Source organism: Vombatus ursinus, unplaced genomic scaffold (assembly GCF_900497805.2).
Source record: "Vombatus ursinus unplaced genomic scaffold, bare-nosed wombat genome assembly UNPS02014774.1, whole genome shotgun sequence".
NCBI lineage: Eukaryota > Metazoa > Chordata > Mammalia > Diprotodontia > Vombatidae > Vombatus > Vombatus ursinus.
Window position 1 is genome coordinate 7,910,953 of NW_020954552.1, and position 144,179 is coordinate 8,055,131.

A 144,179-nucleotide genomic window follows, 5' to 3' on the forward strand; every position below is an offset into this window, starting at 1 on the left:
GAAAGCTTTGTTTTCAATCTTTTGGAAAGCTGTTTTGAGACTGTCTAAACCATCTCTAATGTCTTCAAAACAGCTTTCCAGGAATTAATATTATAATTATTATTATTATGTAAATGTCAGTTAAGTTTATAAAGTACTTTACATCTATCAACTAATTTGTCTCACCAACAACCCTGTAAGATTAAGTACTTCAGGTATTATTATTCCCATTTTACAGAAAAAGAAACTGAGGCTCAGAGGGACTAAAAGATTTTTCCCAATGACTTAAGTAGTATGTATCTAAGGTTACATTTCAACCTAGGTTTTCTCAACATCTGAAGTCTTTAGAGGGAAATGTATCTCTAAACACTTTCATCAACAAAAGGAAACTAGAACAAATCAATGAATTGAGTATATAACTAAAAAAACCAAGTGTCCTTTCCACTCCCTTCCCTTTCCCCAATAGCTCCCAATTGCCCAGATCACATTGAACCATGGAGGACCCAACAGAGTAGGTACCATTGGGTGCCCTTCCCCTGAGCATTCTTGCCAATGGCCCTCCTTCACTCCCAACAGGTTGATGACACCCTTCGGAGGCAACCCAGAGCCAGTGCCCTACCATGGCCCTCCAGGCCACTCTGAGTTATACTTCTCTTATGCAACCCATACTATTTAGATGAGCAGGGAATCATTGACTACAATCAGGAATGATGAGACCATCTGTCCTTACCATCTGTTCTGTCACAATAGCTTACAAACCTGAGCACTGCCATCCCACTTACAAGGCATTCTAAGAATCTCTAGGTTTTCCCATCCATCCTGCAGCTGAATGTTCCTTGTAAGTGTTGTTTCCTCCAACTAGATTGTGAGCTCCTTAAGAGCAGGATCAATTACTTTTTAATTCATAGTCCCAAAGCTCAACACAGTGCTTGGCTTATATTAAGGGCTTAAGAAATGTTCATTCAATGTTCTCCTGGTTCTGCTCATTTCACTCTGTATCAGTTCATGTAAGTCTTTCTAGGTTTTTTTGATGTCTGTCTGCTCATTAATTCTTAGAGCACAATAGTATTCTGTTACATTCATATACTACAACTTGTTCAGTCATTCTCCAATTGATGGTCATCCCCTCAGTTTCCAATTCTTTGCCACAAAAAGTCACTAAATTTTTGTACATGTGGTACCTCACAATCGTTTTGATTTGCATTTCTCTAATCAATAGTGATTTAGAATATTTTTTCATGTAACTATAGATAGCTTACTTTCTTCCTCTGAGAACTGCCTGTTCATATCTTTTGACCATTTATCAACTGGAATGACTTGTATTCTTACAAATTTGACTCAGTTCTCTATATAGTTTAGAAATGAGGCCTTTATCAGAGACACTGGTTGTAAAAATTCTTTCCCAATTTTCTGCTTCCCTCCTAATCTTAACAGCCAAATTGTTTGATGACTGACTTTGATAGACTTGGCTTTTCACAGCAATGCAATCTAAGACAACTCCAAATGACTCATGATGGAAATTGCTATCCACATCCAGAGAAAGAACTATGAAGGATGAATGAAGATGGAAGCATACTATTTGCTCTCCTTTTCCTTTGTTGTTTTGTTTTATTGCTTCATTCCTGTGGTTCCTCACATTAGTTCTAATTGTTCTTTACAAAATGATTAATGGGAAAATATGCTTAACATGAATGTATAAGTAGAGCCTATATTGCATGCCGTCTTGGTGGGGGGAGAAAAGTGGGAGAGGGAGAAAATTTAAAACTCAAAATCTTATGGAAGTGAATGTTGACAACTAAAATAAAGAAATTATAAAAAAAACCTGGAATGCTCATTCATACACCATGCTGCATCTCTCAGTTGTTATTAGCTCATGATCAGGCATTATATAAAAACTTAAAAGATAAGCAGCTTTTACACATCAATGATATGCTTTAATGTATTGTTTATAAAGTCAGGTTTTGTACACTTACAATTGATAGTGATAATTGGCAATATAAAACCAGTGACAACTGATGGTGATGGCTAGCTATAACTGAATCCAGCTATCTCATTTTATGTGACTGAGCGATTTAGGATTAGACGATAATAACCTGAATCATACTCGGCAACAGCCAGACCTTTACTCAGGTAACTTGTTCTGAAAATTGTGACCTGATTATCTTAGTAATATTAGAAAACTGCAGAACTGATTGAAAGGTGAACAATTGGGATTATTCTCCCTAGTGGGAAGGGGAAAAGAGTAATTGATGGTCTTCACTGTGGTCAGTAAAAGTACATGAAGGATCACTATAAAGATGATAACCAAGTATCCACTCAACAAACAAGAGACAATTGTTATTGCTGATGTTCATCCTTTATTCTTGGAGAGGACGAATGACATCACAAGGGTAATGTCTTGACTTGCTGGTGAACTGGATTTAAGTGAGACAGAGCTGCACAAAACCTAACTCTTTCCTCCAGTCATCAGAGTCAAGTGGCTAAGTCAAGACAACTGGCAATGGCCAGAAGATTGGTGTAAATTGCAATGAAGAATGTATGTCCTGACAGTAAGTCATTTTATACTAATCAGTTGCTGAAATAATGTGTAATCCTTTTTTTCTTTTTTTTTTAAATCCTTTTTTCTTGAAGATAAGTCAAACAATCATCCAAATTTGGCTTAACTAAAGTAGAGGGGTGGCTGAAGAGAAGAACATTTTTTTTTAAAACAGAGGCAGGGACTGGTATATTGAGCACTTGTACTCAATACCCAACTTAATATTTATTTATTCTATTTGTTTAATAAAATAAAGTTTGCTGCTAATGACAAGTTGGGTAAAAAAACCCCAATAATTTATTTAAAAATGAGATTTCAAAGTTATCGTTATAAATTCTAGCAATGAGCTGACATTAATTCACTGAAAATCAAACCAAGTAATTCTAGAGGATAAAAAGTGCCACCACAATTAATATGTAAGAAGGCATAGCTATGCAAATACAACAGATTTAGTGGCTTATAGGAACACCAAATACATTGGACTTCAGAAATTATACTCTCATAAAAGTACTATGGGTAAATCTGTTTTAGAAGGCCTTTTTTGATATTCTAGTAAATGACTTTGTACAAGGTCAAAGAAAGATACTAAAAAGCATCACATGAAAGATCTAACATGAGATTGAAGTTGTTTAAAATGAATATTATAAAGTCATTGATTAGGTGTCAGTTTTTATCATAGTACTACACCTAGTTTAGAACATACTAACTAGAACCAAATTAAATTATATTTAAAAAACAAATCCAAAGGAAAATAATTATTAGTAATTATTCAAAGATCCAGAGTAAGTCAGAGAGTAACTATATATAATATAGTAGAAAGGATACTGGACTAGGGGTCACAAGAGCTGGGCTCTGGCCCCCGCTTTGTAATTTATAGAATCAGTATTACAACTGAAGGTACCTCAGAGTTCTAGTGCAACCCATTACTCACAAGCTCTTGAGGCCTCAATTTCCTTCTGTATCAAACCTTTAAGTAAAAACCTAAAAGATTGTTTTAAGGCTCAAATGAGAACATATGAAAGTGCTTTAAAAATTGTTAAACATGATAGGATTTATATTTGTACTATCAGAAAGATAGCAGCAGAAGTGTTGAATAGCCTGTCTTGTCACTAACAGATTTTCCCGCAACTACAGACAATTATTTGGTTGAAAAGACAGAAGAAAAACTAAAAGAACAATTTTATTGCCTTTAAGTACATGAAGGGATATTCAGAAATCATACAGCATTCATTCAATAATAGGGACGGGGAAGAAAATGGAATAAGCATTTATATATAGACTACCATGTGCCAAGCCCTGTGCTAAGCACTTTACAAATACCTTATTAATCAATAAAGTACTTATTGAAGACCTACTGCACTGTAGTCTGTGCTACGGAAGAATATAAATGAAAACAAGTTCCTTTGTCCTCCAGGGAGTTCATAGTTTAATTAGAGAAATAAGATATAAATAAAACAAGAGACAGTTACAAAAGCTTTTTACAAATTCATGAATATATAACAACATGGTACAAATTGTATGCATTAAAGGCTATAGAAAGTTCACTGTGGAAAGGGTTAGTCAGGAGGGTTTTTGAAGGCTGACATGTTGGCCTTTGAAGGAAATCGTGGGCTTTATAGGTGGGAAGGCATTTCAATGAATAGCAAATAGTTTAGACGCTTAAATATAGGTTAAATAAATTGAAGAATATCATAATGAAAGTCAGACCCTGCTTAAGAAAGACCTGTATGAGTATGGAGCATGTGTTCTTAACCTTTTTTGGGTCATGGACCATTTTGTCAGTCTGGTGAAGCCTGTGGACCCATTCTGAGAAGGCTTTTAAATGTATGAAATAAAATACATAGGATTATATTATTATATAAATTCTATTGAAAGTTATCAAAATTTTTAAAAAGTTCATAGACCCTAGGTTAAGAACCCCTGCCCTAGAATAATCCTTCCCATATTTCAACCCACCTGTGCATACTGCTCAGACACCATTTTCTGCTAGAATTTCTTCCTGATGGCCCTAACTGCTAATGTCATCCATCCTATGGTACTTTGTCTTTATTTTATGCGTTTATGTACATTTATTTTATGTGGCACAGTGGATAGAGTGCTGGGCCTGAAGTCAGGAAGACTCATCTTTGTGAATTCAAATCTGGCCTCAGACACTTACAAGCTATGTGACCCTGGGCAAGTCACTTAGCCCTGTTTGCCTCAGTTCCTTATCTGTAAAATGAGTTCAAGAAGGAAATGGGAAATCATTCCAGTATCTTTGTCAAGAAAACCCCAAATGAGGTCACAGAGAGTTGGATATGACTGAAAGAAATCAACAATAACACAAATAATATGTATATTATATTGTAATAGTTTATGTACACATAAACTATAGGCTGCATATATATATATTTTTTTTTTCCTATGTTCTTAGAAAGTAAGCTCATTGTGAGGAGGGATCATTTTATTCTTTGTACTTATACCCCCAGTGCTTAGCAGATAGGTGTTTAATAAATGAATGATTGAAAGAGGAGTACAGTACTTTACCACTTCTCTCAACTGGTTCCTAGAATCCCTCTTTGGTTCTCTCACCTTAACTTCACACAATTCATGCTTTTCCCTTGTGCTTTCCTGTTCCTCTCCTCTTGGGAATTCTTCTCTGCGTATGGTAAAACTAGAAACTTATATGCAGGCAGTTTCCTCATCTATAAAATGGGGAGCTAGATGATCTCTATGGTCCCTTTTGGCTTTAAATCCTATTACTCCCCTGAGGTTGTGGGGCTACCGCCTGCCATAGAATGAAATGGTTTGGGTAAAATATACCAACTTCTACAAATGGATATAAACTGCTCACAATTTGGTCCCATTTTATTAGGGATCTATTTAGTAATTTGTTGTGATGGGGGCAGTCAGTCAACTGAAATTAAAGGATACTAACCAGATGTTATCATCGTCACAAAGTGGGAGTACTGAACAGGAACCAGAGTGCAGAAACTTCTGGTTTTAGCAATAAACAGTTAAGCAGCTAGACATCTAGTTGTGATTTCCCTCAGGCCTCATTTTTGCAGGAATAAATTCTACCCTGACAAAAATTTGCACCTGACTGGAACATATATGGAGACAATCTCAAAGAAAATGCCCAATTTAGGAGAATGCATTGTCTTGAGTTTGATGTCAGATCTTTTAACTCATAAATTCTTTCTTTTCATACCTTTTTATGGAGATGGTTACTGCTTTCAAAAGGAAGCAATTACAGAGAGCTCTCAAATGATCACTGCCACTCTCCATGGGTAGCTGCTCCTAGTCTAAGTGCCACAGTATATGGTAAAAATGAGGGCTTAGTGAGGAAGATTCCTACAATAATCAACAGCCTCAGAAAGCCCCAATTTCATCACCTTATCTCTACTAGATACTATTATAAGTCTTATCATTCTACTCCACCGTCTACTTTGTACCCTTCTCTTGTCCCATATAACTTGCCCATCCTTCTTTTGTTTGTTTTTGGTCAGGGCTTTCTGGATCACAAGACAGATTCTAGTGCCTACTTGAAGAGAGGAGGTAGGGTGGAATCACTACACTTTTGCTTTCGGCATCTTCTCTTGAAGCATCAGTGCCTCAAAATTCCCAAGAGAAATTGGGGATACCTCAAGAATTGTTTAGCTGAAGGGACTTTATGGGTTCTAGTCCAATCCAACTCCCTCATTTGAGAACAACATCATAGTATTTCCCAAAGTCACATAGTAAATAGTAGAGGCAGTATTTGAATCCAGATTCTCTGGCTCTAAATTCAGTGATTTTTTTCACTATACCGAAGCTGCAGGTGAAGCTGAAGCTGAATATGCAGAGCTGCAGGATCAGATGGCACAAAAAAACGTTGCTGAGCACTTGGTGAGGGGCACAGCCATCATCTGTAAGAGTATCATTTCTTTTCTTCTCTCTCCTCCCTCCCCCCATCCCACGAAGGGTTAAATCATTGCTAGAAATAGGTTTTTTTTTTTTCCTGATGCCATTCTGCCTGATTTCCCTCTAGTCCTGCAGAATGGTCTTGGGCTGGGATGGTAAGAAGACAGACGGAACCTAGCCCTGTTCTACCTTTCCAGTCTTTTTACAACTTACTCCCCATCATACAATATTCCATCCAGCAACAAAGGCTCCTGGCTATTATAGCAACAAAACACTATGTGCATTGTCTTCCATGCCAGGCAACACTTTTCCTTCTCTGCTGAGATTACTGACCTCACTGTTTTCCGTTAAGTCCCAACTAAAATCTTACTTTCTACAGGAAACCTTGCTAACTCTTCATTCTAGTGCTTTCCCTCTTTTAATTACTTCCTATGCATCCTCTACATAGTTTGCTTTGTATATATTTGTTTGCATGTTATCCACGCTACATTGTAAGCTTCTTGAGGGCAACAGTGTCTCGCCTCTTCTTGTATCCTCAGCGTTCACCACAATGCCTGGCACCCAGTCGGCGCTAATTAAATGCTAACTGATTGACCGACAGACTCTCAAGCATTCCTAGCTTCTTCTGGTCTCCGTAAATAACCAAGAACGTTATCGGTCAAAGTCACGGGCTGATTCAACAGTCTTAGCTTTCTCCCTGCCAAGGTGAGAAGGCTTGAAGAGGTCATAAATGGAAAATTAAGGGGAAGGTCACCATGAGAAAGAAAGGGGATGGAAAGGAAAGCCAGGGAGTTGGGGGTGTCCATGCAGTTAAAGATAGTCACCTGGACACACAAGTGCCCACCTGCCCAGGTGTTGCAAGCACGGTGGGGGCGGGGCGGTGCAGGAAACTGCTCTAGCCACGTGAGTCGAGCGTAAGGACGAAGGGAGGCCAGGCCCATCTTCTGCCGCCCGGGGCCGGCCACCTCTTAGGTGGGCCCGGTCTTTGCAGCTCCTGCACCTGCTCAGCCCCCGTGCACGGCCAGCACTCTCCTCCTCCTGGTCTCCGAAGGGCGCCGCGAACCCCGCCGCGCGCACGCGCATCCTCACCCGCCAGGGAGCCCGCGCTCCCGCAGCTCCTCCTCCACTTCTGGCCTGGCAACCGCTGTCTCCTTCCTCCCCTCCCCCCCCCCGGCGCCGGCGCGGCGGACGGCCCCCCCCCCCGGCGGAGCCCCCCCCCCCTCGCAGAAGTCTCGGGGGCTCCCCGGAAGTCTTTTTTTTTTTTTTTTTTTTAACAGAAGACGCCCCTGCGTCCTCTCGCTGGCTGTGTGCCGCTAGGTCGACTCGGCGTGTAGCTGGAGAGGCGGGACTTCCTGTCCCGCTCTCTCTCGTCTTCCGGCTGGGGCCGGAAGACCCCCCGCTCCTGGAAGGAGTCAGAAATTCCCGGACGGGAAGGTGAGACATTCCGGATCGTCCCGGGGAAATCAGGAGGTGGGATCACCTTGCTCCGGCGCCATGGTGAGTCCGCGTGTTCAGGAAGCGCGGGCCTGGGGTGCATGCCTTGGGAGGGAGGGCCTGGCCATTCCCTTCCAGGATCGGTGGGAGGCGGGTGAGACCCAAGTGCCCAGCCCAGGAGGCGGAGCCCACCCGGCTCCTGGTCCTGCCCTGCAGGTGGCTGTGGGTCCCGGGGCTCCGGCGGGGCGTCCCTCACTGTGATCCTCGGGGAAGGAGACCGCTAGGTAACACACTAGCAGGATTCCCACCGGGAAACGAGCGTGTTTGAGGCCGTGTAAACCTGCCCAACAAACATCCGTGCAGTACCTACTGTGCGCAAAGTTGAGGCAGGACGAGGACCGTGATCTCACTAACCAATGCCTCCGGATGGGCAACCTTCTGCGCCCATGGGAGAAGACCCGCGCATCCTTGCATCAGAAAATGGAATGATTTAAAAAAAAAAAATTCTAAGACTAAAAAATGAATGCAAAGTATTTCCTTCACGTAGTAGATCTATTTTCCTTCTTTCGGGTAAGAATAGTAGTAAAATCAGCCTCAGCATCTTTGGGGGCTTGAAAGGGATTGGTGCTTGTGTAAAAACTGTTGCACTGTACCAGCATCAGCATAGGCTGCCTGCCCTCGGTGAATGTTAACCTTCATTTGATACCTTTTCAGGGTCATCTGTTTGGAACATCCAGATAATGTCTAGGGTGTTGGGGTTTTTTGCTTATTTTTGGTTTTTGCGACTTCTAAAAGACTTTGAGTCTAAACCGTAGTGAACTGTATTATGAGACCCTTTAGTTCATATTTTATACCTATTCTCATTTGTCCCTTAGATTGTACTATACTGCATTATTTAATGTACAAGTTGGCAGTGTGGTATAATGGAGAGCGCAGTAGATTAGGAGTCAGAGGATCTGTGTCTGAATCCAGTTTCTGCTATTTACTTCTCACCTTAGGCAAGTCACTTAACCCCTTTGGGCTTCAGTTTCCTTATTTTATTGAGTTTAAATGACGTCTAAGCTTCCTTTCAGCCTTAAATTCTATAGTACAGTATATTTTACCCCAGTGAATAATCCAATTAGGTGAGTTGCCACACAATTTTCTTCAGAAAATGTGTACACTTGCTTATTCAGTTTAAATAACTTATAGGGCTAGACTTTTCTTTAAGGTAACTTCATTCTGAAAAAAAGTGAAGGCTAACTTACATAATTAAAGAACAAAAAAATGAATATATATATTTGTTCAACATATTACAGAATACTAAAAGTAGTAGGCCACCCAGTGAAGCTCTTAAAAAATAATTTTGAGCCCAAAAGTTCATTTATTAGTTTGATATTAGGCTACATCCATGAAATGAGAGTTCTTTAAAAGAAAAGGATACACTGAAAAGTAACACTGATTATAAGTCATACTCAAGTTGTATATAAACCAGTCATGAAGGGGGAAAGTGTAGCATATCTCCAGACACATTTGGTACTACATACTGTGTTGAGGATGAAAATACAAATAGCTTCTATCGAACATTTAAATTAATGGATCATGGATCCATAATGGACTTTTAAAAGGGCAGTTGTGGATATCAGTTGTATTGGATGAACAATCATACTATTCCACAAAGAATCCCTTCAAAGGTGGAATAATGAGCCATATTATCAGAGGTCTAACATACTAGTATTTTTTTATGTTCTGTCAGTTAATTTTAGCCTTAGTTTCCCCATTGGTGAAGTGGGCTGAAAACACATCCCTACCTGCTCCTGGGCTGAACCACTTAGCTTTTGTGAAAGTGAGAAATGGGTTGATTATTCGAATCTAAAATAATATTCCAGAGAATTGAAAACTTAGATTGCTACCCAAAGTTATATGTGTAACCTTTGCAAAACCTCAAGACTTTGTTCTTAATGAACAAAGGAAAATATACTGTCTATTTCTATACTGTACATAAACTTTGTCTGATTACTGTTGCCATTGCCCAGCATTTTCAATTTACTGGAATTGGCTTCTTCTGTAGTTTACTTTTCTTCATTTTATCTACATTTCCAGAGTTAGGGATGTTTATGTTTTTAGTTCTCATCGCTATAACCTTAAATAATATGCTGATTTACTCTTTTTTTCTCACAGTTAATTAATATTTTTAAAAGTCAAGATGTTCTGTTTTTCTTTTCTCTGACATGTCATGCCTCCAAATCAACTGGTACACATAACAAGAACAGTATTCCTATTATACTAATAAATGTACCCCAAAAGGCCCAGGATTATTTTTTTAAGCTCCATTTTTAGAAAACTTACCAAAGGAGTAAAAGGCTAGAGTCTTCTCTGGTTATGTATCAAAAATAAAATGAAAAAATAAATAAAGCCTGTTTATAGAACATAGAAAGTAGTGTAAATGACCAGCTTACAGCACTCTTTTCTAGTTAGAAGAAACTGATTAGGTAACTAAATCTACAAATTAGTAATGTAAATCTAATCATTTTACCCATGACGATTAAATTATAATTTCCTTTTATTTAGAATATTTTACTTTATTAACAATTCTGAGTCCATTTTTTCTCTAATACATATTATGTATATATATTATATATAGTCTTTTTTGCCAACTTCAGAAAAAAATTTAAACCTAATAAACAGACTTGATTCTTGAAAATCAAAGGACATTTAAAAGCTCAATTTAACAAACATATAGTATGCTTACAGTGTGCAATGTAATGTTCTAAGTCCTGGTAAAAGAAGCAGCCCTATCCAGAAGAACATTTCTAATAGAAGCATCATATTACAACAAATGACAACCTTGAGCAAGAGTTTGTCAAGCATTGAACAGTCCTTACTTGCACTCAAAGTTTAGATCACAGTCCATGAAAGAAACTTCCTTATACACTGTTAGAGTAAGAAACTGTGAAGGACTGAGGCCTCTTTGGGTGTCAAGTCACAGGGATACTATTTTTCTGAGCCATGTAACCATACAGTTTAACTTTTTGAAAAAAAAAACTTTTAAAGTTTGAGTACTATGAATACTTTAAAAGTTTTAATTAGGATATGTTAATATTACTTTTTGGCAGATATTATTTAAATAAATTGGTTGCTAGGCATGATGGCCTGTGCTTCTAATCCCAGCCACTGGAGAGGCTGAGGCTAGAGCAGAACAAATCCCCTTAATTAAAGGATTTGTTCTGTAACACTTGGACTCAGAAGGCTTGAAGGAGTTTACATTCAAATAGAAGACATACATGTATGTGTATGCATGTATATGTATGTAAATACACATACATATATGTTTTCATATACAGGATGTTCCAAAGTCTTATTACAATTTTAGGATTTAATAATAAGCAAATTCAATGCAAGATGGCATCTAGTGAAATTCAGGAAAGACTTTAATAGTGGTGCTTAAACTGAGTTTTAAAGGAAATCAAGGATTCTGAGGGCTGGAGATCTGGAAAAACAATGTCTCAGGAACGTAAAGGCATGGAGATAGGAGAAATGTCATCATCTATGAAGAAAAAGGAATAGAATAGTCTGGCTGAACCATAGAGTAGAGAGAAGTAACATGTAAGAAGACTGGAGAAGTGGGAAGAGGTCAAACTGTGAAGAACTTTATGCCAGACAGAAGAGTTTAATATTGGATCCTAGAATTAATAGAGAGCTGCTGAAGTTGTTTGTTTGTTTTTGTTTTTAATGATTGAATAACCTATGAATAATTTATTTAGTGCTTAGTATATGGAAAGCACAAGTAGGAAAGTAAAACAGTCTCTGCTCACAAGGCCCTTCTATTCTAATGGGAGAGTCAACACATAGGAAAGATTTAAGTTGCAAGTTATGGAAAAGGCTCAAGGTCCTTGGGGTACAGCAGCAAAGAAAATGTTAATGTTTCTTTAATATAATTTCTACTGATAAGATCATATCAGTTTCTGTTAGTGACCTGTTTGATGGTGCCAAGGTCTTTGGTGTCAAGAATTTTCTTTTTTGGTTCTTTGGTAGCTATGGCATGTACCCCTTGTAGGAGCAGTTTCCATCACCACAGGTTGCATCACCACAGAGGTTGCTTCCCAGGATGGTGGCTGGGGGCACTGGGCTGGAAGCAGTGCCACTCCCAAGGCTCTTAAGTTTAGGGTCCTGGGCTGTACACATCAAGGTCTGGGGGAAGATGATGGTCAGGGTAGTTGTGGTGGTTTGACCTGCCTGGCACAAGCTGCCTCCTGTCTCTCCCACCAGATGCCTGGCTGCTTCTACTAAGCTGACTTGCCTGCCCTGTGTGTGGAAGTTGTGGGGATGACTAGCCCCTTCTCAGGAGTTGTTTCCGCCCAATGATGGTTATGAGGGCATAATCAGATGTGTGCTATAGGAGAATAGCCACTTTGGTGACTTTGTGGAGGATGGATTAGAGTGCAGAGAGTTTTGATGTAGGGAGATCAGAAAGGAGGCTATTGAAATACTTAAGGTGAGAGTTGATGAGCAAATGAACTATAATTATAGTGTGGAAGTACAGAGAAGATGAGATGTAGGAATAAAAACAAGATTTTACAACTGATTGGATATGAGTGGTGAGGGAGAATAAGGAGTTGAAGACATCACTGAGCTTGTGAATCTGGGTGACTGGAAAGATACTGATGCCCTCAACATTAATAGGGAAATTCTGGAGAAGGGCGGTGTTTAGGGGAAAGATAATGTTTTTTTTTTTTTTTTAGCAAAGTTGTTTTGGATTCTTATGAGGCATTCCAGTTCTAGTTCAAAACATTTCTAGTCTGCTCCTTTCTTCTTACTATATTCTTCCTTGTCTCATGCTTGTGTACTTTTCTTATTCCTCTTATTAACTTGTAAACATCTTGAGGGTAGATATTGTGGTTGTTTTTCATTTTGTGTCACTGTGAATGTTTAATATATTTGTTTACATAAATGGTTTGTGTGCCATTATCCCCCTATTAGGCCATGAGGTTCAGAAGGGTAGGGACCCTCTGCCCCCGACATTTTTCTTTATATAATAACTATGAGCTAGGCACTGTGAGGAAAGGGAAAGAAAGGGAATAGCATTTGTATTGCACCTATTCTATGTGAAATACTGTGCTGAAAGCTTTATAAATATTATCTCTTTGATCCTCATAACAACCTTATGAGGTAGGTGCTATTATTATTCCCATTTTGTAGTATAGGAAACTGAGGTAGGCAGTGGTTAAGTGATACCTAAGATGCAAGATGCTCAGCTTCTGTAGTCTAGTTTTATTGAATCCTGAAATTCTAATCTGTGAGTATAACTGGGGATGTTTCATCATAAAACTAAACATGGGTAAAAATACTGTTTATAGCTATAGATTGGAACAAAGTCAAGGTAAAGTTGCTGCAATGAAGATCAGCTTACATTTGAACTGGATGACCTCTAAGAGTTTTTCTGTGGTTTTAGATATATTTTTGTTGTGTATACTTGGATGTTTTTAAACAGATTACAATTACATTGTTTTTATTGTGTTAACATGTATATGATGGAATGCTTATGATGGAAAATTTGTTCAGAGCTGCAAATTGGGGTGCCAGCATCACTTCCCTGTCATTTGTGGATTAGCTAGAGATCCAAGTCATTGATAGTGGCTCGTGTGGAGGCTTCTTTCAATATAGTGGGAAGGGGATCTAGAGTAAGAAGTAGTGGGCATCTGGGACTTTACCATTATTGAGCTGGCTTCCATCACCAACAGTCTTTTTCTGTGCAGAGTGAGTGGGTTGGACTAGTTAACATCTAAATACTTTTCTAGCTCTTAAAGTTATATGATTGTGGTCTTAAGGATGTGGCCTACTTATCTTTATACTGTTACTACTTCTTACTTTTGACCAGGATTTCCCTTCTCCCCATCTCATTGCAAAAGCATATAATAGCATTCTTTTCTACCATTTCTGTCCTTGGAGTAAGCGAAATGGAAAATCTTTCTATCTTTCTTCCCCAAATACTTCCTTTTTTTTTCTCTTAATAGAAAAAAAATAACTCTTTGGGGTTTGCTGTCTAATCTTGAGAAGTAATGGTCCCCTTCATTGGTGATCTTCAAATAAAAGCTGGATGATTATTTGTTGGGAATATTATAGAAGGAATTTCTGTTAAGCTGGACTAGATTAGAGATAGTAAACACTCTTGAGTGAGGCCAAATCAGATTAAAATGTTCATTGGAAAATATTTAACAAAATAAATACAGATACAGTAAAATATAAATAATATTAATGTGCCCACAGCAGGATCCTTATTATAATTTAATGACTCTGTTTCTGTTTGGGTTTGACACCCCTATCTTAGATCACCTCTGAGATTCCTTACAGCTCTAAGATTCTATGATTCTGCCACTTAGGTAATCTAGTCTTTGGATAAGTGTACTGAAATACTTGTAGTAAGATTCATCCACTTTTCAGAAAAACTCTGTGGGGGCTGAGGAAAGTGCTGAATAGTTTATAAGAAAGGTAGTAGAAGTAGAAGAATGTTTTTCTTCCCTTCCCCATTATCAGTGGCGGTCAATTGCACTATCTCAAACTCTACTCTTGTCTTGCTCTTAGAAGAGTAGGGACAGGATTGTAGGATTAATGGGGCAGGTGGAGGGGTGGGGGAAGGTTAGATGAGAAAGAGTTATGTGTATGTTTCAGATCCCCACTAGTGGGAATTTCTTTTCCTTCCCTGATGTGTGTTTCTGGGAATGTCTGGTGGTCTCTTGAGGGAAGCATCCTTTCAGATTGTTGTGTGTGAGCATGCACTACGGTGCCGAAGTGCCATATATGCTTAGACTATAGAAATGGCTCTTTAGGAAAGTACTTTAAAGGAGTTGTCCAGACTTTTAAGAACACAAGCTGCAACCAATATTTGAGTGTCCAAGAATACCTGGAACTGTGCTGGGCTGTGATTATTTTGTTTCTTTGATAAGCTAATGTACTTAACTTTTTTTAGATAAGCAACAAGTATTTTCGAAATATCTCTGAATTACTTATCAGTCATTTTATGTGGTCATATAAATAGCACCCTTAACGAGGAAATAAATTGATTTTTATCGTAATATACATTGTTACAGAACCCAACAATTAACTAATGACCTTTGGCTTTACTTTCCCTTTTTTCAATGTCAGAGCTTCCTGCTTGATTTTAGGAAAATTAATCTTGTTGCTGTGTAGTGGTACAATAAAAAACTTACAGGGAATGTTTAATTTTTTTTTTTTTTAGACAGAGAAAACATTAAATAACAAAGAATAAACAGGTAACATAAGGGAGAGGGCATTTCTAAGATGTGAGTGAGCCTGGAATATTTCTGACAGTGTAGCTCTATGTTATGTGCACTTTAGGGACTTTGTATGAAGCAATTGGGCCTTCAATAGAAAGTTGTGGGAGAAGGAACAGAAGAGAAGGGAGAAGGAACAGAAGAGAAGAGACAAGGACTTGATCTTACTAAGAGAAGGAGAAAATTATATAGATGACTTGAAGTGGTTTGGACTGGTGAATTGGGGTAGAGGTTCAATTTGTGGAGGAGAAATTTGTACACTGTTTCTGCCTTTCTTGTATCCTTAGCACTTATAGCCTTGTGCCTGGCCCACATAGACCTCATCTAGGGCATTGTGTTTTATCACAATTTAAGAAGGACATTGATAAGTGGAAGAGTATCCAGAAAGGGGTAGGGAGGAGCAGTTGGTGGTCCATAATACCCACAGAGGATATGTCTATACCTTCTGAGGTGGTAGCAGCTTTTCATACTCCTTGGAAATATATGAGAATAATCTACAGATGCTGTCAAGAATGTGTATATAGGTAAAGAAAGAAGAGACTTGTTATGGTCTTAGGTGACTCCTGAGAGGTAGAAAAGAAGACCTGTATTGCCCTTAGATGAAAAATCAATAGATATACAGCCTTCCCAAAGCCTGCATCTGGAATGTGACAGATTGCCCTCTTAGACTTATAAAATCAGAAAATGTTTAACATTTCCTGAGATTTGCATTAGAAAAAAATGATACTAGAAGAATCTGGAAAGAATCTCTAGAGATTAGGAAGACCTGAGCAGGAAACTGAAAGGCAGAGGTACTACTTACAGCACTATAGCTGATTGAAGTTAAGGAGCATAACAGAGAAAAGTAGGCTATAGAAAATGTATATTTGCCTTACAGATGGTATTAGGGAACTGAGATTTGGCTTATGGGATCATAGTTCATAATATAGAGAAGGAGCCTGTTTAGGATTAAGAAAAATATCGTTGTTTGGAGACAGGCTAATGTGACTTTAAACAGAAAAGGTCAGGGAAGGTAGAAAAGTTCCTCGGTAGAAATGCTAATCCAGACACTGCAGCAGGTAAAGTGAAGAATAGCATTTAGAGGTTCCCAATATATTTCAAAAGACACAATGACTGGGAAGAGGGTCAGGGACAATACTCAAAAGTCTGTATAGATGCATGGAGTATGACTGATAAAATAAATTAGAAATATTGAAGATAAAGACATTGATAGCAGTTCACTATAGGAATGTGTCAGTTGTGGAAGCATAATAAAACCTTTTTTAGTTCAACTGAAAATATTAAAAAATATTTCTCCTTTGCACACTTACATAAAGAAAGGAAACTTTATCAATATTTAGTAAAATTTCTCAGATAATAATGCCCTCTACTAAAATTCTTTTCTTCATTCTCTTAGACCTAACTTCTCTTATGAAGGTGTGTAAAAAGTCAAGAATCAACTCTAAGGCTCCAGAAAATAGATTATCAATGATAAACGGAAAGAAATAGAATTGTGTAATTTTGTTTTATCATGTAGTTAAACTTTCCTTGTTCAAGATTCCTATGACTTTGGAGGAGACACATAATTTAGATAAGAGATGATTCTTGCCCTTGTGAACATTTATGGTTTTTTAGAGGAACGTACTACATAATATTTAAAATTCTTAATGAGCTGACAAAATCTGCACATGAGGAAGATGTTTGGTAGTGGAATATAACATTCATTGGCAGGTAGAGAAAGTACATTTAGTTTGTGTGAAGACCTTTACTACAGGTAGTATCAATAGTAATAGAGAGGAAAGTACAGATGCAAAGGTTCTGTGGAATTACAATGGGCAAAATCAGTTGGATAAAAGAACTTTTAAACTTAAATTTTCACACTTTGGGGAACCTGTCAGAACTGCCCCAAAGTGAAATTGACTGTGCGGTGGTGTCTTCTTCACTTGAAGTCTTCATGTGGAAGCCAGGCAACTGCTTGTAGGGAAGAGCTAGCATTTATATTTAAGATTGTAAAACACTTTGCAAATATTTCACTTTGCCCTCACAATTCCTCTGCGTGGTAAATGCTGTTATTAGCACTGTTTTATAAATGAGGAAACTGAGGCACATAGATTATACATGTGGAGTCATGCAAGACATTTGTAGGAAGGATTCTTCTTTAGAAATGAGTTGGATTAGATGACTTTGGAGGTACCTTTCAACTCTGATTCTGATTCTCTGATTCTATTTCTATGGGAAAGGGGAAAAATCAAAGAAAATCCCAAGATTTTGGATATGAAATAATGGGTGACTGATAATATTAATGATAATTAAAGTGTATCAGAGGGGAGAATAGTTTGGGGGTAAAAAATCATTTGGTTTTTAGATATGTTGAGTTTGGTTACTATTGGGACAGCTGGTGAAGTAGGAGTCCTGGAGGTAAGAGTGTTTGAATTAGGCTTTATGGGATATGTACATAGCAGAGAGTGAAAAGATCTTCTAAGGATCAGGAACAGTGTTAGCAAAAATAGAGATAAAAGTCTTTTTAGTAAGCTGTTGAAGATGAAGGTCAGGAGCTCAGAAAAGAGATATGGGTTGGACATAAATATTTGCATATCAGTTGAAGTTGGGAGTAAATGAGATTGCTAAGGGAAAGAATAGAAAAGGTGGTCAAGGGTAGAACCTTGGTGAACACACATTGGAAAGTGATAAGGCAGGCAAGATAACAATATTGTTTGGAAATGCAGGATTTATAGCTATTAAAGTTTAAAAATGTATTAAGACTTTTGGAATACCCTGTTTAGGAACAGCTTGATGTGTCTGACGCCAGGGGAGGAGAAATATTCAGAAGAAGGTGGTGGTCATTAGGGTGAACTCTTCAAATATGTTTAAGAAGAAAAGTAGTGAAATAATCCATTTAGGGTCTTAAGAGCATAGATTGAGAACTAGAAGGGGTGTGAAAGATTGTTATGTTGTATTCATTTTAAGTTAGGAAACTGAGAGCCAGAAAAGCACGGTAATTTTTACAAGGTTATAGCCCTACACTGTGCATGATGTTTTTAGGAGGGCATTGGTGACCTTTGAGAATTTAGATTTCCATAGGTTAGTGGGGACAGATTTTTCACAAATGGAGGAAAGTTCTTCCCAAGCCACAAGTCTTTGATAGGAATCCAGCAGTATGATGCCTAGATTGGGAGAGAATCTAGAGTTAGAAGCTGTAGAGGACAGGGCTTCCTTTTGGTAAAAAATGTCTCAATGATACTTAACTAAATTTTGTTGGCTTCTGTCACCTCCTTTATATTTTTTTTAATTTTTTTTTTAATTTTTAGATAGTTGGGGTTAAATGACTTGCCCAGGGTCACACAGATAATAAGTGTCAACTGTTTGGTCTGAGGCTGGATTTGAACTCAGGTCTTCCTGACCTCAGGGCCGGTGCTCTATCCACTGTGCCACCTAGCTGCCCCATGTCACCCCCTTTTTAGATGAAGGGGTTGGACTAGTTAATATCTAAGATCCTTTCTTTCCAGGTCTCAGAGTTCCATTATTGTGGACCTTCTTTGTATTGTTACTCTTATTTCTGATTGAAGTTTTTCTTTCACTGTCTTACTTCACTTGTATTCCTCCAAATTGTCGTATTCCAGAAGTAAACACCTTACCCTTTGTAAAGTCATACAGGTTAAGTTTTTCGCTGCTAGCAGCAAAGTATAGTGGGGGAGGAGGAAGCGGGGGAGGAAGGTGGAACTTTTTCCTCCTTCTTTTCCAAAACAGTTCAGTTTTTTCATGTAATAGTAAATGACTCTGAGGAATGACAGAAGCCAGTGAGAGCTTTTAAAAAATAGGATGGGCTGTCTTGGGAATTCATTTCAATTCATCAAGATTTATTTTGTACATGCCCTGGATATACAAAGACAAAATTGATACAGTCTCTTTCCTCAAGGACCTTAGATTGTATTGCAAGAGCTGCTAATGGAAGGAAGTTCTGCTCTTCATTGGTGGTCTTCAGATGGCAACTGTATGACTACATGCCAAGGATGTTATAGAGGGCATTCCTGTTCAATAATCAGTTGGAGTAGATGGCCTATAATGTCCTTTCCAATTTTGAAATTCTGAGATTCAGAAAGTTTCTGAATGAAGTCACTTAACCACTTTAGTCCTTACTTTTCTCATTTATAAAATGAGGGGGTTGGATTAGATGGCTTCTGAGGTCTCTTCCAGCCCTAAATCTATGACATTCTCTCTGGTCCTATGGCATAGACAGATGAAGGCAAGGCTTTTTAAGGCCTGAGTATGATTGTAGGCAGATGAGATTGGGCCACTGGAAAGGTAAAGGTAGAAGTTGCATGAGAAAGAGGGGATGTTGGTTGGAGTAAGATCCTAGAGGAGGCAGGGAGGAATGGAATTGAAGGGGGAAGTGTATAGAAAGAGGATTAGCTTTAACAAAGAATAAGAATACTTCATACTCTGAGGTAGCAGGGAAGAAGAGATAATAAGTAATAATACTGAGAAGTTTTGAGAAGCAGAAATGAATCAAAAGTGATCTCTTTGGATGTTCTCAATTTTCTCTGTAAAGTAGAGCACAAGTCATTTGCCATAATTATGGCTTTTGGGTATGACTGAAATTTTAATAAGAGAAGAAAAGATTTGCATCAGTTGCTGTGGTGGATAAGATAGGGAGTTATCCTCAAGGAGGAGGATTTATAGGAACACTTGAAATTATGAACCTTGAACTTAGGTTATGGAATCACCTTAATATGATGACTTTCTGAATTATATAGAGAAAGAGAACTCAAATCTGTCTGTGAAGCAAATAGGGTTTTGGTCTCTAAACTTGAGAAATAAAAATTAGACATAGGAAGCTGATTTGTTTTATGTGATATAAGAAACTCTCCTGGATGAGGAAACAATGTTATTGCTGGTCAGTTCCTTCTTTTGAACTTGCCTAGGGTCACACATCAGTTATGTGTCAGAGATGGAACTTGAACCTAGGTCCTTCTGGTTCTGAGTTAGACCCTTTATCTGCTATCTGCCTTTTGCCTCCTTTCTTTACTATCCTTCATCTGCCTTTTCTTTTTAAGTTTTCATTTTTCTACAATAAAGTGATATTAATGTTAATTTAAATATATTCATCTTTAAGTTGAAAACTATTTTCTTTTACTTAAGCATTTATAGTGGAGAATGATACAGTGTTATGTTGCATTAGGATGGGGTATAATACATAGGGATATATATTTCCATACCACTTCAATGCACTGTACTATCATTTTCCTTTCTTCCTTGTCTTATCCCAGAAGTAAGCACACAACCCTCTGGAAGTTTTATGAGGAATTTTACTGCTAGCAGCAATAGGGAGGAGAAAGAAGGGATATAAAATCTTCTTTGTATCTCTTTCTTTTCCATTTATTGTGTTTGTATACCTAGTGCCTAGTATAGTGCCTGGCACATGTTGTTGTTCATTTGTTTCAGTCATGTTCTAGTCTTCATTGACCCATTTGGGGTTTTAGCAAAGATACTAGATCATTTTACAGATGAGGAAACTAAGGCAAATAGGGTTAAGTGACTTACCCAGGATCACACAGCTAGTAAATATCAGGCCAGATTTGAACTCAGAAAGATAAGTCTTCCTGACTCCAGGCCTGGCACTCTACCCACTGTATCACCTAGCTCCTTAAAATAAATGTTTGTTGATTGATTTGGTCTTTCAAGATGAATACTGTCTTCTTTCTAATTTTTGATAGCAGTGACTAAAAAGGTTTTAATTAAAAACAAAAAACCATAGAAAGAAATAATAGAATCTTAGAGAGAGAAAGAAATATAGCAATCAACTAGCCCAACCTCCCTGCCAATATAGAAATTCCCTAGCAGGTGTTTGTAGTTTATACCTTAATTGTTCTGTATTAATATGTTTAGTACTCTGAACTTTATATTCCATTCTTCGTAGACTTTCTAAATTTTACAGAGGTACTTTTTTCTTATAAATCTCTTGGCTAGCTTTGTCATTATTGTATTTTGAAAGTCTGAGTATTAGTCTGATGTTTCATTGTGGTGGAGAGCTGACTTTGAGAGCTCCAGGGCTTTACCAATGGATTGAAGTAAGACCTGGCAGGTTTCAGTTAAGCTGGAAATTCTTCAAGTATTGCTCAGTGGAAAGATCTCATTGTTTAAAGAGAGATTCTTTTACCAAGATCTGATGAATCCTATGACCATATCAAGAGTACTTGGGGGAGAAAAAAAGAGTACTGGAGTTTGATTCCTGATTTATTTGTGTGACCTTAGTTAGATGTCAAGGCACTTGACTTTTCTGGGTCTTTGTTCCCTCATCTGTAAAATTAGGGGTTTGAACTAATTGATCTCTGAGATCCCTGCTCTAGTTCCAGATCTGTGATCATTAACCCTTGAAACAACAACAGAAAAATGACTCCCAGTCCTCTGTAACCCTCTTTTACTCTTCTGGAGTAAACAGTGATAGAGTGGGAGAAACGGGGATTTACAATGCTAAAAATTACTTAGTTTTTCTGCTGTCTGTAATTTTAGCTTTTAGTTTCCTAATTGTGAGATTTAAGAAAAGTTTTATGGGTACCTTTTGTTTTTAGAACAGTTATTTCCCTTAATGTGAGATGTTTATTTGTTTACCTACAAGCTGACAAACTGAACCACATTAATGTTGGTATCTATGTTTTTTTTGTTGTAAATAACAAAAGGAAGTTGCAGCTAAATGGAAAAATGACTGGGATTGTGACCAGATGGCATCATCTCTGGAAGTAGAGAAAACCAGATCCCCTGCAAATACACCACTGGGGCTTAGAAACCCACCATTGTAAAAAGAAATAAGAAAAGTTACCTATAGATCCCTCTACTTAGTCCAGGGATTCATAAGGGTCTCCTGAAGCCATTGGAGACTCTGAGGTAGACAAACTTAGGTAGATGGAAAACAGTACAGGGCAGTCTGTGGAAATTATTGGCATGGCATACTTGGCGCCAGTAACCCTGAGTTCAATGATAGGAGACAAGACATATACAAAGACCAACCTTGGATGTCCCTGAAGCCCAGTGAATTTCTGAAGGGAACAGCCCTACCCAGGGAACTCAGGTGAGATCAATGTGATACTAGCAGCCTAAGCCTAGTGGTGGGAGAAAGACTTTTGGCCAGCTTGAGGTATCTCTGAAGCTGGCAACAGGAGCTCAGCACAGCAAGAGGGAGTCCCCAGGCAGTCTAGCACCAGAGTAGCACTGAACTCCCTTGAAGCATGTACCTAACATTTACCATCATTTAGGACTAGGCAGACCATGACCATGTTATTTAGTTACAGAGCTTGACACAGCTCGCCTGCCCCCTGTTAACCCTCCCAGCTTTGATACTGAAACTGATAAGATGAACAAACCAAGGACAACTCTGAATATCATGAAGAAATAACTTGGATTGAAAAGTGCCCAGGGGGTAAATTCAAATGAGAATAGTGATCCCACTACAAGTTCAGGTAAAGCTTTAGAAAAAAAAATGTCCTGGTCATAAACACTACAAGAATACCTGGAAGAAATGAAATAAGTGATACATAATGAAATGGTTAGGAAAGAATGGCAAGGAGAATTGATACCTTAGGACCAGCAGTGGACAATCTCACTCAAGAACTGAATGCTCTGAAAATTTGATTGGGTCAAACAGAAAGTGACTCGGGAAGGTAAAAAGAAATATTAAAGCATTGAAAAAAGAAAACATACAAGTCTAAGAAATATTATTAAAATAAAGTAACCCAGAAAAAAAGGTCAGGGAGAGAGAATCTAAGAATTACTGAACCACTTGAAAACAAGACAAACCTACCCACCCCCCTACCAAATAAAAAAGGGGATACCATATTTCAAGAAGTTATTTATAAATGAAAATTGTTCAGAGCTCTTAGAACAAGAATATAAAGTGAAAATGAAAATAATCAACTGGTCACTCCAAGAAAATCCAAGGTGAAAATTCCCAGGAACATCATAGCCAAAATCCAAAGCTTCCATGTCAAAGAAAAAATACTATGAGCAGCCAAAAAAGGATCCACAGTAAGGCTCATGCAAGACTCAGCAACTATTATGTTGTAGGAGAGGTGAGCTTGGAATATACAATTCCAAAAGGTGAAAGATAAGCGCTTACAATTGAGGATAGCATATATGACAAAAAATAAGTATACTGCAGAGGGGAAGAGGGATGTAGTGAGAGGGGAATGAATCTTTCAAGACCAAAACTGAATAAACATTTTGACATGAAAGTACACTTGCTAAGAGAAACATAGAAGATACACATTAATTAAATTGAAAAGGGATATGTGAAGGCGAATAGTTTACATGTTAATAGAGGGATAAGAAACATGAGTTCTCAGAATTCTAATATCTTTAAAGGTCATAGAAAAAAATAAAAGTAACAGAAGGCCTCTTGGTGATTTTCTTGTTTTCAGTGGTCTTGGGAGAACATCCCAGAATGGGAGAACTAGAGTTCTACACTGGAGGAAAAAAGAGGAAGAGGGGGAGGAAAATCACTTATCTTATAGTAGTACATAAGATGAAGAATATATAAATGAAGAAAGGGTGGGAGGAATAGGTAAATGAACCTTTCACTTGAACTAGACAAAGGAAGATTGAACATAATTACACCTCTCCAAATACATATATGCATATTTTGCTGCTAAAATATTTCAAACACAAAAGAGAATTAAAAGGGGGCAGGGAAAAGGGAGAGTGGAATCTAAAAGGGAAAATAGCATAGGTAAGGATATTGTTATAAACAAAACAAATTTGAATGTTAGAAAGAGGAATTTGAAAGGAAGATCAAAAGGAAAGAAATAAAGAGTAAGAAAAAAAACCCTAGAATCAGGGTAAAGGAGAAGAAAATAGCTGTAACAGTCCATTTCATTTATGAAGAGGAAACTAACATTTATTAAGCTCCTACTGTATGTTAGGCACTGTGCTAACTCTTTGTGAATAACCCATTTGATCCTCACAACATTGCTGGGGTGTAATTGCTGTTATTATTATTCCCATTTTGCAGTTGAGGAACCTGAGGCAAACAGAGGTTAAGTGACTTGCCCAGGGTCACAAAGCTAGTGTCTAAGGCTGAATTTGAACCCAAATCTTCCTGATTCCCATAGGGTGGCCTACTGTGCCACCTAGTTGCCTAGTATAAGTGACAGGCAAATTCCTTTTTTTTTTTTTGTTAACTCTATATGTATAAAGAAACATATGAGAATAAAGAAAGGAAAAAGTACAATAGGACAAGATGGAAGGAAACACAATTAACAATCATAACACTGAATATGAATAGATAAACTTACTCATAAAATGAAGAGGATGGCAGAATGGATTAGAAAACAGAATCCCACAATGTGTTATTTACAAGAAACAAGAAACAGACTTGAAACGCAAAGATTGTCATAGTTAAAATTAAGGCCTAGAGCAAAATCTGTTATGGTCCAGCTGAACTAAAAAAAAGCAGAGGTAGCAGAGGTAGATACGGATGCAATAAACATGGATGTGATAAAAAAAAAAATCACTTTGTATAAAGGTACCATAAAGAATGAATCAACACCAATACTTAATATATGTGCACCAAATAGCATAGCATCTAACTATTTAAAGGAAAAATTAATAGAAATACCTAGGTAACCATAATGCACTCCTTTTAACCCTTTAGAGATGATAAATCTCTGCTGATTAGGGGCAGCTAGGTGGCGCAGTGGATAGAGCATCAGCCCTGAAGTCAGGAGGACCTGAGTTCAAATCCGGCCTTGGACCAAACACTTGACCCTTATTAGCTGTGTGACCCTGGGCAAGTCACTTACCCCTAATTGCCTAAAAAAAAAAACAAAAAAAATCTGCTGATTAACTGATTAGAATACAAAGGATTTTATATGCCATATCTTTATAAATATTGACCGTTTGGGGGGCAGTAAGACCTCAGTGCAATAAATTTATGTTTAGTAATTGGAGACTAAAATTAATTGAAAACTAAACATGATTCAAAGAACTGGTGGGTAAAAGAACAAATTATAGAAAAATTTCATCAAAGAAAATGACAATAAATGAGACAACATTGCAAAGCCTAAGAGATGCCACTAAAGCAGTTCATATACAAAAAACTTGTTGTATCTTTAAACTAACTTATATCTTTAAACCAAAAAGAGAAAGAGTGAGTCAAGTTGGGTTGGTAACTAAAAAAATCTTGAACAGTAACAGATCAAATTCTCAAATAAGCAACAAAGTAGAAATTTTAAGAATAAAAAAGATTAATAAAATTCTAAGCCAAAAATTGTTTAATTGATTAAACTAAAAGCTGCTTTAAAAAAAACCTAGTAATATAAAGTTAGGTAATTTAATTTTTAAAAAGAGAGGAACATTACCAAATTGTTCATTTCAAAAATGAAATTTATCTGAATAATCTTATCAGATAAATGAATTCATCAGAAACTATTTTGCCTACTTACATGCTAATGAAACACATAACTTAAGGCAACAGTTCTCAAAGTGTGATCCCCTGGGATTCCTGATACTCTTTCAGGGACTTGCAAGCTTAAAACTTTTTCTAATAGTACTAAGATGTTTTAATTTCTAATAGAGTAAGTATCAAAGGGTCTAACTCTCATAAACAAAACTCCTTTTGGGTTCCTCAGTAATTTTTGTGTAGATAGAGGGGTCCTGAGACAACAAAGCCTGAGAACTGCTAACTTATAAGAAATAGAGGAATATTTGCAAAAATATAAAATACGCAGATTACCGAAAGACGAGATAGACTACTTAAAAAGCCAGTATTAGACAAAAAAAATTAATCCACAAATGAACTACTGAAAAAAGGAGAGGGGAGAAATCCCTAGTACCAGAGATTTATGAGTAAATTCTGTAATATGTTCAAAACAGTATGTACTCTTCCAAGTTATTTCTGTGATACAAATGTGGTCTTGATAATTAAACCAAAAAAATGGTAGAGAAAGAAAATTAGAGATTAATATCCCCAATAAACATTGAAGCAAACACTTAAAATGAAGATTATATCTTATGATTACCTTGAGTTTATAGCAAGAATTCAGAGTTTATTTAAAATAAAAAAAGGTAAATAATAGAAATTATAAAAACATGTTTATGTGAGTAGATACTGAAAAGGCTTTTGACAAAATCTAACACGTTTCTATTAAAAATTCAGAAAAGCAGAGGAATAAATGAACCTTGTAATATTTACTAAAATTCAAGAAGAAACGTTATGTATAATGGATAAAAATAAGAGTCCTTTCCAGTGAGGTCAGGGGTAAAGCATAGATGCCCATTAACACTACTACAGTTTAACATAGCGATACAAATGCTAGTTGTAGTAATAACATAAGAAAGACAAATAGGTATATAGCCTCTCTGTATACAGTTGTTTCCATTCTGTGTCCTCTGTTAGACTCTGAGCTCCTTGAGAGCAGTGGACTGTTTTTTGCCTTTCTTTGTGTTCCTTGGACTTAGCGCAGTGTCTGGCACATAGTAGCCACTTCATTAATGTTTACTGACCATTTCAGCAAACAAAAGCATCATTTTTTGCAGATGACATGATTTACTTAGAAAATTCTATAGTCATTCCAAAAATAAATCAAAGCAATATATTCAGTAATGTTGCGGGATATAAAATAAATCCACATAAACTATCAGCATCCATGTAATATTACAACAAGGACCAACAGGAAGAGCTAGAAAGAGAAATTCCTTTTGAAATAACTATACAAGCTATAAAATATTTGGTGGTATATCTACCAAGATACTCCCAGCAACCATATGAATCCAATTATAAAACACTCTTTGTAGAAATAAAGATATAAAGAGAAACATTAATTCTTCATGTTTAGATTGAGTCAAAAAAATTATAATACTACCTAACTTAATTTACTTATTAATCAAACTACCAAAGGAATATTTTATATAGCTAGAAAAAAAATAATAAAATTCTTGGGGCAGAACAAAATGTCCACAATCTCAAGGATAATAATGAAAAAAGTGAGTAGTTTCCAAACTCTACCACAAAACAGTAATCATTAAAGGAATTTGGTATTGTTTAAAAAATAGATTAATCAGTGGAACAGTTTAGGTACACAATATACACAAGCAAATAAATATAGTAACAGAAAGTTTGATAAACCCAAAGGCCACAATTGCTTCAGTAAGAGCTCACTATTCCAAAAAATAGACAAAAAATGCTGCTTGGAAAACTTGACATAATCTGGCAGAAATTAGTTTTAAAACAATACTTCATGCCACACACTGAGTTAAGCTTCAAATGGATACATGACCTAGATGTAAAAGGCTACATTGTAAACAAAATTAGAGGAGCAAGGAAGAAATTACCTTTTGGTACTGTGGTTAGGGGGAGAATGGTGGAGGGGAGGATCCCAGAAGATAAATTGGCAGTTTTGATTATGTAAAATTAAAATATTTTCTACAAACAAATCTAATGTGGTTAAAATAAGAAGGGAAACAGATAATTGTGGAGGGTGGGGGAGTAATCTTCTTGATAAAGATCATATACAAATTACATATGTTTGTATGTATATGTGTATGCATGTGTGTATATGGAACTAATTCAAATTTATATAAGAACCAATCCCCACTAGATAAATAGTAGAAGAATATGAATGAATAGTTAATTTTTAAAGGAAGAAATTCAAGCTATCTTAAAAAAAATGCTCCAAATCACTAATAATTAGAGAAATGCAGATTAAAACAGTTCTGAGGTTCTACTTCATATCCATCAGACTGGCAGAATGACAAGAGAAGTGAATAACAGATACTGGAGGAGCTTAGGAAAGCAGGCACACTAATACACTGTTGGATAGAGCAGTGAATTGTTCCAGGTCTTCTGGAAAGCGATTTGGAACTGTGTCCCAACTATACCACTATGATAGCTATGGCCTGAAGAGATCACGGAAAGAAGAGAAGGGCCTTTATACACAAACATATTTTTAGCAACTTTTCTCATCCCACTTAATTGTGTTTTATTTTTCCCAATTACATGTAAAGATAGTTTTCAACATTCACTTTTATAAGATTTTGAATTCCAAATTTTTTTCTCCCTCCCTTCCCTCTCCCCTCCCTAGGACAGCAAGCAATCCGATATAGGCTATATGTGTACAATCATATTAAAATATTTCTGCATTAGTTATGTTGTGGAGGAAGAATCAGAACAAGAGGGAAAACTACGAGAAAGAAGAAAAGAGTGAAAATAGTGTGCTTTGATATGTATTCAGACTCCATAATTCTTTCTCTGGATGTGGATGGCATTTTCCATCATGAGTCTTTTGGAATTGTCTTAGATCGTTGTATTGCTGAGAAAAACTAAGTCTATTAAAATTGGTCATCACACAATGTTGCTGTTATTTGTGCAGTATTCTCCTGGTTCTGCTCACTTCATTCAACATCAGTTCATGTAAATCTTTCTAGGTTTTTCTGAAATCTGCCTGTTCATCATTTCTTCTAGAGCAGTAGTATTCCATTACATTCATATACCACAACTTTTTCAACCATTCCCCAATTGATGTGTATCCCCTTAATTTCCAGTTCTTTGCCACCACAAAAAGAGCTGCTATAAATATTTTTGTATATATGAGTCCTTTTCCCTTTCTTTTATGATCTCTTTGGGATACAGACCTAGTAATGCTATTGCTGGATTAAAGGATATGCACAGTTCTATAGCCCTTTGGCATAGCTCCAAATTACTCTCCAGAATGGTTGGATCAGTTTACAACTCCACCAACAATGCATTAGTGTTTTAATTTTCCCACACCCCCTCCAACATTTATCATTTTTCTTTTTCGTCATATTAGCCAATCTGATAGGTGTAAGGTAGTACCCTCAGAGTTGTTTTAATTTGCATTTCTCTAATAGTGATTTAGAGCATTTTTTCATGTGACTGTAGATAGATTTAATTTCTTCATCTGAAGACAGTGTGTTCATATCCTTTGACCACTTATCAATTGGGAAATGACTTGTATTCTTATCAGAGACAGTGCCTGTTAAAATTATTTTTGAGCTTTCTGATTCCCTTCTGATCCTGGTCGCATTGGCTTTGCTTGCGCAAAACCTTTTTAATTTAATGTGATCAGAATTATCCATTTTGCATTTCATGATGTTCTCTATCTCTTTTGGTCATAAATTCTTCTTTTCTTCGTAGATCTGACAGATTAACTATTCCCTCCTCTCCTTATTTGCTTATGGTATCACCCTTTATACCTAAATCATGTACTCATTTTGACTTATCTTGGTATACAGTAAAAGTTGCTGGTCTATGCCTAGTTTCTGCCATGCTATTTTCCAGTTTTCCCAGCAGTTTTTGTCAAATAGTGAGTTCTTATCCCAGAAGTTGGAGTCTTTGGGTTTATCAAACAATAGATTACTATAGTCATTAACAGCTATGTCTTGTGTATCTAACCTATTCCACTGATCCACCACTCTATTTCTTAGCAAGTACCAAATAGTTTTGATGATTGCTGCTTTATAATACAGTTTTAGATCTGTTATGGCTAGGCCACCTTCCCTTGCATTTCTTTTTAATAATTCCCTTAATATTCTGAACCTTTGGTTCTTCCAGATGAATTTTGTTATTATTTTTCCTAGATCTATAAAATAATATTTTGGTAGTTGGATTGATATGGCACTGAATAAGTAAATTAATTGTCATTTTTATTATATTAGCTTGGCCTACCCATAAGCAACTGATATTTTTCCAGTTATTTACATCTGACTTTATTTCTGTGAAAAGTGTTTTGTAATTATGTTCATATAGTTCCTGGGTTTGTCTTTGCAGGTAGACTCCCAAATATTTTATATTGTCTAGAGTTATTTTAAATGGAATTTCTTATTCTGTCTCTTGCTGGTGGGCTTTTGTTAGTAATATATAGAAATATTGATAATTTATGTGAGTTTATTTTATATCCCACAACTTTTTTAGCATCTTTTTTTTGTAGGAGAGGGGGCAGCTATGTGGCACAGGGGTAGAGAGGCAAGGTCTGGAGTCAGGAAGACCTATCTGTGAGTTCAAATCTGGCCTCAGACACTTACTGGCTGAGTAACCCTGGGCAAGTCACTTAACCCTCTTTGCCTCAGTTTCCTTATCTGTAAAATGAGCTGGAGAAGGAAATAGTAAACCACTCCAATATCTTTTTTGAGAGAACCCCAAATGGGATCATGAAGAGTCAGGTACAATGGAAAAATGATTGAACATCAACAAAGAAGTTTTTTTTTGGCAGGACACAAAAATTGTAAACTAAGAGGGTAATCTAATTTTGGGGGATATAGATAAAATTATGACATATGAATGAGATGGAAAATTATTGTTGTGCCATAAAAAAATAGGTCTTGAGGCCAATACATTGATGATGAAGAAATGCACAGTTTCAGAGGAAATTGGTAATTTGGCTTGTTAAGTATCAAAACAGTATTTGAACTCAGATCTTCTAGACTCCAAAAGTATCTCTTCTACACTGCCTTGTAATCCTGTTGATCACCACATTTTTATAGTTCTCTTAACTACTTTAATAGTGTGAAATATTTTAGAGGTTTTACTAAAGGTCTCTTTTCTAAATAAACCAATACTTAGACAAATCATTATAAAGCAGTTAACCTATATTTGAGCACCATCATCTGCTGTGGAAAAGAAAATGAGAATATTCTCTGGACTCTATTCTTGTCAGTCTCAGGCTGGTCTCTTTAATCCTTTCATCAGCATTCTTTTTTTCAGCAGTGTTATCTCATGAAATATACCTGTATGCCCTTATAGTCCATTCCCTTCCAGTTACTTAATTGTTTTCAGATTTGACCCTGTCAAGTATTTTGGTAAGGATAGAACATTTTATAATAGTATACCTTTTTATGTCACATGAGGCCATAGCAATATTTTCTACCAAATAACAAATATGATATACAAAGCAACTAGATTCAGAGTAATATACTTTTACAATTAAATACCAAGTCTATCCCCCCTCATTTTTCAGATTGAGACTCCAGAAGGCAGATTGGCTTATCCAAGGTCACATAGCTAGACACAGGAAGAACATGGGCTAAATGGTTCCTAGCTCCTTAATAAATCTACTAAATCAGATAACTAACCATGCCAAATCAGATAACTGCATGCTTACTCAATTTGATTAGAAATGTTTAGTTGTTGGTAGAATGGAAACCTGTTGGCTTCCATAGTAGTCTGTTCTTTACTTCACTTTGGTTCTTTGATCTTGTTGATGTAGGTATTTCCTTTGAGGGGATAGATTTCAATCCATCCACCCCTGCCTATCCAGTGTAACTTTTATTTATATCTGCCCATAAACTTGCAACAAAGTCTCTACCCAATGTATTGGGGCCTTTCTTGCTTCCTTTTGAAAATCTGAGGATACCAGTAAAGAAGGTAGACTATCTATTCCTTGCTTTCAATTTGTGATCAGTCTGTATCCTCATGTGACCATGCATTTTGGTTGATATCTTTTACTTCACTTTTACTTTACAGTTCTTCATTAGTAATGTGTTGTAGCCTGCTCATGTCCATTGTATGTGTTTACTTTTGCCTTTTATATAATATGCAACTTTAACTTTTTTAGAGACTATCATATTCCATGACTCATAGTGATAAAGAATTACTAGGAAAAATATTGCCTAAAAGATTGCTTTTATATTAAAGCTTAGAGACCTTAAAAACTACAGTTTTCCAAAGACAGTCCAGTCTACTCTGGTCATATCTGGTTCATTGTCCATTTACCATATCTGCCTTATACATATGTACTGATGGACAAGTTTTATGGTTTTTCCATATAATGACTTATTATAGTCAGAATGGTGGATATTTTTTCTACTTGGTTTTTCCAGTTTGGATACTTGATAAAACTATTGAGTAATTATGGATCTCATTTAAGAAACTGCAGTTTTCTGAGGTTTACTGCAATCAGAACAATATTTTCAGGAAATTAGAAAATCTGAAGAATTTACTCTGTGTAAAGAATCTACCTTGTATACGGACTCAGCTGCTGTGTGGCTAAACTCAAATAGAAATGGATCCCTACTAGCTGCATACTGACTTATAAAACCACAAATTAACTTTGTCTGTGTTGCATGTTGAATTATTTTGCTAAACGTTTCCCAATTACATTTTAATCTGGTTCTAGCCATACTTGGGAGCAAGAGCAGCAAGTTTGGCATTTCTGCACTGCTGGACCCCATCTTTGACAATGGCATATCCTTTTGATGACAAAACATCTTGTTCTTTTTTCCTTCCCTTATTGCTCATAATCAAATGGGTACTGAACAAAATTATCTCACTTGTTATATCTCTCGTAGGATTTTTCTCTGATTTTGATATGCACGTGGAATAGGAGACACTGTCTTGGAGGAATCTTTAAGGTTGTGCTTTGCTCCACCATATCAAATGTGGTTTTTACATTTAGCAAATATAAACAATGGCATCTTGTATTCTCCATACCTTTGGTCAGCTATGGAACTATATTGATATGACATGTAGAATATTTTCTGGCTTTCCAAAATTGTGAGAATATTATACATGCATGTGTATGCGTCATGATAAAGGGTTTTGTTCTTTTGTTTTGTTTTTTTTAGGCAGTTGGGGTTACTGTGTTGCCCAGGGTCACACAGCTGGTATGTGTCAAGTGTTTGGTCTGAGGCCAGATTTGAACCCAGGTCCTCTTGACTTCAGGGCCAGTGCTCTATCCATTGCTCCACCCAGCTGCCCCCATGATAAAGGTTTTAGAAAAGAAGAGACAGGCTTTAGAAAACAGTACAGTCAAGGTATATAAAAGGATACTAAAGACAAATGTCTATAATTATTGATATTTTCTTGATCGTATATTTTGATCCAAGATTTTTTCCAAGCCTTTGGTATTTTTTTGTTTTGCTTTGTTTTTTTAGTTGGGCAATGTGGGTTACGTGACTTGCCCGGGGTCACACAGCTAGTTAAGTGTTATGTGTCTGAGGCCGGATTTGAACTCTGGTCCCCCTGAATCCAGGGCCGGTGCTCTATCGACTGCACCACCTAGTTGCCCCTTTGGTATTCTTCTACCTTAAGAATTGCTCCTTTAAATTGTGTTGCCTCTAGCACACCCAGCCCCACTTTTGAGTCCAGTTGCTCTTCTCATTCTTGTTTTCTTCAGTTCCATTTCCAGTTTGCCATATAGCACATTTCCAGGATGTTATGATGTTATATTATAAATGTGGTGACTCTACTGTCACTGGTGGCAAAAGGAATTTGTTATAAAAATTTCTTTAAGATAATTTCCAGGGGTGGAGCCAAGATGGCAGAGTGAAAGCAGTGACTTCCCCCTAACCCCTCCAAATACCTGTAAAAAAATGGCTTTAAACAAATTCTAAAGCAGCAGAACCCACAAAAAGACAGAGTGAAACAAATTTACAGCTAAAGACAGCCTGGGTAGTTGATTGGAAAGGTATATCGCGCAGGGCAGGAAGAGGAGTGCAGTTTGGCATGGGCACGCAGGCTGCAGCGAGTCTGGGACTGAATCGTGGGTAGATGTGGCGGTTTCCAGACTTCTCAACACATGAATGCCAAAGACAACCTAGAAGGTCAGTGGGAAAAGTCTGTGACTGTGGTGAGAGAGAGAAGCTAGGTCTCAGCCATCCCTGGGGCAGCAGCTGCCTTCTGCGCTTCCGGCCCACAGACTGAGGGGGTATTGAGTGGCTGATCAGAGGGGGATTGCAGGGATCTCTTTGCCAGTGCTGAGGCAGGAATCTCTTGCTTTGCCCGTGCTTGGATCTAGGTCACAGTTCTGAGGGGCAGTCCTGGGGTGAGGAGGAGTGCTGGTGTGGTGGAGCTTGTTGTGGCAGAGCTTGTTGTGGCAGTGGAGAGGAAACACTTCGCCCCTTATCATACCACCTTGGAAGAACTGAAAATTTACAGGTCCTTAGAAGTGCCTCTGAAAACAGCTGTACAAAACCCCTGAAGCTTGGGACAGTACATTCTCCACATTGGAAGCAGACTCTTACCTTAACAAAGAGTTTAAAACTCAAGTAATTGACCGGGATCATGAGTAAGCAGTGCAAAAAGAGTCAGACTATATTATCTTACTTTGGTGACAAAGAAGATAAAAAGACATAACCAGAAGAAGACAACAAAGTCAAAGCTCCTACATCCAAAGCCTCCAAGAAAAATATGAATAAGTCCCAGGCCTTGGAAGAGCTCAAAAGGGATTTTGAGAAGCAAGTAAGAGAAGTAGAAGAAAAACTGGGAAGAGAAATGAGAGTGATGCAAGAAAATCATGAACAACAAGTCAATAGCTTGCTAAAGGAGACCCAAAAAAATACTGAAGAAAATAACACCTTAAAAAATAGCCTAACCCAAATGGCAAAAGAGGTCCAAAAAGCCAATGAGGAGAAGAATGCCCTAAAAAGCAAAATTGGCCAAGTGGAAAAGAGAGTCCAAAAACTTACTGAAGAAAATACTTCCTTAAAAATTAGGATAGAGCAATTGGAAGCTAGTGACTTTATGAGAAATCAAGACACTGTAAAACAAATCCAAAAGAATGAAAAATTAGAAAACAATGTGAAATATCTCCTTGGAAAAACAACTGACCTGGAAAATAGATCCAGGAGAGAGAATGTAAAAATTATTGAATTCTCTGAAAGCCATGATCAACAAAAGAGTCTAGACATCATCTTTCAAGAAATTATCAAGGAAAACTGCCCTGATATTTTAGAAGCAGAGGGCAAAATAGAAATTGAAAGAATCCACCGATCACCTCCTGAAAGAGATCCCCAAAGGAAAACTCCTAGGAATATGGTAGCCAAATTCCAGAGTTCCCAGGTCAAGTAGAAAATATTACAAGCAGTCAGAAAGAAACAATTCAAGTATTGTGGAAACACAATCAGGATAACACAAGATTTAGCAGCTTCTACATTAAGGGACTACAGGGATGTAATATTTTGGAGGGCAAAGGAGATAGGATTACAACCAAGAATCACCTACCCAGCAAAACTGAGTGTAATCCTTCAGGGGAAAAAATGGTCATTCAGCGAAATAGAGGACTTTCAAGGATTTTTGATGAAAAGACCAGAGCTGAATAGAAAATTTGACTTTCAAATACAAGACTCAAGAGAAACATGAAGAGGTAAACAGGAAAGAGAAATCATAAGAGACTTATTAAAGTTGAACTGTTTACATTCCTGCATGGAAAGATGATATTTTTAACTCATGAGACCTTTGTCAATATTAGGGTAGTTGGAGGGAAAAAATTATATGTATGTATAGATAGATAGATAGATAGCTAGATAAAGGGCACAGGGTGAGTTGAAGATGAAGGGGTCATATCTGGAGAATAAAATTAAGGGGTGAGAGGATTATAGTAGGAGAAGGAGAAAGGGAGAGATAGAATGGGGTAAACTATCTCACAAAAAAAAACAGAAAAGGCTGTTACATTGGAGGGGAAATGGGGAAGGTGAGAGGGAATGAGTGAATCTTATTCTCATAGGATTTGACTTAAGGAGGGAATAACATACACACTCAGGTATCGAAATCTGTCTTACCCTACAGGAAAATGGGGGGGGAAGGGGACAAGAGAGTAGGGGGATGATAGAAAGGAGGGCAGATTGGGAAAGGGGGTAATCAGAAGCAAATACTTCTGAGGAGGGACAGGGTCAAAGAAAGTGTAGAATAAATGGGGGGGGCAGGATAGGATTAAGGGAAATAGAGTTAGTTTTTCACAGCATGTCTACTATGGAAGTGTTTTGCATAACTGCACATGTATAACCTATAGTGAGTTGCTTGCCTTTTCAATGAGGGGGGGTGGGGAGGGAAGAAGGGAGAAAATTTGGAACCCAAAGTTTTAAAAACACATGTTTAAAAAAAAAGTTTTCACATGCAACTGGGAAATAAGAAGTACAGGAAATGGGGTACAAAAATCTATCCTGCCCTACAGGAAAATAGAAGGGGAAGGGGTTAAGAGAAGGGAGGGAGAGATAGAAGGGAAGGCAGACTAGGGGAAGGGATATTCAGAATGCATGCCATCTTGGGGTGGGGGGAGGGGTAAGATGGGGTGAAAATTTGGAACTCAAAATCTTGTGGAAGTAAATGTTGAAAACTAAAAATAAATAAATTTATAAAATAAAAAAAAGATAATTTCCATATTCCATCTTTGCTGTACTCTCATTTTGTTTCACTCTTAAATGCTCTAGAATGACTTTGCTCAACCAGTTCTCACTCCAAACTTTCAGTATTATATTTTTCCCCTTCACTCTTTATCAGTGGCATCATCATCCTTCTCTGTAAGATTTTACAAGAATTTACATTTTGCAATGCTTTATCTTCCATTTCTCTGTGTTTGGGGAGGAGATCAGATGATTATTGACGGAGGTAATTTCTGTGTTGTTTTTGTGGTAATTTATTTATATCTGGTAAATTAATTTGGGAAATGGTGGTCTGTTTTGATTTTAGTTTATTTTACCATTTTTGTTGACAGTAGCTTTTTAAATTGCTTTGGTTGCCATTGCCTCATTTGCATTCCATATCTTCTCATTTTTTTCTTTCTTCTAGTTCGGCATTGGTTTTGATCTGACAAGTTGTTCTAACTGTATGCAAGAATTGCTGAGGTAAAATGACTCCCATAGCAACCATTTCCTGTCTTTTAAAATGTAATCAGTTTATCCCAATGGATAGATCATCAGTGGATATAAATGAACATTTCTCAAAAGGAAGATTGATACCTATTGTCAAGCATATGAAAAATTGTTCTAAATCACTGATGATAATAGAAATACAAATTGAAACAACCCTGAGGTTTTATCTCACACCTTTGCAAATTGACGGAGATGACAAAATATAGCCATTAGTCAATGGTTGGAGGAGTTGTGGGATGATAGGTATACTGATACATCTTTGGAGAAGTTGTGAAATGGCACAACCATTTTGGAAAGAATTGTACAAAGTGGAATTATGCAAATAAAATGAATAAAATGTCCTTGCCCTTTGAAACAGACACTCCATTTCTGGGCTTTTACCCCGAGGAAGCCATTGATAAGAAGAAAGTCCCCATATATACCAAAATATTTATAGAAACAATTTCATGATAGCAAAGAATTGGAAACAAAGTAGATGTCCATCATGGGGGATGACTAAACAAATTGTATGTAAATTTAATGAAATATTACTATGCTCTAAGAAATGAAGTACATGATGAATACAGAGAAGCATGGAAAGATCTATGTGAACTGATGCAGAGTAAAGTAAGCAGAGCTAAAAAAAAAAAATGCATGACTACAACAATGTAAATGGAAAGAACAACCAGAAACACCAAAACTGAAAGTCAATAACAAAATTTTAAAGATCAAACATGATTCAAATGAAGAGATTTGAGAAGACACACCCAACCCAAACCTTTGTGGAGATGGAAGGTTCACTGGTATTGTACGTTACACATTTTTAGACTTTTTCGTTGTATTGACTAGTTGAGTTTGTTTTTTCTTCCTTCACTGTATTAAAAAGAATTTTTTTTGATGGCTCCTTGGGAGTGGCAGGAGGAGGGATACTGGGGAAAACTATGATATAAACAATCAGAAGAAATCAATTAAAAAAAAATTTAAAAACAAATGCAAATCAGAACAACTCCAGTTTTTTCTCACACCCAGCAAATTGGCAAAGATGACAAAAGATGGGAAGAGTCACTCTTGGAGAGGCATTACAGACCCTAAAACTTAACAAAAAAAAAAATTATGTGGTCATTTGGCAAAGGAGAGTGAGCCAGAAAAGGTGTGGCTCTCTTTCCCTCAGGTTCTGAAAGGTTTACATTATATAGGATTTCGACAAGGGTACCTGAATATGAATCACACCTACACAGTTGAGCAATTTTGATTGAGATGGGATATTACTAAATGTCAATATTCAATAAAATTGGAAACCCAAACTCAAGGGAAACTCAAAACATGAACTTGGGTGGACCCAAAACAAGTCCTGGGTGTTATAACCCCAAACATAAACATTTTGGGTGAGTCTAGGACCAAAGAAAACTAAAATTCCTTGTAGCCATCTCTGCCATTCCTAGAGAATTACTGAGGTCAGGATGACATTCTGGGTGCAAACAATCTCTAATCTCATAAAGTAGGATTTAAATAGTATAATGATGTTTTCTGAACAATACAATAAAACATTTTTCCATAGTAGAAAGATAGGTGCATTAATGTACTATTGATGGAGCTATGAATTGACCTAGCTATTTTAGAAAATAACATAGTATATCTTGCTTAAAAGTTGGTTTAAAATAAGAAATCTCGCTGCTTAAACGTACACTCCAGGGAAGTCAAAGATAGAAACAATGACCTTATATAAGCCAAAATATTCATAGTTGTACCTTTTGTAGTAATAAAGAACTCTAAACAAAGTAGTTAGTTGCCTGCTGATGGGGGAATAACTAAACAATTGCAGAACTTGTACTGTTAAGAAATAACAAATGTGAAGATAGGGAAGCATGGAAAGTCTTATGAGCCTATGCAAAGTGAAGGAAATAGAACTATGAAAACATTTTACATAATGTGGATGGACAGAACAACACAGAAAATTGAATTTTAATTCTGATGACCAATTCTAATTTTAATGAACCATCCTCTTTATAGGAAAGGAGAAAAACTATGGATTTGTGTACTTTCAGACTTGGTTGATGTGTTGGTTATTTTTGCTGAACTGTTTTTTTGTTGTTTGTCCAGTTGGTCTCACATTTAGAGTACCAACAACCACATCATTACTCAGAAATGAAGTGAAAGCTATATAAGAATGAGGGCCATTTTGTATTTTCCTTTGTTTCATGAGTTGCTAGGGCTAAAGAATTCATCAAAAAATGGCTAGGATGAACCTTTTGGTACTTAGCTAGGTTGATCCTCAGACCTCTCTGTTGCCAGTCTGAAGATGTTTACTCTCCACTGAGAGTAAAAACCTTCTAAAAACCATGTAGAATCTGTCAGACTTGTGCTCTGACATCACTTCTAGAATCCCGGGGAGTCACCTCTACACTATCATGACACAGTGATCTCCAGTTTTACATCTCCAAGTACCTTTCAGGCATCTCAAGCTAGATATCCAGTGGGCATGTCAAATTCCATATGGCCGAAACAGAACTCATAAACCCCAGTGACTTCCTATTGCCTCCAGGAACAATATGCTGTATTTGGCATTCAAAGCCCTTCATAACCTACCTTTCTAATCTTCTTACACTGTTCTCCGACATATACTCTTTGATCCAGTGACACTGGCCTCCCGGCTGTTCCACAAACATGTCACAGTGGCTAGAGTGCTAGGCCCGGAATCAGGAAGATTCATTTTTGTGAGTTCAAATCCAGCCTCAGACATTTATTGGCTGTGTGATCCTGGGCAAGTCACTTAACCCTGTTTACCTCAGTTCCTCATCTATAAAATGAACTAGAGAAGGGAAATGGCAAACCCCTCCAGTGTCTTTGCCAAGAAAACCCTAAATGGTGTCATGAAGTGTCCAACACAACTGAAACAATTGGACAACAAAATCTTACCTTCTATAGGAAACCTTCCCATAACCCTTTTTAATTCTAGTGCCTTCCCTCTTTTAATTATTTTCTGTTTATCCTGTATATAGCTCACTTTGTATATATTTGTTTGCATGTTGTCTCCTCCATTAGATTGTGAGTTCCTTGAGAACAGGGAATATCCTTTTGCCTCTTTTTGTATCCCCAGTGCTTAGCACAGTTCCTGGCACACAGTAGGTGCTTAATAAATGTTTACTGATTCATTTGAGGTCCTTTGTATTCACAAAAATAACATTTCAGCTTTTTAAGAGGGGGGATCAGTGGAGGAAAGTAAAAAGAAAATTCACTTTCAGAAAGGGCACATGACTCTGAGACATATTTTACAAATTCATTTAATTCTTAAAATTATAGAATTTTTATTGCTGAAAGGTTTGAGATCATATAATTCAGTTTGCTAATTCACAGACAAAGAAATGGAGGTACAGAGATGAAGTGCCCTGTTCAAGGTCACAGTTAGTGACAGAGTTGGAACTGCAACCCAGTGCTCCTGATAGTCTAAAATCCATATTTAAATCCTGACAATCTGTTTAATATCCATCAAAATATATCTAACTCAGTATTTTGTGATTGTGCTAATATTTAATAAGTTATATTCTATTACATTTTCTTGCCTTGCCTTTTTAACTTTTCGAACTTTATAGAGGAAAGCTTATATTTTATTTTAGGTTTATTTTATTAAATATATAATCATTGTGGTTATCACTTATAATATTTAGCTTTAAAAAGAAATAAGAAAGAATATGAGAATTTTTTTTTTCAATTGTATCATCAGATACAGGTTTTTCCATTTAAAATTTTGAGGTTTTCATGCACTGCTTATATATTGTATCTGCCTATTTTAGCTATTTGGAAAGTAGTATGCCTTGTTAAAAACAGATAGATTCTATCTTATGCTAAAGTTAACAACAGAAGTCAGCAAATTTGTGTATTATCCTCTTGCTTAATTTTCAAAGGTAAATGTTAAATTGTTTAAAGCTTTATCCCTTGATCACAGTGTTTACGTGCACAGTTGACTGAGGTTGCCCCTTTTATGTGAAATGTGATATTAGTGAATTTCAAATATTCTTTTGAGATACCAGTAGTTTCATTCATGATTACAAATAGCTTATAATCAAGACAGGACCTGTTAGCCAAAGTAGTGAGCAATTAATACAACATTTGATCTCTAGTCAAGAGATCCATGTATTTCTGTTATACTTAGAAACTGTCCAAGTATTTCCAGTATACTACTAAAAGGTACAGACAAATGCTTCCGTGAAAAAATTTTCTAACTTGAATGAAAATACTAGATTGTTTTTTGGTTTTTTTTTGTTTTCTTTTTTTTACATTTTAGAGGCAATTCCTTTAAAGGACTATACATAGGATCAATTAATAATGACAAAATATAGCTGATAAATAATATATTGGATTACAATAAGCATCCTATTTTTCTTTAGAGAGAAGTGTCTCTATTATATCCTCTCTTTTGTTATTCTATTTATCCCTTTTTGTCTGAAGTTGAATATCATCCGTTTCTGTTTTAACTTCACCTCTATTTTGTTTTAGATTTCACAGTGACAGCCAAAAGAATTTTCCATCAGTGTATCTTAACATAGATAATGTATTATATTACACTTAATCCTGGCAATAATATTTATATTTTCAGCCACAGACATAAGTATTACATGTTAAAGGTCATTGTTTTTTTGTAGTTATTTTATATGAATTAAATTCAAATAATTCTTAGTATAGTCTTGTCTGATTGTTTAGCACATGTTTAGCTGCATGATATGTTGTGTGTATATGTGTGTGTGTACATGTTTGTGTGTATATTTTCATTAAATTTGTGGTATGCTTAACTAGTTTATTGAGTAAAATATCCAGTTAAATCCAAGAAATGTCTGTTAAACACTTGCCATGTACAAGGTACCTAGGTGGCACAGTGGCTAGAGCGTCAGGCCTGGAGTCAGGAAGACTCATTTTCCTCAGTTCAAATCCTCCATTATCTTTGCCAGGAAAACCCCAAATGGGGTCACAAATAGTCAGACAACTGAAATGACTGAGCAACCACCACCACAATGTGTTCAAGGCATAATGCTAGACACAGAACATTTAAAGAATAAAAATGAAAGAGTCCCTACCCATAGGTGGCTTACGGTCAGTCTAGTGGGAAATTATATGTAGATAAGTATGTATATAGATATATGTATGTAGATAAGTATATAAATATGTATGTATTTATATATATATAGATAAGTAAATAAAAGGTAATAAAAAGTATTTTCAAGAGATAGCACTAACAGGGGATGAGGAATTAAGAAAGTCATTGTTTAGAAGGATGGCACTTGAGCTGTGTTTTCAAGGGAGAGTTGGAAATGAAGCGAGTTCCGTATATGGAGGATAGACAGATTGTGTAAAGACTTGAATGAGAAATGGATAGGGAATAGCTAGTAGATCAGTATTAAAACAGAGAATACTTTAAGTGGAATAATATGAAATAAGAAAAGGTAAGTATGAGCTATGTTATAGAGAGCTAAATGTTGGTAATGTTGTGTTTCGTCTTAGAGTCTTAAGGGAACTACTGAAGCTTTTAAAGTAGGAGAGTGACACTGTCAGATCATTGTATTTCAAGGATATCAATTTGACCCCTGGGTGGAGGATATATTAGAGAGCAGGAGAAATTGGTTTCAGAAAAACCAATTAGTAGACTTTTTTGCAATAAGTGATTAGAGCTTAAACTAGGGCAAAGGCTGTGTTAAAATGGAAAGGGAAGGGGAAGAGAATAAGCATTTGTGTAGGGCCTACCATGTGTAATGCTCTGTGATAGTCTTAGCAGTTCTGGGGGAGTTATGTATCATTATTATCCTATTTTATAATTGAGGAAAAGGAGGCAAATGGAGTTTAAGTGGCCCAGGGTTGCACAACTAGTAAATATCCAAGGTGGGATTTGAACTCAGGTCAAGCACTTTGTCCAGTTAGGTGCCACAGTTGATAAGAGTGCTAGGCTTGGAGTCAGGAAGACCTGAGTTCAAATGCAACCTCAGACATTTAATAGCTGTGTGACCCTGGGCAAGTCACTTAACCCTGTTTGCTTCAATTTCCTCATCTGTAAAATGAGCTAGAGAAGGAAATGGTAAACCTCTCCAGTGTCTTTGCCAAGAAAACCCCAAATGGCGTCAAAGAGTTAGACACGACTAAACAACAAACATTCTCTGTCCCCTGAGCCACTTAGGTACTCCCGAGAGGCAGAGATATTAATAGAAACACTCTTTTTGCAAATTTAAACAGTAACATGTGTCCAAAAGGAATACTATCAGTAGTTTCAAGAGTCTAAAATGAGTTAAAATTATTACTTTGGCAGCATCATAGATATATATAAAATATAGGGATCAAATCATTCTTTCAGTGCTTTTATTCCTCTGTTGGAAATGTTTGTAATTTCTCTAATCTTAAGGTGGATTAGATATTTTGTTAAGATTCTCAAGCATAATAAATAACTTTCATCTTCTTAAAACTGGAAGATTGTTTATAACTTTCAATAAAGAAAAACATACCTTAACAAGTATTTATATTTTAGTAGCTCAACATTTTTGTTGTGTTGCTGAAATCTCTTATCTTGTGTATTAAAATAATATTATAGTAGTCACTACTCTAATGTCACATGATTTGTGCTCCTAGTCTTTTTTTTTTAAAGGTGGTATTCATATCTGGTTAGTGAGTTGGTTAATAGTAGAAATAACTTTATTGAACCTTTTGGCTTCTCTCTCCTGGAGTTTGCATAAATTAAAAATAATTTGGTCCTGGTGTTCTTTTACATTTTACTGACAAGATCTTCATTTAAGTTGATTATTTTGTTTGGATATTAAAGTCCTTTCATTATCCACATTATGATTTTGGAATATATTATTTCCTTCCTTTCCATGGTTTCTGGTGAATGCTGAATAATTTCCTTTCCTTTATATTTGAAGGTCTTTCTCTTGGGCACTTAGAATTTGTTGTTTATTTTTGGAATTAACCACTATGTGTCTTGGAGTTTTTCATATAGGACTCTTTTTCTGGAGTGGATGTGTACATTTTGATTATTGCTTTGTTTTCTGTATTCAGAAGTCTTGGACAGTTCTGTATTCTTTTTTTGCACTGTAGTTCAGGCTTTTTGATTTGTCATGTTCTTTTGGGAGACCCATGGTCCTTCAGTTATCTTTACACATCCTGTCATTTAGATCCATGTGTTTTGGTTGTATAGAGATTGTGTTAAATTTTTTCCAGATTTTCCTTTACTTCAGCAAAAATTTCCAGTCATTTCTTTTGTTTCTTTGGAGAGACCACTGTAGATTCAAGTTTTTCTCTTCTGCTAATTATTTTTGCTGTATAGTACATAAATTCTACTGTCTGTTCCCTTTTAACATCTTTCAAGGTTCTCATTTCTCTTTCTCTCTTGAACCATTTGGGAGCATACTGTTGAGGTTCTGTTATATTTGAAAATTCAGGTAAAGGGAGAGATGAGATTCTGTGCATGATCAATTTATTTATTAGGCTACTAGTAACTGACAAATTGTATCAATGGCCTCTCTCAATGATCAGAGACCCTGAGTGAGGGCTAACAGGGTCTTTTAAACCTAGGTGTGTCTTCCTTCATCATTTGGCCTCCTCTGGCAAAGGTAAGACAATTCAGATTGGTAGGCCTTTAATAAGGTGATAGGATAAGTCTCCTCAGCTCCACCTGCCCTTTCAGAAATTCGAATAGTCCTCAGATAATAGGGTTAGGCTGTGAACTAGACTACTGCTTTGATTTAATAAATTGGAATATGATTTGAGTGGGAGGGGTGGTGGGTGAGGTTAGAAAGGTGGATAATACCAGGGTGAGGAAATGAATTAAAATAATAAAATTGAGAATCAAATGACTGAGCTACTGGAATAAAAGTAGAGGTAATTAAAAGACAAAAGCTTGACCATTAGGCAAGTTTCTCTGGAATGTAGGTGAAGGGTGAAATTACCAGAGTAAGGAGTTTAGATTTAAGAGAGTTGATCTATTCTAATTTGACTAAGTCTTAAAAATAGAATTGAAATAAATTTTCAGTTTTACAGTTCTATACTCTTTTGGGAATCCTCTCACTTCTCTGACTCATCAGGCATTGGTTTGATTTCCTTGGTCTTGTAATATTTATTTAGATATATTTGCAATCATTTATATGTCTTTGTGGCTGTCTTCCCTGTTAATTGATGTGCTTGTGCTCTAGATTTTTAACTGGATTTTCTTCCTTCTAAGATATTTAGAAATTTAATCTTCTTTTTTTCTTACATTCCCCTACTATTCACTTTCTGACTCCTTCCCTTTTGATATCAAGTGCCCAGGGATCAAGATCTCAAAGCTGTCTTAGTCTCCTTCCACACTGGGAAATTCACTTTTCACTGGATCCAGGGAGGGGAGGAAGGGGAATGTCAGAACTGTCCTCCTGGATTTTAGCCCTCTTTTCTTCAGACTTGGTATAGCCCTGCATGCTTGCATGCTGACACCCTCTGTTCACTCTGTTATTCCAGTTCCCTCTGTTGTTCCAGCTCAGTTCTTTATTTTTCTGACTCAGCGTTGCTTGCAACTAGCTGCCACTTTATAATGTGACTTTTGCTTTTCTATACCTCCCCCTCTGTAAGTGGGTGGGCAGGGTTGAAATCTGCTGCTTGTTACAGAATGAATGATACTGATGGGGTTGGGATCTGAGCCCCAGAAAGGAAAAACCCTGGACTTTCCCACATGGCCAAATCTCTGGCGTTCCCCTGAGGCTATAATCCCTGTCAACTGGCCTTTCATTGTGGACCTCCCTATGACCCCAGGCCACTTCTCCATTCTCCCTTGGCCATGTGGCCCAGGTCCCTGGAATTCTATTACCTCATAGACTATTTGGCCACTCCTAAATCCCTCCCATAGGCTTTCTGTATATAAGGTCCATCTTTTATCCATTAAGATGCTCAGATTCTTATAATCTAGCCACTGCTTAGATTCTTAAAATCTAGCCACTGGTCAGATTCTTATAATATAGCCAGTAGCTAGTGTTTTTTGCTGTTAATTCGTAAGGCTTTTTTACCATTGTAGCAGTCAAAGGGTGCTGGGAACCTCGAAATTCAAGGTCAAAAGACGGGTCCTCCTTCGGAAAGAATTGGACTGAAGCCTTCTTTCCATCAGAGACAAGGTTTATTAAAACACTAGTTGCGGTGGGCGAGATTCCTAGTGCGTCTGAGCTATTGGTCAGCGCAGATAAGAATCTGAGCGATTTAATAGGGGCAAGATGGATGCTTATATACAGTGGTTAAGAAGTGGGTCTAGATGGAATTTAGGAGTAGTGGTCTACAGTGGGGCCTGGTGCAGACAATGAGGGCTGGCCTGGGTTATAGGTAATAGAATTGAAGGCTAGAGCCACAATGAAAGGACAGTTGAAAGGATTATTCACTGATGCCTCAGGGGAATGCCAGGGATCTGAGTTCATTCGTGGGAAAGTTCATAGGGGGAGGGTCCAGAGCCCATACCCCCTTATCACATTAAATTTTTTTGGTGTCTTGGCCTGAGGGAACAGCTGTAATTGCTTTGCTTTACTTCATGCACATAATTCCTATTTGGGGGATTTTTTTGAGATTTAATGAAAACTAGAAAAATCTTCTATTTTGTTGATCACATGATCTGGAAGACTGTTAAAGTATAAATGAATGAATGATTAAGATTGAAAGCCCGTATTTTATATGTTGAGATTTCATGATTTTTCGTTGCCCTGTTCTACCCTGATCTTTCTAGGTGTGATCTATAACTCATATAAAATATCACAAGATACTAATCATTATTATTCCCTTTTCCACCCTAACTTCATATCAAACAATTCAGGCCTTTTTGGCTCACTTCAAGATCTTATTTGTCTTTAAGGTTGAATTTACATTAGGTTGTTAATTCTCTTAGACACATCATATATAGTTAGGTGTTTGGCTTTATTGTTTGTAAGACCTAGTCTATATTTATTAATCATAGTGATGATAGTAACTAGCTTTCATAAGTGTATTAAAGGTTGCAAAATATTTATGTAATCTTGAACCTCATATTTTATTGAGATAAATGATATATTTATTTTGATCCCCATTTTATAGATGAGAAACTGTTCAATTAAGTAATGTGCCTAGGCAGGGTCTCGCAATGAGTAATTGTCAGAGATCAGAATTGAACCCGACCTTGATTTGAGGCACTTTGAGTTCAGTGCTCAGTTCATGTGCCACATTACCTCTCTATGACAAAAAATATTAAAACATAAGTAATAATAATTAAAGACTTGGATACTTTGTACAAATAGGTTAAGAATGATCTAGAATGAATTTTGTTTAAATATATATGAGCCTTTTTCTCTGCTGTGAAATTGAGTAGGAACTCTGGCCTTAATGATTGATTACATGCTGCTTATGAGTTATTTTGCATTATATGGAAAAATGTTGCATCTTTGAGACTATTTTATCATGATCTTTTTTATTTCTTCGAGGAGATCTATAAGAAGGAAATATTTTCTCATTCATTCTTTTTCAAAACTGGGGACAAGTGATTGAGAACACATGATATGAGTCCTTGGATATAATATAGGTTTTGTTTTCCTTTATTTCTTTTTTTAAAAATATAACTTTTATTTTACTTTTTTTCAATTAACAAGCATTTATCTTCTCTACCTCCTCTCTACCCCATGCCCCTAACCTTCTCATTCCCCTTTATTTCCATTTCATGTCAGTTACACACAAGCAAGGTCCTTGCTTGAAGCTCACACACATCTATACATATGTATATAACACACACATACACACACACACCCCATTTCTATCCACCATCTGTGATACTAGATCACTTTCTCCATTTTTTGACTTGGCAAATCCTATTTAAGAGAGAAGATTTGACTCAGTAGACATTTATGCTGTTGAACTTTGATAATCTTGTTGTTCATCTCTAATTGATCCCTAAGTAATACAGTGGTTATTACATTGCTTCTCTCACCTTAGGCCCCTACAAGTTTTATATTACCTTCTGCTTTCACTTCCTATACCTCACTTTCTGAGAAGATCTATAATATTCAGGTGAATAGTTTTACTTTCATCCACTAAACTGGCTGTCAGGAGATGTAGCTTCTGCAGAGCTGTCGTTTCTTTTCCCAAGCACTCTTGTACTCTTTATTTGATTTTTTAAATCATTTTTTGCTTTTTTTTTTAAAAACAAATAAATCTCTTTAGCCCTTCTAAGAATTCTTTTTGGACTTGTATCCAATCTGCGTTTTTCTTTGAGACTTTCCTTGTAGATATTTTCAAGTTATTGTCTTCTGTGTGTGTCTTCAGCTTCCCAGTTGAGTTTTTCATGTTTAGGTTTTGTTTGTTTTTGTTTTTGTTTTGTGATTTCCTTGTTTTTCCAGACTACTTCTTAGTTTTGAACTTTATGTTCGACTGGAGTTGGTCTTTGCTCACCTCTTGGTGAGAGGTATACTTGCCTTAGCTTTGTCTTATATGGTCCTCCTTCTGCCGCTTTCACCACTCAGTCTGGGAGCCTTTAAGTTTTTGGTGCTTCCAAATGGTGTGATCTACGGAAAAGTCTGTTTACTACCCTCTTGGTCTACACTCTAGTCCTTTCACAGATTAGATTCCCCCCTGGAACTGTGACTCACAACTGGGTAATTGGCTGCCAAATGGCCCCTGATCCTACACTCAATGCTAGTACAAAGATCCTCTGGGATCTCTTTCTGCCAAAGCGTTCAGTTTCCTTACTCTCTAGACTTTGGACTGTCCTCAGTCTTCTTTTTTTCCTTTCTTTGTATCCGCAGAGCTTAGGACAGGTACCAACACTGAGTAAGCCCTTATAAATGTTTGTTGACTAACCATTATGCCTGTAGTTGTAATTTTAAAAGTCAGAAATTGAAATGTGAATATCTTTCCTGAACTCAATTTCCTTTCTAGGCTTGAGATTTACTGAAAATGAAGTGTGTGCTGGGATGTAGAAAGCCTTTTGAGTGTTTTTCCCAGAAGTCTGTTCAACATTTCCAGGTGTCTGTCACAGTAATACCTAAATACCCCAAATAATACCTAAACTAAAAGAGTAGGAGCATTGGGCAATATTAACTTTTTCCCCCCTTTATTTATTCAGAGAAATGATAATTGAAGCCATTTGAGGTGGTCTCTTAAGTCCCAAGTGTATATGTGGATATTCCTTCTAATGATAACAGACCTATTCTTTGTTTCATTTGGTTTGCCAGTAGCAGGAAAGCTAGTTTAATGAAATATAAGAGCCCCACTGAGGTTGACACAGTGTTCAAAGTTTTGAGATCTTTTTCTTTTTTCCAGATTCAGTGTTTGTTTTACTTTAGTAAATTATTTCTGATATTAGCAAATATTTTGGCTTGTTATTTGATGCATTATAATCTTTGGAGAATTTTCTTTAAATTTGCTTCTTGTATAAGAATTTTTTAGCCTACACAGGAAACCAAATTGCTGAAAAAAATTGAAATAATCATTCTTCAAGTCCATAGTCAAATAACTTTTCCATGCTATTCATGGCCTCAGGTTAATAGCTATGAAAAGGTTGAAACCTAACTTGCCACCCTTCTTGGGTGCTTATGAGCTATTTCATAAATAATTTTCCCCAGCCCCAGCTATCAAGAATCCAGGCCTAGGGGCAAAGAATCCAGACAGAAACCATCTCCTTGGTGAAGTTATTGTCTTGATGCTATTAAAATCATCAAGGATACTTGAGTCAATGACCCATATGGTTGTGAGTGTGTTTGAGGCTTCAGCTCTTATGGACTTGAGAATCTTCAGTACATCTCTACCCAGCTGAAAGCATAATATTTTCATGAAAGTATATAAAAATTTAAAGTTACATTTGTGAAAGATGATAATTAAAATTTTTGTTTTATAGATTTCTTATTTTCATAACACAATTCCTCAACATAATAAAAAACAATCATCATATCTTAAGTTTATGAAAAACCCATAAACTATGGAAAGTAGCAATTAAGAAATAGCAAATGGCAGTAATAAAGTTTAGTATTTCTGAAATAACAAATGATTGGGACTTCTTAAATTAAAACCTGTAGTAATTTACTGTATTAACTAATAACTGTAATGTAATTGGCAGTGATATAGTGAATCAGTTCAGAAATCTTAGAAATTCTATGACATTTGAGCTATAGGAAATAATATACAATTAGGGGAAACTGCTGCCGTGTTTAGAAATATTTACTAAAATGATTTCTTTTTTACATAAGAAAAATTGAACAGTTTATAGAAGAAGAAAAAAATTGGTGAAAAACTTGATGCTTATAAGAATACTTGCCTAAAATTCCATCAGTTCCTAGTTACATAAGGGGAAAAGATGGAAATAAGTTATGTATTTCCTATACCATATATATTTGGTTCTTTTCAGAAAACATCTCTTAAGTGCCCTTCGTGTGCAAGGTCTTACAAAGACAAATATAAAAGTCTCTAACTTAAGTTACATGTAATTAGGAGATAGGGTATGTATGCAGAAAAGTAAATAAAAGGTAAATTAGGAAGAAAACATTAGCAGCTTGGGGGGATCAGGGAAGGCTTCATTGTGGAGGCAACATCTGAGTTGAACCTTGAAGAAAGATAAGAATTCTGAGAGGCAGACAAAAGAGATTACAATTCCTGTGTAATGGGGAATGGGAAGGATGCCTAACAACCGGAATAGTAAGTTATGAACACATCTGATATGCCAGTTTGACTGGAATATAGAGTGTTGTTTTGAAATAAGTCTGGAAAGTTAGGTTGGAGCCAGATTGTGGAGAAATTTATGTGTTTGACTGAGGAGTTTGTACTCATCTTAGAAATGAATAGGAGCAACTAAAGTTTTTTGAGCAGGGGAATTATGTGGTCATATTTGGATTCGAAAGAGAACAAGGTGGAAATTGGGGGAATCAATCAGCAGACTATTACAGGGAGCCCAGCAAGGGGTAATAAATACTTAAATTAGGGTGATAGCTATGGGATTGGGGTGTGAGAGCTGTATGGCAGTAGAATTGAAAAGCTATGAAAAGAAGTTGGGTATTGAGGGGTGAGATAGGGGAAAGAATCAAGGAATCTGAGGTCAGAAATCCTATTGACTGGAAGGATCCTAGAATCACAGAATTTCAGGGTTGGAAGCACCTCAGTAAATGTCTGGTCTAACCCAGGCCTAAAAAAGATTCTCTACTCCAGCATACCTACCAGGCTTTGTTTGGAGACCTTCGATGAGGGGAGAACCAAATTCCTGAGGTAGTTTTTTTTCTCTCTCTCTCTTTTTTTTTTTTTAAATAATGGCTGCCTCAGGAGACAGGGAAGAACAGAAATACTTTGTTGAGTCTGAAATGCCAGTGGCTCATTCAGTTGAACATGTTAGCAAGGAGTTGATGATGGGGTTCTGGAGTTCAAGACACAAGTTATGGCTAGATATGAATATTTCTCAAATGACAAATGTAGTTGTCCAAAATTTCCTATAAAATGATTTTCTGTTAAGTAATTATTATTTTTCTTATTTTATTTATTTTTAATTACAAAATTATAAATGGGAAGAGGGAGGGAATAAACATTTACATAGCTTACAATGTGCCAAGCCCTGCGCTAAGCTCTTTATAAATATTGTTTTGTTTTATCCTTACAACAAACCTGGAAGGTAGATGCTATTATTAATCCCATTTTACAGATGAGAAAACTGAGGCAGATATGTTAATTGACTCGCCTAGTGTCACACAATAACTGCAAGAGGCTAAATTTGGACTCAGGTTCCCGTGACTCCAGGTCTAGCACTGTTACCTATTTGGGACAGAACTAAAGTCCACAAGGCCTTTCATCAGCTCTACTTGAATATTTCTAAGGGAGTTTTCTCTGTCACAGTGCAGGTGGCTTTCTTTTGAAGTGGTGAGTTTTCCATCATTTGAAGTGTTCAAGCAAGGGCTCAATCAGAAATGCTGTTGAAAGGAATTCTAGTTTGAGTAAAACGTTAGACTTCTAATTGGAAGCCTCTGTATTTTTACCCTTTCACGTCGTTATTATTTACCTTATCCTTCTTTCCAAAGCTTCAACAAAAAACCTATCCTTCTTAGCCTTATCCTCTCACCTCACCATTTGCTTCCATGAATCTCACCAGGTTTTATGATATTTTGTTTTGCGCAGCTTCGAAATTTAGGTATTCATTATGTAGGACAGTGTCATGCATATGCTTTTGGAATTGCCTTATTTCCTTGGAATTATTTTGTGGAGGACAATTTATAAAGGAATTATAATGGCACTTTTGACAAAGTGGTTCAATGCTCTTTGGCAAAGAATCCAATTCACTAGACATTAATTAAGCACCCACTGTGTTCTGTGAATACTATTAGGCACTAGGGTAGAAGGAAGCCATTTAAGTTTGAGAGATAGGAAGAATACCAACAAAAGATTATAATGATACAAAGTTGCATAATGCAATAGTGTTTAGTTATTTGAATTATATGCTAGTTACCAAGACTAAAATCTTAGTAATTCTTATATCTATAATGGAAAAGGTGAGCTGTGTAGAGCAGGTAATGACACTGGCAGCTTTTGAATTTTATTTAATTTTCTGTCTTTCAGCAAGCATTTACTAAACGCCCGTGGTGTTCAGCTCTATTTTGGATTTTCTGGGTATTAGAAAAGAATAGAAGATCCAGTCTCATTGCCTTTTTTTTTTTTCCTGTTCCTGAGTATAAACTGGAAGACTGGCCTGAGTCTGGCATGAACCATAACAATGTAATATATCTGTTATTTTTCTATGTATTTTGGATAGTAGATTTGTGTCAGTCATATTTTCCTCTCTATAGTTTCTCTTAGTTTTTCAGTGTTGGTTTTATTTATACAAAAGCTTTTAATATTATTCATCAAAATAGTCTCTTTTGTATTTTATGATATTATCTAGCCTTTATTTAGGTAAAAATTATTCCCTACCTACCCTCTCATCCCACATGGTCATAGTTATGGTAAGTTCCTCCTCTTTTGTATGTATATTGTGACCATTTCTCTTCAGGTTAGGTATCCATTTGGAACTTGTTGGAGTCCATGGTATAAGTTGTTGATCTAAACCTAATTTCTGCCAAAGTCTTTTCTAATTAATAGTTCTTGTCAGAAAAGGAGTGTTACTGCCAGTAATTTATGTTCTTTGGTTTAACAAACACTGGAATAGAGGATTTTTTTTCCCCTCTGGTTTCTGCTTCTGCTTTTGCTTTGTTTCCTGTTTTATATAATTATACTTTATTTTAACATCCACTTTTTAAAATTTTGAGTTTCAAATTCTCTACCTCCAGCTTTTCCTACACACACTGAGAAGGCAGTATCAGTTATACAAGTAAAGGGAAAAAGTATCATCAGTTCTCTGAATATAGATAGCGTTTTTCATTGTTAGTTCTTTGGAATTGTCTTGGATTATTGTCTTGATTAGAGTAGCTAACAGTTGATCGTGATTATAATATTGATATTACTGTGTAAAATGTTCTCTGAGTTCTGCTCACTTCCCTTTGCATCAGTTCATATAAGTCTTCCTAGGTTTTTCTGAAACCATCCTGCTCCTCATGTCTTATAGAGCACAGTAGTATTCCATAATGATCATATACCACAACTTATTCGGCTATTCCCCAATTAATGAGCATTCCCTCAATTTCTTATTCTTTTCCTTCCTGTTGGTACTTGCCCTTTTTCTTCTTATCTCTAGGATACGGACCCAGTTGTAGTATTACTGGGTCAAAGGGTATGCACAATTTTTCAGTCCTTTGGGCATAGTTCCAAATTGTTCTCCAGAGTGGATGGACCAGTTCATAACTCTACTAGCAGTGTATTGGTGTCCCTATTTTTCCCTTCCAGCATTTGTCATTTTCCTTTTCTATTGTGTGAGCCAACCTGATAGATATGAGACCACAGAGTTGTCTTAATTTTAATTTCTCTTATCAGTAGTAATTTGGAAGATTTTTATTTGGGTATTTATAGCTTTCATTTCAAACAGCCTATTGCACATACTTTGACCTTTTGTTTATCAATTCGGGAATGGCTCATATTTTAAAATTTGGTTTATTTTCTTATTTATTTGAGAAATGAGGCCTTTATCAGAGAAATTTGCTATGAAAATTTTCCCCAGTTTCCTGTTTTCTGTCTAATTTTGGCTGCATTGGTTTTGTTTTTGCAAAACCTTTTAAATTTAATTTAATATGTCATACTAGCCATTTTACTTCTTGTGATTTTGTCTTTTGTTTGGTCATAAGCTCTTCCCCTAGCCATAGATCTGAGAGGTAAATTTCCCCATGTTCCTCTAATTTACTTATGTCACCCTTTATTTCTAAGTCATGTACCCATTTTTGATTTTAATATTGGTATTTGATATTAGATGTTGCTCTGTACCTAATTTCTGTGAAACTGCTTTCCAGTTTTCCCAGCAGTTTTTGTCACATATTAAGTTCTTACGCCAAAAGCTTGGATCTTTGGGTTTTCAAACACTAGATTACTGTGGTCATTTACTACTGTGTATTGTGTACCTAATTTATTCCACTGATCTACTACCACTCTATTTCTTAACCAGTACCAAATTGTTTTGACGATTGCCACTTTGTAATATAGTTTGAAATCTAATACAGCTAGGCCACCTTCCTGGTTATTTGATTGGTATGGCACTGAATAAGTAAATTAATTAGGTAGAATTACGATTTTTATTGTATTGATTTGGCCTGTCCATAAGCAATTAATATTTCTCCAGTTGTTTACATCTCTCTTTATTTGTCTCACATATATTTTGTAATTATATTCACATAGTTCTTGGATTTGTCTTGGCAGATAGACTCCCAAGTATTTTATATTATCTACAGTTATTTTAAATGGACTTTCTGTATCTTCCTGCTGGATTTTGTTGGTAATATAGAGAAATGCTGATTTATATGGGTTTATTTTATATAGAACCTTATTAGGCATGTTAAGTGATTGATTATGAATGAGTAAGAAGCCAACTTATCAGTCACATGGTCATCTAGTTGTTTTTGTGCTCCTCCAAATTAACTGTACATAGTATGTGTCACTAGGACAACAAAGTCAAATAAGTTCTCTGTGTGTGCTTGGCCACCATTACAACCTTGTTCTTTTGATGTGCTATACTAGAGGTATAAAGAAATTCAATAGCTAGCAGAAGTCATATTTAAAATTTTCTACAAAAGTCACCTTCTAAAAATTATCTATAGTCAGAGGTTCTTTATGTTCATTTTGAAATTTCTACAAAAACTTCCCTTTAATTCTATGCTTGCATTATTATAATATTGATTATGGTATGATTGCTACTTAGGTGAAATTTAATTTCATGATGTGGTTATTTTGCTACTTCGTTGGCTTTAGCCTACTTTACCAAGGGCTAACATTATATAGAATTTCATTGCATAGTAATTGGGCTTCTAGTCAGTATCTGGGAGAGGAATCAGCAATCTGTATCATGTGTATTAAAGGTGGCATCAGGGTTTGGGGACAGTGTGTCTTTTATCCAGTAGCACTCAGATCTCTTATTTGATTACTAGCTAGAATTGATACATTGTATATTCCAGAAGAACAGGGGTCACCAGGTTGGCATGTCATTTTGGAAAAGTTTGCTATCCTTAGTGGGTTAAAAAGAATAAGTTGAGACGAAAATACTAAACAAAAATATGCTTTCAGGGTAAAAATAAGGAAATTTAACTTATGTGGAAAAATTTCCGTGAACATGCAGTTTCTGAATATACATGTAAATCATTTCATATATTTAGGTTCCCCTTGACTATTTCATATACCTGGATATGGCCCTTTGATAACTTCTTGTAGAGGATAATAAGGAGAACCTTAAATTTTTAAATATTTACTTTTGAAGTAGTAAATATACCTTTACTATAAAATGTTTTTTAAAACATCATTTAGGGCATATGTGAGGTTCACTCAAGGAAACCCAACAGATCTCTACATTGCCTCCCCTAATTGAACATTGATATATTACTGAATTTTTCTTTCCACAGGGTGTGATAGGTGTACAATTGGTTGTTACCATGGTGATGGCCAGCGTCATGCAGAAGATCTTGCCTCACTATTCTCTTGCTCGTTGGCTTCTCTGTAATGGCAGGTAAGTCAAGAATAAAGTGATTTGATAATGACTTAAAAATGAATTAAGTTTAACAGCAGAGTTAACTTCAGAAAATGAGTATCACTTCATAGTCATAACTTTTAAAAAAAAAGGCAAGAAAGGAAAATCAAAAAATTACATTTTTATTATCCATGTAATTATTTGGTTAAATTGAAAAGCTGATAAGGTCAAGGTAATAGATTTAATTCTCATGTGAAGCACTTAACTTTAGTGTGTTCCATAGACACAGGTATCATCCTTAATTTTCATCAGATTCCTTGAAAACTCACGTTTTTGGTCATCGTGGAGAAAAGTGAAGTTGTTTGAATCAAACACAAACCCATCTCTCTGCTACTGGAGAAACAAGTCGAAACATATCCCTCACTAATAATGATCACTTGTACCAGTTAATGGCGGTTATCTTCTACTTAAAGTAGAGTTTGTGATTTGTTTTGATTAAAAGAACTCCAAAATGTTTGACTTTGAAAGGATGGGGGTAAGAATAGGGATTACTTTATGGTATTTAAGTTTATATGTGTAAATGTTGTTTTCTGTGTAGAATGTAAGCTCCTTGAGGGCAGAGGCTTTTATTTTTTTTTCCTTTTTCTAACACTTAGACATAGTGCCTTGAACACAGTAGGTACTTAATAAATGATTATTTATTGATTGTACTATGATTGCAGTAACCAAAGTTGCCACTTATTTGTCTGTAACATTTCCCATTGTTTTTCATCTTTGTGAAATTGTCATACTCTCTCTTTTTTTTGGGGGGGGGGGTGAGGCAGTTAGGGTTCAGTGACTTGCCCAGAGTCACACAACTGGTGATTGTTATGTGTCTGAGGCCGAATTTGAACGTAGGTCCTCCTGACTCCAGGACTGGTGCTCTATCCACTGTGCCACCTAGCTGCCCCACCATACTGTATTTTTCATCCATTTTTCTTATGTTTGGGCCTTTTGTGGAGAGAGAATAATTGAACACCACTTTCCTTATGATAATTTCATATGCTTAAAGATAGGTAAGCCTTTTTTTCCTTTAATGTTCCCTATAGATCAGGCCTATTTTCTAAATCTTAATCATCTTGACTGATTGTCATTCTCTCCAGCTTTTTTTCCCTCATCTATTTTAAAATATTGTAGAACCTCACTAATTCAGTCTAGTAGAAAAAGGGTAAGGTAGTTTAAATTAGAAATTATAAAATTCAAATTTTTAACAATCAATAGTATCATGACAAAGTTTTTTTTTAAAAACCTGCAAGACCTATTTTAATAATTATGGGTCATTTGTAATTGATGTGTTGATTGTATGGTTACGTAATAATTGTAAATTTTTTTTAAGAGTGCTTAACATCTGTTCTATGATCTTATTTGCATAATTAATTACTTAGCTTATCCTTTTCCCATAGAACACGTAAATTTTAGACATACAAATTTATAAATTATAACAAATTCCAAAGTATTTGAGTCTGAATTTATATATTTATTTATATTATATTATTTATATATATATATTTATATATATATATTATATATTCTTATTCTTCAGATAAAATTGGACTTAATACAATAATGAAGTTTTGGACTCTTCAGATCAAACTGTACTGCCTCCATCTTGTACTGATAACTTCTGTGTGTGTTTGTGTTTTGACAGCTATTTAATATTTTTTAACAAGAGCAGGCATGGTTGCTAACTCATTAAATGTACAGTCCATGAAGACTACAGTTTTTCTTTCACTAATAGTCCTTGGTGACCTTTCTTTATCTTCATCTGTTATATATTTTATGTGATAAAGTACATTATCTTGAGTTTTTATGCCTATTGGGTTTGCTATTTTTACTAGGAAAAAAAAGGTTCTGAAAATCCAGATTGCTGAATTTCATTTTCAGTATTACTGAATTTTCTTTATAATTTGAGGTGTTTAAGTCTTTGATTTTGATATGTGTATAGTGTCACAGTTCATAAACTTGTCCTAGAGAATCAGTGGAGCAGATTGGAATTAGGTGATCAGTGTTTGAATCTTGAACTCTAAGTAAATCATTTAACTTTTCTGAGGCTTAGTTTTTGTATCTGAATGATTACAATAAAAATTGCCCACCTACCTCACAGTGGAGTGAGGAAAGTACTTTGTAACATTGTAGCACTTTCTTGGCTATTAAAGTATGACCTTGTTATAAAGTAGATGAGTTGCATTATTTAAAATTGCATTCACTACTAAAATTAGTATTGGATACAATCCATTGGTGCCACTTAAATTCTTTCCAAAAATATTGTTTCATTTTAGTCAGGCCAACTCTCAATGCTTTTGTTTTTGTATTTCACTATCTACTTTGCAAAGTGTTCTGGTTTTTACATAGTGAATGCAGAAGATCTGAGAGAGAGCAGTACCTAAATTTCTGGTGAAAGAGAAATTTATTTTGTTTTAATTAGCTTATAATATTAATATTGTTAATATAAACGTAAAGACCAAATGCCATAATGACTTTTTTTTTGTTAGCTCTTGTGAATGCAATGTACTATAATAGTAAGAGGGCTGGAATTGGAATGAAGAGCCAGAGGCTCGAATTCTGGCTGTTATTTACCACCTTTGTGACTTTGGGAAAGTCATTTAATCTTTCTAGTTTTCGTTTTTTTAACCTCTAAGATGAAGGTCTTAGATTAGCGTTCACTCTAGGACAGGGGTTCTTAACTTTTATTTGTGCCATGGACTCTTTGCAGTCTGGTGAAAACCCAGAGACCCCTTCTCACAATGTATTTAAGTCCATAAAATAAAATACATGTGATTACAGAGAAAACCAATTATATTGAAGTTGAAATACCGTTTTAAAAATATTTTTAAAAACAAGTTCATGGACCCAGGTTAAGAATCTTTGCTCCTTGGCATTTCCAGCTTTCCAGCTCCACGTCTTGTGATCACAGTGATACTTTGAAAGCATTGTGAATATAATATATTTCTGAATGTTGTTGCTAGGTAAAAGGAAAAAAAATTGAGAAAAATTCTTCAGTGCTGAGAAATGCTTTAAAGAGCTTGAGAGGGGAATAGCTCAAGTGTATCATATGTTTTTATTTTTAATAACAAAAAAACATCAAAAATAAATAATGTAAAAACATTATTGTCTGGATGCTAACAGTTTAGGAAGAACATAGATAAGCTAGTGTCCATAGTCCAGTTGTCCAGAAGAGGAAAACCACAACGATGAAGGTTCTTGAATCTGTGTTATGTAAAAATTGGTTGAAGGAATTTATATCAAGCCTAGAGAAAAGCAGACTGACAAGACAGATTTATTCAGAAAAGATTAGATATGTTTTGTATGACCCCATTAGGCAGAAGTGGGAGCAGTAGTTGGAAGTTACAGAGGTCAATTTAGGTTTAAGATGTTAGGAAAAATTATCTCAAAATTGAATGAGCTCCTTGGAAGGTTACATACATTGCAGTAGGTACACACAATACACGTTCTTTTTCATTAAAAGTTTGTCTAGAGCAGTGGTGTCAAACTCAATTAGAAATGGGTTACATATGGGCTACATGTTGACTTAGAAAATCACAAATTATTATTAGCTATGTTGTATTGTATTGTTATTTATTTTGTTGTATATTTCCAAAATTATATTTCAGTATAATTCAAGAGCCCTCCTGTGAGTTGGGTACTTCTGGTCTAGAGGATTGCTTATGTCCCTTACAACTCTGAACAACTGTGGGTTTTGTTTTGTTTTTTAAATAATATATATACTAAAACTTGCTTTGTGCATTTTTGTTTTTGCCTTCCCCTGTAGACCTCACAGCTTCTTTTCTGATTGTGTTAGTGACTTTTTGATAATGCTGCTCTCTTTCACAGCCTCTGTTCTCTTGTGGAATGAAGGCCACCAGCTGAGACCTGATTGTGGTACACGTTTAAAAAGTAATCTAACCATTTTCCACAAGGGTTAATAAGGAATTTCTATTTTCTTGTAGTTTCATCTTAGTGTGGCCCATTTTCCACTTAAACTTCTATGACCTTTTCCCACTTCATTTATGAAAATTTTTTACCATTATTATTTGATTGGTTCAGTTTTCCTTTCCTCCGCCCAGCCAGGAAAGTTTAGTTCTTGACCAATTCAGATCAGCAGCTTTCTGCAGCTTATAGTATAGAAAGTTGCCTGCAGCACTGAGCAGTTAAGGGACTTGCCAGGGTCATACAACTTGTTTTTGGGAGAGGTGAATTATTTTTAAAGGAAAATTTTTAGACTACCAACAGTGCTTACAGAATTTCAGTTATAAACAATATGATTCTGGAATTGTGGTTGAGTTATTTAATTTGTAGTCTTCAATGAATTCTAGGTATTATCCTAATAACATGAGGCAGTTGAATTTCTGTTCTCAGAAATTCACCAAGAATTCTCAACTTTAGCCACTACTATAGACAATGTCATTAAAGCTAAACTACCTCCTTTTGACTTCTGATCCTGGTGTGGTCAGCTTTGGAGAAGGAAGAGATAGGGCTTTATAAAATGGTAGTAGCAAAAGATTGTATTGAAAATGGGATTTTTCTATGTTTTTTTATCTTTTCCCATATATTCTTTTGTGTAGCCTATGCCTAGAAAGCTGTCTTTCCTCCAGTCTTATCCAAAAATTTGAAGAAGATAAATAAAGATCAATAAAACATTGATAGGGATTACTGAGCACATGCCATGTATGTAGTACAATTTAGGTCATTGAACCTGTGTGGCCTTCTAGGTCCTTGGGTGCGGCCTTCTGACTAAGTCCAAATTTTATAGAACAAATCCTTTTATTAAGGGGATTTGTTCTGTGAAGTTTGGATTCAGTCAAAGGGCCGAACTTGATGACCTAGAGGGCCACATGTGGTGTTGAGGCCACAGGTTCCTCACCTCTGATTTAGGAAATGTTACCTGTGCTAATAACACACCTTTGTGGGACCACTATTGAAGTCACTAATCACTTTTTCCCTCTTTCTTCCAGTTTTTGTAACTTTTTCTACTTGAAGTACTTTGCATGTTTGGAAATGATTTTTCGACTAATTAGAAAAACCAAGCAACTTTTTAGGGGTCTATGTCTCTATCTCTGTAATAACTTGACCATATCCTATTCCTATCAATTGACCAAAAGAAAAATCACTGAGGAATTTGACTGCATCCGGATATTGGCCAGGAAATGCTGCTTCTTTAGGTTCTTCAGCTGTTGTTCCCCTTTGAAATAAGTTATTCTCCCTGACCCCACAGATTCTTCTTGTACCCTTCCTGGTTCACTTACCTGCCTATTAAAGGCATGGTTACTGTAGGGTGACTGACTAGTAATGGGGTGAGTTGATGTTTATATGATACATTGTTCAGTAAAAACTATTTCCCTTAAACAAAGAGTATACAATCCTTTCTGATCAGTACCCCTTCTAAAAAGTCTCGAATCCAAAGCTACGGAGTGTTATGCTCTGTTGTAATTAAAGTTCCTTTTTGTTTTGAAGTGTCTTGCTTGGCCCCTCTCTTCTTGGAGAGGTAAGTGATAGGCTATAATCTTTTTGTACATTTGAATAGTGGGTTTTGCATGGGGATTTGGGGAAGGTACTGCTTTTTCTCCATGTCAGTGCCCATGCTAGACTTGCTTTTCTCTTTTCCTGATTGTGCCCTTCAACCTGATGCATTATCTTTGCCTCCTCCTCCATCCCCTTAGGCTCCTCAGTTTGGTGAATTATCACCTCTCTCATGTCCCTCATCAAAAATCTACTACTCTGTTCAGATGCATAGTAAATTTGACACATCACCTATTGGGTAAAGAAAGATATGAAAACACCTCCATCAGTTGCTGGGACTTCTTTTGCTTGTTTTCTTGCATGTTGCCTGATCCTAAGAGCCCACCAGCTCCCTCCTTTAAACCTACTATTCAAATGCACAGTAGGTGGGACCTATGACCTAAGGGATGGGGAAAAATTTTTAAACACCTTAGCTCTGCTCTATGTGAAATGCCTGAATCCCTTGCCCTCCTTGCCTTGGCCATTTTTTCCCCTTCTCTCTCTGAAGTGACCATGGTATTCTGTTAAAATTGTCAGCAGAGAAGAACAGGGATCTAGTAGGCATGTGCACAAGAAACTGAATTTTAAGAAATAAGACTGAGCAGATTTTCTGGAAATGAAAATGTTACTTTTTTTGTAAGTTGTCATTTTAAAGAAGAAAAAAAGGATTCTAAAGTGAGACTAGATCTTTCTTTAGAGTTTTTTATGTTGCATATTTAGGGTTAAAAGCTTTATAGGAATGGTGAAGTCTAAACCAGTCTTTTATATTTTACATGTACACATACCACATACTCAATCTCTCTTCTCTCTCTTTCTTTCTCTTTCCCTCTGTCCTAAAGATTCAAGATTCACTTTATTCTCACTTTCTTGTATAATTAGTTTTTAAAATTTGACTGGAATATTAATATTTCTTAAATTATAAAATAGGTTAATTGAAGTGATGTGGTATTTTTTTAGTTTTGTGAAGTACATGAACTACATTGTTTTTTAATGACATTAGACTACTGAGCAGCGTTACTAAAATGACATGTTAGGCTAAGATTATCATCTTGTGTGAGTGAATCACCAAGAATATTCCAGATATTATTATTCATTTTGGCATGTTTGTACTAATGTTTCATTCCATTTCAGCAACAGGGCTAAAGAACTTGGAACTAAGCAAAAAAAACAAAACATAACAAAAACAAGGGGGTGGAACTTGAGAAGCCAAAATAATGGTCACAAAGGCCTTGCACTTTATTGAAACATAATTCTCCAAGTACTTCTTCAAATCCTATTTATTCTTAATAAAACTATCCTTGTTATCTGATTTCTAAGTCTATAGCAGATTAAAATTTAAAAATTGAAGAAGCATTGTTATAGGCAAGTGTATTGATAGCAGTGAGAAGTAACAGCAGAAGACAACAAGATTCCAAAAGACAAACACAAACTGTAAAAAGTGCATGAGGCAAACAGCATCCCAGATCCTTCATATCTTACTGTAATTATGGCACAGCACAGTGATTTATCAGAATGGCAATACTGAGTCATCAATATATTATTCATTTTACTCTTTTTAAAAAAAAAATCCCTTATTTCTCTACTGAATCATTAGTTTTTTGGTTTTTTTTAAGGCTTAATGCTTATCATCCAAGAAACTTGACTAAAATGAGTAGAGGGTTCTAATTAGGCAAAGTTTTAGTGTATTAAGATAATTCTCTCTAGTGTTAATTTTAATTTTCCTTTACTTTATAGAAAACAAGATTATAAATGAGTAATCTTGGGGTTCAAAAATTGCTTGTTGGTTCACAGGTTCTGATAAATGTTGTCAGTTAAAATTCTGGCCCCAGGCTAACATTTCTGAAAGCACCTACCTTGCCTCCCCTCTTCCCCCTCCTCGACGGTCCTTTTTTTTTTTTTTTTAAATCAGTCTCCCTGTGTCCTCATGTAGAAACTATTTAGATAGTGTAAGTACAAATTTCATTTTTTTAAGAAATAAATAGTACAGACAACTTGATTGTCAGCAGTTTATTCCTTTTTGTAATTTTATTACCCTTTTGTAGTTTGTGTCGTTTCCATGATTCCTGTCCTATTTCACTATTTGATACCTATCAGACAGTAAGAGACTGAGATGGGCAAAGCTAATTGGTCACTTTTGCCACTTGTTAACATCTCTGGGAAAAAAAGTTTAGGTAGGACTTACCTCCTCCAGAAAGTGGAAAATTACAAATACTATCTAAAATGAAGTCTCTAGACTTGACCTTATGCATATGAGTAATATCGGTAAATAAAGCTATAATTTATTTATTACCATGGTCTCATAGTTCAATGAAGAGAATAATAGAAGGATGGGCATACTATAATATTTAGAATGAATGTGTCAATATCTTTTTAAAGCTTAAATGCCACTGGTATGTTTTTACAATTTATTTTGTTGGTTTCTTTTTTGTTAGTTTGCGATGGTATCAACATCCTACAGAAGAAGAGTTACGCCTTCTTGCAGGAAAACAACAAAGAGGAAAGAGCAAAAAAGATAGGTAAATGTGTCATTATTGTGTTTATTATTGTGTCACGTTGTTGGATTCTGTTTGTTAAGAGAATATTTTTGTGTTAGGCTTTCAGACAGAGAAACTTGGAAGTTATGATAAATATCAAGGTGAAGAGACTAAGGAATTTGCAATACAAACAAATTAGAAAATGTCTGTATAATTAAAATACTTTAAGAAAATTTGATATGCAAAAATCCAAATATAGAAAACATAAGTTGGATACGGACTAGTAACAGTCTTGAGTTAGTGTTGTATTGTAGATAGACCTGTGGAGAGATAGAACACAAAGCAGACCTGAGTTCTTCTAATCTTTCTGTGACCTTACACTGTTACAGTGTTTCAGTACACCAGCCATCTTTCTGAGAGAGTAGAGATTGGTTACTGATCTGCATTGTGGGAGAGTATTTACATACTGGAAGTTCCTTATAACAACAAAATGATTTACTGAAAATTTCCTTTCTAGAATAACTTTCCTAGTACTTTATAAAATATCCATATATACATAAAAATAATTTTCTCAAAACATTATGAAGTATTTGACTATAACGTGTTATAGACCTTTATAATCCAGAACTGTTAGAGCCATAGATTTTTAAAATTTGTTCAGTTTTGTAGCTTTCAAAACTTTTACTTGACATTTCTTAAATGTATACACCAGAAGTATAGGCTTTTTTCTTCTCATTAGTAGGATGCTTGGATCTATTTAAAATACATTCATGCTATTTCGCCAGTTCAAATGTGTCCAGGACCATGCCTTGTAGATAGTAGGTGCTCAGTAAGTATTTGCTAGTTTATTAACATAAAGTAATTTCTTTATAACATTTTATTTTTTAAAATTAGAGCTGTTGTCTAATGTTTTAAATAATCTTATATCTCAGTTGTAAGGTACATATGATTTATATATGTTTTGTTTGCCTGGTTGCCTTTTTTTTTTTAATTCTAAAATGACAGCAATACATGTAAAACTATTCTTTCATTAGTCCTGCCCCCCACCCCCCAACTCAATAAAATTTCTGTATCAGCAATCTCTTGGGAGATTCAGGTCTATGACTCTTATACCAAATAGTGAGGGTGGATTTAGGGTTTGAAGTTGTTTATTAAGCTATTAATAAACTAACTGATGTTATAAATAAAATGCCTGTTCTTTTAAGTTGGATGTCCAGTGTATTCACTTAATGAGGCTTACCAAGTAATCATTCATTGAAATAATTTACCTCTAAAATTTTTGCTTCTTTCTAATAACTGATCCGATTCATTATTATCCGCTAGTTATTTCCCCTCTGCTATTTAAAATACCAGAAATTGAGGTTCTCACTTTAAAAAATTAAATTTTGACATAGCAACCTAGACAACAATTTGATAACTTTTTGTATTTCTTATCTTATTTTTATAGGAAATATAATGGTCATATTGAAAGTAAGCCATTAACCATTCCAAAGGATATTGATCTTCATCTAGAAACAAAGCCAATTACAGAAGTGGATACTTTAGGTAAGAAAATTTTCAGTAGAGGGTTTTTGGTCAAGAGTTCTTTAAAGCTCAGTTGCTTAGAGATAAGTTTAAAACAGTAGAACTTAATTGATTGCTGCTGTTATATTGTTAATGCTAATATGTAGGAATTGTGTAAACTTTTAGAACTAAGAAGCTCATAGAGACTTCTTTTAAAAATCTTTTTTTTCATAGAATTATTTAGATTATAATAAGTTGTATGTTATTTTGCCCCTTTTACCATGGGAAAAGAAAGAACTTAAGTGGCTTATAAAAGAAATGCTATTTTTCAGGCATAAATGTTGAAACTACATAGCTTTCCTTTTCTTAATGCCTCTAATTCCGGGTCTCATTCTACTATAATATTCATAATGATTCGATTCAGTTGATAGATGTGTATGTTAGTGCTGAATTACTTTGTTTATAACATTTAGATCTGTTAGAGAACAGTGTGGATAGAAGCCATATAAAACCTCATTTGTGGTTCTAGTTTGACCCTTACTATGTCACTGAAAAGAAGTAAATTTCTGTGATTCAGTTTACCTAATGGTAAAATGGGTATATTACTTTTGCCTTGCCTTAACAGGGTTGTTTTGAGTGTAAGTGCAAGAATATGTGTAGTACTTAACATTTCAGAAAGAATAATAATTTAAAAGAAATCTAAGATTGTAACTATGTTTGAGTAGCCAAATTCAAAGGAACTGATGGTAAGAAAATAAAACAAATCTACTGTTACAATTTTTAAAACATTGTGGCCATTATTATGTGGAACTTAATGTACCATGAGTACTGAGTCTGTCCATATATTGCCTTTCTGAATTCTGCCTTTTTGAAATTTAACATTGTGTAAGTGTGATATAACATCCTTAACCTATAATAGAATTATATTTGACTTCATCCTAGTGTTGTAAATGCAGGAGATATGATTGACAGAATATTCTTTACATATACAGGGGGGGAAATCTAAGGTAAAGAACTTAAAAGACTAAAAGAATAGCATGAGTGATTTATCCTTTTGATTCTCTCTTCCCCCCTCCCCATTAGGACAAATGGACAGGATATAGTATTATTTGAAGTCTTGATTTAATTATTGTTAATGATGTTTTTAAAATACCCAAACCTATTTGATCAAATGTTTGGTTCACCATTTTGGAGTCAGGGATTTAGAGACTAGCAACAACCATATGGAAAAGAGTGCCTTTCACATAGTGAGCTTTTAATAGATGTTTATTAAAAGAGGGAGGCAACCAAGCTTGGAGAGGCCTAGAGATATGATAGGATGAAACCTTCAGCTTTACATTCAGAAATCATTAAGTATATGTGAGAACGTAAGTGCACAAAAGAGAGCTAAAACAATTACCTTGGGTATGAAATTAGAAGTGTTAAGTCAATTTGAAAGCAAGGGAAAATTTTAGCTAAATTGAAAAAGCATTAAGGCTTGTTACTTTACATCTTGTTATATTACCTCTTCACACGGGGATCACTAAGGGTTCAGTCTTTTAACCTACCTTGTTTTGAATGGCATTTTATTTTAACATAAATTTTCCTTTAAATGGGTGATTTTTTTAAAAGATTCACAAAATTTTTAAGTGTTACAACTAAGGGCCAAATATTCCATCCCCAATTCCTATAGCTGCCCCCAAAGGAATGTATATTCATTTTATTTTAGGAGTCAGTGGAAACAAAGTTTGACATATAGAATTTCGATTTGGTAATAAATAGGATTGTATCAATAGGTGTTTATGTAACATCAAATTATTTGTTTAGACACCTATATGAGTTCCATTGGGCTAAATTCTATATCAGGGATTAATGGTTTTTGCTTGATCCCTGAAGTTTTAACAGTATAAGTAGGATAAAAGGAAGAAATAGAACCACAAAGGTATATACGTTGAGATAGAAACAACATTACCTTTCATCTATTTGGTATGTTTTTCTTTTACCTTTTCCTCCTTTAAAAAAAAAAATTCAGTTTCAGTCCGCTGATCTTGCTTAAGATTTCTGGTCTGTCCTTTCCCAAGTGATAGAATTTAGGAAGATTGTGGAGAATAGGTTACTTTTAAAGGATCCCTTTAGAGAAACATATTAAGGGATTTGGAAACCAAAAGAAAGTTGAAAGCCTGTTCATATTGAGAGTATTCTGCTTGTAATACAAACACTTAAAGGTGGAACACTTGGAACTTAAGAGCTGGTTTTGTGGAATCCAAAGGATTTCTCAGTGTTTAAGTAAGGAATTACCAAACAGAAAAATACACCTTACACTTTTTTTTGTAGCTTACAGTAACTGTCATAGAATAACCTTTCCCCTCTCATTGATGTTAAAATTGTTTAAGTCTCTTTTTGAGAAACAAAGCTTAAAAGACAGTGTACTTTACCCAACCTTACATGTATCCTCAGGATAAGATGTCATAAAGGAAATTCTCTCTTATAAAACATAATACTTCAGAATTTTCTTAAAAATCATTGGTCAATTATTAAACTACAATGTATTTATAGTCATTTTAACATAAATTTTAATATATTGGTCATAATCAGTTTATTTATTTTGATTGTTTAATGCATGAAATGATTGTAACATTTAATTTTGAATGTAAGATTCTGTATTACTGGATTTTAGCGTCTTGATATTTGTAAATCTTTTATAAATCCACAAATAGAATTTAATTTGCTTAAAGTTAATTAAGTATGTGTCTATATCTGCTATTGATGAAAGTTTAGATAAAACTTTTGTATTTGAAAATCTTTATTTTTCAGCATTGCATTATTTTCCTGAATATCAGTGGCTGGTGGATTTCACAGTGGCAGCTACAGTAGTGTATCTAGTAACTGAAGTCTACTACAGTTTGATGAAACCTACACAGGAAATGAATATCAGCATTGTTTGGTGTTTGCTTGTTTTGACTTTTGCAATGTATCCTTCACTGTACCATCTATGGTCATTTCAAATTATAGTTTGTGAATTTATTTTCCTTTTCCAGTGTATGCCTATAGAATTTATCATAATTTGAAAGATAGCAAGAATATTGAAAACACAAGCTTTTATTTTTCTGTTAGGCTCTGACTTTTTGGACATATTGAGCAAGCATCAATCTGGAGTATACTCTGAATTGACCATGTTTTGAAAATTTCTTGACCTAGGAAAACACCCTGAAATAAGGTAGAATTTTTAGACCTTGTATTCAGTACAAAGCTGTATCTGGCAGCATCTTTACAAAGCAAAATGCTGTACTGTATAAAAGCACTAATCATCCAAATTAGCTGAAAAGCATGCATAAGATATCCATATTTCTATAATTGTAGTAGCAAATTTAGTTCAAGCATTTAAATCTCTATGGATTTTAGCTGATAGAACTACTTCAGTAGTTAAAAATCATCATGTAATTCAATTTCTTAAACCTCCATTAAAACAGAATGTGTCCTCTCATAATCAGCAGTCAGGCTATATAAAGCATAATGAAAATATTTTAACCTGACTGACTGTTGTCCTCCAAATGTCATAGATGTTGCATTTCAATACATCTGATACTGATTTCTGATGACTTTTGAAATATCGTGGTGCTGAAACAATGTCACTTCATGTTCTGCTTTTCATTTTACTCAAGTTTATTTCATTAATTTATAGTGTGAATATATACATCTCTGTACATGTAAATGACATAATAGTTTTGTTAAAAAACATTCTTTATGTACATTTTTGTTTTACATCATGATACTGTCCTGGATACCTGTTGAGAGTATAGAAAAGGATATTTGTTAATGGCAAGGCAAATTATTGATCATATGAATACATTTCACCTTTTTGCTTCACTGTCAGCACTAGCTAATAATATGAGAGTAAAGGTCCCACACACTCTCTAGCATTGAACTGACTTGGCTTAGTCTTAACAGAGCTCTTGTGAAAGTCACCAAACAATGCCAACCCTGCGGGATCCCAGGAGCTTGCTGTCTCCCCATCACAGAGGGGACAGAATGTGCTGAAGGGCTTAGAATACAATCTGTTTTCCCCCAACTCTTACCCTGCACAATGGAAGAAGGGAAGAAGAAGGAAGGGGTTTTAAAAAAAAAAAAACCTGTAGAATGTGAGAAAATCTACTCTTTCCTGTCTTCACATGTATGAGGTATGCAAGAATCTAAAATTCTTTTAAAATGCCAGATGATCTAACACCAACCATGATACTATTTACGGCCTATCTTTCATCTTATCTATAGTGTATCGGGTATGCCTTTCATTCCCTGTGCACAGAGACTCTAGTTGGAATGACCTCTGTCTGGCTTCTGTTCATTTTCTTATTGTCTGTGCCTGCTTATTAGTCAAACACATGTCTCCATTGATTACATAGGACAATAGTCCTTCTTAATTCTAGAATAGCACGTAAATCAACTGAATCAGAATACCTCTGCAATCATTGCTAGTGGAATTTTACTTTTTAAAAGACCTGGAATTGATGATATATAACTTAAATAGTTAATTCTAAATTTAAAGGTGAAAAAAACATCATTTTATTGCTCTCATAGTTTTCACCTAAAATATTTGACTAATCAGATATAGAGCCAGTGACTATAAGGGAATTTACAATGGAGCCTTGTAAGAAATTCCAGAAGGCAAATAAATGGAACACATAAAAAAGTGACACAGAAGCCCCAAACCTTATAGATCCTCAGATTCCATCTGTTTCCAGCTTTATATGAGCCATACATTTAGCCTAGCCCTAGCCTTAAAACTATCCAGGGCTTCAGCCTTACTCTTAAAACAACCCAATCTGATTCTTAGTTCTAGCCAATTGGTCCATTTCTAATCATAGACCACTACTTTCTGCAATTCTTCTTTCCTGCAGCTCCTGAAATTACTCTGAATAACTTTAAAATATATGTGACATAGAGAAGATTTAGGATGGAGGAAGAGATGTATGGAAAATATGTAAATACCTTAGTATACTCTTATTATATGAAATATATGTGTATACTAAATATACTTTTAACATCACCTTAGTCATCTATGCTGTCCTATAAAGCCTTTACAGTCACTCAGTCTCTTGGTTCCTACTGATTTTTCAATTAAGAATAGGGGAAGCAAGCAGAAGGAGAATTTAATTTAAGTACTGAGGTCTTAAGATTTTTAGTTAGGAATGAAACTCTTAGAAACTTTAAAGTTCTAACATTGTATAGATTTAAAAAAAAATTTGAGCAAACTATAGTACAGGGACTAATATTGAGTCAATTACGTGAATTTGAGTGAGTAGAAAGCTGTTTTACAAAGAAAGATAAAGCTTCTCAGTAGTCCTATTATATTTGATTAAAGGACTGGATCATTAGTCACATTTCCACAGTGCTTGTATTTTACAATGTGAATGCTTTAAGGTACAAAACCCTATTGTATATGTTTTTATGGCTATGTTTAAAATTTTTAATTTGAGGGAAGTATCTATAAATGAAAATTTTGCACTAAGTAAAGTATTAGTTTAAACTGAAATAAATTTTAGAATTTCTTGATTTTATCAGTGTTAGCATTTAGTCATTGGGTAAATTTTTAGATTGAAGTCACTGAAGACGTTTGTTCATTGTAGAGTGTAATGACAGTGGCAAAGTAAAGCACTGAAAAGTCACCTTTTTTGAATTCCATGCATAGCTCTAAATAATTTTCCTGCTTCACAGAAATGTTTTGTTTTTCCATACAATCCCTGAAGTAGACAGCATATTAAATATTGCCAGTGAATCAAAGCCGGTGAGACTGACTCAAAGTATTTGTTTTGTTTCAAAAATTTGATATTACATCAAAGCTTGTTTCTTTTTCAAATCTTTCTAGGTCTTCTATGCTAATGTGGCAAATCACTTAACTTTCAGGTCAGAAACTTATGATTAGATTGAGAATTTATTTGGACCGTACAATCTTATTTCTGAGAACTAATTAATTTTACAATTCAATTTTTTTTGTTAAAGTGATAATTCTTTAAGCTTAAAGTTGAGATGAGATTAATTTTTTAACAAGTTACATAAAACTTAAGAACGTTAACATTTTTATTAGTTGGGTTACTTAGTGGTTTATAAAATCTTTACATTTTGTGCTTCAGGGATCTTTTTTTAAATCTTTGTGTGTTGTACTCCAAAATACTTTGACTTCCACATTCATCAAAATGAGAAGTATCATAAGAATTTTAATCAGCTACAAAATTCTTTTCCCCTTTTTAAAAATAGCATTCATAATTGTGTTTTTTCTATTTGTGGAAGAATTTTAATATTTTTCTTCTATTTAAAATAAAATAATATGCTTTCATATCTATCAGTTATATAAAGGAGTATATTTTAACAATGGGAATCTTTCAAGATATTTTCTTAAATCAAGTTGCAAGTTAGGATCAGATTGATACATTTTTTCTTAAACGATTCTATTTGACGGGCCCTAAGGATTATTGTGCTACTTATTGTTAACATTCCATGTGCAAACTGTTGAACAGACCAGTTAATATGACATGTGTTTCAATTGCTTTTTCTGCTGGACTCATAGATGTTGGTTTACTCTTTTTGAAGAGAAAGAGAAACATTAGAAGTTTTTGTTTCTCTCAGTGGTCACTAAAAGGAGATGTATTCTCGGCTATATAAAGTTAAGAAACTTCAGACATTTGAAAATCTTTTAGAAAAGGGAGAAAGTGACTTGTTTTGTAAAAGCTAAATTTTTCCCCTTTTGATGTCTTATGTGAAGAAAAAAGGGAAAAATATGTTTATATAATTTGGAGTTAGATACCAAATATGCAGTAACACACTCTCCATTTTTTAAAGTTGTGAGTTAGACATTAAAATTCTGAATAAGCAATTTGTCAGCTGATGGTAACTGATGCTAGCTTTGGTTAAGATCTTCTAGGAAGCATCATATGTCCTGTGGCAAGTCATTTAAACTCCTTGGGCCTCAGTTTTCTAATCTGTAAAATGAGATAGTTGTATTAGATGACCTCTGAGTGTACTTTGCCAGCTTTAAATTTATGATCCTATGATACTTTTTTAGGCCTTATTACCTAAGAATGTTCTCGGTTGGACCCAAGAAGATCTATTTTGTGCAGAGAGCAGGGCAGTTTCCAATACTTTTCCCTACCAACCTTCTCCCCTCTCATCGCTCTTTTTTCTTTTCTAAATTCAACACATTGGCATAAAAAAATGTGATATTACTCCAATAGAGAAAATATTAATATTGAATTAGTATTTTTTAAAAAGAATCCATTTTACATGGGATTTTTTTTTTAAAAAATCCTACTTGTTACATTTTCTTTGAGTTCAATTTTTCTAATATAAAACAGAATGAATTAACACTTAATAGCAGGTGGTCTCTAATAACTAGTATTGAGAGGTTAAGAAGGAAAAAAGTTCAAGAAAAAATGATTGCATCATTAGATTTCCATGTACAGTTTTGAGAATCTAGCAGTGAGATCCTTTTCATAAGATCTGATTTGCAGGATGATCTACAAAGTCAATGGTATAAAGAAGGTGGAAGTTAACTGGCACTTATTTCCAATATTGTTTGACCTCAAACATATATATATTGGAAACTCAAGACAATTATTGTTTGTTTGTTTGTTTGTTTTGATGAGGCAGTTGGGGTTAAGTGACTTGTCCACAGTCACCAACAATTATTGACTAACTGGATTTTTTTATAAATATGGAACCCGTTTGAAGGGTATTATATTACATTTATTATTATATTACATTTATGATTCCTAAATCCATTCTTTATCCCAAATATAAGCACCTGTTATTTACATGATAATTTTTAACAATAATTATAGGAATGTATAATACTTCAAAATAATATAATCTTAATATAAAGGAAATAAAGCTAGGATTTTACAAGTTATGTATTTTGTAATACAGTCTTAAATGTTTTTAGATGTATTTAGGTTCTGTTTCTATATTCTGTGTAAGAAACTTTGACGTTAATAAATATCTCATTGAGGAGAGAGAATATTTGACAAGTCATCGTAGCAGTCACTTTTTGCCTTTTTAAAAAATGTTATACAATGGGAGAAGAAATATTAAGTGACTTCCTGTTATAGCAGAAGATGATCCCTGTTTAATAGTACAACAGTTCACCAGGAAATTAGGTGAAGGTTAACATCGATATAAATTAAAACTTCTAGACTAGATATGGCAGCAGCTACATTCTCTGTAGTGTCAAGACCCAAGCTTGTACTTTGGAATTCCTAATATATAAGTAGCAGGCTGTTTCATTTAAAGGTGATATTTTTGCCTAATACAGTGACTCACCATGTTGAGGTATACCAAATTCTAAGCTTATGGAATAAATCTTGTTTTGAATTAGTACAGCATGCAAAAGCTCAATGCGATAGCAAGATAATGGTTCCTAAGCTTGCAGTATTTTAAAATACCACGCACAACAGAGAATCTCTTCCCTTAGGTCTTTCTTTCTGATACCAGGGAATTCTAAGATGTACTTGTTTATTTTATCATAATTCTGTATTTAGAACTGGAGAAAATTCAGGGCTTTCCATAGAAATAAAGGTAGAGCCACTTGGGCAAGCTAGCTTAAAATATTAATGTTTTCCCACTGGGATTCATTGTGGTGCTTCAGTGGTACCAGAAGTGCCCCCTCCTATTATTAGTCCAGTGAAACCAGCTGCTGGTTCTAAACTGCCACTTTGAGTATTTCAGTACTGTGCAATTGAGGTTAGTTGGAAATAAGTGATTTCACTGCATATAATACTTGAGCTTAAAATATTTTTCAAAATTTGAATTTAAACATTAATACATACAGACATTTCTATATAAAGAACCAAAAAAGGATTGTTTGTGAAACTGTGAATCCCTGTTATGTACATCTCTTTTAGAATATATTAAATTTAACATAATAGTTCCAACTGTGCCCTCACATCAATTTCTTTCTATCATCTTCTGTGTATTTTTTCATTAGTAAGAGGTGTTAGGCATATTTCATTATTGATCTTCTAGCATTATGGTTGATATTACATTGATCAGCTACATTGATCAGAGTTCTTAAGTCTTTCAAAATGATTTTCCTTTATATTATGCTAGTCATTATATAGTCTCCTAGTTCTACTTACTTTACTGAGCATCGACTCACGTCTTCCTATGTTTCTCTAACTCATCTGTTTTCCATGGTACAATGACATTCCATTACATTTAGGTACGGTAATTTGTTCGGCAATTCTTTAATTGATAGGCATTTATTTTTTTTTCCAGTTCTTTGAAACAACAAAAAGTACTGTTGTGAATATTTGTGTATGTGTGAGTCCTTCTGTGTCTGATGTTGAGGAACATAGACCTAGAAATGGTATTACTGGTTATGCACAGTTTAGTGACTGGGGGTAGATTTCAAATTGTCTTCCAGAACGATTGGGCCAATTCACAGTTCCACCAATAATTTATTTATATGCCTGACTTCCCAAAGCTTCATCAACAATTTACATTTTTTTTTCCTTTTTTCTCATCTTTGCCAGTTTGATGGGTATTTAGTAGAACCTCAGAGTTGTTTAAAATTTCATTTCTTCTATTAATAGTGATTAATAGTTTTAATATGGTTGTTTAATATGGTTTTCTAGCACTTAGCACAGTGCCTGTCACATAGTAGGCACATAATAAATGTTTATTGATTGATTATTGATAGCTTGCATTTCTTCATTTGAAAACTGCCTGTTCATGTCTTCTGACCATTTATTGGGTAATGGCTCTTATTCTTATATATTTCTACCAGTTCCCTAGATATCTTGAATATCAAGATAAAAAAATTTTCATGCCTGTGCTTAAGAAAGTAAATTTTTAGCCTTGCATTTACTAAAGTGACTTGAGAACCTAGTGTGGGTGGGGGGAGTTAAATTATACAATTAGAATCTTCTAAAATCTGGGTTGAATTTTAGTGGATTAAATTGAGAGACAATTACAGCCAGGAATTTTATGGAGATGAAATTAACTTGCCTTTGCAAGTTATGGCCAAGGCCATTGAAAGAGGGCCATTGAGAGAGAGACAGCATAGAGTGCTGATTTTGCAGCCCAAGATTTGCGTAATCTGTTACTTACTAACTATGTGACCTTGGGCAAGTCACCTAGATTTTCTAGGCCTTAGTCCCCTCACCTGTAAAGGGAGGGATTTGGACTAGATAATCTCTAAATCTGTGATTTTACATGACTCACTTTTGTATTGTGTTTATTTTTGTACTTTTATATCTGGGCTTCAGAAGTTCATGATCATTCATCTACTTAAGGCTATCAGGGCAAAGGGATAAAAAAGCAGTCTAACATTGTCATTGTTCTGAGAAGGGTAGTTGGGGAAGTAGAACATAAACATAAAAACAAATAATAAATAGCACAAGGCAATAACAAATTAAGTGTCTGAAGAGAGGTATAAAAAGTAAATGATGGGGGCAGCTAGGTGGCGCAGTGGATAGAGCCCCGACCCTGGATTCAGGAGGACTTGAGTTCAAATCTGGACTCAGACACATAATACTTACTAGCTGTTTGACCCTGGGCAAGTCACTTAACCCCATCGCCTAGCCAAGAAAAACAAAACAAAACAAAAAAAAAGTAAATGATAGACAGCTAGGTTGCACAGTGGGTAGTATGCTAGATTTAATGTCAGAAAGCTTGGGTTCAAATTCTTCTTCAGGTATTTACTAGCTGTATGATCCTGGACAAGTCCTTTAATCTTTCTTAGCTTCTGATTTCTCATCTGTAAAATCACACTTCATTATTTGTTGTGAGGTTCTTGAGATAACATGTTAAGAGGTTTCTAAAACTTAAAGATTTAGAACTCTAAGACTTAAAGGTCATTATGTAGAGAAAATAGCATTAGTAAAGATTCCTCATTTTTCTTATATATATAAAATGCGGCATTTTTACTGGTTGATCTCTATAGATTTTTTTTATATTATTAGGATAAAGCCCACACTGTTGACATTAAAAACTTGTAGTAGTGTAGTCTTGTGTATAAATTAAAATTATAGTGAGCCTTGAGTGTTTTATTTGTACCTATTTTCTCTACCTTTTTATTCTTTCCTATATTTATATCTTAATGCATCTGCTACAAACCTACTCTGATGCCCCATGACAGCATTCATTCTCAAAAGTATTCAAGCAGCTGAATGGCTTTGCTAAATGTGGAAGGAGCCTCAGACATGAAATAGTGATAGATTATCCAAAGACCAACCAATTTGCCTAAGAACAGAGGCATTCCTCACCATGTAGACCACAGAGTTGTAAAAAGATTGTGGTCTGCTTTGGTGATTAGAGAACCCACACTGGTAATATTGTGAATCCTTGAACTATAATGTCAAGAAGAATTTTTGAAGTTTTTTTTTTTTTATAACTGTGTGATATACAAGCCTTTTTGTTTTATTTTGGAAGAGGGAAAGAAATAAACATTCATTGACACCTACTGTGTGCCAGGCAGTGGGCTAATGCATTATAAATGTTATCTCATTTGATCCTCACAAATAAATACCCTGCAAGATGGGTGCTGTTATTATTCTCACTTTACAGTTGAGGAAATTGAGGCACCCACATTAAACAGCTTATTGAGGATCACACAGCTATATGTTTAAGGCCTGATTTGAACTCGTCTTCCTAACTCTAGGCCTAGCACTCTCAAGAGACCATAGAGATCATCTAGTCTAACTGTAGTGTTTTGGAGATCAGGAACCCAAGATCAGAAAGATTAAGTGATTTGCCCATACAACTCATTAGTGACAGAATTGGGACTCAAACTTAGTTCTTATTCCTAGTGCACTACTCTTAACATATTAAATATAGATATTCATAATAATGATCCCTAAAGAGTCATTGGATAAAAGAGTTTGAGAATCAATCCTACTATGCCAAATTCTACATATTCTCTTTTTTTTCTCCAAGGGATAGGTAGATTTTTGAAGTATTTTGAGAATTACTGTTGCCATACCTCCTTTAATGTTCTGTAAAGAAATGTGGCATTTATTCAGAAAGAGAGAGTAGACAATAATAATAGGCTAGATATCAGGAACAACATTAACAAAGGTTTTGGAAAATGTAGATGGCTGAAGATGCACTACAAGTTTAGAGTTCATAAGAGAGATCTGGGCTAGATATAAAGATTTGCGTAATCTGTATAGAGTTGGTAATGGAAGCTGTGGGAATGAATGCAGTTGTTAAGGGAAAGAGTAGAAGAAAGAGAGAGAACTTTGGAGAACACCCATTTGAAGAGGTTGGGAAGTGAGAGTTTAGAAAGATAGGAAGCCATCTTAATGTCTCTTAAGTCAAAGGAGAAGAAAATACTCAGAAAGAGGAAGTCATCAATAATGTTATTGTTTCAGAGATGTCAAGGAAGATAAGGACTAAAAGAACCTATATCAGATAATGAATTTAGATCTGAAAAGGGATCTTAGGATCATCTGGTTCAACTCCCTCATTTCACAGACATTGAAACTGAAACTCGGAGTTTTCTCTTGGTGATGCAGGTGGTAGGGTGGTAGCGTGGTGGCGTTCAGATTTGAATCTAGGTACTCTGGCTTCAGATTCAACACTCTTTACCTTGCACCATATATCAAATAGATATTAGGGGGTCCCTGGTTACTCTTAGAAGATTCAGATAGAATAGAATAGTAAGGACAGAAGTCAGCTTGAAAGATCTTGAGGCTAGGTTGGCTACAAAGAGAGCATGTATAGACTTGCTCAAAAAGTTTGCTGTAAAAGTTGGCAAGGCTTTCACTCTCTCTTCTTGTCATGGACAGTATCTCTGGTGGGTTGGACCAGTGACTAGCAGGATGTTACCTGAGTAGGTGGACTTCTGTTGGGTGGACTTGGATTTCTTACAGAATTAAATTAGTACCAGGGAAACTTATTGCTATTAAGCCAACTCCCAATTCCCTCTTTTTTCAAAATAATGGGGCTGTACAAATTAATGTTAAAATTCCTTTTTAGCTCTCAAAATTCTGAGCACATAGGCCAGGGGCTATTTATCTTTCTACTGCTAACACTTCTTACTTTTGACTAGGTTTCTCTTTTCTCCATCCCACTGCAACAGCATGTCATGCCATTCACCCCTGTTGTGTTGTCCATGAAGTAAACACATACTCCTTATTGAAGTTTTATAATGAGTTTTATTGTTGGGGAAAGTGGTGGACTGGGGTAGGAAGGTTGAAAAGACATATCCCCCTGTTTGACAGAGAGAAGGGAATTATATCCCTTCTCATCTCCTACCCCACCACTTCTCTTTTTTTCACTTAAAGGTATAAACCCTGTGGGGAAATACAGAAGCCAGTTCAACTCTTGGAATAGGCTACTTCAGGAATTCACTTCAGTTTTACACTTACGTGTACCAGGCTTTGTGCTAGGCTCTTGGGATATAAAGGCAAAAACCAAACAGTCTCTGCCCTCAAGGAACTTCTATTCTAGAGGAGGAACTACTATCAGAGGTAAGTGGCGGTCCTTTTTATTGATAGTCTTCAAACTCAAGCCAGATGACCATTTGTCAAGGATGTTTAGAGGGAATTTATGTTCATTTATGTGTTGAGCTGGATGACCTCAGAAATTCCTTCCAATTTGCATGTAGGATTCCAAATATAGATTCTTTCTAACTTGCAGTACTGTCCAGAATTTTTTCCTCTGTTCATCTGTATGTCTTTTCTGTCACTCTTTCAGTTGTATTATTGAAATACAGTGATTATATCATTTGTTAATGATTGATACAATCAAGTAACCAGTAGAACTTAAGGGCCTTGAGGCAAGTGGACTTTTTCATCCTTGTCTGAGTAACCTGTTCACGTAGCAGAATTTTATGTATATTAGACACTCAATAAATATTTGATTTGAATGTTTTTGGAAGTACAACATCTCAACAGCCATCTAATTCAACTTGTACCTGAACAAGAATCCCCTGTATAATATACCTGGCAATGGGACAACCTATTCAGTTTTTTGAAAGCTTTAATTGTTAGGAATTTTCTCCCCTTGCATCTGGCCTGTAATTTGCTGTTTTGTAGCTTCCACCCATTGCTCCTTGTTCTAACTCCTGGATTCAGTAAAATAAATCTAAGCCCTCTTCCATATTAGAGCCCTTCAAATATTTGAAGGCTGCTATTATATGTCCCCTAAGTCTGCTTTTCTCTGGGTTATATATCCCCATTTCCTTCACCTAATTCTCATATGATTTAATCTTTTATAATTTTCTTAAAACTCTGAACTCAAAATGCCAAATAAAACGAGCATGTCTATATATAAATTAGAAAAGAGGATTGTATGTGAAACTGTGAATCTGTTATATAACACCTCCTTTTCCTTTTAAGTATTTAATAAATTTAACATGCAGTGTTTAAAATTGTCTTGACTATTTCCTATTGGCCTTTTTTCTGTTGTCTTCTGTACATTTTTTTAAAGCATCATTGATGTCACCTTTTTCTTTTCTTTTTTCTTTTATTTGAGGAAGGTGAAGGACAAACCAATTGCTAGCTTCCTCTTACCCTCAGTTCTCCCCACCAAATTGGAAAACAAAAACAAAACCCTTGTAACATATGCCTAGTCAAGCAAAATAGATTCCCTCTTCAGCTGTGTCCAAAAATGTATATCTCCCTCTATCCTTTGAGTTCATCTCGTCTGTTGTCAGGAAGGGTTATATATTATTTCATCATCTAGCCTCTGAAATCATGGTTGCTTATTAAATGGATTAAAGTTCTTTGAAAGTTATTTTTCTTTTAATTCTATAAAATATTTTTCAAGTTCTTACTTCCCCCTGCATCATTTCATAAAGTCTTCCTAAATTTCTCTGGAAGTGATCCTTTTGTTATTGCTTCCATTGCAATAGTACTCCATTCCTGTTTTATGCCATTGTTTGTTCAGCTTTCCCCAACTGATTGGTGCCCCCTTTGTTTCCAGTTCTTTCTTCCAACAAAAAAAGTGCTACTATGAATATTTTTGTGTATATTGATCTTTTTTCTCATTTTTTGAAATTGTTGGCATATTGGCCTCGTTAGGAGTATCTTTGAGTCAAAGGGTTGGGCGCAGGTTAATGACTAGTGGAGCATAATTCCAGATTGGTTTCCATAATGGCTGGGCCACTTAACAGCTCTACAATGTGCATATCAGTCAAACAGTGCTTTGCACCTGCTATGTGCCAGGCGCTGTGCTAAGCAGTGGGAATATAAAGAAAGGAAAAAGACACAGTTCCTACTTTCAAAGAGAGACAATATATGAACACTTATGTACAAGCAAGATACCTACAGGATAAATTGGAAGTAATCAACAGAGGCAAGAAACTAGCATTCAGGGAGATCCAGAAAGGCCCTTTGCAGTAGATGGGACTTGAGTTGATTCTTAAAGGAAGCCAGGGAAGGTGGGAGACAGAGATAAGAAGAGAGAGAGTTCCAGGCATGGGGGACTGCCAGTGAAAATACTTGGAGTTGGGAGATGGAGTGTAGTCTTTGAAGAATAGTAAGGAGACTAGTGTTACTACATAATAGAATATGTCCGAAGCTGGGGAAGGAGGGATAAGTTATAAGAACACTAGAAAAGTAGGAAGGGGCCAGTATAAGACTATAATCCAGAGGATTTTATATTTGATCCTAGAGGCAATACAGAGTCACCAGAGTTGTTTAAATTGGGGCAGGGGTGTGACTTGGTCAGATTTGTGCTTTATGGAGATTGTTTTGAAAGCTGAATGAAAGACAGGGAAAGAACCTGATAGTTTTGTGGGAGGTAGTCCAGAAATGAGGTGATAACGTCCTGTAGTGTGGTTGCAGTATCAGAGGAGAGAAGGGGACATACATGAGTGTTTTTGCAAAAGTCAAAACAGGCCTTGGCAATTGATTGAATGGGTAAGGGTAGGGGTGTGAGAGAGTACGTCTCCTTAAAGCCCTGCCAACAATTGTAATTTTCCTTTGTTGTTGTCTTTGCCAGTCTGATAGGCATAAGATGGAACCTTAGAGTTATTTTACTTGCGACCATTTTTTTTTTCTTATAGCTGTTGATAGCTTAAATTTATTGCTTTGAGAATTATATTCGTATCCTTTGATATTTATCTGTTCTACCATGGCTTTTAAATATATTTAAATCAGTTTCTTATACAACTTGGATTTCGAACTTTTGTCAGAGAAACTTCTGCAGGAATTTTTCCTATTTAACTCATTTCATTGTTATTTTAAACTGTATTTGTTTCACATGTATGACTTTTAAAACTTTAATCAATATTGTCCATTTATCTTATGTGATCCTCTCTGTCCATTGTTTGGTTAGGAATTCTGCCCTTATCCACAATTCCAAAAGTTTATTTCTTCCTTGCCGATTTAATTTGTTTATGATGTTATCTTTTGTATGTAAGTAACATAACCTTTTAGAGCTTATCTTGGTGTGTAGTGTGAGATGATTGTCTAAACTCAGTTTCTGCCAAACTCCTTTCCAGTTTCCAGAGCAGTTTTGTCCATTCAGTCTGGTAGTGAGTCCTTACCCCATAAACTGAGAGAGAGTCCTGTGATTTTCAAACACCGGGTGCGCTTTTGTACTCTCTTGATCTCTCTCTCTCTTTTTCCAGCTTCCCCCCATATGTGTGTGTAATTCTGTATTTTGTGTAAAAAATCTGTTTTGATTGATTTTCTGTTTTGTTTTGTTTTGTTTTTTAACCAGTACCAAATTCTTTTGATGATTACTGCTGCATTATATAGTTTCACATCTGGTACTGCTAGGCCATCTTCCTTTCCACTTTTTACATGATTTCCTTTGACATTGAACTTTTGTTCCTTCAGATGAACTTTACGATTTTTTAAAAATGGGATCTATAAAGTTATCTTTTGGTAGTTTTATTGTCATAAGTTAATTTAGAAAGCACTGTCATTTTCTGTTCTATTGCCACAGTCTAATTAACATTTCTGCAATTATTTAGGTCTGTCCTTATTTCTATAAAGTTTTTTATAGTTATTCTCATATAGTTGCTATGTGTGACTTGGGAGATAGACCCTCAGATATAACATGCATTCTTAAGTTATTTGGAATGGTATTTCTCTTTTTCTCTTCTTGCTGGTTGTTTTTTGTTTTGTTTTGGGGTAATAGAAAGACTATTGATTTATGTAGCTTTATTTTCTGTTCTCTTAGCCTTGCTAAAGTTATTGTGTTTCAGCTGATTTTTAGTTGACGTATTAGACTTCTCTAGACCATCATATTATCTATAAAAAGTAGCAATTTTGTTTCCTATTTGTGCAATATCTTTTTTTCTTGTCTTACTGCTATACCTAGCATTTCTACCACCATTTGAAATAATATTGTTGATAATGGACATCCTTGCTTTATCCCTGATGTTACTGGAAAACTTTTAGCCTTTTCATTTAATGAAGTCTATGAGGTTTAGATGTGTACTATTTTCTTTATTAAGGAAAGGCCCATTCATTCCTATAATTCATTCCTATCATCCATGTATTCCTTTTTTGTAAGCAGAAATGAGTATTAAATTTTATCAGAAGCATTGTATGCATCCTGTTGATTTCATGTACATTTTATTATTGTTATTAATAAGGTCTGTTTTGTTTACATTTAATATATATTTATAATTATTTTCTCAACATTTTTGGGTCAGTGTAGTATAGTGGCTAGAGTAGACCTGGAGCAGCTGGTGGTGCAGTGTATAAAGTGCTGGACCTGGAGTTAGGAAGACTCCTCTTCCTGAGGTCAAATTTGACCTCAGGCACTAGCTGTGGGACCCTAAGCAAGTCACTTAGCTCTGTTTGCCTCAGTTTCCTCATCTGTAAAGTGAGCTGGAGAAAGAAATGGCAAACTACACCAGTATCTTTGCCAAGAAAACTCCAAATGGCATCATGAAGAGTCAGACAATATTAAAAAATGATTGGACATACCTTGGTGTCAGAAAAACCTGGATTTAAGTTTTGACTCTGATATATGCTGACTGCAAGACTGTAGGCAAGTCACTTAACTTCTTCATATTACAGGCAACTCTTTTAGACTCTGAGTTTCAGAAAATATGCTGACTGAATTGATGAGTTTCCTCATCTAAAAGTTCCCCATACCGATGAATGACAGGTCTAGTCCTAATCCCGTTATGTCTATAGTTTTCCTTACATTGAATCAATTCTGCATTTCTGGTATAGATACAGCCTAGTTGTAGTGGATGCTCTTTCTAGTATCTTGTAGAGTCATTGGTAATATTTTATTTATTATTTTTGTATTAATATTCAGCAGATATTATAGGGCTACATTCTTTTTTTCTCTCTCTGCTTAATTTCTCTGTGGTTTGGTTATCAAAACCATATTTGGCATATAAGGAATTTGAGTATCCCTTTTCATATTTTTGCATTGTTTTTGTAGTGCTGGAATTAATCGTTCTTTAAATGTTAGATAAAATTCACTTGTGCATATATCTGGTCCTATAGGTTCCCCCCCACCCCTTTGGTAGCTCATATAATGACTTTTTCAGTTCCTTTTTCTAAAATTGGATTTTTAAAACTCTCTTTTTTTTGTTAATCTGGATATAATATTTTTCTAAATATTAATCTCTTACCCAAGTTATCAGTTTGTTAGCATATAACTGGGCATAATATTTTCTAATAGTTTTCTTTTTTCTCCATTGTTTTTTTTCACTTTTGATGCTGACAGTTTGATTTTTCTCTTTTTAAAAAACTGACTAAGTAACTATTAATCTTACTAGGTTTTTTTTTTCAATTTTTTATTACTTTAAGTTTTGTTAATCTTTGATTTTTCAGAATTTCAGATTTGTCATTTAATTAGTTTCTTCATTTACTAATTTCTTGACTTGTTGCTTTTCTAGTTTTTAAACTTACATACCCAACTCATTGATCTATTCTTTTTCTCTTATGTTGGTAAAATTTAGAATTTAAAGATAAACATTTTCCAAAAAGGAAAAGCCACTGCTTTGGCTTCAACCTAAAATTTTTAGTATTTTCTCTCATTGTTGTAATTTGATTTGATTAAATTCTCTTTTTTTTCTATGATTGGTTCTTTGATTCACTAATTCTTTAGAATTAAATTATTAAAGTATCACATTGATTTTTAATCCTTTTTTTAAATAGACAAACCTTGTGTCAAATATAATTTTTATTGCATTGCGCCCTGTACAAAGATACTTTTCATATTTATTTTACTACATCCGTTTGAGTAGTTTTTATATTTTAATAAATTGTCAGTTTTTGCAAAAATGCCATGCTCATCCGAGAAATAGTATACTCCTTTTTGTTCTGATTGAATAATTGCCAGAGAGCTATGTTTGTCAACTTTTCTCAAATTCTGTTCAGGTTAGTGATTTTATTCGTGTTCATCTTTTTGTTAGATTTGTCTATGTGGGAAAGAAATACATTGAAGTTCATCACTGTTCTAGTTTTGCTGCCTGTTTGTCTGCTTGTAATTTGACTAACTTTTTCTTTAAGTGTTTAGATGCTATGCCATTAAGTATTAATATTGATTTATTATCTTTGTTGCCTTTAAGCATAATATAGTTTCCCTGTTTATCTCTTTGAACCATTCTCTTTTCACTGTAGTTTTGTCTGAGTTTGTGATTGCTACTACTCATCCTTTTTTGAGTAAACTTGAAGTCTGTCAGTCAACAATCATTTATTAATTGATTAGTATGTGTCAGGCACTATGTTAAGCACTGAGGATATAAAAAAAGGCAGCTCCTGCCCTCAAGAAGCTTGAATTCTAATGGGAGAGAAAATATAAACATTTAAGTAGATATACGATATTAGAGTATAGATGGAAGGTAATCTGAAGGGGAGAGGCAATAATTTGTAAGGGGACCAGGAAAGGCCTTTTGCAGAATGTAGGATTTGATTTGAGACATGAAGTAGGCCAGGGAAACTAAGAGCAGAGGTGATCTGGCAGAGTATTCCTGGATTGAGGAATAACTCGTGCAAAGGCAGGAGCACCAAGTAGGTTAGTGTAAGCTGGATCATGGGGTGTATGGAGAAAAGTAAAGCACAGGAAGAATGGAAGGGTAAAAAGGGAACAGTTTATGAATAACTTTAAATGTCAGATGGAGGAGTTTATATTTTAGTCTAGACATAATAGGGAGAACTGTTGTAGCTCATTGAACAAGGGATGTGACATGGCTTAGAAAAATCACCTTTTCTAATAATTTTATCTTTTTATTCAGGACCTGTTATTTTATTTTTTTCACTTAATTTTTTTTTTACAGGTAAAGATAGTTTTTAACATTCATTTTTATAAGATGTTGAATTCCAATTTTTTTTCCTCCTCCCTCTCTTTCTTCCCTTCTCCCCAAGACAGCAAGCAATCTGATATAGGCTATACGTTTGCAATCATATTAAACATTTCCACATTAGTCATGTTTAAACAATAAGACTTTGCAACATATTGGCTTTGTGGATCAAGTGAAAATGCATTGAGGATGACGTTGAGTTTATAAATTGGGAAGGATGGTGGCATATCTTTGACAGTTATAATGAAGTTAGGTAGAGGGGAGGTTTCAGGCGAAAGATAAAGAATTTTGTTTTAGATACATTGAATTTGAGGTACCTATGATACATTCAGTTAAGATATCCAAAAGACATTTAGTGATGTGGGACCATCAAGTGAGAGATGGTGGCTGGATATCCTCTGCGTAGTCTATCAGGAGAGAGACTATGGCTGGAATTGTAGTTCTTAGTATCATCTGCACAGACATGATAATCGAACCCATGGCTGCTGATGAGAAAACCAACTGTGGTTAGTATTGAGCAAAAACTGAAGAGGGTCTGGGCTAGAGTGTTAGGGAACACTTACAGTCAGTAGATGTGACATTGATGAAGAACTAGCAAAAGGATACTAAGGAGGAGTTGGACAGATAGAAGGAGAACCGAGAAAGAGAAGTGTCACAGAAGCCTAGAGGAGGTAGTATTTAGGCAAGAAAGGTGATCAGTAGTTTTCAAGTGCTGCAGAAAGCTCAAGGATGGTGAGGATTGAGAAAAGGCCATTCATTTGGCAGTTAAGAGATCACTGGCAACTTTGGAGAGAGTAGTTTCAGTTGAATGCTATCATGAGCCAGATTGCATAGGATTGAAAAGAGACTGAGATGAGAGGAAGGAGAGGCTCCCCAGTATAGATGCCTTCCTCAAGGAATTTGGCCATGAAAGGGAGTGGAGATAGAATGATAGGTAGTGGGAATAGCATAGGTTCAAGAGAAAATTTCTTTAAAGATGGGGAGTATGTTTGTAGGAAGCGGTGAATGAGCTAGTAGATAGGGACTGAAGATTAGTGACAATATATACATGATAGTGAAGATGGTGGAGAAGATGGAAGGGGAAGAGATCAAAGGTGAATGTAGAGAGGGGCCACCCATCGTCTAAACTGAGCGACGGAGATATTATTGGCAAAATATGTTTGGATGATGTGAGATGTGATAGGAGGGAGGAAGGTGGAACACTCAGCAAATAGTCTCTCAGTTTGTGTGTGTGTGTGTCTGTGTGAGATTGAGGCAAAATCTTCTAATGAGAGGGTTGGGGAGGGGGTACCAGAGGCTTGAAGAGATGTAAAGTTTAGAACAGCTACTATGAAAGGATAGCAATTCACCTACGAAGAAAGAGAATATTTGCCTTGTTACAGGGAGGGTCCAGTTGAGCTTAGATAATGTAAGTTTGAACTGGTCCTCCGACATTATGATTTTATGTTTTCCTCCTCCATTTACCAGTATGTGAATAAAACAAAAGAGGCAGATGTTGGGAGTAACCCAGAGTTTGACTATAGCAAAGCTTGATGGATAGCAAGATAGCAAGAGATGCAGGAGTCACTGAATCTAATAGATTTGCTCTAGTTCCTTATTTTAACTTTGTTAATCTTTGCTTAAACTCTCATAAATAGAATAATTGTTGTATTATTTCTCTTCCATTCTCTTTATCTTCAGTTCTATAGATAAGTTTTATCTTACATTTGTGGTTGTAATTGTTAGTTGTTTATTTCCCTTTATTCGCGTCCCCATCCCTCTCTTAACAGAGAAGTAAGTGGTGAATGAGGAGTGATCTATAGTTAAAGCCATCTTTTTGCTCTTCTCATCTCCTTGCCCAGACCACAACCAAAGTTTCTTATTCTTTGTTTCTTTGCTTTTAATCTCTTCTTCTTGATCCAGCCCTCAATCTTTGCAGTTTGTTTTCCTTGTGACTTATCCTTTATCAATCCTAGCCTTCCTCTTAAACCTCTCCCTTACCTTTGTTATTTTTGTGTCTGGCTCTTTGTGACCCCATATGGGATTTTCTTGACAAAGATACAGGAGTGGTTTGCCAGTAGACTAAGGCAAACAGAGGTTAAGTGACTTGCTCAGGGTCACACAGCTAATGAGTGTCTGAGGCCAAATTTGAACTCTGGTTTTCCTTACTCCAGAACCAGCACTCAATCCACTGAACCACCTAGCTACCTCCACACCTTACCTACCCCACCTGTTTGACTGTTTAATATGTTTCCATACCAAACTCTTTGTGTCTATGTGTTCAACCTTCCTTTGACCAGTTTAAATTGAGATTCATGTGATGTCTGTTCCCCTCTTCCCACAACATCTTCCTCAAAGTGTATATAGTGTGCATCTCATATAGTTAAGTGAAACAGTAAATTCCTTCTCCTTTCTCTTCCTTTCTTCTCTAATATATTCCCTGTTCCCTCCCTTTTCTTAAAATTGTCAAAACCAAACCACCCCTATGCGGTTTGTCTTATTTAATTCTTTCTGTGACCCCTTGAAGACTTTAGAGCTTCAAAGAAACACTTGCTTCTTCTCTCACTATTAGAATGTAAGCACTTCATTGTCCTATAGCCTTTTCCAAGTATGCGAATGTATTTACCTTTTTAGTTACTTTTTTTTCTTTTTTAACTCCTGTGCTTATATTTCAGAGTTTCTACTCAGCTCTTGCCTTTTCATCAAGAATGCTTGAAAAGGCTGTGTTCCATTAAAGAACTTTTTTTTTCTTCCTCCCTGAAACATTATACTCCCTTTTGCAGTCAATATTGTTACTGGGTTGAAAGTATTTATTTTTTGCCTTTTGGACTATCGTATGCTGAGATCACCTATTCTTTCTAATGATAGCTGACAAGACTTGTGTGATTCTGACTGCAATTCGTTGATAGTTGAATTACTGCTTTCTTTTCTGAGTCTTTGCAGTGTTTGTTTTTGTTCTGTTTTTGTTTTTCTTTCTGTGTCCTGGAAAGATGTGTATTTTGTCTGTGACATTCTTGGGAGTTTCATTTTGAAGTTTCTTTCAGGAGATGATAGAGTCTTTCTATTTTCACTTTATCCTCTAATAGAGCTAGGCAGTTTCTTTTATGATTGTGTGAAATATAGTGTCCAGGTTTTTTATTTGGTCATGGTTATCATAGTGACTGATAATTCTTAAATTGTTTTTCCTGGACCTCTTTTCTATGCTTGTTTTTTAATAATAAATACCTTACATATTCTATTTTTTTTTCAGTCTTTGGCCTTTTCCCCCCCAGAATTTCTTGCTGTATCATGGAGTCATTGAGTTCTTATTACTCTTTCTTTTTTTAAAGACAACGTACTACTTGTGTAAGGTTTTCTACCTTTTGGTCTAAGGTATTTATTCTAATTACAGATTTTCCTCTCTATAGTTTATATTTCTTTTATAATCTCTTAACTTCTTGCAAGTACTCATGTAATCCTTTTCTGAGCCTTTTCTTGTAGCTTTTGTGTTATTGTTCCCTTGTAACGTATTTCCTCTTGGTTGATTCTTGACCCATGATTTATTGTCATAATTTTAATGTGATCATTAGTCTTAGTTCTTGGTTTAAGATCTAGTTCTAGGGCCAGGTTCCACCCCATCTCAGACTCTTGGAGGAGTGGTCAAGGATCTATTTGATCCTGACCTCACTTTTCTTGGTTCTTAATTCTGGTTTCTTCTTCCTTTTGTTTGTCAGGGCTCAGAATGCTGGTACGCTTCAGTGTTCCTTTTTACAGCGCTGTGATTGCCTGCCCAGGAGAGTCTAGGTGGTCTTTTATGCTCATAAAACTTCTTTGATCTCTCTTCCTTGATTCTATCTCTTCATGTCGCCAGTGCTCCCTGGGCTAGGACACCATAGTGGATTTAGTCTTTGGCTGCATCAGAGAACTTAGGGAAATTTCTTTTAGGGTTTTTTAATTTATTGTTCAATATGTTCCTCATTTTAGATAATTGGCTCCTGTATCTTTCACATGGCCATCTATGTGGGAATCTTTCTCTCCAGGCTATTCTTCAGCCAGTTCCTTCTCGTCTTTCTGGCTCCCTCACCTCCCCTCAGCCCTTGTGGTGTTGGAAGTGCAGGTACCTTTATGATCCAATCTTGAATCCTTTATCATCCTGCTTGCTCTCTTCTGTTTAGTCTTCAACTCATCTGTGTCTTTACTAAAATGTGGCATTATATTGTAATTGGTTAAAATATTCAGATCCATGCTTATGAGGGCATAGTGTATATAGCAAGACTATCAAGTCCCAAGTCCTGTACCCCGCTCCTCAGCTTAAAGCTGCAACATATTTTTTTGGCTTCCATGTTAAACCGTTGACTCATTGAGTTTATAATTTGTTGATAACCCAACATCCTTTTCAGACAAATTCCTGTTTGGTCATGCCTGCCCAACTCATACTTAGAAGGTTGATTTTTTTTTTTTAACTCAAAAGTTAATTAAGTACATTTATTCCATCTTAATTACTATAGGCCAGCACTCTACCCTAATGAGAGCTCTAAAGGAAGAGAGTAGTGAGAGTATCTTGTGCAGGAAAACCTTGGTTTTGCTTGTATATAAGTTATATATAAAACATAAATATACATATTCAATATGTTATATTTTTTCCAAGGGATAAATGGTTCATTCACTTTATATCACAGCAAACTGTTTCTTAACTTGTATGTCAGGTAAGATCACACATATAAAAATCTGAATTTGTTAAGTGAATAACAATGTCTTGCAAGAAGTGGTGATAGAACATGCATAATAATTAAGTTTTGTAGAAAGTGAACATGTAAAAGGTAAAATTTTTGTCATGTTCCGTCAGCATAATTCATAATGATCATATTGAATCCATTGAAATATAATAATTTTAACATTTAGTTGAAATTGACAACTTATATCCTACTCTAGTTATCCTTCTGTCAAATCTGGGATCACACCGTTCTTAAACATTTCCCAATTGCTAAAGCAATTGCCTTAATCTTAAATTTGTAATTAACAGTAAGAAAACTCAGGTTAAAGTTTAGTAAAGGTTTATTAATTTCTACTGATGGTTTTGAGATCTTTAAAAGGAATTTTGAGGGGAGGCAGAAGATGAAGAATCCTGGGATACAACCTTGCTCTGAAAATAGGGAGCTTGCCAATTTGATAAATTTATCAGATTTGTTGATGAGTGAAACTCTGCTGTTGTGTGTGTGTGTGTGTGTGTGTGTGTGTGTGTGTGTTATAGAAATATCTTGCCTGAAATATGTTGTCTTTCCCCTTCCCTCATACTAAATATCTGGAAAAAGTTGACATTAGATTTTATGGAAACTTATGCAAACCAACTTCTTTGCTTCAGTTAAGTTTGGGAATTTCTAGGGGTTGGCATAAATTCAGAAGAGACTGTAATTTTTTAAAAAGTTTAATTACAATAAAAAATGAAGGATGATATTTAGCTAAAGTATTGAATGTTGTTTACAGGACATTTAAGTAAAGCATTTAGCTGAGTTTAATTTCAGTTCTTAATGAAAAGATTCTTTGGTTAAAATTTAACTATTAATACCCATAAATTGCAGTGAATTCTAGGACAGATTAATAGTGAATAGAGAAAATTAAAAAAAAAAATTCTTCAATCCTCCTACCTCAACTATTTTTCTTCTTTCACTTAAACTCTTTGGGGAAAACACAAAGCCAATTAGCGATCAGAAAGTGGAGTGGGCTCCTTCACTGAGTCTTCAAATGCAAGTTGGATGACCAGTCATGTGTATGCTAGATAGAGAATGAATTTCTTTTGACTTATGGGTTTGACTAGGTGGCCTGAACTGTCTCTGAGATTTAACATATTCAATACCTACATTCACTGATATGTGAACCAAAAAGCACAAGAGGGTAGATGGGTAGATATTTTCTCATGTTTTCAGTATATACAACAGACCAAAGAGCAAAAATGGGCAATATTAATAGTTTCCATTTAATAAAAAGCCCATGTAGTTTCAAAATGTTCAATATGAATAAAATACTACAATTTGATGTCGTGTATACTTATAATGGCAAATACAGATACTGTGGTATCAAATTACATTCATTAACTCACTGTAAATGTTTTTAAATTATGTAGAGCATCTCAGGAGTAAATTACCTGAGGTCTTATTTATGGTTTGTCCAAAGCTAGTAAATATCAGACACAGGATTTGGACCGGGTTCTTCCTGATGTACCACACTTCCTCTCATCATTCAGGACCCTCCCTAGATAGGTGAGTTGACCAGGATGTGGTAGGATTGTAAGAAGTTTCCAGCTTGCCACAGGGTGACTTTGAATAAGAAATCTATAATGGCTTACAGATTAAAGAAATTATTTTTAGTATATTTTGAAGAGGCTTGCCCTTAGGTGTGTGTTGTTACATGCTTGCCTTGGGAAGGAAAAAAAAGGAAATAAGATGCAGTCTCTGCCTTTTGGAACTTCTACTAGCAGGGTGCAAGTGCTGTAACAAGTGCTATTTCAGGTTCTGGGTGATTCAAGTGAGGAGGGATGAAAACTGACAGGGGGCAGGGAGGGGTGTGTCAGGGAAGGATTCACTGAGACGTAGCTCATCCTTTAAAGAATATGTAGGATTTAATCAGGCAGAGATGGAGGGGAGTGTGAGGTTATTGCCAGCATAGGAAACCGTATGAGTAAAGTTATAGAGGTAGAGAATTCTGAATGAGTTTAGAGAACAGATCAGTTGCTCGTGGGGGAAGGGTATAGTGTGAGATGAATTTGGAAAGACAGGGTGATGTCAGATTATGAGAGGCCAACAGAATAACGTATAATCAATCATCAGTTATTTGAAACTTAGGAACACATTTTCCCCAAAGAAACACTCTTTGGAATGATAGTGTTTGGGTTCGTAAACTATCATAAAAAATCTCTTGACTTAATGTAACTTAAAAGTATTTGATCATTACAATGAAAAATAATAGAAACTAATATTTTTTTCATAGCATTAAAATATTCAAGTTGATAAATATCCATTTATCTTGAATGCTGGTACTTGGAAAAAAGATTACTTTAAATGGAATATATTGCACTATGAATGGTAAAAATAGGGGAAAGGGAGAGCATAATATATGCACAATTTATTTGAGAAATAAAAATATATTGAGTGAGATGGTATCAAGCTCTGGTCGGTGGCTGCTGTCAATCCAAGACATTTTGGTTTCTGCACAGAGATGCATATGGAAAAAGTAGCAATTTAAAAATAAGTGCTAAAATGTACCTCAGAAATAAATTTACAATCAAATCACATTGTCAGTGACTTGATCAAAGTGAGTCATGATAGAGCCTGGACTAGAATCAGACAGGTCAGTTGATTGTGTTTTAATTTGGGGAATGTCTTTATCATTGTGTTTACAAGCATATTAAAAAAAGACTTATTTAATAGCTTTATAAAGGGTCAAGAAAGTCTCTTGGATTTTTAATTATGTGAATGGTAAAGAATTTGTCTGTTTTATGCTCTTGGAGTCATAGGTTCTCAGAGCTGAAAGGGACTTTACTCAAAAGTTTTACAGATGAGGAAACTGAAGCCTTAGAAAAATGTGATTTGTCCAAAGTTACATAGCTGGTTAGTTAGTAGAAACAAGGCTGAAACTCCATTCCCTTAACTTTTTCCACTTCCGTAATAGAAATAATCCTCACTTTGTGAAGCTATTGTTTTTTGAGTTGATTTCTAAGCTTGGTTATTTTGAACTCAAGAGTGTTTCCTTAGAAACAGTATTATAGTTAAGTTCCCAAGCTGTTTGAGTCCATAAGGTTAGAATATAAGACTGAAAGAGTAATAAAGACTGTTTCAACTGCATCTAACACCTGAATATAGAATTGTCTCTATGGGAAAATTCATTGATTTCCAATTCTAGATACATGAATAAATACATCTCCTCTTGCTATAAGTAGAAGTTTCTTCTGTGCATAAATGTGATATGTTAGTGCTAGAATTTAAAGTCTAACTCATAAATACTTTTGTGTTTGTATAGGTATTTTTTTTTTCTTTAAAGAAGATAGTGTACTATAGTGAAAAAATCACCAGAGAAGCAGAAGTACCTGGATTCTAGTCCAGGCTTTATCACTAAACTCACTTTGATCAGGTCACTGAAAGTGTGATTTGATTGTAAAATTATTTCTGAGGTTCATTTTAGCACTAATTTTTTTTTTATCTTAGGAATCCCTTTTTGCTATGAAAATCTTGATGCATAGAAAAGTGACTTGCTTAGAATCACACACATTAATTTGGAACTTATGTTTTCCATGTTTTCTGATTAAGCCATAATGTCTCCAGATGTAAAACCTAAAATAGTTTCCCGGCTGTGGGTTAAAGTAGCATCAGGATTGGAGGCATTGTAGTTTTGTGGGGTGCCCTGATTTTGGAGGGAAAAGACTGAAGTTCGAATGTTGACGCTGCTGGTCTTTACCCTTGTCCTTGGGAAAATCCCTTAGCCTTTGTGGGCCTCAGTTTCTTCCTACTAAAATGGGGGTGTTAGATGAAATGACCTAGAAGGCCCTGGACTTTGAGTTCTAAATTTTACCTTCAATCCAGGAATTACTGATGATTTTCCTTAACAGGCTTGTGTGTTGCCTAGTACACACACCAGTGCAAGGAAAATCTTTAGTTTCCTAAAATGACTCCTTTCCTGGTCTTTCATGTCTCCAAGAACCTATGGCATAGAAATTAATATAGTAACCTATAGTACAATATGATACTCATTTGTATTTTAATGTCTACTCTATTTGTCCAAGGACAGTATTGCTACTGTTTATGCTCTTTCCCTAAGTCAGGGCTATTCTAAACCATACTTGAACCTGCTGTGTTCTTAAATGATACATTCTGCTTCCTGGGAGAATGGCCAGATTTCCACAGTATGTTGTAGAGAGTGTTGAAATTCTAATGGCATTTCAGGTAGCATAAAATGGTACTACTGTTGGGACTCCACAAAGTTGTTCCTTTTTTTTTTCCTGAACTTTTTATTCCTACAGCAAGGTACTGTTTTCGTTGACTACACACTATTTCAAAGTAGAAGAAGGTGGTGAAAGATCAGTTTGTGTTACCTTTGGATTTTTTTTCTTTGTCAAAGCCATGGCAATCTTGATTGTTACTGAAAACTACCTAGAATTTGGACTTGAAACAGGTAATAAATGCTTTGAACTTTAGATGAATACACACACACACAAACACACACACACATGTATATAAATTAATTTGTCACCCCCCCCATCTATATTAAAATAACTTTAATGTTTCAGGTGTACTTTTAATTCCTTCATGTTTGGAATGTATATGTCCCATTTTAAAAGGCACAATTTACTATTCATTGTTTTTAAAAAGAATCCAGTCTTCATTGTGCAGTATTTGCTTTGTTGATATTATTTGCTTACCTTTCAGTTTTAATCCACATCCTGCAACTTTCTTACAGTTAAATGTTTCTGTGATGCAAAAAAATTAAACAAATTCCTGAAGAATTAATGCAAATTTTATTCACGTTCATGGAATGTACAAATATCAAAGGGATGTTTTCAAAGACTGTTCCTGTTAATAACCAAATTTTATTGCATTGTGGCATACTAATTAGCACATGAAAGAGCTAAGCTAGACACTTGAAAATTTAAGATGCTATTTTCTAGCATTTTATTTCCAAAGAAAGATTCTGTATTTTGTCCCTGATAAGAATAATCCATTTTTTTTCCTACAGGTTTTACAAATTTTTCAGAAAGTGCGATGCAGTTTCTTGAAAAGCAAGGTTTAGAATCCCAGTAAGTTTTGGAAAATTTTAAGGATGAAATCCAAATATTTTAACTGAAAATTAAAATTTACATTTTTGGGAAGAAAACGTCGTTTCTGGTGTCATCTTTGTTGCTTTACCTATTTTCTAAAAATTTTATCCTTGTTACAGGGAAGTTGCATTATTATTTTTGCCCTTAGACTTTGCATCTATCTACCATTATTAATCTTATTTACTTGCTTTTATTTTGGCCTTTCTGGATTCAAACAATTCTGGCTAGAATTCACTTTCTCTGATATTTTCTCTTAAATACTTTCTGCCAATGAAAATTTTAACTAAAGTCAGAGTTGCCTTTATTACTACCATTGTCTTGAGTAAGAAGTTTACCTGAATCTGTTTTAAATGTTTGTGGTTGTGATTAGTAAATGTAGTTTATGGGATAAATTGATAGGAAAAAGGAAATTCACAAAGTCACTTAAGGAAATATTGATGAATCTTTTCATTTTTTTAGGGGTCCTGTGTCTAAACTTACTTTCAAATTTTTCCTGGCTGTTCTGTGTTCACTTATTGGTGCTTTTTTGACTTTCCCTGGGTTGCGGCTGGCTCAAATGCATCTGGATGCCCTGAATTTGGCAACAGAAAAAATAACACAGTAAGCGGAAAATGTACATAAGCACATGCAGATAAATATATGTTTTTCATCTTAATGCAGGTATATGCAATTTATTGTAATGAAAATTAATAATGAAGTAATCATTTGATCTACTTAGACTGTACTTCATATTTCTATACAAGTTGAACACCCTTTTTACTTTTGCTTTTGTTAGTGCAATGTATTTTTAAAAGCTTTTTACCCTCTCCCTTTCTGCCCTTCCAAATACATTTTGTTCTTTGAGATGAATATAAAAGACACAAATACATATTTGTGCTTTTATTTAAATTGTTAGTACTCACAGTGACATAATCAATAAACATTAGTTTGGAGACATGTGTATTTTACTTTCTTAATCCAAGCACTTGATTTTTTCTTAACTTTTGTGTTTAGGTGCCAAATATGCTAAAACCTTAGTTAACAGTACAAGAAATGACTTTTATTGAGCATGTTGATAACATAATTTAAGTTGTTGATATTCCATAATCTTTTAAAAATATTAATCAAATTATTGCTCTAAATTACAGTGTTGCTATTTGGTTTCTGGCACTGCACTGTTGTGTGTCACTGAACACTTTTTTAGTTTGAGGTGTTTTACTGAATTTCCAAAATAGTTCATGAAGCTCATTACACTCTACTCTCTGATTATCAATAGATTTTTCTTTAATTCCATCTGGAAAAAGGCTATATAGTTCAATTTATATATGGGTCCAAGTTTCCCTCTAGTCTTTTTTTTTTTCCTGCAGTGGAAGCCCAAAGTGGAAAATGTTCCATTTTATCTATTTATTTACAATCATTGGGATCCTTTGAGTAATTCATATTTCCTAACATTCCTCATCTGTAAAACCCTGTATTTAATGATGGTGCTTCTTTACAGTCTTTTCTTAGGGAGATGAGCATTCATATCTCTTTTACCTGTGTCATTTTCCTTTATTTAATTTTGACAGTCCTTTTGTTTTGTTTCCCCCACCTCCATTTTTCTGCATATGCTTTGTGTGTGGGTGTACTTATTCCCACCTCCCACCACACACCCCTTCATCCCCTTTTATTTCCTCCTTTTACTCAGCATGCTCTTGGCTACATCCTGCCTTTCTCCCACCACCCGTCTCTCTAATGGCTTCTTTTAAGAAAAAACCTGATTCTCCCCCTCCACTCTGCACACACACTTCAGTCCACTAACCCCAGCGTTATGATTTAAATAAGCTGAAAAGGGTGGGTGGAGGGGAGCCCTTCACAAGCTACTGAAACCGCTGTGGGCTGCTCCTTGATACTATAGTGTTCCCTAGCAACACTGCATACCTAATACTGCCTCTTTCTTTGGCTAAGCCCACTGCCTTACTCAGACTGCTGGATGAAAGAAACACCTCATAAAAATATTTAAGCATTTATTATTTTTGTGGACATTTTAGTGGCTCTTGGAATTACATGTGGTTTTGTAGAGATTCTGCTTTTGTGTGCTTGGGAATTTTCTTGGGGGGGGGGCTTTTGGTTTGCTGCAGTCCTTTCCTGAACACCCCCACCCCCCATTGTGTTACAGCACTCTGCCTAGATGCAAGGGGTGTGGGCACGCTAGCCTGGCTTTGAGAGGACTGTGACTGGCACAAAGACGTTGTTACCCTCATGGCAGGCATCGACTCTTACTAGGCTTAGAGGGCTCTGGCCAAACTTTTACCTTTTTCCTGTCAGGTGTTCATGGTTTCTTAACTCAGACACTGTTCCCCACACAATTCATTATCATTTTCAGATACAATGATATTAGAGCCATCCATTTTACTTTTAAAAATGGTTCTTTGAACCCCCTCAATTTTAGCCATTCAGGATAGTTGACAATAAAACCAGTACCTGTAAAATAAAATAACTGTTCTAAAGAATTTGCCTTTGTTCTAAAATAATAAAAAAATCTTTTCCAATCATCATGGGGTAAAAATTCCGAGTACAATTAACAATGAAGTTACAGCTATGAACTGAAGCCCTTTGCTGTATTGGGAATATTGCCTTGTCAGAAATGAAATAAATTTCCTTGATTTGTATAGGATATGAAAATTAATTTCAGGTATGTTTTTAATGATCCAAGAAGAAATGAAAATTTGTGAATCACATATGATATTGATAATGTGATTTAAAGTTTTTACATGATCATTATATACTGAAGGGATTCTAATTTAAACAGTGTTTCACTCTGGTTTGTCTGTCATATGCCTTATAGAGTAGTATTATGGACCTCTCTAATCACTACCACTTAAATGGATATAACTTTCTCCTCTGTAATGAAAAGACACATTCTCTTAGCTGCATTAAATGTAAAAAACTGAATTCACTGGGGTCATTGAACACTTGATTCAGAGAACTGCTCATGGAGCTTTTCATTGAATCTGAGAGCAAGGATAGCAGGAAGGGGAGTAGTGGAAAGAGTATAGGACCAAGAGACTGGGGGATTCTCAGCCCAGTTCTGCCCCTGACCAGCCATGTGATCTTGGCTATCCTTTCGGAACTTCAGTTCCGTAAGCATATAGTGATGATAAGGCCTTCCATATTTCTCTCACAAAATTATTGTGATGATCAAATGAAATCAGGTGTTAGCACATTCTGGGGAAAAATAAAGCAGTGTATAGTAAGGTGGTGGCGGTAGTAGTATTAGTAGACTCCAGAGTATCAGCAGTAAATTCTAAATTTCAATTTGACTCAAGTTTTCCACAGGTTAATTAGCAGCATTTGTTCTCTTTCTGCATTCATGATATTTTTTTATGTGCTTTCAGAACATTACTTCACATAAACTTCTTGGCACCCTTATTTATGGTCCTGCTGTGGGTAAAGCCAGTCACCAAAGACTACATTATGAACCCAACTTTGGGTAAAGAAAGTGTTCCTTTGTAAGTAACGTTCTTTTTTGTATTTTAAAATAATCATTCATTAGATTTTCTGATTGATTTTGTTCAGTTGCATATTTTGTATATTAAAATAATATTTTTGACCTGTTATCATTGAAATGCTATTTTAATGAAAATTATTAGAAAAATTTACTTTAACAAAAAAAGATAAAAGGCAAGAAGAATATTATTTAAAAGATTTCCATAACTGATATTTCACTTGGTGAAGGTAAACATAGGTCATTTGATGTGGCATAGGTCATTGTGATTAAAGTCACAAACTATTAGATTTCATTGGTCCCAAATTTAGTGTTCTTGCAATGTAAAAAAAAAAAAAAAAAAAGCACCATTATCCAGCCACAGCAGGTTCATAAATTAAGGAATTTGGAGTGAAATAATATAATTCAAAACTGCTGGCAATGTGACTAGAGCACATAGATACTGAATCACCAAGGCCATATTGTGACTATACTTCCCTTAGATTTAGAATATATTTGTCCTGGAACATACATTATAGATGATAAATTACATCAGAGTTGTTTTTGTTTTTAATAGCATCTGTGTTATTTAAAGTTAAAGTAGTACTTTTTTAAAATACCCAGTTTTACTATAGCTTCATTGGTCTTTTTAAAAACTCAGGTGCCAAGTGCTTTACTATTTGTATTCCTCTTCTGTAAAATGAAAAGGTTGGAGTAGATAACTTGTGAGGGCCCATTTAGATCTAAGTTCTGCATCCTAAAGCTAGAGGAAATCTTAAACTCTATATGGGAAGGTACTATGTCTCATCTAAACTTTGCACCTAGTGAGATACTCCGTTCTTAGGAAATCTTTCCTTAATAAATGATCTTGCTCCTAATTCAGAATTGTCTATTCTTGCTTGTGACTTGGTCATTGGAGTTGAAATTATGCAATCCTCTCTGATTGGTTTCTCCCAAGTTCTAGTGAAAGGAGATGGGAAAAGGGTAGTAGAATGTTGGTTTCCTCTTCAGCTGTGTATTTAAATTGTAAGAAGGACAGTATCACAGTAGAAGATATGGGATCTTCCCTTTTATCTCTTTCTCTTTCTCAGCCTCTACCTCCATCTCATTGTTTCTTGACCCAAGCTTCCCAAACATTGCAAGTGAAAGTAAACTCTCACCTCTGTTCCACCCCATTGACTTTTTCCAACTGTCAGACAGTTCCATTAAGTAATTAGACAGAGACAGTACGGTTTATTTAAAATTCACAGCCCACATGGTAGATTGTGAAAGGACCCAGGCAGGCAGCCTATCAATCAGGAATGCAGGGTGGTGGAGGAAGTAAGTGACAGATTCCTCTTCTGTCATAGAGGCACAATAATTTCTAGGAAGTCCTTTGTTTGCAATTAAGAACAAATTTGGTTGTAATGTAGATTCAACCCTGAAATAGATTCAAATATTTATGTATTCATTTGGTGGCAATATTAGTTATTTAAGTAAACCAAGTCCATATACCTATATGAGGAAATCCAGAAGACGGCACTGTGACAAAAAAAATCCCACTGTATAAACACACGCCTATGTGTATATGATGTGTGTTTATATGCATACCTGTCACACACATACGTATATGTGTGTATACATATAAAAATGTATATTTTATATACTTCCTACCAAGTTCTCAGGAATGATTGATAGAGGATTTCTTTGCCTTAATTCACCATACCTTTCCATCCTACACCTAGCTGGGGCTCTTGAGATCTAGTGCAGAATCAATTTAAGCTGCTTACTAAATATTTGTTAATAAAAGTTAAGCAGTGTGATTCAGTAGGAAAGAGAATTAGATTGGCATCAGAGTACCTGGGTTCATGGCTTAACTCTGCCACTTAGTACCTGTATACATTTAGGCAATCCCTTAATCACTCTGGCCTCAGTTCCCTCATCTGTAAAATGAAGGAGATTAGACTAGGTGATCTCTGAAGACAGCCTAGCTCCAAACTCCAGGAAACTATGTAATACTACGCTGTCTCATTTGATCCTCTTCTAGACCAGTGCTGTCAAACTTAAGTAGAAATGGATCCTTGCTGGCCAACATGTTGACTTAGAAAACCACAAGTTGACATTATCTGTGTTGTTATCTGTGTATTGTATTTTTATTTATTTTGTTAAACACGTTAATCTGGTAGGGCCTCAGGGGCTTGTGAATCTGGCCTCCAGTTTGACACCTCTGCTGTAAACAATGCTATCAGGTAAATGATGCAAATACCCTTATCCTCATTTTTCTGATTAGCAAAGTAGACTCTTAAAAGAGACATCCAAGTGACTGAAGTGGGCTGTGAACCCAGATCTTCTGCCTCCAAATCCAGTTCTTTTTTCCACTGTATCATGCTACTACCTCAGTGGATGATTTTTTCTGAGCACTATAAATTAGGTTATGTAAACCATATGGCTATATACAAGACCGAAGACTTTTTTAGGATTTGTTGAGGTCTCTTTTCTTAGCTTACAAAAGAAAGTCATATTTTCAGGACAGCTAAGTGGTTCAATAGAGTGCTGGGCCTGGAATCAGGAAGACTCATCTTCCTGAGAGTAAATCTGGCCTCAGACACTTACTAACTATGTGACCCTGGATAAGTCACTTAAGCCTGTTTGCCTCAGTTCCTCATCTGTAAAATGAGCTAGAGAAGGAAATGGCAAACCACTCCAATTTCTTTGCCAAAAAAAAAAAAAAACCCCACATGGGGTCACAGAGAGTCAGACACGGCTCAACAACATTTTCTCATTATCTTTTTGCATTCCTTTTATGTATACTATCAGCTCTACTTCCTGTCATTGTCAGTACACTTTTTGAAATAATTTTTTATTGCAAACTTAGTGTACATCAGCAAATACCATCATTTCAATATATTTAAGTCCAGAAAAAAAGCTATTGAAGTTATGAACTATAACTTTTCAGTGTTCTTCTACCACCACACTTAATTTCATTGTCTTTATCTCATTTGGTCTGACCTATAAACCAGCTGATCTATCCTCTCTACTCTTTCACTTTTCCTCTCTCTCTCAATCCACTGGCATTTCATGACTATAATCTTTTTTTCTAGCCACTCTACCTTAGTTTCCATCAGTAGTCTTTGATTATTTTATTTCGACAAGTATGTGTTCATAAGTTTCTGTCTTATCAATTTGGTTTTCAACCTACCCAATTCCATGCCCTAAGGAAGAAGTTACTAAGTTTTTATTTATTTATTTTTAATTCCAGTTATTTTATTCCAGTTGTTTATTTTGTCATTTTTACTGAGACTCATTTTTACACATTTTTTGGTTTTAATTTATTGGTTTGTACTTGATGTGCCCTGAAGCACTTTGATAACCATGAGAAGGTCTCAGAAAATAGAATGGACTGAATCAAACAGAGATCCAGTCCAACATGAATTCTACTAGCTGGCTGGTTAGGTCCTTTCCAACTTTGTATTGTGATTCTGTGATTCTACTTAATTACAAGAACCAGTTTAATTTCAGTTGACCCTCATGAACTATGGTTTACTCTATCAGATGTGACACTAGCCCTAAACCTGAAACATTTCAGGGTCTAAGAAGCCTGGGCGTACCAGATAAGTTAGGACTCAAGCATTTAGATTCTTCTAGCCTAGCATCTCTCAAAATTTTTTGTCCTAGGACCACTTTGCACTATTAAAATTTTTTGAGGATCTCCTGTTTATGTGGATTATGTCTATCAATATTTACCATATTAGAAATAATAAATGCTTGATATTATTATGATAAATAGTTTTGATCTCAAAGACCCTTTGAAAGGGTCTTATGGATCCCGGGACTACACTTTGAAAAAAACTATTCTGGACCATACCATATCTATATTGCTGTTGTGTTGAAAGCAGTTGAAAAGCCCCCTCCCCTTCTTCTGAACCTCCTGCAGAGGAAGAACATCAAGATTTTCTTGTGGTTTCCAGGGTCCTTGGGAAAAGGATGATTCAGGATTAGTCTGAGTTTCTAAAAGACACTGCTAGCAGAAGTAGGCTTTCAAAACTGTAGAAAGTGAGGTTCTCTAGATATATGAATTACTAGAATAGTAGATGACTCCAAAGTGAAATCCAAAGTTACTCAAAAGAGATTGCCATAGTAGAAAACCTAAATGGATGAAAGACCCACTTAATTTCAAATTATGACATTCATTAGCTAGACCATTAAGGTAGTTCATCAGTACATGTGTATCTTAGATTGGCACTGCAAATGGAGGATGAGCTGAGCTTAGAATTGAGTCATAGTAGGACTTTGAGCTTAATTGCATTGGAAAATTACATAGTATTTTCAAAGATCCTAAGCTTCAGAAGTCCTTTGTTTTAATACCAGTATTTTCTCAGTAAATATGTAGGCTACAAATCAGTTATCTGAGAAAAATAAAATTTCATTTGACCCAGACACATTGTGAGCTTTATTACATTAATCACAATGACTTGAGCATAAGAAGTATCATAAAAGGCATCATCGTCATCAAGGGTATGTATTATTGGAAAAGATGGTAGTTCATCTATGTGATGAATAGTTTCATTGTGGCACTGCTACTCAAATACATAAATGGATCCATTATCATGACTTATCTATACCTGCTCATCATATGTCTTCCCATAAGTTTAACACAACATTTCTACCCAGTGTGCTGGGGACCTTCCTCACTTCCTCTTGACATCTTGACGAGACTAGTGGAGCTCACACACTATCCACCACTGATCTTGCCATGTGACCAGCCCATATTATTTTTGAAAACATATTTCTTTCATGACATCTTTTACTTATTCCTCCAGTGATTACTATTTGTTACATGTTGAAGTCTGCTTCCCATCACACATTTCTCCGTTGCCCTCTGAGGACATTAATTTTTAATTCTTAAAAGAGACAAATTTTGTTCTGTGATTCACAAACATACAATACTTCCAATAGAATATTGTTATTTAAAATTGACTTTGGTTTTGGGAATGTTTGGAGTTATTAAAGGAGCTTTGCAGTTTCCCAAAGACAATCCAGCCTTCTCTCTTTTTCTTGTTTTATTCTAGGTCCAAATTGTTCTCCATTTGCAGTGTCTGTCCAAATATGAATTCTAAAAGTTGTCCAACTAACTGAACATCATAATCAAAATGATAGTTGTTCTTCACTTATTTGATTTTTCCTATGAGTTTTGTTGGGTCAGAATCTTGGTTTAGATCTCTGCCAGGAAACTCTGCAATGTTCCAAGTAGCATTCTGTCTGTCATCCACAAATGGAAGCATCCAGACGACCTTTGTTAACATAGATAAAATATTAAAAGAATTAAAGGAAGACTGTTAGAATGTTGGGTAAACACTTCCTTCCCCCCTTGATAGTTTATAGAAGGACATGGACAGGAAGTACATAGAATGAGAAAGTGAGGTTGGGTTGCATCAGTGGAGGGAACATGAGCCCTGATGAAACTACAGATCCACCGAAGTAAAAGTACAAATGATGACCTATGGTTTTCTTAATCTTGAGGATAAAGTAATAATATGTGTAAAACACTTTGCAAACCATAAAGAGGCAAATAAATGTTAGTTATTAAAGTCCACATGTACTTAATTAAGCTCATACAGTGTTTCAGGCACAGTGCAAACTGCTGAAGATACAAAGAAAGTCATTTCCCTCACCAAAAGCAAAAGCCCAGTACTTGCTCTTAAGGAGTTCATAATCTAATGGGGGAGAAAACATGCGGACAGCCAAGTACAAACAAGATATAAGCATGATAAAAGAGTTCCTGAGACTAAGGTCAGTGAAGGGGCACGTGGAGATGAAAGAGGCCAGGAGGCCTCAACACCCATATTAGGTGATTCCTCTCTTGCCTTTAAGCCAGGTGGAGTCAGTCATGTACCTTTCTGATGAGGGGGAAGTGTGAGAACATCAGCACAGTGAGGGGCTTATGAGGTTTCCAGCTGGATATTGTCTACCCCTGGCATAGCTCAGCAGTGATCAGCATTGCAACTATAGCCTGCAAGCCTGATGATGTCTTTGACTTTAACTTTTAAAGTGGCAGCCTCCCATGCCAATCCCTTTCCACCTCCAGTGGGTGGGCACAGACAGCATTGGTATCCTTGAGTCTTCTACAGACCATCAGCCCCATTGATCTTTCCCCCAAAGCGCACGCACACATGCATACACGCACACACACACACACACAAAGTAAACCCACAAACTGCATTCTTTGCTGTATGCACACATGTGTATGCACCAGCTCAGATATACGTGCACACAGGCCATCACACATATATCCATGCATGCAATAGATATATTCCTGCGTGAGTATTTCTATGTTTCCTCCCCCAACCCTGCTCAATATAATATTAAATTATATTGGAATAATTCTAACGGAATTACAGATAGACACTAAAATATCCATATAATCCATGAACTTATTAAAATGGAAACACTTAAAAATGGACTAGTGGTGGTTTTTTACAAGAGGAAAGAAAACAGAGTAAGCTACATATTGAACAAGGGCCTTTTTCATTTGAGATCATGAAATCCGGATGTTGAGGTGATGAAGTCACACTTCAGAGTTGTTTTCTTTCCGGTGTCTGACTTTAGCATCTCTGGTTAATTAAGAGAACCCCATTACAGAAGATTTTGCTACAGAATGTTAAGGTTCTGCAGGCTGCTGTCCTTCCCCTTCTCCTCAGGGTCCATGTGTGCTCATGTGCCCACAATGAAAAGTAACTCCACTGACCTTTGACATCACTTTATCACCTTGTTTGATCTGCAGAATGACAGAAACCACATTTGATACTGTGCGACTGTGGTTGATAATCCTGCTCTGTGCTCTGAGGTTGGCTCTGATGCGCAATCACCTGCAAGCTTACCTGAACTTAGCCCAGAAGTGTGTGGATCAAATGAAGAAGGAAGCTGGGAGAATAAGCACCGTTGATTTACAGAAAATGGTAAATATTTTGATGGAACGAGGCTGTCTCCTTGTTATTAAGAAAACAGATTCAATTCATTTATTACAACACTAATACTATCCCACAGGTTGGTTTTCTTTTCAGTATATACAATAGAATTCAATTCAATAGGTATTTATTAAATGCCTTCTGTATGCCAAGCCCGGGGCAAAGCACTAGCAGTGCAAAGACAAAAGCTGAATAGTCCCTGACCTTGCCTTCTATCTGGAGAAAGTAGTAATGTACACAAATTATTATATTACACACATAAACACACACACACACATAGACACACACACACACACTACAAAAGTCACTTTTGGAGAGGAGAGGACATCTGGGGAGATCAAGAAAGGCCTTTGATTGGGGGGAGGGGGTGGGGTACCACTAAGGAGGGAAAGAAGATTAATCACCCTGTCCCAGCTTGTATCATCAAATGAGCTGAATAAAGGAAAAAGTGAAGAAAACACCAGCTTCAACCAGATATCCTTCTCAGTCCTCACGGTTGCTAGAGCCTTTGCTTCTCAGATTACCTCCCATCTGCTCTGTACCTGCATATACCTATTTATGTACTTACACTTTCCCCAATGAGAAGAAAAGTTTATTAAAGGGAGGGGTCATTTGCACTTTCTACGAATTTTCAACACTTATCATAATTCCTGGCTCATGGTTGGTGTTGTCCTTCATTCTCAGAGAGGACTGAAATGACATTACTCTGTTAGAGTCGTTACAATGCGTCTGGCAGTGGCTGATCAGACCAGTATGAGCTCAGAATGCTGTACCACAGGTCAAGCACAAATAGTACATGTGAACGTTTGGGGTGGATTCTCTAAATTTGCACTTCTTACATTTCTTTTGGGCTACTTCAGTTCTGCTTTGCTCATACAGCATGGCACCTTCTATGATGAGGGCACACCATGCTGGGTGGTCCTGTGCCAGTGTCTCACATGTCACACATTTAGTTCCCGAGTTCTCAAGAGAGACCTTAACAGTGTCCTTGTATCCCTTCTTTTGACCACCGTGTGAGCACTTACCCTGTGTGAATTTTCCATAAAGTAGTCTTTTAGGCAAGCATACGTTTGGCATTCAAACAGTGTGCCCTCCCCATTATAGTTGTGCTCTCTGAATGTTCAAGAAAGCACCTCAGTGTCTAGTGTCTCATCCTGCCAGGTGATCTTCAGAATCTTCCTAAGACAATTCAAATGGAAGCGATTCAGTTTCCTGGCATGGTGCTGGTATAGTGTCCAGGTTTCACAGGCATCCAACAATGAGGTCAGCACAACAGCTCTGTAGACCTTCATCCTCGTAGTCAGACTAATACCTCTTCTCTCCCACACTCTCCTTTGGAGCCTCCCAAACACTGAGCTAGCTCTGGCAGTGCTTGCACCAGCCCCATTATCAATGTGTATGTTCTTGGAAGTATACTGCCAAGGTAAGTGAACTTATCCATGCCATTCAGAACTTCTCCATTTGCTGTGACCAATGGTTCCACGTACAGCTGGTGTGGTGCTGGCTGATGGAGCACCTGTGTTTTTTTGGTTTTAATCGTTTGGCCAAAATTAGCACAAGTAGCAGAGAAATGATTTGTTGCATCTCATCTTGAGAGACTGCATTGAGTGCACAGTCATCTGCGAACAAAAATGATGCACAAACATTCCTTCCTCTACTTGTGGTCTTGGCTTTTGTGGCCTTTTCAAGTTGAAGAATTTACCATTGATGCCGTATTTGTCCTCATTGAAGGCATTTGACAACATGGCTGAAAATATCATGCTAAAAGCATGAGAGCAAGCACATCACCGTGTTTCACTCCATTGATGACTGGGAAAGCATGAGAGCATCATCCATTATCCAGAACCTGGGCAGACATGTTGTGAAATTGACATATGATACTGATGAACTTCAGGCAACCAAATTTTGACATAATTTTCCATAATCCCTCACAAATGACTGTATCAAAGGCCTTGGTCAAATCTGCATTTTTCCTGGAGTTGTCAGGCAGCAAACACCATATTGAAAGGGTCCTTGGCCCTTTCTGAAGCGACAATGGCTCTCAGATAGATGACCATCTTCCAGAAGAAAGATCAGTCTATTAAGGAGTACTCTGGCAAGACTCTTGCAGGAAGTGACTAAGGAAGAGAGCCCCCTATGATTGTCACAGGACAATCTATTTCCTTTACCTTTATAGAGATGGATAGTGGAGGCATCCTTGAACTCCTGAGGGATAACCTCTTGCCATATAACCCAGAAAATTTCAGTCAGCTTTTGTGTGAGCAAGGGACCCCATCCCTGCCCCCCACCTAGTAAATCTCAGCTGGAATAGAATCAACACCAGGTGCTTTGCCATGAGAAAGGAGCCTAATGACACTCAAAACCCCTTCTTCAGTTGGAACTTCAGCTAGGGAGGGATTGACTTCAACCTGAGGTAAACAGTCAATGGCTTCAGCGTTGATTGATGATGGTCTGTTGAGAACACCAGGAAAGTGTTCACACAGTAAGTGCTTAGTAAAATACTGGTTGTCAATTAATTGAGATGCCATTTCTAAGGAAATAGAATAGTCCAAAATTAAGTCATGAGAAAACCAAACAACAGACAGCAGCATCTCCAAAGTCATCTTGGTGTATCGATCACAAAACAGGAAGTTAATTTAAGAATCTGATCTCATCTCAAGCATGGGTGTTTTACCTAGTCGAAACTGCTGTGATTGTGGAAGCCTCAGAAAGAAGCAGTTTCTGAGAATCTCCATATTTTACTGTTGTGACAACAGGTTGATGCCATGATGTTGCATCCTTTAGGCTAGAACCAGGTCCCAAATACTCAACTCCACTGGGGACTTTTTCAGTAAATAAGAAGGACTTATTGTTTGGTAATTCTCAAAACTAAAGTCATAAACGAAAATCATAACTTGATCTGTATGCTAGGTACTAGAAAAATAAAAGGCTTCCATTATTATTCCTAGTTCTGCCTTCCCTGGTTTAAGTGTCTCAAGATAGAGAGCCTTTTAACACTACACAGAATAGGTCTTTATCCAGTCTTTCTGACTTACAGAGTAAGGAATATTTGTTTTTAGGGTTAGAATTATTTTTCCCTGTTGTGCCCTTACGTGAACACCACAAAAGAAGTGTATATATATATGGTTTATGGTGAGAAACCCAAAGAAGAAAAAAATGTGAGCAATCCAGTCTCTCACCTCATGGTAGAAACAAGAAGAGTGAACGACTCTACATTTTTGAGTTTCATAGTTTCCCCACCTACTCCTATTAACGGTTGTATGAATCCTGGACCCTTTTTCAAGGTCTTTTTTTTTTTTCTTTCATGTAGTCCCATCTTAATCATGATTTGACCATCAGGAGTACTACTCACCTAGAGTAATAGGCTGCTGGGTGGCTCAGTGAGTAGAGCACTGAGTCTCGTGTCAGGAAGACCTGAGGTCAAATTCAGCTTCAGATAATACCTGTGTGACTCTGGCCAAGTCACTTATCCTCTGTCTGCCTCAGTTTCCTCATGTGTAAAATGAGGGTGATAATAACACTCACCTCACAGGGTTGTTGTGAGGCTCAAATGGGTATTTGTAAAACCCTTAGCACAATGCCTGGCATGTAGTAGTGCTAGAAAATGTTTGTTTGCTCTTCTAGAGTTGAATTTGGTCTTTACAGAATAAAGTGTTTACATTCATAGATAGTTTTTCTTGGTTTAATTTTCAAATATCAAGTACACATACTCCATTAACATGGCCTTTGAGAGATGTCAACATAAGGGATTTTTCACTCCATTTTCCATTGACTCCATAAGAAAAACAATGTTTTTTCTGCATAAGAAAAACAATGAGTTTTAAAAGTAATTTTTTATATGTTTTTAAAAGCCAATACAAGAATCTGTGATCCTTTTGAATAGTCAGATATTTTTTGAAACACAGTATTTGAGCAATTGTAATATTGTAAAAATTTGTAAGTTTAGTATGATAGTTGTATTAAGGTTCTCTGCATTATCAGTCACTCAAGATTTTTGTTGTTTTCAGGTGGCGAGAGTGTTTTATTACCTTTGTGTAATTGCACTACAGTACGTAGCACCTCTGGTCATGCTGCTCCACACAACCCTGCTTTTGAAAACACTAGGTACGCATGCCACAGCCATGATTTCTGTATTCACGCAAGCTGTATTGGATTAATAACACACTGACATGTAAATATGGAGAGTGTGAGTGCTCTCAAGCACCCATCTCAAAAAACCCTGTATCCTAAAAAGCAGGAATAACTTTTAGCATAAAAAATTGTTTCATCTGCTTGTCTTTGAAAACTCCAGATCATAAAGTTTTGAAGTTTCATGCCTAACTTATTATTCTCCATGCTTTGTGTTTATATCTTTAAGAGGATTATCAACCACCTATTAATTCTTCAGTTTTAAAAGACTTCATTGGTCATGACTGGTCACTATTACATATTATTCATCTCAATTTGAGTGTAGCAAGAGGATGGGTCTCTTAAAAACTCATTACTAGATTTAAGTTGCTATTGATGTTTTAAAAAGTTTAACAACTTTCTGCCAGGTGGAATACTGACTTTCACTATACAGAATGTTTATTTGAACTAAGTAAGCTTTATTGTCTCTCATTTGTGCACTTCATTCTAGGCAATTCCTGATGAGAGGATTAGAATTCAGCATTAAAAAGTGTAAAGTCTCCCTAGTGTCACGTCCTCCTGGCTTGATTCAAGAGCTTTGCTGATAAGATAGATAACCTTTTATCTGACAGGTTCATCAGGAGGTGTGTTTGGAGAGACCAAAAGAAGCCACAAGTACTGTGTGAATGGGTTTAATAGATAACCTAGGAAATCTAGAGATACAATATAGAGAATAGATAGTTGTAAATACAAAACTGTGAGTGTATGATGAAAACTTTCCGAAAGTTATTATTAGCTTCTAGCATTGACTTTGCTAATTATTTCTTTTTGAAAATGTTACTGTGATATTGAGAGTTTGTCATAGAATAGTGAGGACTTTTAAGAAGTCACCTAATTTATCCTCCGCCTTGCGTGTTATAGCTAAAGCTATGGTTGGTTAATAACTCTGAAGAGTCGTAGTTTTGTGATCAGTCAGCAAGACCCAGTTTCAAGTCCTGCTTCTGACACATACTAGCTAGTTTACTCTGGTTAAGTCACTTAATGTACTATGATCCTCCTTTTCTGGCATCTGTGAAATAGGGAGGACAATGTCTGCGGTGCCTATTTCATAGGGTTGTTGTGAAGGCCAAATAAAGTAATAAATACATGTTGTTTTTTAAGCCATAAAATATTCTAAATGTTAGTAATCATTATCATCATTATTATTATAGCCATGCTCGTCTTTAAGAAAATATATTTTTTCATTATCTTACCATATTTTAGTTTCCAGAGGATCATAGATTCAGAACTGGAAAAGACCTCAGAGGTCATCCAAGTCCAATCCCCTCGTTCTGTAAATGAAGAAATTGAAAAAGTTTCAAGAGTTTCAAAAGATTAAGTGACTTGCCCCATGCTGATTAGAAATAAATTCAGAAATATTTTTTTTGGCATGTTTTATTTCCAAGGTCATATTATATGTAGTTTTGTCATTTACTAAGGTTCAATAACAATTTTTATTAAGGGAATGTTACTGATTGCTCTTTGTTTTAATTTTTTGTTCCACATCAAGTAATAATCTGATGGTCTGGTAATTTTTGTCGTTCTTAATTGCAAAGGTTGGCTAGAGAATTTTGACATTCATGTCTTACTTGAAAAATCAAGGCTTTTTGAACCTGTTCCCATTCATGTTTCATTTGTTAACTTGGATTTTACAGGTAATCATTCCTGGGGGATTTATTCCCAGTCTAACTCTGACTCTCTAGTGGAGAACCATCCGTTCACTGATTCTGTTCACTCTGAATTACCATCTGCTGATGAGAAAACGAAGGTAACTGTTACCCAGATAACAATGGCACTGGGCAGCCTGAAGACCATCTTTACTCCTCTGCTCTTCCGAGGGCTCTTGTCATTTCTGACCTGGTGGATTGCTGCTTGCCTCTTTGCCACAAGCCTTTTTGGACTTTTCTATCACCAGTATCTAACTGTGGCATGAACTAATCCGCTAACAAAGACAACAACAGCAAAAGATATTGAAGGCAACCTAGTCTGGAGTTCATGTGCCTTTGAAGAAAGGGCTGAGGAAAATCAGAAGAAAGCAGAAAGACTGAAGAAAAATACATATCATCCAAGTAGTTTGTTTTTTTTAATGCTTCCTCTGTCTTCTCAGGGTGAATTGATGTTTTAATGTTTAAAATCACAAGTTGGTTTGTTAATTTTGTTATGTAAATAGTAGGTGAGTAACTATTGAATTGTGGCAGTGGAACTGTGACTTTTCTTTACATAGATAAATATATGTACACATGTGTATATATACATATATGTATGTGTGTGTATGTACGTGCATATGTGTATATACATATATACATACATATTTACTGATTCAAGAGGGCTATTTAAATGCTCGTGATACCTTGGTTTACAGTAACACCCAACTGTCTTTGAAATTTTGTTTGTGACTTCAGTCATTGTCTGATGCCTTTTAATGGTGTTAAGGTACTGGTAATATTAATGGTGGCTGCCTAGAGAACAATCTTGAAACTGAGCCATACTTGGGGGGAGACAAGGGAGAAAAAGTAAACTTCTGTTGGAACTGTATTAGTTGCTCTGCCAGATGAATAACAGCAACTACAAGAAGTCCAACAGGAAAGAAGAAACAGCTGCTGTATATTACAGCAAAGGAAGCTGTAGTGTATTTTAATTTAATGGAGATATAAGTGCATAATATCAGCAAGTATTGCTGCCTGAGCATAGCAGGAATTATTTTAAAATGTACGTTGTCAAAAAAAAAAAATGTACATTGTCTCAATCTCTGCAGTTCTTTAAAACAACAAATGGCTCTATGAACAATTGCTTTTAGCAGCTTGCTGCTAAGATTGGATATCACAAATTTGGGTGGGCCTCAATTTCAGGGTTTTTTTTTTATATTATTGGACAAATTTATCTTAAAATACCATAAAAATATTTATCAACACTCATCAAACTTTTAAAAATACTTTTTAGTCCTGCTGAATGCATATATGTATTGTACATATTATATATTGAGTATATAATATATTGGAGCTATAAAAGATGAACATAGAGATATCTTATTTTAAGTTGCTAATTGTATATCAAAAGGTGATTGAGTAGAGGTGCATATGTGTCTAGAAGTTTCAGGCTTTTTTAATGAAAATTAAAAATCATTTTTGAAAGTTCAGTAGATAACTGTTGATTTGTACTGCCTTAGGACACTTTGCGATTCTTAAAAATGTTTGGCGCTTCTGAGTTGGAAACTCCACTCGTATATTGTAATTCTTACTCTGTCATTTCTTATGTTCCCCAGAGTAAAGGCTTCTGAACCCATTATATTATGACCAATAATAAAAATTTCATTTGAATCTTTATAAATCAAATCTTCCTAAAAGAAATAAATAGGGCTTTTAAAAATGGCTTACCCTGTAGTTTCAGAAGCAAGAAATAACCAGATATTTGATGTAGATTTTAATTCAGTTAGGTTGTTTTGTTTTCTAATATTCACATACAAACATATGGACATGATGAATTTGTGGGTTTAAAACTTAAAATTCAGAGTTAGGAGCTTAAAGATATGTATAAGGTGTAACTGTAGAGTAATGTGGTTAATTTTTAAAACAACTTTAAAAGAACTTAGATCTGAATGAGAGTTGTTGCTCCAAGGCAGATACATATCTATTCCAACAATGCTGCCACTGCTCAGATTATTTCTGTAGTTCCTTTTCTGAAATAGTCTTCAGCATCTGTAGTATATTCTGTTTACTATTCTCAGTGGTGTCAAAGTTTTCACCTTTATGAGTGGCTTTGATTTTGGAAGTAGCCAAAGATCATTTGGAGTTAAGCCTGATAAATAAAGTGCATGATCAACCCTATGAGATACTATTTGGATTCACAATAAGATATGACTAAATAAGTAGTGAAATTGATTTACCTGTGTATTTTATAAAGTGTTCCTGAAATGAGTTCCCACTGGAGAGTTCCAAAATTGTTCTTTGAGGGGTACCAGTATTTGGTTACATAAGTGTATAGCCTCTCAAGGTTATGCAGAAGGAACATTTATTTAGATGTATAACTTCTCATGTTTGGTAAAATGCCAGCCCTATTATTTTATAGTCATGTCTCATGTCTGCCTTTCTAAATGTCATTATGGATTTAGGTATAATTCCTTGTGTTTGTTGAACTAAACTGCCATATTTATGGTGTGTGTATTTGTGCATTCACTTGTGTGTGTGTGTGTGTGTGTGTGTGTGTGTAAATAAGGAAATGTGTTTGAATAGTTCTGAATTAAGTGGGCATAAGTCGAATTTGTTGTTTTACAATTTTAAATTCTTACTAAAGGCACTACTCTTCAATGTTTTAAAATCTGTACTATGGAATAAAATACAGAAAGAAGATGGCATCTATTCATAAATTGTAAGAAACTACATTTCATATAACTTCCTCATTATTTTAGATGGATACTTGTAATTCTAAAAATATACCAATGGTTTATTTTAAAACCTATTTTGCATCTAGTTTCTAAGCCACAAATTTTGCACAGTGTGCAAATTACTTCAAGAGATAGATATCTCTTCAGTTCTAGAATAAATTCTTGAGGAAGAGTTTTTTGAGAGTAGATTAAGGATAATGATTGCTAACTAGAAAGTTTTCAAGGGCTTTATAGCTAACAATGTAGCCTCATGGGTGCAAACGTGTGTGTGTGTGTGTGTGTGTGTGTCTTTAAAGAAGCTTGGTACTTCAGAGTTAACCAGATTTTTATTTCTGGAGCATTGGTGGTTTGATTATCCCAAAACTTAAACAGTAGAGATAATGCAAACTATTAGATTATTCAAAATTTCTTGATATTCTTTGCCCTTTTTTTTTAACTTCTACCAGACTTTTTTCTCACTGTTACATGCTGAGTGGGTAAATTATTTTTTAAGTTACTTAATTGTGTGCCCCATATAGAGTAGAAACACTTAAAATCCTGCATTGTGTGACTTAATGAAATTTTCCCCACAGTTGTCGTCCAGAAAAATTGCAACAAATACATGACAGACGTCCATATGAAGCGAAAATGATCCCTTTTTCATTTCTGATATAAATCAACAATAAAATGATTAGCCGCATTTCTCCTTGGGTTATAATTCAGAAAAAAAAAATTAATGAAATTGATAGGTCCAGGGAAAAGGAAATAGTATTCATTATGATGCTGTAATTATAATACAAAAGAATATATTTTGTTCTTGTAAAAGAGAGGTTAAATTCTCTACTTTTAAATATAGAATTTTAACACTCTGAAATCATCCAGTCGCTCAATCTGGTAGAGTTTTTGACACCATGTCATAATTGAATTATGGTTTGTAGCTCTGTTCAGCAAAGTAAAACTAAGTGATTTTTGAATGTGGATCATCCAGTGTCTTCATGGAGCTTTAGTTGGCTTAAAGAATCAGATCCAACCATACTTATGATCCCAGTGTTTAAACTCAGTCTCAAATCGTCACACAATTGCAGCTTCTCACTCCCACTCATCTCATTATATCTGTACCCTGGCTTTATAACTGAGCTAGTCATACACCTGGAGAATGGTGATGTGGAACATGGTCATAAAGCTAGTATCAATCTTTCCTTTTCTTTAAAGAAATCATTGTTTTCTCTTTTATTCTTGCTTGTTTCTGTCCTTTAAAAAAAAAAAGAGGGTGGAAGTAATTTTTGTGTATTTGGTTTGAGAGAGAGAGAGAGCACTTAGAAGGCAAGGAACTAGATAGGCTGTGACCTTTCTTGGGCAAGACGTTGATTCTTTTGGCCTCAGTTCCATGATGTGTAGACTAATCTACACATTAGTCCACTCTAAATTATCTAAATTATCTCTAAGGTCCCTTCTGGAATGCTGTAACACTTTAAGTCTGATATGAGTTTATCTGGTTTGATATTAACTTAAAGGAATATATACATATATTAATACTTTATATTTAGAGATGTCTGTTGACCATATTTCTTAATGAACATTTATTGAGTACTAATTGAAAATGATGATTATACCAAACTTCTTATTGTAAGAAGTACTTTTTACCAAAAATAATTATTTTGGGATAATCTGAGATTGCAGTTTGCCAACTGTATTAAGCACATAATCACAGGGTTTAGCTGATAGTGGAATAAATGGCTAATAGAGAAGACAATAGACATGTTTATATTAGTTTACCGTATTGTTGAACAAAAATGTATATTCTCCCCTTGTGCACCCCCTCCAAAAAAAAAGGGCGAATATTTTAAAATAACAAAAGTATAACAGATTTAACCTCTGGAGTACATTTTTACTGGATCCGTTTCAGTTTAATACAACTGACATTTATTAAACACCTAGTAGGTGCACTGTGTGATAAGCACTAGGGATAAAAAAGAAACAAAAATACTCCTGCCCTCATGGGGCTTACATTCTTCTGGGAGTTACCACAGGGACACAGATTTGTGTTTCTATCCTCTGCACCTGGCTTGGTGCTTTGCACTTAATAAGTACTTAACAAATGTGGATTGATTGATTAAATAAGGTAATTGAAGGAGTGAAGAGATAGCACTTTGTACTGGGTTGATTAAGAAAAGCTTTATGGATGAGGTAGTTCCTGACTTGAGCTTTGTAGAAAGCTAAGAATTGATTCTTAGAGACCTGTCATATGCTGTTCAGGTTAATTGAAATGGTATTGAAGCTTTTGTCATGCATATTTGGGTTGCATGTTTGGAACTATGTAACATGACTTTGGCAAAAACAAATCCTATGTCTCCTTTTCTTCATCTGCAAGATAATCTCTTATCAGACAAATTAGCATGTGACTTTTAGAAAGGAATCTATGCAAACAAGAAAGTCTGAGACAGGACAACTTGTAGGCCATGTTTACTTTCCAAATTCATTCAGTTCAGCAAACATTTTAAGCACTTACTGTGCTCTAAGTGTTAAGGATGCCAAAGATGTAAAAAGAATCATCTCCTGCTATCAAGGAACTTACATTCTACATGGTTATTGAGAAGATTTTTCAGTTAAAGAAGTAGAGGATTTGAAATTAGAAAACTTCACCTCAGTTAAAATGGTTCAAATGACAGTAAACACTCTGGTGTGGGAGTCTAGGGAAATCAGCGTGAGGGAGTTAATTTCTAGTTTTCTCAAGCATTAACAAAATACTTAATGGTATTGTATACCATTCATGAATTTTTTTCCAAGGGAGGGAGTGTCCTTAAGGTTTTGTTTTTACTTTAAAAGAAAAATATGATGCTTTTTTGATAGTCATAGAGGAAGAAATTAATATTGCCTGCTTCCTCTTTCACTTAGCCATGGCTTAGCTATCTCTAGATACCTGCTTCAGCAAGTAGCTACTGGTGCCAGTAGTTATCTTCTACAGTTACTGTGTCATACCAATGAAACTGTCTTTTCTTTCTCTTTCCCCCACCCCCTCTTTCCCCTTCCTCTCTTTTTACTGTGAAACACAGTGGTTAATATTTCCTTTGTTGCGTCAAGTCAAAGAGGTCACAAACTGGGAAATCTGATCCTGAGATTTCCTTGACTCCTCCAGAAACTTCCTCATTCCACCAATTGCTTGCTAGTAGAGAGACAGGTTTTCAGGAAAATAATTAGAAGATTCTAGGCAGGGGCGGGCCAAGTTTGGATTCAGTCAAAGTGCTGCACTTGAGGACCTAGAGGGCTACTCGTGGCCTAACGCCGCAGGTTCTCCACCCCTGAACTATATTAGTTGGTGGACAAACCTAAACTCCTATTTTCTTGTAAGCCTGGAGAGCCTCATATGGATGCCAAGGGAAGTGATAACTGGCAGTTTTTTCATGCACAAGTTGGAACCTATCAGCTTATCTACCCTTAAATAAATAAATATATATATATGCGTATATATGTACAAAAAGTATTCTATATACTACAGTCTGCCTATTCTTTTCCTTCTTCCTGGCTTTAGGTTAGGAAAACATAATAAGCCATATGTATATGTAACCAATTATTTTCAGAGTATAAATTACGATTCTTGAAAGGTATGTTAACTCTACCTGGATAGTAGAATTTAAGTTAGTGAATAACTGCCCCATAGTAATAGTACCCAAGTGGCCTGAAACTTAATTCACCACTCAAACTGTATCGATTACATCATGAAATTTCTTATTCACCTTTGGAATATGAACTGATGTTTATTGAAATTCATATTAACTCTGATGATATAAGTTCAAATTATTAGAATCCAAAAGTTGTATCAATGATGCATATACCATCATTATTTATGTCTTGTCTATAGGATGAATGTGTCTGTTCCTTGTGTTATCTATGCAATAGTGGCACATCAGATGGATGGCTTAAATTATCAGTTAAATTTCCAGAGGCTGTTTTAGTGGCATATAAAGAGTGGAGCCCATATATCTGGTACGTTGGCATTCGCCACATCTATTTTGCTTTGTGCTAGCAAACTTGAGCTATTAAATCTTCTAACCCAAGTAAGAAATTCTACAAAGTTTGAGATAGGGAGGTAACATAATAGGTTGTAGCAGCCTAGAGTTCATATACGTTCATTGGAACACATTGCTTAATTTAAATTCAGTTCAATAAATATTAAGCACTTGTTACATGCAAGGATTTATTCTCTTGCATCAAAAATGACTTTTAAAAAAGTCTTTTCCCAAAAATATGGGGGGAAGGGAGAAAATTATTCCTTTTAAGCTGTGTGTAAAGAACAATATAGCTGATAATTTTATCTAAAAATAACTAGTAGTATACAGCACCAACTCCCTTAGAAGCAAGGAAAATGATTCAACATTATGGCAAATCTTTTTCAAAATGTGTGTTTATGTTATGAAATAATTAGATAAATGAAAGTATCTCTCAAGTCTCAGTTATTTAAATTTTTTAAGGCTTTAAGTTCGAACATAGGGTGCATGGCATGATATTCTATATGTACGTCTAAGAATATTGGGAATAAACAAAAATGTGTAGGCAGGAAGATTGTTTTCTTTGAGAAGGTTCTTCTGAATTGACTTTGTTCCCCTCTACTTTTTTTCTTAAATGTTAATGGTTTCTGTTTTGTGCTTTTTACAGTAAAACAGGATTCATAATTCTTTTCTATGAAGAAAACAAATGTGACTTTTTATTAAAAATTGCCAAAACACAGAAAAAAAGATAGTTTGACTTACTTTTTTAAAATAATTGAGGTACTGAGAATAAAATCAGTAGTGGTTACATGTGTTTGCACTTGTTCTTTAAATATCGGTTGTTACATTTCTTTCCTCTTCTGTAACAGGTGGTTGGATTTTAAAAGATCTCTTGAAGTACAATTAGAGGAAATGAAGTTTGCAATTTTCTATCTTTAGGGGAATATAAATATCATTTTAAAAATTTATTTAGCTTTAATATTATTTAGAATATTCTTTAGTTTCAGAAGGAAAAAGAAATGCCTCATGTCCTCTAAGTTATCTCACTGTAGAATGTTGCTTTATTCTACTGATATATAAACATGTTTAGTTTCATCAAGGAAAAAAAACTTTTCTATTTGCTTTTTTTAGCAACAAACTTTATATTGGAACAATTGTTTTGGTTGTCTGTATCCACATGTATAGGCATGCTACACTTCTTTCACATATCCTTTATAAAGTTTGTTAACAGTATTCTTAGAGAATTGTAAATCATGCTCTGAATCAATTTTTACCGTTTTTTATAACACGTACCTTTTCTGTAGCTGATTTTTATGACATTCAAAACTGAGTATTCAATTTTATATGTATATTTGTAAGTGAGGATAAATTCGGAAGATGTAAACATTATTTCTCACCAATCATATGCCTCATATGAACACTTCCTGGTGTTTATAAAGTCATGCTACATTTTAACATTTTATCTCATTCTTTGAAAGTATGTCTTTATTAATAAGCTATGAATTATAGAATTTTCCATTAGAGACAGAAATCTTTAAAGTACCAAATTACTCTATAATTTACAAAAAATTGCTTTAAAATGCTTAAATTTTTGTATAAACTAAGCATTTAGATTTAAAGTTACATTTCAGTAGTTTCAGGACTGTTATTGGGTACATTTAAATTAATGTTTAATTTCTAATACAGTATCCATAAATTCAAATGACTAGCAAGGGGAAAATGAATAATTACTCTCCTCAATGACATCTAAATATGCCATATATTTCAGTACAATCAGGGGGAGGAGGAAGGGGAGAGAAGATTCTATCTTCTTCCTAAAGCTATTGACCTTATTGGTTAGCATTAGTGGTGATTGCTAAGAAGTAGTCCATCTCTGCTAGTTACTGCATTATAATAACCCACAGTTTGTCAAGAGTCATTAATATCTGTCATAAAGGAAAAGGTCAATGTATAGGGCAGCATTAAAAAAAACTAATAACAGTATTGTAAATAGTGCGTATTAAAAAATACCATCTAATCTTCAGAATAAACCATAAAATGTTAAGGTGCTTCAACATATAAAAACTCCCAATTTTACTTCACAGGGGACCAAAAAAAAATCTTCAAACTTTTAACTATGGCAAAAATGGGGAAGCCATTTTCACTGCATTATATTCCATAGGATTTTGGAATCAAAATATATTTGGCAAATAGAAGGCTCATGCTTGCCCATGTTATTTAACATTACAAATTTTGGTGGGACAATACAGACAAAACTTTATTAATAATCTGCCATTGACATGACAATACATTCTCACTGTCCAGAGAAAATAGCATTTTTAAGTTGTTTTGTTTGCTGTTGTAATTTATCCACTCCAAAAACATCTTTTCTTTCACTCTTATACTTGTTAGAGAGATGACCAAGAAAAGGAAAAAAACATGATTTTGATACCTGTTCTGTTGAAATAACTGTCTACAGCAAAGGGGATGTTATTTTTGGATGAAATTCGTAGCATTAGTTTCTGAATTAAAAGCAGATAGTTTAGGTTTACATACATGGTAGAAGAATTATTCCAAGATCATTACTGACCTTTACTTTTGGTCAAATTGATGGGTAGAGTCTGATATTGTGAACTAGTCAGAAAGATGGACTTTTGCAATTTGCAGCAAGCATACCATCTTGTAAGTAAATTGCCAGTTGGTTTGAATGAAAGTCATTAAAACTTGAGTATTCATATAGTCATGCCAACATGTGTGCAGACAGCATCATAGACAGAATACAGTGGATTGAAATGGGAATAATAATTGTAAAGTGTAAGTCATATGACAGTAGACTTGAATTTGGAAGTTTTATTTTTTTAAGAACTAGAATTTTTGGTATTTAAAAATATTTACTATACATAGAGATTCAACAGAAAAAGTGTGGCTCATGGATAATTCAAAGATTTGATCATTTTGCATGTAAAGAATTAAATGTGTAAGCTGTATATTTGAATTAAAATAATAGAGTATGCACCAAAGGAAGCACTCCTCATAAAGAAGCCTTGTAGTGTCTTGTGCTTTTCAAGCTAAAATGAAATGACATTAGTAATTAGTCTATTAATGTAATGATGGGGCAGGGGAAATGTATCCCTACACAACTACTGTATAACCCTTTTGTTATTTTCTTGCACCATGTGTAGGAAGGTGCATTGTCTTTATGGCTGCTAATGTTTTATTTAAGAGATTTTTTAAAAAGCTTTTTATCCTCTTACTTGATAGATATTTGCATGTCATTAAAAAAAACAACTAATGATGTTGAGACTGATGAATAACTTGCTGATTTAAACTTTTTAGAAAGATATTTTGCCAAGTAAGGAAATACTGTGAGATTTTACTAATATGATTTGTGATTTTGCTTTTTTTTTTCTAATGCTCTCATTAATTTATTTGAAAATTTTTCCCCCTTAGGAAAATTCTTAAGCACAAGTTAAATATTGATTTAAAAAAGTTTCAAAGGGAAGATACTTGTCTTCAAAATGACTATAAATAATCATATGATTTGAAAGTTCTTTTTTTTTCAAACAGGTTGTGATCATGTATAGATACTGTGAAATGCAGTCAAATGCAGAGGAAGATATAAACAGTGTCTATGGTTTCAAAAGAAAAGAAATATTTTCCCACTATCAGTTTGTGTATTTTCCCTTTCCATCACTGTAATACATACAAACTTTGTTGTTTCTGTTCCTTTACCTTGCATGTGGTATATTCCATTAAATTGTTTTTACATAATACTGGCTGAATCAGAAATACAGCAACTTGAAACCAAAGATCAATAAAAGTATCCCTCCCACCCATGTATTGATTGTTGTGTATCTTGTCTGTCTGAAATAATTTTTAAATTGTTACTTCTTGGCTTTACAAATCAAGAGCAATACGTGAGTTACTTTTCAGAACATGTTTCCCTCTTCCTTAAAGGATTAAAGTAGATATTGACCTAGGAGGTTTGTCAAGTTCTCATGATATATGCTGTGTTTCAAAGCTTTGAGCTGTTAAATTTTCTTTCACTTAACACTAGATTTCAGAAGATACGTTTTGATTAGACAGAAGATAGTTCTTTTGATTATATGTATATAGCATTTCAAATACTATAGTTTATTGGACTTCCTCACCCATTTATAATTACCATCCACAAAATAATTGTTATATATTACTTACCGTAACAAAATATGTTTTTCTTTGATGTTTAATAATCCTCAGAATTAAAGGGTATATGTATGATTCTATGCACATTTCATGGCACTGGTCTCATCAATATTCTTCAGAATTGAAAGAAGCTTTGATATGCTGTTAAAGTTAATATCCTGGGTCAGATTATCCCAGAGAGCACTGAAGCATTTTCTCAAGGCTTGTAAAGGTAGTCTTTACATTAGCAGTAGAGGAATTGAACTGTGTCTCAACTCTTTAACTCATATTAGGTTTCTGATACAGAAAGTAACTAATGAACTCACCTTCAAATTCCGAAAGCATTTATTAGGATCACAAGAAGGTTATGTCTTCAAATATTCTCACAATAAAACAAGGAGTATGATGTCTGTTTTTTAGTATTAAATGTTGGTGCAGTGGGTTCTTAGTGAAACAAGGACTTTGTTACTCACCCGTTAGAAAACTTACTAATATGTCAGACAAGACACATATAGCCCATGTGATATTGAAAGTGAGGGCAGGTACTGTTTTTGCCTTCCTTGGTATCCTTATAAATGCTTGTTATTGACTTAGAAGGTGGTCAGGATATTATCTCTCCAAAAATTCCCATGTAGCAAACTCCTACCTATTTGTGGAGATAGACAACTTATGATCAATTTGGATGCAAGGCATACAAGCCATGCTGGACAACTACCTTCAGTAAGCCACTGGAGTGAAGGCTCTGGTGACACACAAATGACTAATGTTTATCCATATGTCGAAACAGTTCATCCTGGTCTTCTAGAATATCCTTATTGTAGCAGTGAGGATGAGTCAGTGGACTGAATATATCTGGTAGTTGGCTTTGTCTGATCAAGAAGGTGATAGTGAGAAGGTAAATCTTTGGGTCTACTTCCATGATTGACCAAATTGAATATTTGAGTGTCACAAGCACCAATCAATAGAGTATTTGTATTAAGCATTGAGTATTGCTTTACCACTCTAATACAAGGGCTAAATTCTGTCCCTGTCTTCTGTAGTCCTAAGCCAATATACTCATGGCCTCAGATAAGACATCAATTGACCTTCCTGTCCCAGGCAGCCAGTGTCCTGGTACAGAATTCACCCAGCTTGCTGGTTAAAGCTATGGTCCAGGTCTCCCTCATTTCATGTGGTTGAATTCATTTCTTCTCCCCTCCCCCACTTTTTTTTTTTTTTTGACCCTCATGGAAAGAGTAATATAGAAAAGCATCTAACATGTAATCTCTGGGGACTCTTCGCAGTGGAAAAATAGTCTTACAGAAATCCAAATTGATTGTTTTGCTCCTGTAAAATCAGCAGAGCCAGGAGCATTAGCTATAACATGGGTCCAAGATTTGATTTCAGTTCATTTGGCATTGTCAACAAATGACTGACTAAAGTTACCAAGGTCTTGCCTGAAAGGGACCATCTTCAGAGCCATTTCTCCAAAGTATGGGAAAATCCTTCAAATCATGGAATTTTGGCATCCAGAGAAAATGTACTTTTATACACATACATGCTTATACTGAAACTAAGAAATTAATAGCATAAATATTTTTATTTTAGAGTGGAGTAACTTTTCATGAGGACATGAGTCTTAGAAATTTCATTCCACTTAGTAAGATATTAACTTCCAATTCTACCCACAGGTTTCACTGCTTGGATTTTTGTTGAACCCCTGAATATGTAATTGCAATGATGATTAAGAGGGCTGCTCCATCATTACTCCAGTTTTAGAGATTTATTGGCATTTTACAATAAATGTGTACAATACAACCCTCAAAAGGTCTGGAAGAAAAAAAGTAAATGCTCAAAGTAATTGAAAATAAATTTTAAGAGTTATACAACTAAATACATTTTAAGAGGAAGTGGTGTTTTATCAAAACGTTATGAGAATTCATATACTCAATAACATTCATCTGTAGTAATAATGGTTTTAGTGAGCATACTTTTCATTGTTATGCATTGTTAGAAGCTTTATAATCAGGAGTAAAAACAATGTAGGAAGCATGTCAGTTTCAGAATTCTTGTCAAATGTACCAATAAACAAAATGGATGTTTTAAGTGGGTTAAAGTTAGCAGAGGTGAGAGATGAAGCCTGTTGGCAGTTGGACCTTTTCTATAACAGGATGAACACTGTCCTGAAAGAAGTGATGAAAAATCCTAAAAGAAGATATTTTGGTGTCAGTGAGTTAACTCATGGATTAGTAATGGATTCTTCAGAATTTCAAAGGAACAAGATGAATTAGAAGTCGTTGAGGACTTGAAAAGATGGCTGGGGGGGTGGGGAAGGGTCACCACTGTGGGACAAAGAGTACAGAAAGGGCAGATAATTGTAATGAGACAAATACTTTAGCATTTCCCCTACCTGCCATGTTTTCGCTCCAACTGAGTGGGAACAAGTAATAACTACACACTACTATTTTTTCTGGTGATTGTAGTTATTTATACCTACCATGATTTATGAAGAACTGCTTGCTTTGTTTCCCCCCTCCCCCATCATTGACTTTGCTTCATTCTCAGGGGATTCTTTATGTATTAGTGAGAACCAGATATGTAAATAGGGTACTGGATTAGGAGTCAGAAACTCTTAAGTCACATTTCTACTGTCTTCTACTTGTGACACCTTGGGTAAGTTACTTAACATCTCTGAGTTATTTTCCTCATCTATAAAATGAGGGAGGCTAAACTAAGTGATCTAGGGTTCTTCCAGTTTTAACATATGTATGAGGAACGGAAAAGCCAACTTGGTTGGATGGCAGAATATGGGTAGGAAAGTACTGTATTGAGGTATTGAGGTTGGAGTCTACATGGGTTGTGTGGGACTTTATATTTGGTCATATAGACAACCCAGACAAACTAGAAGCCCCTGGAATTGATTGACTAGGAATGACATGATCAGATCTATCTGTACTTTTTAAAATATTAAATTAATTTTTATTCTTATTCTGAACTTAAAACACCAAGGAGGAAAAAAAGCATTTTCACATGTGCAGCAGAAAACAAAAGATTCTATATGAAACCATGAATCTCCACAGTGGTTGCTTAAAACAAACAAAAAACAGGTAACAAATTCTACATGTAATTGTCCTGCTTGTCTAGACTTTCTTCTCAACTTATGTGAATTTTAAAAGATACTATAATAGCTCCCAGTTCTCTATCCCTTTTAATTCCCCATCTAGGCTTTTTTTTAAGATCATGATTTTCGTTTCGTCTTAACCTGTTTTCCAGATCAGTATGTTTTTGATATCTAGTATCTTAATCTCCACCCCCACCCCATTTTTTTTTCAATCTTTTGGTTCTAGTATTTCTTGCTGTCTCAAGCAGTTACTGATTTCCATTTGATCTCTTCTAATTTTTAGGGATTCCAGCAGTTTCAAATTCAGCAGAAAAGTCAAGCAGAGTGACTAATAAAAGATCACTAGATTTGGCAACTAAGAGATCATTGGTAATTTTGAAAAGAGCAGTTTCGTGTGAACATTGAGGTTAGAGGTCAGATTGGGGGTGGGGAGAAGGTTGGGGAATAAGTGAGAAAAGAGGTGGCTGTGGAGAAAGAGCAGGTCATGGGATTTAAGGTATCTGAGGAAGTGGGAGCCTGAGGGAGCAGCTCCGTGGATATTAAAGTCTCTTAGTATCCTACATAGACCAACTTTAATTGAGGAACTGAACGAAATTGTGAGCTAGGTATTCACATTACTTATGGTCAGAATTGATTCATGAAAGACTTTTTCAGTGTCCAGATGACCTCAAGAGAAATTATAAGTAAGCTTTTTTTTTCCTTCAGTAACCTGCCTCAGTAATTTATTGGATGAGAAATGAATGTGTTATTTCCGTGATGCACAGAAAGGGGTCTAGTGATCATGTATCATTGGGAGGAATTATAGTAAAATGGAAAAGGGCTGGAATTTGCACCCAGGACCCAAATCCCAGCTCTGCCACTTACTGTGTGTGACTTTGAAGAAGTCGCTTAACTTCTCTGAGCCTCAGTTTCCTCATCTATAAAGTGAGGAGCAACCTCTTAAGATCTCTTCCAGCTTTATATCAGTGATTCCAATGGCCCTGGGAGACCTTTCAATGGTATGTGTGTCATGTGGTCACAGTAGATGCCTGGCTAGGGATGGATAAGAGCAAATCTATCACAAATTACAAGGGATGCGGGGGGGGGGGGGGGGGGGGGGGGGGGGGGGAGTCCCCCCCGCGGGCGGGGGGGGGGGGGGGTTTGTGAGTGTGAAAAAAGAGGTGGGTTGGCTCGCCGTAGGGACGGGGGGGGGGGGGGGGAGAGTACTACTCCAAAGGCCTACTGGTGATAGTAGTTCACTGTTAATTATAAAGCACTTACATGCTTTATTTGATCCTTACAACATTATCTCCATTTTGCAGAAGGGGAGACTGAGCCTCAAGTTAAGACTTGGAGTGTTGTGTGGTGGCTAGAGAGTTGGTCTCAGGAAGACTTAGGTTCAAGTCCCTTAACCTTTCAGTGCCAAACACAACTCTCACACAATAATTTGCTGAGAAAGTACCAACCTACATTGATACAGGGAGTGTTTTATACCAGTGAAATCACAGGTTCAGTCCTTAAGTCTCCCTAAGTTCCTATCTCTCTAAAGCCTCAGAACTAAGTGGCAAAAGTGAGGCTTCAATTGGAGTTCGAGGGAGTTCAGGGGGAGGGGGGCAAGAGAAGGGATTATGTCAGTTTTCTACCCCTTAACATTGAATGACACTGATAGCATCTTTCATCCCTCATAAATGTTTGTTAAAAATGGATCTGGTAAAGCGCTATACTACAAACATTAGACTGATATAGGGGTTGTCAGATGACTATTTTTGTTGTTTTGGAAATGCTGAGTGCATGCTTGAGCATGCTCTGGGTTAGTGGGGCTTTAGAGCTAAATTCAAATACTTGCATTTCAGAAGCTTCAAAGCAGAGCTCAAGAGCTTCTTTCTCCTCTGCTCTAGTTAACTTGTGTATTACAGCTCCATAGTGGTCCCCAGCACTGATTGATGGGGTGTTCATATTCAGGTTGGGAGTAGAAAAGTAGGGCAACCTAATAACAGTGCAGCTTATCTAACTTCAGTCTTCTCTTTTTAACCCATTGTCTAGCATGATATTTATTTCTGTAGTAGAAGGAGAGTGGTACAAGGTCTACAAGCTATATGGGATTACATAGATATAAGAAAATATCTCTGTGGAACCTTTTAAAAATAGGTTCCACAGAGCATGCAGCTCTTTAGAAGCTGCCTGAAAAGAACTCACAATAAGAGGTTAGCTTTTTCATATAATAATGGTGTGAAAGAAGTAGAGACTGCAAAGGTTAATAAAGCACATTGGACCTCAGCCTCAGCTCTAGTGAGTAGCAAGGAAGGAGCCTGGGCAAGGAGAGACTCCTGGAGAACGAGAGATGACAAAGATGACAGATTTAGATGCGAGATTGTTAAAGGGTACTTTGTGGTTAGGATTCTGTACTGGAAAATAGTACAGAGAAGTATCCATAGCTGGGGAGGAGGAATTCTAGGGTTCCCTGTAAGTAGCAGTCATCTAAATTTGTGTGTAGGACTGGAGGAAAGGGAATAGATTGACACTAACTGAATGGAGTATATATGTGTACTAGATACCCTGAACTTTCCTAACTTATAGGTTTTTGTTATTTCTATGCTGTAAAATGTCAATACCAACTGAACCTTGTTGTTAGCCATGCATGGGCTAGGATTTTTGAAAAGCAGACAGATCTCAGGAATCTGGGTAAACTAGTCTTCTCTGCTGTCGCTTACTTCTGGCTTACAATTTAGCTGTCTTCCTTGACCTTTGCCCGGCAAATTGGTGAATGCTTCTGATTTCTTCCTTTTGATACCTCATACCCAAATTCCCTTTATCCCTGTGGACTCAGATTTCCTTATCTTCTCTGTACACTATATCTCAATACTATCTCAATTGGTGATCTCATGGATTTCATGGATTCAATTTCATCTCTACACTGATGATTCTCAAATCTACTTATTCAACTCTAACATCTCCCCTGACCTCCAGTCTCACATCTCCAATTTCCTATGGGACATCTTGACCTGTGTGTCCTATAAACCTTTTAAACTCCACATGCCCAAGACTGAACTCATTCAGCTCTCCTCAATCTCTCCTCTTTTCCCTAACTTCCTTATTACTGTTGAAGGCTGTACTTTCTTCCTAGCTACCCAGCTTTGTAACCCAGGTGTCAAGCCTTAAATCTGTTCTTACATCCCATATCTAATCTGTTGCCAAGTCTTGTAGAATCTACCTTCATAACATCTCTGCTATATACCTCACCCACCCCACTTCTTTCCTCTAGCTCTGCCATCACCCTAGTGCAGAATCTCTTCAAATCTACCTGGCTTGTTGCAAAAGACTTCTGATTAGTCTGCCTACCTTAGATCCCTCCCCCTTCAGTCCATTCACTGCTCAGCTGTCAAACTGATCTTCCTAAAACAAGTCTGACCATATCACAAACTCCTTTCAATTCAATAGACTCCATTGCCTTCCTTTTACTCCTAGAATCAAATACAAAAATCTCCTATTTGACTTCAAAGCCTTTCAAAATCTCACTTCTTCCTACCTTTTCCATCTTCTTTCACCTAACTCCTCTCCACACACTTTATGATCTTCATGATCCAGGAACAGTAGCCTCCTGTTTGTTCCTTGCACACAATGGTGTATCTCCCTACTCCAGGCATTTTCATTGATCTCTCTCTCTAGCCAAAAGTAGAAGATTTGAGCTGACCAAAACTGGCTGATCTTTTATTATAACTTTCTCCTAAGTACCTCATAGCATCATAGATTTAAGGCTCAAAGGGACCAAAGTGTCATAGATACAGGTCTGGGAGAAACCTCAGACTTCATTAATTTCAACTTTCTTATTTTGTAGATGAAGAAGATGAGGCCAAAAGAGGCCAAGGTCATAGGAGAAAATGGCAGATCTGAGATTTAAACTACCTCCCTTAACTCCAAATCTGGCTCTTTAAATTATAGCATGTTGAGTTCATGCTTAAGTTACAATGTAGATACATGTACTGACTCAAATTTCAGTATAAAGTCTTCATTCTATTGTTATGTCTAATACTGCAATGTACAGCTGCCAAGGTAGAACACATTCCAATTAGAGATTTTATTAGCTCATTAAACTTCCCACATCTCCTGGGTAAGGAGCCAGCCTAACACATAGAGTGTTACACATAAGTAATATTTAAGTGGTCTGGTGTGATATGAAGAGTCTATACCCTGGAATATTACCACTCTGAAGCATTTCTGCAAATAATAGAAATTTCACCGTTAGAGAGTTATTCCCTTGTCTTTGACCCTTCTCAAAATAAAGGCTGAGGAAGCTATCTACCTTAGAGAAAATCACCTATTGGACAGAGGTGTACTGAAAATAAGAGTGTGAGAAGGCATCTTCACCAGCTTCCTAATTTTGCCCAGAACACACTTTGTCTGGGCCTATTATCAAGTAGTTCTTTACTGATGACTTATAGTTTGGAAAGTTTTTAGAGGCTAAATCAGAGGAAGCCCAATGGTGTCAGGTCCTCCCAAGCTGACCTTTGAGTACTCCTGATGAGCTGTCATCCAAGGACCAGGCTAACCAGTTTCTGAGACTGGTCCCCCAGAAATGGCTCCAGTGTTAAGAGCTTAACTTCTATTCGTGCTTTGTCCCAACAACACCTAATCTGTCCTTACTCTCCCCTCACCTCAGATTTCACTGGTAATCATTTTCAATTCACGTGATCAAGAATCTACTCACAGCTGACATTTGCTGGCCAGCCTCGATCCTTTACCCTTTGTTGCACTTCCACACATTATCTCTGCCTACTAGCTTCACCCAACTTGCTTGTTTTGTTTACTTATCTATGTAGATGTTCTTTTCCCCTGGTTGAATGTGATTTCCTTGAAGGCCTGGACTAATCTAATTTTTGTCTTAATATTGCCGGGCCCTAACAAAGTTCCTGGACCACAGTAAATGTTGAATATATGCTTATCAAATTGAATTTAATTGCTCTCCACCTCATTGAGCAAGACTTGGAAATAACTTCCAGTCAATCCTAGCAGACACCTATTTCTAAGTCACTACAACCAATCCTTTAGTTTTACCACAAAACCCTGCCTTATTTCGGTTGGAAATTGTATCTACATCATTTTGGTTCAGCAGATAAGAGCCTCTTCTGAGGCTAAACTAGATGTTGAACATAGATGTTACTACTGCATAATATGCTGTTTGGGTTACCATAAAGGACCTTAGCACCAATTATAATAATTTCACACAGAAGTTTGATAAATATAAACCAACTGCCATAACAAGGAGTCCAAAGAATGAGTTGGTCATTAAGTGTTTGACTTTCTTGTTAAGAGGGAGATGGTGACCTAAGACAACACTGGTTTAAAATATAAACTTGTTTGTAAAATTTAAATGACAAGGATAATGAAATGAGAAAAATCAACAGTACCACCTAATGAAGCAAAAAAGAAGTGGAGGGTAAAAATCAGTTTAAAAAAGCTGAAAGATCCAAATAACAAAATCATCCTGAAGGATTTTTTTTGGGGGGGTGGTAAGGCAATTGGGGTTGAGTGACTTGACCAGAGTCACACAACTAGTGAGTGTTATGTGTCTGAGGCTGGATTTGAACTCAGGTTCTCCTGACTCCCGGGCCAGTGCTCTATCCACTGTGCCACCTAGCTACCCAGTCATCCTGAAGGATTTTAAGAATAAAAATGGAAGGAGGACAATGAACAGAAGAAAAAGAGGAAAAACTCCACAAAACTTTTGTAAGTGTTTTCATCAGCAAAGGCAGTAGAGCTTTTTGAACTCTAACATTAGATCAGACATTAGTCTCAGATTAGACCAAGTGTATTTAGAAGAAATGCATGCTAGAGCACAATTGTGAAGATGATCCATGTCCTGAAGAAGGGACAAGATTCCAAAGGCTTAGAAAAGAGTATTGGACCTTATACTGTAATATAAAAAGCATAAGTATATTTTTTTACAAAAAAGAACCTGAAAAACCTCAACAACAACCAATTGGGTATAACATGTGGTGGGATGAGGAATGACAGGTGGATAGCCTGAGTTCTCTATTAATATTCTTGTGATGTGAAGAATGGCTACCAGAAACTTGGGAGATCCTCCTGTGGTGAACTTATGGGAATACATGGACAATCCCACCCAGAATAGACAAGCCATGGATGGGTTGTGATCTACATTGTTGGGAAGTATAATCAAATCAATGAAATCACAGTTCCATTTGGGAAAAATACCATATCCCCAAAGTTTGGTGGTATAAAACAGAACTGAGCTTTGCTGAGAAAAAAAATTATATAGATTACAATCTCCCTTGTCAGATAATACCTGAGTTACATTATTTAGAAACGGTAACTTACCTTTAGAATTGGGACATGGCATTTATTAGTGTACTTTAGGCAAATTGCTCCCTCTGGGTGTTACTGTCCACTTCAGACTTAGAACTTTCTCTGTAATACACACAACTTGACAGCACAAGATAAATATCTACAATATGTGCCATGGATCCAGAATCTTCTGGCATTAAAACATTGTTCATTTATAAAAGTATAATGTATTCACACATGACACCTCTCACAGGTACTGTACCCTGGGCAGCTGCGTACCCTGCTTCTGACACCTGAACTGGGTTCTTCTCATTTTCTATTTTCTTCCTGTGGCACATCTCTCCTCTAAAGTGAAGGTTTTACGTGCATTAAGTGCTTAGGAATTCTCACTCTGATGGCCTTTAAGTCTTTAAGTAATCAACTTTCAAAACCAGAAATCATCCCAAATATGAGAAGTTGTTTCATGCATATGAAGATTTTTGCTGGTAAACAACATTTACATTTTAAACTATTTCATTTTTGTAATGCCAACGTGCAATGATAATTCTGACTTAATTGTCTTTGCAGAAAGAAAAACGGACCTGTTTACTGAATTCCACTGAGCTTCTCTGTCTACACCGAGGCCCACAGAATATCCCTGGGTGGATAGAACCATTGCTGAAGAGAAAGTATTAGATGTTCCTAAGAATACTTTATCTGGTTCAATTTCAGTTGCTCTTCCTGTCTTTTTTGTTTCTTAATGCCATTTCCATTTCTTTATGTAGCATATCCAGGATGTGATGTTAGAGTCCAAATATATGGGAGTTCCACTGTACTTCATGGTGAAAAGAGTTTATTATTTAAAAATATGCAGATGCTTTCTAGTTTTTATCTATTTGTTTTCCTTCTAGTTTCATCCTTAAAGTCATCCTCTGGATGACTTTCTTTGGACTTGCTTTCCCTCCACTGCTTCTTGCTCTTTCATAAGGCAATATTCATTTAACATTGTTCTCCAAAAGAATTTGCAAATGTCTTTTACTCTAAACCAAGGCTACCCTTTTCTGCCATATCTCTCCATTTAGCAGAGATCAAGTTTATGCTGGCTGTGGCAATTTCTAGATTCTTTGAACCTCCTTATTAGGGGTGTATGGGGTGTATAGGGAGGACTAGCAAAATCCATGGAGTGGGGCAATTCAAGCTTGGTCAGACATCAAAGGTGTCAAGGTCATCCACTACATCCTGAGCCATTGCCGGTCTTGATTTTTGTCTTGCCACTGGACTTCAATGACTCTGGAAGAGAGAGTGAGGCTGATGACTTTGTGCAATAGCCTCACTTAAATCCAATTCATGCACAAGTAAAGACATCCACCCCATGATGTCATTGGTCCTCTTGAAAAACAGAGGAGCAACAATTATGAGAATTGATTTATATTAGTTAGACTTCTTTAGGAAATGCTTATAGTCTTTGTCGATGTCCATTTCTTCATCCATTTCCAATTTTTTCATGTCAATTGTTTGTTTAGATAGGTCAGGTTGGAATTGTTTTAAATGCATACCATATCTCTTCTAGTTTTGTATTAATTTCTATTTTTGCTCTAACAATTCAGTGGTCCTACTGCACACACACATATCTGATTTGGAAATGACTTTTGGAAATGAGCATTTTCCGTTTGTTTAAATATAACCACTTTCTTTTTTAAATTGCCATTGTTATTCTGTTATTTGATGCTAGCCATGTTCAGTGCCTTCCTGACTCTTTTCTAAAAGCATGCACTCATGATTGATTTGTAGGGATGTGGTTTCTGTGCAATATGCAAGTCTTTGGTTTCTCTCATTTCTTACCTTTAAACAACATTTTCTAGTTGTTTTCACTATCCTCCTCTATGCCCACTTTTGCATCAAAGACAGAAAATAGCTATGTTATATATATTTATATGTATATATGCATACACACATATACATACTATATATACACACACACATACATACATATATACATATATACACACATATATATTAATCAAATTATTCAAGGAGTTTCCCTACCTCTTTATCCTTTGCAACATACAACAGATGCTGGCACATAAGCTGCAATTATTTTCACAGTGATATCTTTTCCAATGCTTATCATGAATACTACTTTATGAGAAGACTAATTGTCTTGAGGAATTATATTCCATTTATCATATCAGTCTACTGCCTGGTCTCCTGCCTTTGGGAGGAAGGGGAGAAATGTCATTTCATCAGCTCCTCCTACTGGTTCCCTCCCCTGAGCTACCTAAGGCTCTGAGAGGATTCTACCCTGAGGTCAAACCCCTAGAGATGTTGATAACCTATGGGAACTCATTCTTCAATGTTTAACCAACTCCTCTCCCATCATATCTTCCCTATACCAGTGATGCTAAACCACTGGCTCTCATCATTCACAGTCCATTCTTTATCCCCCACTAACTGATCCCTTATTCTCATTTCTTTTAACCTTAGGTCTCTCTCAAAATGTCTAACTCTAAGACTACCCACTTGTTCCACAATGCTGTCTGGAATACCTACTCCATAAGTAACAAACTTGCTTCCACTTAAAATCTTTACCTTTTTTATGCCTTCTATCTTCTAGCTCTTACTGAGACCTGGCTCCTGCTTTATGAAATAGCCTTCCTGGCCATCCTTTCCAGCATTTGTTGAACTTTCAATCATTCCCCAGAGCTCTGTTGAAAGAAGGAAGGAGGGAGGGAGGAAAGGAGGGAGGGAGAAAGGATACAAGCATTTATTAAGTGCCTATTATATCCTAGCGTTTTATAAATAATATCTTATTGGATCCTGGAAGGTAGATGTTATTATTAATCCTGTTTTACAATTGAGAAAATGGAAGCAAACAGAGATTAAGCAACTGCCTGGTGCTATACATCCAGTAAATGTGTGGGGTTAGATTTGAACTCAGGTCTTTCTGTCTATACCACCTCACTTCTGTGGGCCCTCTTGTCTTCTGCCTCTATTCTATTTCACTTGGTAATTTCATTAGCTCCCATAAATTCCATTATCATCTCTAGGCTGATGATTCACCGATCTACTTATCTAGCTCTAAAATCTCTTCTAATCTCAAAGTGGATGTCTTGTAGACATTTTAAACTCAGCATATCCAAAACTGAATCCACTATCTTTCACCCCAAACCCTCCCTCTTCCAAGACTCCTTACTTCTTTCAAGTGCACTACCATTCTCTCAGTCACCCAGGGTCTCAACCTCCGTGCTGTCCTCAGATCTTTATTTTCACCCTCCAATCCAATCTACTGTCAAGCCCTGTCAATTCTAGTTCGTGATATCTCTTCCACACTCTCCCCCACCACACACACCTTAGTCTCTCCTTATTCTAGTCCTTCCTCTACTTAATTCTCAAATTGATCTTCCTAAAGCCCAGGGCTAAACATGTCATGCACATCTCCCTACTCCACTCCAGGATTAAATACAAAATCCTCTGTTTGGCATTCAAAACTCTTCATTTCCTGGCCCCTACCTACCTCCAATTTTTTTACATCTTATTTTCCTCCACATACTCTGTGACCCAGTAACACTGGCCTCCTTCCTTTTCTCTCATACCACACTCCATTTCCCAAACCTGAGCATTTTTAACCGGCTGGCTATCCCTCATGCCTGAAGTTCTTTCTCTCTTCATCTCTGTCTCCTAACTTCCCAACTAAAATCAAACTTTCTCCAATTCCCCTTAATGCTAATGCCTCTCCTCTTTTCATTATCTCCAAATTATCCTGCATATATTGCATCTTTATGCAGTTGTTTGTGTGATGTCTCACCCATGAGACTGTGACATCCTTGAGAATAGGGATTGTCTTTTGCCTTTCTTTGTATCAACAGTGCTTAACACAGTGCCTAGGCACTTGGTAAATGTTTGTTAACAGATTATTTCCTGTTACTTCCACATATGTAATCAATCACTCAAACCATAAGCATTTATTAAATTCTTACTATGTATCAGACATTGATACAAAGACAAAACAGTCCTGTCCTCCAGGAGCTTACATTTCTATTAGAGGTAAGAAACACACATATAGGTAGCAAATGCAAGGCAACTTTGGATGGGATGGTAATAATAGCTTCCAAGGGGCTGGGATTAGGGGAGACCAGAAAAAGCCTCCTACAGAAAGTGCAAGTTGAGTGATTTTGAAGGATACCAAGGATTCCTAGAATAGGTGATGAGGTGGTTGTTGTTGTTCAGTTTTCAGTTGTGTCTGACTCTTTGTGATCCCATTTTGTGGTTTTCTTGGCAAAGACACTGGAGTGGTTTGCCATTTTCTTCTCAAGTTCATTGTACAGGTGAGGAAACTGAGACAAACAAGGCTAAGTGCCCAGGGTCATACTGCTAGTAAGTGTCTGAGGCCAGATTTGAACTCAGAAAGACTCCGCTTTTTGCATCGCTGTATCCACTATACCACCCTGTAGGTGAGATAGAGGAGAAGGAGATAAAACCAACTCTGCCAAAATCTTTTTTTTTTTTTAAATCTTTTCAATGAGAACCTATGGACCATGTTTCCCTTTTGCTACTACTTCCTTTTATCTTCTCATTTATATTGAGGATTTGGCTCTTCCCATAGTACATCTACTTGTTGATCACTAGACAGGGATCTTACATTTAGAGTACCAACCACTAAGTTAGTGTTTATAGAGAGAGTAAAAGTCATGATATTCTTAGCATCCTTTCCCTCTTTTCAGCCTCTCCCCCATCATTGTAGAAGGGGAAGTGTAGGCTATACAGGACTGAGGACCATTTTGCATTTTTGGTATGTTTCATGGTTGCCATGTCCAGAGAATTCATTATCTAGTGGTCAACCTCCTGTTGATGAGCTTCTCTCCTTTTAGCTACGCTGGCCCTTGGAAAGCAGATTCTGTTGCCAGAACCATATTTAATGTTTTTCCAGGTTGATACTTGTGAGAACTTGAATTCCTTCCAAACAATCTTTTGAAAACTAGGGCTTCCTCCCTACCATGACAAGGACTTAGTATGTTGGAATCATAATTCTTTCTGGGGGTTGAAAGGGATATCAGAGGCTATCTCACCTACCCTCATTTTGTAGATGAGAAAACTGAGGCCTACAGAGTATTAAGTGACTTATCTAAGTTCACATAGACAGAGACAGGATTTGAACTCTCATCTTCTGACAACAGAGCCAGTGGAGCTAAGCTGCTTTATCTCTTTTAGGAAATCAAAGGGGCTGTATCAAGAAAAGAGATTTTGTGTATACAACCCAGCACAGTTCATCTATGAACCTAATTTTAGGCATGAGGAAGCTGAATCCTGGAAACATGAAATGACAACCTAAAATCACAAAGCTACTGAGTATTTTGAGGTGTGCCTCAAGCCTATCTTGTATCCCAACCTTGTGCACTTTCCTTTTATTTTTATTAATTTATATTAAACTTAAATACACAATAAGAAAAGAAAAATAAAAATATTATAAATTTAAATACAAAATAAGAAAAGAAAAAAAAACATTGCCATGTTCACAGCAGAATGTAAGAGAGGATTCAAAATATACATCAATAAATTTCCATTTCAAGAAAGTCTATAAAATCTAGTGCACTTTCCAACACAATATGATGTTTCTACCCACACTGCAAAACCTCAGAGTCAAGAAGTCTTGAAAAGAGGCAGTCTTATATATATGACCTTGCAACTATTTTATTCCAAGAATGTGGTGTTCTGTTTATGCATGTAATTTGCAACTGCCTTCCCTAAGCCTGGGCAGCTAAGTGACTGACACAGTGGGTAGAATGCTGAGCCTGAAGTCAGGAAAACTCATCCACTTGAGTTCAAATCCCAGCCTCAGACACTTATTAGCTGTGTGACCCTGGGCAAGTCACTTAACCCGGCTTGCCTCAGTTTCCTTGTCAGTAAAAAGAGTTGGCAAACCACTACAGTATCTTTGCCAAGAAAACCCCAGATGGGGTTTCTTCTTCATAAGAAGAGTCAGACACAACTAAAATGACTGAACAAGAAATCCCTAAATCTTCTTTTATAAGTGACAAAAACTGGACTCTCAGCTTCTCACTCCAGTTTGTATCAACAGCCCTGCGTGGTTTCAGCTCCACAGAACCTGGTGCCCCTCCCAGGTTAAGCTCACCACCTCCAAGAAGGGTGGAGTTGCAAACTCCTCCCAGTGATTTCCTTTATAGAGGACAGATATTGGATTCTTGGCTTATTTCACTTTTTATCTGCTGCCCTGTCTAGTTTCAATTCCAGGGAATAATGACCCCATGCCCTGGTATCCCCTAGTGTCCCCTCCCTCCACCCCCACTCCCTGTTTTCCTGCCTCCCTTTGTGTGTTATCTCCCCCCTTTAGATTATAAATTCATTGAGGGCAAGGACTGTTTTTAATTTTTATTAATTGTATCCCCAGAACTTAGCACAGTGCCTGGCATGTTGTTGTTGTTCATCCTTCGTGTTCAAAGGGGACCGATGTCTTGATTTGTCTGTGAATTGGATTTAAGTGAGGCAGAGTTGCACAAAGTCATTAGCCTCACTCTAACTTCCAGTGTCATCAAAGTGCAGTGGCAGACAAAAGTCAAGATGACTGGTGAGGGCCGGGGATACAGTGGATGACCTTGGTGTCTTCAGTGAATGAACATCCCGTACACTCCATGTTGTAGGTGTTTAATAAATGTTTATTGGTTTGAATTGGAACTTAGTTTCTTTTTTAACATCTAGTTTGTTCATTTTCCATGTGTAGATTAAGTATCCTTGAGGTGTTCAGAAGGACTAGTTCCTCTGGTATAAGGGCTTACAGAGCTCTTTTCAGGGCTACTCACCCACCTTTGGGTGCCTACAAGCACTCAACTCTCACCTGTGCTTTGAGAAGTTGTAACATGTACAGCAGCCAAACCCCAGTAAAACTGTCTTGGTGGGCTAAGCCAAGTTGAGGATAATTGACAGGCCTCAAACCTATTGCTGAGTTGGGGGGGAGGGGAGTGTCTACCCCAAGCATGTGAAGATGTCTCCTGGCAGAATAAGCCAATGAAAATGATTTGTTTCAGAAATCTGATTTCTGAATCAGAAATCAGCCCAGGAAGCTAAAGCAGGAGCTATAGAGTATTTAGAGCTTGATTAAACAAGGAAGACACCAACGTCATCCACGGCATCCCTGGCCCTCACCGGTCATCTTGACTTTTATCCTGTCACTGGACTTTGATGACACTGGAAAAGAGGCTGAGGCTGAAGGACTTTGTGCAGCTCTGCCTCACTTAAATACAATTCACAGACAAATCAAGACATCACCCTGTGATGTCATTGGTCTTCTTTGAAAACAAAGAATGAACAGCGATCCTTACCTAGCCCTGGAAGACCTGAGTTCAAATCCTGCCTCAGATACACTTAGTAGCTGCGTGATCCTAAGCAAGTGACTTAATCTCTCTCAGCCTTACTTTCCTCATCAGTTAAAAATAGGGGTGTGTGTGTATGTGTGTGTGTGTGTGTGTGTGTGTGTACACAAATAGTATCTACTTCATGAGATTATTGTGAGAATTAAATAAGTTATATATGTAAAGAGTTTTGCAAAAATTAAAGTGCTATATTAATATTAGTCAGCATTATTATTGTAATTATTAGTGTCTTTATTATTGTTAAGCCTGCTGCAGTTTGCTAAAACAGAGCCTAGGATCTCTTACGAATTTTGTGTTTATTCCATGAGAGAAAGCCATTCAAAAAATGTGAGAGCTTACAGGGCTGGCCTGAGGCCTCACCTATATTGGGAAGAAAAGGGATTTTTTCATGTGTAGCAGCAGCACAAGGAATTTAACAAGCTTGAACCATGGTTGATACGACCCATTTCCTGGGAGTAACTAATCGTAGTGGAGAGGATTCAATAGCCCACAAGACAAAGGTAGACTAGGAAACCGTGTCAACATGACAATGTTACACCGCTCCTCCATTCGTGGAGCCGGCCACAGGGGAAAAAATATTTTAACTGAAAAAGAAATCTATCAGTCTGCAGAAGGAGGCTTCCATTTCGACATCTCCCTTTTATTCCAGCATTCATTGACAATACAACGCATTGTGACGATTAGCAGTGTATTCCTGGAGCTCCCTCCCAGCCCCCTCGCCTTCCTTTCTCATGTCTGTTCCTCTTTCAGTTAGGATTTCGGACAGATTTAAACACCCATTCTCACACGTATACACACATGGCTCAGGAGATCTTGTGTCAGATTTTTGGGGGTTAGGTGTGGGAGGGAAATGGTTTCTGGATCAGAAAACTTTTTTGAATTTTGATTACTCCATGATATTGAAAATGGAGATTTTGTACATCGTGTCCTTATGACCATTTTTTTTTTTTTTTCTGTGCTTGGTGAACAACAAAAACAAGGAGGGGAAATACAGAACAATTTCACACCTGAAATTGAAGGAGTTGATTACTGTCATTTTGATGATGTGCCTTTTATAACGTTTGCAGTGGTTAAGAAAGACTTTATGGTTTGGAGCCTGAGCACTTTAGAGTGATTCAAAATTATTGAAGAGCTACAAATTTTATAAAGTGCCTCAATTTGTTACTGACTCAAGCAGCCCTGGAGCAGCTCAGCAGAGCTTTTAGTGCTATGCACAGCCTGCAAATGCTCTTAGAATCTTCCCAGGTGTCTGTCCATCCTGGATGCTCATGCTCATAGACACACCCCCACTCCATCCCCAGCAGCAGTCTCAGTGCTCTCATCCGGAGGCCCACATGGCACAAAAGCAGCATTCTCACGGGGGAATAATTTGGACAACTCAGCAAACACAAAAGCAGTCCTCCATTGTCATCTTGGCTTTGCCAGGATAAAAAACTTTTGGCCACCTAATTGGGAGTCTCAGGGGGAAGAAGAAAGCTTCAAAATTGCAAAATGGGAGGCATCATCTTTTAAAGTCTCTAGGATACACTTGAGAGACTAATGTGGAAAAAGTAGGTGCTTTTAAATGGACTGGAACTTTTAAAAGTACAAATTAGTAAGCGGTTATCCTCTGCTTTCTTTCTGCTATGGAATCTACATCCCCAGGTTCTGTCATGTGTCTGTTTTGGTGCAACAGAAGGGTCTGCGGACCTTGCTTGCAACAATAAGGCATAATTTATGAAATGTCAAAGGACCAAGTAGTTTAGGTATTTGTTTAGAACTCATGGTGCCATTTGTCACTCCTGCACAGGTTGAAAGAGTTCTTTTTTTTTTTTTCCTTCAAGATGTTTACACAGCTTCTGAGTGATTTTGTTGTTGTTGTTGTTGTTGATTGTTGGTGGCTATTTTTTTTTAAGTATGATTCCTCTGCATTGCTGACATGAAAGTCATGTTTGGTCTTTTCCGAACCATTATTATCCCTATCAAACAGGTCAGCACTTTTACTAAGGGATTACACAGTCATGAAAGATAATCAAACTTATTGAATATAAAGTAATTGAATGGATCAGTGAAGCCTGTTATTGGTTCAAAACTAAACACATATTTGAGAACAGTTTGTGTGCCTGAAACAGCATGGAATGTTGGAAGGAAACTCATTTTACAGATTGAGGAAACTGAGGCCCAAAGAAGTGGAAATGACTTGGACAAGATCACAGAGTTGCAAAGTCCCACCTTCTAAGGACATCTCCTTAAAGTGTCTTTCTTTTGAGACAGTTTGTCCCATCTATATCTTGTTCAAATATAGTTGTTTGCATGTTGTCTCCCCCTTTAGACTTTGAACTCCTTGAGAGCAGGAACTGTTGGTGTTTTTGCCTTTCTTTGTATCCCTAGTACTTTGGGGATGGGGAAAAAGAGAGGGAATAAGCATTCATTAAGCACCCACTGTGTGCCAGGTAGTATGCTAATCACTTTATAAAGATTATCTGATTTGACCCTCACAGCAACCCTGGGAGATAGGTGCTATTATCCCCATTTTACAGTAGAGGAAACTGAGGCAGACAGAGGTTTAATGACTTGATAAGGATCACACAGCTAGTAAGGGCCTGAAACTGGCTTTGAGCTCAGGTATTCCTCACTTTAGGTCCAGCTCTATTTACTGTACTACCTAGCCTTAGGCTTGCCATGGTGCGCAGCATGTAGTAAGCACTTAATAAACGCTAATTGACTGACTCCTAACTTCTAGGCCTATACAGTAGGCACTCGATAAATGCTAATTGATGAACTGACTCACTCCTAAGTTCTAGGCCAAATATTATTCTACTACACAATGTTGTGGGCGATCATTTATTTGTAGGGGCATAGTATAGCCTTATGTCAATGTTTTTATCATTATTATTGTCATTATTATTTTAAGATAGTGCTTTAAAGTTTACATAGTACTTTTCTTGTAACAGTCAAGCAGGTGGTACACTTATTATTATCTCCATTTTACCAGTGAGGAAATTGAGAGGCAAATTGACTTGCCCACAATTAGTCAGCGAGTGCCAGTCACTTTCTGGATTCCAAGCTCAGTGCTTCTTGTACTATGCCACTTAATATGGCTTATAAATGATTTAAAAATATGTTCATTAGAAAGAAATCCTTTGTTTAAAGATATATTAATGTATATGAAAGAAGAAAATGGGATTGACTTGAATGTACAATTTTTGTCTTTATTCAAATTGCTAAAACGTGATACTGTCCTCATTTCAATGATATATTTTACTATAGATATTTGTGTAATAAAATGGAACAAAGTATATCAGATATTTCTCCCATATTTTTTCAGAGTTTCCAGAGCAATAGAATGAATGCCTAAGTGAGTGCCACTTTCCTCTCTTCCTTTCCCCCCACTCGCTTCCACAAACATTTCTTTGGAGCTATGCGCTCACTCCTGACCATCTTCAAGTGATGCAGTGGTTTGCCATTTCCTTCTCCAGCTCATTTTACAGATGAGGAAACTGAGGTAAACAAAGTTAAATGACTTGCTCAGGGTCACACAGGTAGTCAAGTCTCCTAGCCAGATTTGAACACAGGAAGATAAGTCTTCCTGACTCCAGGCCAGGCAGTCTGTGCACTATGGCGCCACCTAGCTAGTATTATATTAAGTACTTACATATAGTAAGTACTTCATAAATGCTTGTTGAATTGAACTGAAATATGGTAGTGGTGGAGGATTTCAACTATGTACTTCTGTTGGAGTCCTCTCTATGCCAAAAGCAGAGCTGCTGATAAATTATTTATCTCCATTAATCATGATTTCATTTTTCAAAAGATGGAGAAAATGAAGGGAAAGTCTATCCTAGGCTTGATTGTGAACATTTTTTTCAGGAGGAAGTAGTTATGGGAGCAGAAATGGTGGAACTTGGGAAGAAGGGATCATCCCATGTTGGAGTTTGTGATAGAGTCAACCCAAAGTCATCTCAAGCCAGTGGAAAAATCTCAATCTTGAAATGTTGACGATATGAACAAAAAAATTCTGATGAAAAAGAAAAGAAGCAGGAAAAACATCTAAGACTGACATGAATGAACATGAGGGACTTCTCCACCATGGTGGATTTTTAAATGACGCATATTGAAGATAGGATAAGGGCAGGTAACTGAGAAAGAGCATACAAAAGAGAAAAAATTCTACAAGAAGAAAGTGAGGAGCACTGAGGCTCGGTGATGAATGTTAAGAATGGTACAAAGGGCCATTATTTTTAGTCATGGTGAGGTAGGATAAGGTGAAAAAATAAAAATAGTTAGCATTAATATAGAATTTGAAGGTTTACAAAGTGTTTTACATATGTTATCTCCATTTTACAGATGAGTAAACAGGCTTAGAAAGGTTAAGTGACTTGCCAAGGATGACACAGCCAATAAGTGTCTGAGGCTAGATTCAAACTTAGGTCTTCTTGACGAAGTGCTCTACCCACTATACTACCTCAGATAACTAGCGGGAATGGATGGAACAGTGGAGAATGATGATGAATGAATGAGAAGGAAAAACTACTTGACTCTTATTTTACTCATCTTCTCTTTCAAATATTTCTTCTTTGAAAGGCTAGAATGAAACTAGTTATTAGGGAATGAAATGTTAAAGAAGATCATATGTTGTTGTTGTTCAGTCAAGTCTGACTCTTTGTGACCCTATTTGGGGTTTTCTTGGCAAAGATACTGGCATGGTTTGCCATTTCCTTCTCCAGCTCATTTTACACATGAAGAAACTGAGGCAAACAGGGTTAAGGGACTTGCCCAGGCTCACACAGCTAGTAAGGCTTTGAGGACAGATTTGAACTCAGGAAGATGACCCTTCCTGATTCCAAACCTGGTGCTTTATCCACTGTGCCACCTAGATACCAAAAGATCAAACACTCAGTGAGATCAATTCAACAGATATTTGAGTACCTACTATGTGGAAGATGCTGTGCTAGGTGCTGGAGATGCAAAGCCTTTTAAAAAATGATTTAACTCCTCTCTTCAAAGAGATTATATTCTACTAGGGAAGAAATGAAATGATGGAGTGAAGGTAGAAGTAATTAACTCAATTTTTGCTTCTAGTTTCTATTCCAATAGAAATCATCATGGAATAGAAAAATAGTTTAAAAGGAGATCACGGAGTTTATAACCAGAAAGGACATAAAAAATCATATAGTTATAAGAATTTAAGAAATATTTATTAAGCACCTATTATATGCCAGGCATTATGCTAAGAACTTTACAAATATTGTGTGAAAACAGCTTTCATTTAAATTGTTTTTATCCTGATGTTAT

General features: G+C 35.9%; 1 protein-coding gene across 3 annotated transcripts; it reads left to right on the plus strand.

Annotated features, from left to right (window-relative positions):
- Positions 1 to 7,767: 7,767 nt before the first annotated feature.
- Positions 7,768 to 112,525, plus strand: TMEM161B (transmembrane protein 161B). Of its 3 annotated transcripts, none has more exons than XM_027864326.1 (12): positions 7,768 to 7,831; positions 55,599 to 55,702; positions 63,631 to 63,714; positions 65,120 to 65,217; positions 67,969 to 68,125; positions 94,341 to 94,492; positions 95,054 to 95,114; positions 95,595 to 95,735; positions 98,492 to 98,605; positions 105,341 to 105,515; positions 109,532 to 109,628; positions 111,326 to 112,525. In XM_027864326.1, exons 2-12 carry the CDS (start codon positions 55,629 to 55,631, stop codon positions 111,601 to 111,603), a joined length of 1,431 nt encoding a protein of 476 aa, XP_027720127.1. In that variant the 5' UTR covers positions 7,768 to 7,831; positions 55,599 to 55,628; the 3' UTR covers positions 111,604 to 112,525. The 3 variants fall into 3 exon arrangements, with proteins under 3 accessions (XP_027720127.1, XP_027720126.1, XP_027720128.1); XM_027864325.1 differs by having other exon boundaries at positions 7,778 to 7,894; XM_027864327.1 differs by lacking the exons at positions 7,768 to 7,831; positions 55,599 to 55,702; positions 63,631 to 63,714; positions 65,120 to 65,217; positions 67,969 to 68,125 and adding exons at positions 68,134 to 69,332; positions 78,432 to 78,617.
- The last annotated feature ends 31,654 nt before the right edge of the window (positions 112,526 to 144,179 follow it).

Excerpts from the sequence above, each read along its gene's own strand:
- TMEM161B (XM_027864325.1), top strand. Across the intron at positions 63,715-65,119 it reads GGAAAGAGCAAAAAAGATAG|GAAATATAATGGTCATATTG; the intron begins GTAAATGTGTCA and ends TTATTTTTATAG. Across the intron at positions 65,218-67,968 it reads TACAGAAGTGGATACTTTAG|CATTGCATTATTTTCCTGAA; the intron begins GTAAGAAAATTT and ends TTTATTTTTCAG.